Raw genomic sequence first — 144,179 nt, 5'->3', positions numbered from 1 at the left:
GAGCCAATGGTGGAAATGTCTGTCCGAAGATGGACCAATCAGATTCCCTCTCCATGGAATGTAAGATCTCGAATGGAAGGTGACTGGAGCTGAACATCTTGTACCTGCATCTTTCAGAGAAGGTGCGAACCTCCCTGGGACTGCGGAGTTCTGGTGCTTTCCAATGCCCAGTTTTCAGTTCTTCCATTGATGCTGAGGACTACTCCAGTATCCTATAAATCCCACTTTTGCTCCTTGACTTAGCCAGTCAGGTTCTGTTGCTTGCCACCAAAGGCATCTCAACTGATTCAAGTATAGTGAGTACAAATTTTACAATCACACAAAGACAGGGTTACCAAAATGTCATATTCTTTATTATTCTACTTCTGATCTTATTTTAACTTGAGCCTCTACACACACAACCATTAATACTTACACAGCATCTCTTCCCCAAATGCTATATGATGTCTAAAGTAAAAATGTATATTGTAAAAAGTGCCTCCCACACATAGACACCTACTTGAGGAGTAGCACTATTGACAGCTCAGTATGTATCCTCCCAGACATGCTTCCATACAGCTGGGTATGTGGTTATAAATACTGAGTTCCTACTATAAGCCAGAACCTGTATTGGAACTCTTCGCCTACTCTAGTTTATCTAATCCCCTGTCTCATTTAATTCTCACAATACTCCTCTGGGAGGCAAGAATAGTATCCCATTTTCCAAATGAGAAAAGCAAGGCAAGAGGACTCCCATGGAGTCCAGCTACCCTCCCTGATCCTCACCAGCCATGCAGATCTGTCATCATCCCTCCCTGGATGACCCTCTCATGGGGAAAGACCACAAGATCAAACACTTTGCTTTGGCCTGCTGGCTTAGCTTCGCCCTGTGTGAGCAAGGGTAGCATACATGGGAGCAGAGAGGCAAGAGCTTTGTTTCTGACCATTTCCTCTTTGCCATCTCAGAGTTGTTTTATGATCTCCCCATCCCCAAAAAACTTACTTAGAAATAATCCAATGATCAATGATTTCCCCCTCTTTCTCTCTCTCTGAATCCCTTTGATTAACCCCCTGTTTGGTAACCAAAAGAAATGGCAAGCAAAAAGATTTGAAAAATACTCTCTTTTCCCCTAACCCTTCTGATTTTTCTCCCTCCTCCTTCTGTCGTAGCTGTTAACAAGAGAAATAGAACGCGCCATTCAATGGGAAACAAAAGCTTTTAAATATTCCAGCTTTTCAGGAATGGCCCTTGAGTTCCTTTTTTATGCCCTTCTGCCTAGAGTTTTAGTGGACATTAAACATGCGTGTAACATGTGGAATACTGGAAGTAGTGAAGAACCGAGCAAAGAAGGGTATCATGGAAGAACCCGGATGCAGAAGTTGGGTTAAGTGCGTTCAAGCTCCAGGTCAGCCAGGACCTAATTGTATACCTTGGGCTCCTCACACAACCCTCTGACATTCAGCTTTCCTTTTTATCAAACAGAGACAGTCCCTAACACCTGCCCCACTGTCCCTCCCTAGCAGGGTGTTGTGAAAATTCAGCTAGAAGGGCATGGGAAAGTGCTGAGCAAAACTGCAAGGAGCTATATACATATATCACCATCATTATTCCTCAGCCCTTGTCCTGCCATTGGCCCATTATTATCCCTAAAATGCTGCCATTATTTCAATGCAGGCAGGCAAGGCATGGCCTCTGAGGTTTCTTTCATCCTTATTTCCTCGGGTGAAATGAAAAGGAACCAGAGATACTCAGGAGCACATCTCAGTGCATGATGGGTAACACACAGGCCCTGCCCCACAAAGGCACCTTCTCTGCTCCCCTGTGGCCATCTGTGGAACCAGAGGCGACATGACCGCAGGCGTTCCGGCACTGCCATCCTTACTCAAGCTATTCCGGTCCTGCGACAGTGCTAGTGTGGTCCCCAGGCCTATCAGATCAGCCCCCTTCTTTTCGAACCGCTATTATCCCCCCTGATCAGATATGAATCACCGGGAGCGTTCCATGCTGCAGCATCTCTCAGTAGATGGGCTCAACCCCACAGCAGAGAAGAGGACGGAGGTAAGAAGCACCTGTTTCCAACGTTCTTGGAGTAAGATCATGTGCCAGAACCAAGGCAGAGTCAGTTCCCAGCAAGAGGCCCCTCTGCTAACTCACCAGGGTGTTTGTCGGCCCAGGAGGCCACGTCGTATTGTTAACATAACCTCCGTCTCCTGGCAGACAGACCAGAGTTGGGATTCCTCTCCTGTCACTTGGCAGAAGTCTCCTGGGCCAAGTCTTACTTCTCAGGATGCTCCAGTTTTCCCATCAATGAAATGGGGGAATAACGCCAACGGGGGCAGGAGCAGGGTGGTCTTAAAGATTAAGCGTAGAGGGGAAGCTCGTAGCACACACTGCCTTGCATGTAGAAACTATCATGGAAAGGTTAAATAGTGCCCATCAGACTTCCCTTCCCCATTTGATCACAAGAGAAACCTTGATCTGCTGTTGAATCTGAGATGTGAGATCCTGAGGAGGCCTGAATGGGAGCAGCCCTGAGTCACATGACGTAAGAGAGAAAGGAGGGAAAGGGCAGCTAGATGACAAAGGAAGGCCTTGCACAGTGATACACCGCCCCCCACCCCCCGCCGCCCCCGGCAAACCCCTTCCCCCACAACCTTCAGTAAAGTCGGTAAACTCATATCTTTGGTCCAAGTGGATTTGGTGAGGTAGGGAATGGTTAAGGCATTGAACTTTGCACCCTTGTTAATGCAATCTGGAGCCAAAGCAACAAGTAACGGAAGCAGGAAGTGGATGCAAAGAGACAAGTTTGAGGAACAAAGCCCTAAGGACTCTCAGAAACAGAGGGAAAGTCTCTGAACCCTCCCGGGCCATGGGATAGGGATTTGGGTCAAGATTAACTGGGTATCAAACGAGTAGGAAAGGCCCTAACAGTAGAGTTGCACCACGGTCACCATCATCACCATCATCATCATCACCATCATCATCACCATCATCACCATCATCATCACCACCATCATCATCACCATCATCATCATCATCATCACCACCATCATCACCATCATCATCAGATTTATTGATGTTTGCCCCTAGAATGCAGAAAACTGGCTTTAAGCAATGAAACCTGGCACCCAGAAAGCTAGCACACTCTTAACCAGGACTGCATGACTGAAGAACTCCTAACTGGTTTTCACCTACCTCATCACTGAAATACGAAGCTATCTAGCCCTCCGTTCACTGGTCCCCACCAGCCTGTGTCGGTAAGTTACCCTCTACCTTTGCATATTCTTCCAGCCTCTTTTGGTCCAACAGCGATGACTTGTCCCAGGTCTGCAAGTCCCTCAGCTTCCCACTTAGCCCGCTCACTAGTCTGATGACACTTGTCTGCACGGCAGGGAGCCCCCCAGTTATAAATGACTTACCTGCTGGCCATCATTTTAATGTTAAATGGATTTTAAAAAGCAGCAAAAGGATATATTTTCATTTGGAGTTAAGGCATCCATTTTTTATTTGAGTTTGAGTCTGTTGTAGAAGAGACGGCAGAAAAAAATGGCTTCGAGGTTAATATAGCTAATGATTATGATGGAGGTCCCAGGAGCCGCCGATATTTCACTTGCAGCCACTTCTATCCTGGCTTCGCTGCCTGCAGTACTTTTTTTTTTTTTTTTCGCAGCCACCTCCATTAACACCCACCGCTTATGATGGAACCATTATGATAATATCTCTGCTGTCGGAAGCCACGATTGGTCTTGACACATTTTCACCCTAAGAGCTCAGCCACATCGCACCAAGTCCTATTTATAATAACCCTTGGCAGGAGCCACCAAAATAAAACCTGGGATGTACTCGCGGGCCACCTTTCATCTGAGGAAATCAGAAAGCTTTACACGCTTAATTAAGCGTCAGCATCTATCTGACGGATGAGCTGTGTGGGGCCTCCAGAAGCTGAGGAAGAGCAGCATTGCTAATTGCACACTGGAGAAGGCTCTGGGCGGATGAACAAAGAAATCAACAAAGCCAGCGCGAGGCACCTCCTTTAGTGCGCCAGGCTTGCTGAGTGAATTTTTTCAGGGTGGGCTGGAAGAGCCACGAGTGAATGATGAAGGGGCCGTGGAGAGTCTCTGATCTGGCGCTTAATCTAGGCAGGGGACCCGAGATGTGTTTCTTTTATGAAAAGAGATTAAGCTAATCCAACATCTAAGCATTTTTTTTTTTTAAGGAAAAGGAAATTGAGCTCCTGAAAGATCCCACTGCTCACCTGAATGTCCTTCTCCCCGAGCCCGTGACCTGCAAACCCCGTTTGCACTTCGAGACTCAACATCTGTCCCCTTGGTGAAGCCTTCCTGCACTTCCTTAGAATGTACTGCTCCCTCCTCTGTGCCCTCGTCTGGTTTATATTCCTAATGGATGATATTTATGGAGCACTTACTACGTGGTTAATGTACATTTCATCCACACAGGAACGTGATGGAGCAGGTGCACTTATCGTCTCCATTTTTCAGCTGAGTTAACAGGGCCAGAGAGGTTCAGGGGCTTTCGCAGGACAGCCCAGTAAGTGGGAGACTCAGCCTGGCTACAGACACATGTTCCAAAAGACCTCGCCACGCTGCCTCCCCAGCAGCACCGTTGCGATGGAAGAGGTCTGGTTGTGTTGGTGTCCCTCTCCGGTTGGTGAGCTCCGATGTGAGAGGTATGTCATTTAGGAATCTGATGGCTGCAAACAACAGACACCCCAATGCAGAGTGGGTTAAACCACAGCGGAAGTCCAGAGGAAGGGCAGCTCCAGAGTTAATTAACGCGGGGGCTTGGTCACATCACAAGGACCCAGGCTCCTTCCATCTTTCTGCTCTGCCACCCTCAATGTGTGCACATAGCTCCCCTTGCACGCTTGCAATAACTGCCCCAGTTCCAGGCCTCCAATCTGGACCTGAACCATGGAGAAAAGGTGCCATATCTTTACCTGTGGCTTTTGGTCATAGCACAGACATCTCCCAGAAACCTCACTGTGGACGTTCCTTCAGGACTCACTGGCCAGAAAGGCGCCACATGCTTATGGTTTGGCCTCAAACAAACACTGGCGAGGGAACTGAAAGCACTATGACTGGGTTAGCCCAGTGATCGGCAAACTCATTAGTCAACAGAGCCAAATATCAACAGTACAACGATTGAAATTTCTCTTGAGAGCCAAATTTTTTAAACTTAAACTTCTGCTAACACCACTTCTTCAAAATAGACTTATCCAGGCCGTGGTATTTTGTGGAAGAGCCACACTCAAGGGGCCAAAGAGCCGCATGTGGCTCGCGAGCCGCAGTTTGCCGACCACGGGTTTAGCCCAATCAGGATTCAGCCTCCCCTCCAGCCCCAGGCACCAGGGAGAGGTGTGGACCACCTGCCAAGGAGAAGGGAAGATGAGGAGTCAGCCGACACTCACTGATGCTGGCGTAGGACAAGAGCAAATCTGATGCCCGTTACATATTGCCCAGTTCTTTGGCCTTTAGCAATAAAGGGCAGTTGAACTAAATTATAGTACAGAAAGGAACTCAGGTCCCCAAACGCCCAGTCCAGAATTTTTACCATCATCCCCTATGATACGGTGTGATGACATGTGACTCAGATATGTGTCCGCGACTGCTCTAAAATTTACTAAATTAATTCACCAATGCTCTAACCTTTAGATTCTGGTCTCCAACATATTCTAATCTCCAGGCTGCAGGAGCCTTTTTCAAAAGCAGGTCAAAAAGAGAGCGACATGGAATAAAGAGAAGCATAAAAATGTTAGTCACATCATAAATTAAGGGTTCGTGTCAACCTTGACATTCTTTCCAGGACACAGTGTTTAAAGTGGGACTTATTCAGGCAGACAGGTTAATTGCAAAGACTATTACCTCTCCTGACCTCCTTCCAGCTATCCAGCAGGATTTACCTGGAACCAGGTGTGCCCACACCTGCCTCGGATAGCCAGGTATGTGAGGATAAGATCATTTAAGCAATTCCTGGGAGACCCAGATCTATCTCGTCCTAAATAGAGAAATACCAAGAAAAAGAAAATTATCTCCAAGCAGAAAAATAACGTGCCCTAGCAAGGAGAAAGAATGAAGAAGAGGGAGATACAAATGATGAAATTGATCCAGAGAGGTTAGAAAGCTACCCAAGGTCACACAGCTAGTGATGGCCGAAGCAAATCATACCCAGTTTCAAGGAATACTGTAGTCCTCTCTTTGACATGGTCTTTCTCTCTCTTCCTTCTTGTGGAAGCATCTAGAAGGGTAAGTTCAGAAGCCTCTATCTTTGGGGCAGGGGGTCCTATAACTCAGAAGACCCGGAAAAGGCTGGGATTGCAGGAGGCAAAGTAAGTAGTGAGAGGAAGCCAGCACCTCGAGGCTGGCTGGGAGGCTCTCTAGGCTTTCAAGAAGAGCTGCTCGGGGAACCTTGATAGGGTCCAGCTGGCCCCGCTCCATGGGGAAGGAAAACAGCAAACTTTTCAGGGAAGATGCCCATTTGGGGCATAAAGAGGGTGCACTGGGCAGGAACGCCGCTTGATTAGGTCCCTCAAGACCCAAGTGATGCTTGCTGGAGGACAGCAACAGGAAAAGGAAGAGGCCCCCATCTGGACAATGAAACAGGGACACAGGAGGAAAAGGGAGTAACAAAATGATAATAGTAAACTCTTAGTCTTTTAAGCACTTGATAGGGACTAATTTAATCATTACAATAAGCTATAGGGTTTGTTATTATTAATTAATCACTATTAGTTATCAGATGTTATAGAATTGTTATAATTGCTATTTGTAATACCAATATTATTATTATTATTATTGCACATTATAGATGAGTACACTGAGGCCCAGAGAGGGCAAGTAACTCACTCAAGGTCACACAACTGGTTAGTTTTAAGCCCAATCTGGCTTCAGAGTTCATGCTCTTAACCATGTCACTTAGTAGCAACCCCAGAGAACATCTCCAAGCAAAATTTAATCTGAGTTGAGTCCACTTTGATTTAATGCAATAATTTTTACCTTTGACATTTTCCTTTCGGTTTACAATTTGCAGCACGTTTTGCCTCCATCCTTCTGAATCTCAGCCCTGCCATTCACTTGGCTTCAGGTCCATTACTAGCTAAGCTTCAGTTTTCCCACCTGTAAAGTGGGGACAATAGTACCTGTGAGGAGGGCATAAGCCTTAGGCCAAGCCCGTCATAAGCACTCAATACAGTGTTTGCAGCTAATGCTGTTGTGGTGATGATTAATACCTCACTAGAACTTCATAACAACAGCATGAGGTAAGGAAATGAACACTCCTAGAAGGGAAATAACTAGCCAGAAAGTGGAAACACCAGACTCGGAAAATGTTCCAACTCCAAGCTGCTGCCCTGCTCCCAGCCCTCCACTCCACCTCCTCTCTCTTCCCCAGGAGGCACTGTTATAGGAAGCAGATCGTTCTTCAAACAGGACTGTGGGAGTTTGAGGCCATTGGAAGTCGAGGCTCCGAGAGAAGCTCTGAGGAATTATATTAAGAAAGTTTTCAAGGTGAAAATTGGTACCGACGTCATGACAGATGAGCAGCATCCCCCAGCAACTGCCGAGGGGGAGAAGGGACCAAGGTTACACACTGTGATGAGCTGTGCTGTTCCCCAGGAGCCACAGTGGCTTGGCCATGGGTGTGTGGTGGGGTGTCCTCGGGCCGGGAAGTGAAGGAAAACAAAAGTGTTTTCCTCCAGCTCTGTCTAAAACAGTGATTTTCAACCTTTTTCATCTCAGGGCACACATAAACTAATTACTAAAATTCTGCAGCACACCAAAAAATATATTGTATGTTTTGCCGATCTGACAGAAATATAGGTATAATTTTGATTCATTCACACAGGACAGCTATTGTTGTGTTGGCTGTGGATAATCTAAGGGGAAAAGAGGTCAGTGCCCCTGACAAAATATTCTGGTATTCCATGGTTGTTTTTGTGTGTGTGTTTTTCTCCAAATCAATGCTTTTGTTTAGTGCAGGATTTATCAGAGCCTTTATTATAAAAACTAGAGGTCTGGTGCATGAAAATTCATGCACTGGAGGGGGGGTCCCTCAGCCCAGCCTGCCTTCTCTCACAGTCTGGGAGCCCTCAGGGGTGGGAGGCGACCTGGCGATCAGGGGAAGGTGACGCCCCCATCACACCTCTGCTGCTGCCACTGCTGGCAGCGCAAGCCTCGGCTGGCCCTGGTTACCTGAGCCTCAGGCGGCCCTGGGCGGCTGGGCAAGCAAATTTCGAGGCTTACCTGTGCCTCAGGCTGGCCCCGGGCGGCTGGGGGGCTGAGAGGCTTGGGGGACTCCAGAGGCAAGCGGGCCCGGCCTTGCTGTGCACCTGCCACCCTGGCGGGTCTCAGGGGACTGGGCGCCACCATCTTGTGGCTGTGAGCACTGCCATCTTTGAGGGCGGGGCAGTAAATTAGCATATTCCCTCCTTATTGGCTGTGGGCACCACCATCTTTGAGGGCGGGGCAGTCAATTAGCATATTCCCTCCATATTGGCTTTGGGCACCGCCATCTTTGAGGATGGGGCAGTCAATTAGCATATTCCCTCCATATTGGCTGTGGGTGCACCATCTTTGCGACAGTGGCAGTCAATTAGCATATTCCCTCTTTATTAGATAGGATGTACACTCTGAATCTTCATTGGGGCAGGATAACACATGAGCATTTTTTTTAAAAATTTTAATTCTTGAGGTGCTGAGAATCACTGATCTAAAATAAACAAATTCCACCTTAAAACTGCATTCCTCATTGGGTTAGTTTTGGTTTTTGATTTATTCCTTTGGTTTTCTGTAATTCTGCATGTTAATGAACTTGACCAAGTTCCTATTAGTGTATCCTGTTCTGATACACCGTGCATTCAGGCCTGGCAAAGGTTCTTTGATCAAGTCAACCTGTCTTTCGAGCTGTGAGATCTTAGCCTACTTCTTTAAGACTCAGTTTCTTCATTGGCACCAGTCATATGATTGGAAGATTCTGGTAGTAGGGATATCCAGGCTTGAGACCAGCCTTCTCAGACTGAAAATCATATACTTCCTCCTACATTAAGCGGAGTCTTCATTGATATGTTTTTTCCTCTTAGAATAAATCAAAGTTATTTTGTATCTTTTTGTAGTAAGATATTTTTTAAAAAGATTTAATGAATACCACACTTGCAGAGCTTCATCTCATTAACATTCCAATTACTTATTTAGCAAATTGTTAATGAATAGCACTAAGTGCCAGGCATTGTGTCAGGAAGCCATAAAACAACAGAAAAGACAGACTCCTATGGAGTTTACAGGGAACTATCCCTTTGGTTATGTATAGCTTTTGTTAACAGCTAAAAAGACAGGGACATCAACTACTTTGAATTCCCCCACAGAACCCAGCACCTGGTGTGAGCCATGGTAGCCACATAATATTCTCAGAATTTAACTTAAACAATGAATTGTTCCTTTAAAATGTATGCACTTTTCTCTAATTATATGATATTCTACTTCTGCCCACAAGGTGGAGATGTTGCTTACAGTTTACCCAAGCTGAAAGCAAAGAATTAAAAAAAAAGGAAAGAAAAAAATTCTCAGCGGAAGCTAATCAAAAAGTCAAAAAAATTAAAATTGAACTTATTGAGCCTCTCTTCAGTGTAATATACCATGTCAGGTGTTGAGACAAACAGAAAGTTGATAAGACATAGTCCCTGCCCTGTAGGGAGTTAGGGGTAAGGAGCTCGCACAGAGCAGGAAGACAGTACCCTTCAATGAAGTAATTTGTTTTGATGTGTCCATATGGGAGCAGCAGCAATCTCATCATCAGATAAGATCTATGAAAAGGCAATGATATAGCCACAATGTGGTGCAGAACAGATGCAACGAAGATCAATATGGAAACACCTGAGAGTCTAGTGGGTCAGTGCTGGAAGGCCCTCGGTGTGGTCGGATGCCTCTGCTCAGCCACAAAATTAGGGTGTCTTCCCAGAGCATTATTCATTCTTTGGTGAATAAAATACACTCAGTGTCAGCTGATGACCCCCGTGTGCAGTTGATGGGGATAAAAAGAGAGAAAAGAAACGCAGGTAAGGAAACAAATTTAAAACTGCTTTCAGGAGGTGGGCTCCATCCCCACCAGCAAGCCATGTGCCTTACCTGGGAATTGGGGTTTGGATCTGGGACACACACTGGCACAGAGAGGGAAGGAATAACCCCCATTCTTATCTAAGAGTTTTCCTGGTGGATTGAGCTCAAAGGTGTCTGGAAGACAATGTGATCTGTTGTCTCGTTATTTGTTTTCTTAGTTTTTGCTCCTCCATTCCCTCCTCCAAACATCCCCCCCCCCCTTTAAATCGTTATACAATTAAGTAAAATGCAATATGGGGATTTTCTTTGTTGAATTGAAAATCACATTTGGGGAATAAAGTGATTGGCTAAATGAGAGAAAGAGAGAGAGAGAGAGAGAGAGAGAGGGAGAGAGAGAGAGAGAGAGAAAGAATATTACCAACTTGATACAAATATGAAACTTGTTTGATGGAGGGAAAATCAAGCGCATGCTGCCAGGAGACCCGAGCTAGAATTTTAGTTTCTCCACTTGCTAACTGTGAGATCTTGAGCAAACGCCATCCCTGCTTGTGCCTATTTTCTCATAGAATAATATCATTTCCTTAGAGAAATCGTCCTGGACACACACACTCCCACCCTCCCACCCCCCCCCCCCCCCCCGCACTGGGTCTAATCCTGGGCCATCATGCTCTCATAGCAACTTGAACGCCCCCCCTAGAATGTAATATAAGCTCCATGAGCCCAGGGATCCGGATCTGTGGATTTTACTGAGACCAGAACCGAGGGCAGACCCTGTGGAATGGCTGGGGGAATGAATGGAGCTGACCTAAATGCTCCACTGGCACACAAAAGGCAGAGCGACCAACCTCAAGGCACAGTGGCCGGTGGAGGTGAGCGCGCTAGGGAAAGTGGGTGTCGGTCCGAAGCTGTTTGCTATAAATGGCTCTTCTAGCCTCTGGAGTCACATCCTCTGTGGCTCAGAGAAATTCCCAGCGATTTACAGAAGGCTGAGTGAATCACACCGTCTGTAATGGAGAAGGCAAAGGGACCCGCCCTGATCCTAGCCGGGCTGCGCCTGAGCGCCGTGGGGGTGAGTCCGAAGTTTGGAGGAGGCCAGGCCCTGCCCAAGCCAAGGGACCCCGCGACCACTCCAACCCCCGCAAGGGCCAGGGCGCGTCCCTCCCAAGCGGCCGGACTCCAGCTCAGGGCCGCCCCCCTCCGACGCCCCCGCGCGGGCTCCGCTAGCCCGGCTTCCTCCCCGCCCCTCGGTCCCCAACCCAGTGCGGGGCTGCCTCTCCGAAGAAGCCATTGCCGCTTTAAGGGGAAGAGGAGGAGAAGGGGGCGGAGGAGTGGGGGGCGGGAGCGGCGGCGGAGGAGGGGGAGGGGGATCCCCCTCGCGCCCACGTGGTCCGGACGCCTGTGAATCGCGCCCGCCGGAGGGTCTCACAGCGAAATACAAAAGCAGCTGGGAAGCGGCGGCGCGGCGAGTTCCCAGCGCCGGGAAGACTCCGCACCGCCTCGCGGCCGCGATGGGGCCGAAGCGCCCGGAGCCCGGGAGCCGACCAGCCGCCGGGCCCGCCTCGCCGCCGGGACCCGGGCGCCCGGGCTCGTCTTGAAGCGGCGGGAGAAGCATGGGCAGGAGGATGCGGGGCGCCGCCGCCACCGCGGGGCTCTGGCTGCTGGCGCTGGGCTCGCTGCTGGCGCTGTGGGGCAGGCTCCTGCCGCCGCGGACGGCGCTGCCCGCCTCCCGGCCGCCCGAAGACGGGACCCCGCGGCGCCCGGCCGGGGGCGGCGGCCCGGAGTCGGCGCCCCGCTTCCCTCAGCCCCCGTTCCCGGCGCGGGACCCCCGCGGCGCCTCCCTGAAAACTTTCCGGACGCTGCTCACCTTGGCGGCCGGCGCCGACGGTCCTCCCCGGCGGCCCCCGGGGGAGCGCAGGCGGCGCGTGCCCGACGGGCGGCCCCGGCCGGAGGAGCTGGCCGTGGTGCACGGGGGCGTCTTCTGGAGCCGCGGCCTGGAGGAGCAGGTGCCCCGCGGCTTCTCGGAGGCCCAGGCGGCGGCGTGGCTGCAGGCGGCGCGCGGCGCCCGGGTGGTGGCCCTGGAGCGCGGGGGTTGCGGACGCAGCTCCAACCGGCTGGCGCGCTTCGCCGACGGCACCCGCGCCTGCGTGCGCTACGGCATCAACCCCGAGCAGATCCAGGGCGAGGCCCTGTCCTACTACCTGGCGTGTCTGCTGGGCCTCCAGCGCCACGTGCCGCCGCTGGCACTGTCCCGGGTGGAGGCTCGGGGCGCCCAGTGGGCGCAGGTGCAAGAGGAGCTTCGGGCGGCGCACTGGACGGAGGGCAGCGTGGTTAGCCTGACGAGCTGGCTGCCCAACCTCACGGACGTGGTGGTGCCCGCGCCCTGGCGCTCCGAGGACGGCCATCTGCGGCCCCTGCGCGCCGCCGGGGGCGAGCTGGCCAACCGCAGCCAGGAGGAGCTGGTGGACCTGGTGCAATGGACCGACTTGATCCTCTTTGACTACCTGACGGCCAACTTCGACCGGCTCGTCAGCAACCTCTTCAGCCTGCAGTGGGATCCGCGCGTCATGCAGCGCGCCACCAGCAACCTGCACCGCGGCCCCGGCGGGGCGCTGGTCTTCCTGGACAACGAGGCGGGCTTGGTGCACGGCTACCGGGTGGCGGGCATGTGGGACAAATACAATGAGCCGCTGCTGCAGTCAGTGTGTGTGTTCCGAGAGCGGACAGCGAGGCGCGTCCTGGAGCTGCACCGCGGCCAGGACGCGGCCGCCCGGCTGCTGCGCCTCTACCAGCACCACGAGCCTCGCTTCCCGGAGCTGGCTGAGCTCGCCCATCCCCATGCTCAGCTGCTACAGCGCCGCCTCGACTTCCTTGCCAAGCACATTTTGCACTGTAAGGCCAAGTACGGCCGCAGACCTGGGACTTAGTATCACCCTGAGGAAGAGGGAGAGAGAGAGAGAGAAAAACCCCTGGCTGGGGACATGGATGCTGGGGGAAGGGCTGTCGCCTCTGCCACCGCCTGGGACCGGTCAGCCAACGCCCTGCCAGTGGCTTGAGCAAGAAGGCTGCTAGAAACTTCAGTTTCGCCTACCTGCCCCTTTCTCTCAGTTGCAAGCTGTTTCCTTTCAAAGTTCTGGGAGAACTCACCCAGGTGAGAAGTGTAACATCCCCTCCACCCAGCCTGTAAAAGAATTCTTCCCTGTGGGCAGCAGGGAGTTGGAATCGGAAGAAACTGGCTGCCTGAGTTTGGCCCCCCGGTGGCTGTCTCTGTGGGAGATGCATCCTATTCCTCGACCTCCTCCTCCCCTTTTCCCAAAAAGGGAAACTTCTGTTTGAGCCTTTGAGCTCATTCTGCAGTTTTCGACCAAACACAGCGCTGGCGGCCAGAGGCGGCTGTGACATTGGCTGGTGGAGCCCCCTTCCTGTGTTCTCCCTTTGTTCCAGCTGGTGATGGTGAGATCACTGTTAAGAGCTGGGGAACGGATCCGGATAAGACAAAGAGATCAGGACCTCCAGAACCTGGGGAGTCCTGCAGACTCTGTGTATCTGACTTGTTCTTTACCGCTTGTCGTTTTGGCCTGAAGGCTGCAAATGTGGGACTGGCTGGCTGTGTGCACTGAATCACATAATGCATTTCTCCCCCTTCCCCCCCAATCGACCAAAATTTTGACAATGATGATGTTCACCAGAAGAAGAAAAAAAAATCAGTTTCATGCACTTTACTTTGTTTTTATTTTAATTTTGTATTGAGAAAAAAACTTTTTTATTTGACAAAATTTGCCTACTATGTATATATGTGATAAAGTGTGGTGTAAATATACTAAACAAACTTATATTTCAATAAAAGGGAGTTTAAAATTTAGAATTTAATTCCTGATGGTTTTAACTGTTGGAGGTATCTGATGGCCTGCCTGGTTTTAGAATGAGTTTTAGGGTTTCTCCTTTATGGATGTGCTTTTAAACCCCAGTTGTGACTATGGAACTTATAGAATTGAACAAAGACAAGAACAGATTCCCTGTTCTGCTCACTCAAATGAACCCTAGTGCTGGAAATTTCAGGTTTCAGCATAGCCTGTGGGGGAAGATGGAGAGAGGGGAAAGGAAAGTATTCTATTTCCTGGCAAATAAAACTGATATAAAGGGATTTCACTGTAATATATTCCTATATTAATCATGTGGCAACTATGATAGAACCAGATGTGCATACTACAATATGACAAATCCCCCCCTTTATAAACTTAACTACAGGGGTCACATGTGCACATTGTTCTCAGCATTGTAATTACCGTGTATCCCAACGTGTACAAATAATAAGCTGAACACATTGCGAACAGGTAGAGAAAGTCATAAATTAATTCTCCTCTTTAATCTCCTGGCATAAATTCCATTGCATCCAGGAGATCATAATCTCCAACATCTGGACTCCGCATCCAGCTCTGTGAAGAGATTGTGCTGTTTATTTTTCCAGGTAGTAATAGCACGGTCCCCTCAGAGCAGCTATTGCGAGACCGTGAAAAAAGTGTGCAGTGCTTTGTATTTGACGTTTGGGCTTTGCTTCTTGGGGACTTGAAATTTAGAAAATAGTTTTGGATTGTCTTAAACTTCTTTTGACCCACGGAGGAGGGGAAAGGTGGCTTTTTGTTTTACAGCCCATTGGTGTTTTATCTTGGCATTTTATTGGATATCTGGGTCCAAGTGATCATGCCTAGGATCTTCTTCATGTAATGACCTTTAACTCAAAAGTAAACCTTTGTTTACTTTAGAATGTTTTCTTTGACTAGTATTTATAAACCTGGAGTTTTATAGACTCCTGAAGATATTAAATCTCTGTGGGTTCCCTTCTCACTCTGCATGGCAACACAGCGTGTAACTTAACTTCAATTTAATGCCACCCTTATGTTTCAGTGCCTTATGCTAAGCCAAATCTTATCTCAACCGGGGGAAAAAAATAGAACCCATAAACTTTGTAGTGATAGCCAATTTGTTTCACAATATAGCCACAATGTACTAGTAATGACAAATGCATCTTTTTTCAATACAATGTTAGAGACCTCCGATAATTACCTTTCAAAAAGAAACATTTTCCTTTTCTGATAACCAATGAATAACTCTATGATATTTGCTGCCTGAGTCCAGGGAGGCTGCTCCAAGGAAAGGATAACTATCCAGCAACCTGCATTTTTACCCGACATGGTCATCGAGGAAAACAATGACCAGAAATAAGTTCAAAGTTTCACAGATTGTGCAGGAAATACACCCAGACTCCCATCTCATTTCTGCACTGGTGAGTTCTGGGCCAACAGCATTCTCCACATTCCTCCTCAACTTCAGCTCCAAGCCCAGACTTGACCGTGGGTAACCCAGAACAAGAAACTAAGCATAATTCAAATGACTTCTTAGATTCTTCAGTGAACCGTATTTGCCTGTTGGAGAGTAAGTTTAATTACAAGGTGGAGTTGTTAAGGGAACCAAGACTGAATTACAGAGAACAGGTTTTAACTTGCTTGTTCTTCGTGGATAATCGGTGGGCTGTGGGACAGAAAGATCAATGAAAGTTTTGCCATGGTCAGTGAATGCTGCTAGGGCCAAATCATTTTGCAGGTGAAGGGGGGAGGGGGGGGGAAGCTTCCAGACTGCAGCGTGATGTGGAAAGAGTAATCGGTTCTGCAGAGACTATATTCTGAATTCTGTCCCGCACCTATTTACTTTCAGCAAAGTCATTTAACTTAGTTTCCTCGTCTATGAAATGGATATTCAATCAGAGTATGGTGGGATTTAAATGCTAACATATAAAACATAAGGGCACCTCGTAAGTATTTTTTTTTAAAAAAAAAACCTCACTTCTTATTCATCTTTAACAAAACTCTTGCCCTTCTTACACTTCAGTAAACTTTGACGAATAATTCTCATCATCAAAACCACATCTAGCAGTTTTCAAAGTCAGGTTCTGTTTTGAAATGTAATAAATTAATTCAACACATTGAGGACCCTTGTCTAGCACTATGGAAAGCCCTGGATCATAAGGCCAAGTACACAGGTTCGGCCTCGACATGGGCTTGAGTGGGTCTGTTTCAGGATCTAAGCAGACTCTGCACAAGGGAGTTAGACTACAAATATATGCGGAGATTTTATTAAAAGTAGATAGCTCCTTGCAAATTCATCACCACTTCTGGAAAGCATCAAAAGGTGATGAATCTTTGCAAGAAGAACAATCCTCCCAATTCCTTCTGCCAAGAGAAAGTAGGCAGTTGACCTTTTCTCCGTGGATTTGACTGTTGATTAATTCACATTGTCAGTGACATAGTTCTAAACTCTATTAAGATACTTGCCCTCCTGAATCAGGAAGCAAAACAAATTATTCTAGCACATCTCAACACTTCTCAACCTTCTGCCCACGACGGCGGCTAGCAGAGCTCCAAGGCTGAGAGGTTGATTATGTGGATTAAACGAGTAAATATTTGTGATATCCTCAGAACAGTGCCTGGCACATAGTATATGCAATGGAAGTGTTTGTTTATTGGTGGGGTAGATACTTTCCTCCTCTAAGTCAAAACCAGAGGCCGTTGGAGCCTCAGGCAGGATCCTCTCTCATAATCCTGCCGTATCTCTGCAGTCACAGAAGACCCTACATGCTTCGATTTTGGCCCAGGAAGACCGGCCAGAGTGCCCGAGTCTGGCAGGAATTACCTAAAGCCCACAGTTGTCAGCTGGTTGCCTCCTTCCTGAGAATGGCCTCAATATGCGTCGTCACATGCACACACACACACACCTCTTTTTTCACAGGGTGGCTGTGATTCTATTATGTATCTCATCAGCTTCTCACGAATCTCATCGGTTGTGGAATTTGCATTTTCTGAGCTACCCAATAGTCCGGGAAGATCCAAGCCTGGGCACTCATTATTTGTCTCCCCACACATCTGTCCCATCCCACAGAACCTCTAATCCCATATGGTAGAAGGTCTGAAGGGGCAGTAGAGGAGAGAAGGGAGTCCGCTTGGATTGCTCCAGAAGGGAATAGACCGTAAGCTGCCAAGGTGGTCTGGAAACCACCGGGCACAGTTGACACCCAACTGCAAACATACACTGATCATTAGAGGATATTGGGAGTCAAGAGACCTGGGCCACCTCTGACTCATGTGTGACTTGGGAAAGTCATTTCCCCTCTCTGGCTCCCGGTGTCTTACCTGGAACGGGAGGTGTTTGATTTGATTGGTAACTTTCCAGTTTCTTGTTTGTTTGTTCGGTTTTACTACCAGAATACACAATAAGTCACAGACTTTACATTGTGACCTAGCACGCACGCGCGCGCGCGCACACACACACACACACACACACACACACTCATACGGCTGAAATCAAAGTTTCCCACGGCAGCATATGCAACACACTTTCAATATCCAATTCCATTTTTATTCTCTTCCTTCTCTTCCTCTACTTCCCATTGCCAGGTGTGACCCTCTAAACCAGGCGTCCTCAAACTACGGCCCGCGGGCCACATGCGGGTGTTTTTGCCGTTTTTTTTTTTACTTCAAAATAAGATATGTGCAGTGTGCATAGGAATTTGTTCATAGTTTTTTTTTAAACTATAGTCCGGCCCTCCAACGGTCTGAGGGACAGTGAACTGGCCCCCTGTTTAAAAAGTTTGAGGACCCCTGCAACTGACCTCAATTCATCAGTGCGGCTCAGTCTACACTGTGCAAAACACGAGCCATCGCTTTCAGTCTGTCCTGACCATGTGTGAGCACGTAGTGCTGTTGTGGGCCTTGGGAGGGGAAACCATTCTTTGAATCTCTGCCCCAACGTGGGCCAAGGACAACTCAAGAGGACAGTTCCTTTTCTGTGCAGTCATAAAGATCAGATGTAAGAGTCATAATTTTTTTATGTGATTGTTTTACCAATTTCTCTGTGTCCTGCTGTGGGAGAAACTACATTAATAAACTATGTCTCAATGCTGCCTCGCTGGAATTTTTTTCTCTGCAGGACTCCGCCAAATATAGTTAAAGGAATGCTCGTTTTATTTATCTTTTCAACTTTCTTTCCATTTTGGATATGTCTTCTTGACACTCTTGAGATTTTTCTCTTAAATGGTACCTTTATATTTTTTTAGGAGAATAGAGAAATAACTATTCATCAAGTAACAACACCAGAAAATAAAAAACTTTTTTCCCCCTTCCTTTGGTGCCATATGGTATCTTTTATAGCTTTAACAGTTATTTTACACCATATCCAGAAAAATTAAATAGCTTATGTATAGAACTGGCATTTTCCCAGGATCAGCTCACAGGTTTTACTTTGCTGAGAAATTGCCGGTTAATAATAGAGAAGTGTCACTTTAAATTTGATGGTCCTGCATCATGCATTTGTCTCTGCTTGTTTATACCTTCCCCTCAAAGTATATATATATTTTAATGCTCTTTAAAGTCTTTGTTCCTGCCTGGCTGGCGTGGCTCAGTGGTTGAGCATTGACCTATAAACCAGGAGGTCAGGGCTCAATTCCTGGTCAGGGCACATGCCCAGGTTGTGGGCTCGATTCCCCATGTGGGGCATGCAGGAGGCAGTTGATCAATGATTCTCTCTCATCATTGATGTTCTCTCTCTCTCTCTCCCTCTCCCTTCCTCTCTGAAATCACCAAAAATATATTTTTTAAAAAGTCTTTGTCCTCATCCTACAAATGGCCTGGAGAAGCAAGGCGAGTGGGAATGACCACATACATGATCTTTTTCTCTTTTTTTTTTTAAATTGTGATAAAATACACATCATAAAATTTGGCATTTTAATCATTTTTAAGTGTACAATTCAGTGATATTATACTATGAACATTGTGCAACCATGCCACTATTTCTAAAACGTTTCCATTACTCCAAACAAAAATTGTCATCGTTAAGCAATAACTCCCCATTCCTCCCTTCCTTCAGCCTCTGGTAACGTCTCATCTACTTTCTGTCTGTATTAATTTGCCTATTCTACATATTTCATATAACTGGAACCATGCAATATTTGTCCTTTTGTGCCTGGATTTTTTTCAATTTACCCAGCCATGACCTTGGTCCTGAAGGCAACATGGCAGGACGTGAGCAGTATCATTTGGGAACTGGCAGAAATGGATTTGAGTCTGACATCCACCATTTAATAGCCATGGGTTTTCAGACCAATTGATGAACCCTTCATTTTCCTCATCTGGAAAAGCAATGGGAAGACTAGATGGTCTCTAGAATCCCTTTCAACTCTGGGAAAAGGCCATGGTTTTATGTACAGCAATCCTGCAAATGAATCTCAGCCCTAACTTCCAGTTTCTTTTCTCTACCTGAAGATTCAGTACTCTTTAGGTGCCTCCTAAAAAGTCCCAGGAGCCATGAGCTAGGCTCTGTGGATTCAGTGGCGAGCAAGATAGATAAGGTGCCTGCCTTCATGAAGCTTAGAGTCTAATAAGGAAGTTGGAACATTTTAGGTTCATAGCAAAATAGAGCAGAAGGTACAGAAATGTGCCATATTCTCCCTGCTCCAACACATGCATAGTATCCCCATTACCAACATTCCCACCAGAGTGGTTCCTTTCTTACAACCTAGTAACCCACATACTAGAAATCATTGTCACCCAAAGTCCATATTTACATTAAGATTCATTCTTGGTGCCCTAGCTGGTTTGGCTCAATGGATAGAGCATTGGCCTGAGGACTGAGGGGTCCCAGGTTTGATTCCGGCCAAGGGCATATGCCTGGGTTTTGGGCTTGATCCCCAGTGAGGGGCATGCAGGAGGCAGCCGATCAGTGATTCTCATCACTGATGTTTCTCTCTCTCTCTCTCTCTCTCTCCTCTCTCTCTCTCTCTTTCTCTCTCTCTCTCTCTCTCTCCCTCTCTCTCCCTCCCTCTCCCTTCTTCTCTAAAATCAATAAAATATATTTTTTAAAAAGATTCATTCTTGGTGTTGTACATTCTGTGGGTTTGGAAAAAGCAAAATACCTTATAGTGTCATACAGGATAGTGTTTCCCTGTCCTGAAACCCCTCTGTGTGCCTCCTATTCATCCCTCTCTTCCCCCTTATCCCTGGCAACCACTGATCATTTACTATCTCCATAGTTTTGCCTTTCCTAGAATGTTATATAGTTGAAATCATATAATATGTAGCCTTTAAGATTGGCTTCTTTCACTTAGCATTGTGCCTTTAAGGTTCTTCCATGTTTTTTTCATGGCTTGACAGCTCATTTCTTTTTATTGCTGAATTATATTTCATTGTCGGAGTGTACTACAGCTTATTCATTCACCTACTGAAGAACAGCTCAGTGGCTTCCAAGTTTGGGCAATTATAAATAAAGCTGCTGTAAACATTTGTGTGCAGGTTTTTGTGTGGACGTAAGTTTTCATCTCCCTTGGATAAGTACCAACGAGTGCAATTACTGGGTTGGATAGGAAGAGGATGCTTAATTTTGCAAGAAAACGCCAAACTGTCTTGCAAAGTCATATTTGGTTCTTCTTCAGACTTCCCAGGCATTTTAAAATATTTTCTTCTTCTCTTGTGTTTTTAAGATCTATTCAATTATTTAAAAGTGTACATCTGCTTACTTTAGTATCAGAAGTTCTGGGTAGTCTAATCCTGCTGGTGGGTGTTTCCTGACTTTTACACATATGGGGTTGCCCAGTAAAACACAGGACACCCACTGAACTTTAAATTTTAGATAAATGATGAACAATTTTTAAAAATAAGTTATATGCAATATTTGGGATATGCTTATATTACAAATTATTTGTTGCTTATCTGAAATTCAGAGTCATCTTAGTGTCTTGTTTTGCTTTGTTTTCCTAATTCTGGTGACCTGAATATAGGAGTTTTGTATTTTCTAATTTTGGATTATAAACTCATTTACCCAGGTATCTGTGGGGCTCCTATTTTGTTTGGGTTGAAGATTTATCCTTCCTAAGATGTTTTTATTTCCTTGTGTCAAGCCCCGCAGGGTGAATGCCAAAACTGGTTCACTTTTTAAAAAAATATATTTTTATTGATTTCAGAGAGGAAGGGAGAGGGAGAGAGAGATAGAAACATCCATGATGAGAGAGAATCATGGATCGGCTGCCTCCTGCAAGTCCCCTACTGGGGATCGAGCCCACAACCCAGGCATGTGCCCTTGACTGGAATCGAACCTGGGACCTTTCAGTTCGCAGGCCGCCGCTCTATCCACTGAGCAAACCGGCTAGGGCAAAACTGGTTCACTTTTATATTAATTATTTTTCCAGGAAGTTGAAGTCCTAGCAGGTAGTGTCAATTTGAATGCTAACCATATATGACAATAGGAATCTTCCCAGAGACTTTCTTTTTCCCCAACCAGAGTTCAGGCTAAGACAAGCAATCTCCTCTCACATCTCCCTTTGCTGAAAAGATGGAGGTTTCCTTTGAAGGCCCTACTTTTATTTCCAGGGGCAGCACTTTTGGCTTGAAAAGGTCTAACTTTCCTCCCAAATCATCTGAATACAAAGATCTCTCTCTCTCTCTCTCTCTCTCTCTCTCTCTCTCTCTCTCTCTCTCTCTCTCACACACACACACACACACACACACACACACACACACACACACAGGACAGCCCTAGTTTCAGTTCACACCTATCACTCTGATTTGGATTCTCTTTTTGCTTTGGACCCATGGGGATGTTCCCTGCATTTTTCTGAGCTCAGCTCTGCATTTAAAAAGATGTTTGGTACATTGGATAAAACATTTAGAGGTGTTTTATAGAGGGAAGGCTTTTTAGGTCGTTTGCCTTATTGCTAGAAGCAAAGTCCACCTGAGCTCTTTCTACACCTGCTACGGAATCCTGCTTGCAATGAGCCGGCCCTTACTTGAGGGCTAGAAGCCCTATTCAGAGAGATTTCCCCACAGTGGAGACATTTACTTTAATAGGGTTTGACCTGAAATAATTCATGAAACAAGTGAGCCAGGAGTCAAGAACAAATTCTGTTCTGTTTGCCACTAGCAAGTTGGAGATACAAACCAGGAAAATGATGAAAAGGAAAGAAGAAAAGAAAATATTGGAAAAGAGAGAAAAGGGGAATGGGGAGGGATTGTTAAAAAGAATCCCATGTGGTAGAGTGGCTGAGGGGCAGCCTTTGCCTCTGGAACATGTAGCGCTCAGACTGACCTTCAATCATCATCAGAGCCAGCAAGAGTGATGCCACATGGCAGGCAAAAGAGCTGGTGATTCTGCAGGTTACATTTAGGGTTAAAGAAAGGTCAAGTCAATTCAGGGAAAATTACTTTCCATCTGTAGTCAGCTTCCTGCCTCCACAGCAGCTCCCAAATATACCAAGTTCAGCCAGCACCCCTTGACACGGATGACCAGACTCCGCCAACTTCGTGACGAAAACAAAGCCTTTGCCATCACACGTGACTCTCAGCCTTGCCTTTCCAGGGGCAGCACATTTGGCTTCATCGTTTAGTGAATCCCTCTCTAGTGACCTATTAGCAACATCAAAAATGCTAATGAAGGAAGAGGTTAAGCATCTTTGACTTCTCAAGACATCCAGCTAATAAAAGATGTCCCAAAACGTTGCTAATAAGAGATGTACCAAAAAAAAAAAAACCCACAAAATAAAACACGTTGCTGCGTGACTCCCTTCTTCTCCATCAGCATATAGTTGAGACCTATCCAAAGTCTCCCTATAATACAGCATTTCTGACCCAGTGCCACATAAAGTATGTATCTTGGAGGTTATGATCCTCGGTGCATGACTCATACCACACAGATTATTGTAATGCTTCTACATTTAGTAACTCAGATGTTGGGGCTCCATGTGAAGTCCCTGTTGGGTTATTTTCAAGTGATTACTCATGGCCTAGGTTATGTGCAGTCTCTATCAGTACAGTTATATTGGTTATTAGACTATTTGGAATACTTCCAGCTGGCTTGATAAATGCCTACTGCCCTGTGTCCTCACAGGGCCTCTCCAGTTTTCCCAAGGACCCCAGCCCTGCTCCTGAGCAACTCCCCTGCTCCCTCGGAAGACACTATGGCATAGTGGTAAAGGCCTGGATTCTATCCTAGGGCAAGATTCTCTGGGTTCCAGCCTTGGCTCCTCCGTTTTTTTGGCTCTGTGACCCAGGGCAACACTTAAGCTCTCTGACCTTCAGTTTTCTCATCGGAAAATAAGGATAATAATAAGACCTACCTTTTATGAGTTAACATGTAAAGCACTTAGAAAAATGCCCAGCACATATTAAGGAAACAGGACATGTTAGCACAAAATAAAGATGTGAAGTCACAGACAGAGAAGCAGCTTCTTTCCTACCCCTTTCCACCCCAAACAAAGGTGGCTGTTAAATAAAATATGCTGAATTTAATAACCCCACTTGAAGACATCCCATGTAGTCTGTGTTATTGTCACAAAATAAAATAGTTCACGAGAAGCTTCCTTGTTGACCCCTCCCTTCCCGTGACCCATTCTATCAAAAGCAGGCTCCCTATGTCTCTGGCGGTTCATTATTGATCTTTCCTGAACCAATCTCTTAGCATATTTCTCAAAAGTAAAGCCACAGTGGCCTGCTGATGAAGGCAGATCATCCAGACAGTGTCAAAGAAACGAGGCCATCATCCACAGAGCCGGTTTAAAAAACGAGCTAAAGAAGATAAAGCCACCTTTCTAAATCGATCACAATGAGGAATAGAAGGGAAAAGAAATTCCAACTAGAAAAGGCACACCAAGGCCCAGCAGTACTTTGGACAGGTTTACAAAAGACTTTCCCAAAATGCTTACTTGGCGCCCGTAGAAATGTACAGAGGCCTGGGAGGAAACAAATTGACCTAGGATGCCATCCCAGGATGATAGACGCCTGGGGATTCTGTGAAGCTGTCATCAAAGCCATCATCGCTTTAATCACCCTGGGCAGCAACAGGAGAAATTGGAGGTGAAAAGGGCGGATGAAGTTCTTAAGACTTTCCCCGGAGGATGCCACGCGGAGATCACTGTGAAGTGCACTCTCCTGAACTCCATCAACTTTGGGATTATTCGGGCTAAAGGCAAGGCTCTCTTCCTTTGAAGGTATTCTTTCCTGTAGTCTGGTGGGCCTTGGGGTTTTTTCCACTGATCTGTGCTGCCTCCACATGCTGTGAGAGCCCATGCGTGTGAAGTTCAGCAGGCATTGCCACCCCCTTTGCAGAAAGGGTACACAAAATATTTCCCACCAGGAGGACTGAGAATGTAGAGTGAACATTTATCATGGTGGTTCCATTTCCTCAAGAACACGTGGCTCACTGTGGGAAATTACGCAGTAATTTTGTTGGGTCTTAAATCTCAACGCCCCCATACAGCCAAAAAGTGGGCATGTGATCTATCCTTGGTCAATTGATTTCTCCCTCCTAAGACTTCGCATCTTAAGCAAGAAATAAATTTTAAAAATATTGAAGCCAATTTGTTCCATGTGGTGAGGCAGTCTAGTGGTTCCTGCTACCAGAACTTTCTGCAGCTGCCTGGGACCTGTCTGTTCCAAACCATCTACTTCAAACTTCCTGTCAAGTGAGTGTACCATTTTTTAGCATTAACTTCCACTTTTGCTTATGTTTGCCAGTTTGTTTCTGTTACTTACAATTAAATATTTCTGTCTAAAGAAAACATTCAAAAAGTAGGAGCTGTAGAAATGATGTCTGGAAAGATTGTCGCTGACAACAGATATTTCACCTAATGCTTTGTCGCAGGGATAGATGGGGTGAAGACTACAGAGTCAGGGGAGGAAGGCTGTCTGCCTCCTCCCATCAACTTCATTGGATAGTGGTCTTCGACCTGGCTGGCATCGCTGTTTTCACTTGGCCCTTGGACTGTGAAAAGGCAGGCCTAGTGGCACCGTGGGTTTCCTTGCACCCAGTAGTGTGTTGGTAAATGTTTGTTAATTGATTTGGGGTAGGAAAAGGGGAGAAGAGATGATTTGTAATGTTTGCCAATTTCCATGGTGTAAATACTCCCAATTTCAAGCTACCAATGTGTGGTCACTGCATACAGAGGTCTGGAAGAGATATGCACCATCAGCTATCCTAAGGCAGTGTGAGCCAGCTCCACTTCAACCCTTCTAACTATAGCAACTACCCAGGAGAGCTTCTGGGTTATAATAATGGCTAATATTATTAAACACTTTACCTTTGGTGGGGCACCATTTTATGGTCTTCACATGTATCTTCTTATTTAATTTAATCATGATGTCTGAGGCAGGTACAGTTCTTATCCATATTTTTACAGATCAGGAAACTCAGATACAAAGAGAATAAAACATTGTTCAAAATCGTAAGGCTTGGCAGTTGAGGTGCCATGATTTCATCCCTGATCAGTGACTGCAGAGGCAGTTTACTGAGCTGACAGAGAGAATCAGGTCATAAAAGACTTCTTCTGCCCCCTAGAGTGTGGGAGGTGGCACCAGACTCCAGCAGCCCAGCAGAAATGGCAGTGACAGTGCCCACAGATAAATTCAACACAGATTTTTAAGTTTCCGAGTCCAAATTTCATTTTTTGTATGTACATTCTGATTATTTATGCCCCATCTTACCATCAAAAGGACGAAAGGTAGCTTGAAATAATAAATCTAACAATTATTGAGCATCTACTTCAAACTCTTACTTGACCTACATTTTATCTCATATCCACAATCCTTTAGAGATGAGAGTTATTCTCCCCTTTTTGCAAATAAGGAAACTATGGCTTATTAAAAGTTGATCCATGAAAGCCTATATAGCTAATAAGTTGCCAAAGCAAGGTAGATTTTTTTAAAATTATCTTCATTTTATTGCTATAGAAACAGGCACATAGAGGTTAAGTACTTGCTCATGTGACATAATTAGTCCTGATACAAACAAACCCCAGTCATCTGCTGCCAAGGCTCATGATAGTCACACCAAGTCAGTGAGTCCTCTCGCTAAGCAGACTCCCTGATAATGCAGCTAGAAGTGATTTTCCTAGAAAACCCAGGCTGGGTCACTTAGGAAGGAGACTCTGCCAAGTGCCCATTGAAGGAACAAGTGTAATTCCATTGCTCAGAGGGCTCCCTCCTAACCATTTACTCATGATCCCCTAACCTCCTTCCATTTGCTCATGACCCACTAAGTCAACACTCTTCTCTCTGAAAAGCTCACCTGTCTTGCTAAGATCAGCAACAGGTTAAAATCAGCATCCAAAGGATGGGTTTGGTTTCTGAATGGTGGTGACTTCTGATCTTCTGCAACTCTCCCATGGGAACTGGGCTGGATGGTGAGGTGCATCACCAGAGAGCAGGAATCTCCTCGTGTGTGATGCTGGAGTTGGCTTTTTTTTTTTTTTTTTGCTATGACACAGCCCAATCTGACCGATTAGACTGGTGTGATATGGATGAGGTGCTCCCTTGATTGGTGATAATGAGACTTTTCAGTGTCTGTCAGTTAACGGAACAATTTGAAGTCATCAACTGACTTGACAGCTTCGTCTCTAATTCACTGCTCAGAGGCAAGCCTGCTGAAATATCAAATGCCTTGAGAAAGTCATTGATGCTGGTTCAGGAAGGGTTAACACGCCCCAAAGTGCCTGCCTTCGCTCTTCCAGCAGAGAGAGGAGGAGGCAGGGTGGGGGTGGGATATGTGTCACATTCAGATACATATCCATAGCCAAGTAGTGGAGAAACAGTGCTAAACCGTAGTGTTCCCTGCTCTGGTTTGCATACTAATATCTTTGGGATTACTTTCCCCTGCTCTGGCAATCTGTCACCTGTAGCTGGGAAGGAGAGGCAGGCAATGGAGAGCCTAAATAACGGAGTAGCATGCTTTTGATTTTACCGAGCAGCCTTGTGGGTCCTTGAAGTAATTTGGGGATTGATGGTAGGGAAGTCCTGCAGGAACACCTGAGAATCTCACAGGGTACTTCTCAACACCTCTTTTATTCCAAATTTATATATATATGTATGTGTGTATGTATGTATATATACACTGAGTGGCCAGATTATTATGATCTCTGAACCCATAATAATCTGGCCACTCAGTATATATATATAGAGGCCTGGTGCATGAATTCGTGCATGGGTGGAGTCTGGCCAGCCTGGCTAGGGGGAGGGGACATGGGCGGTTGGCCGGCCTGCCTGCTGGTCGAACTCCTGGTCGAGGGGACAATTTGCATATTAGCCTTTTATTATATAGGTTATACACTGAGTGGCCAGATTATTATGTGTTCAGAGATCATAATAATCTGGCAACTCAGTGTATATATACGTATATATGGCCGACAACTGCCCTCCCCTGCTGGCCTCATGGCCCCCAACTGCTCTCCCCTGCCAGCCTCATGGCCCCCAACTGCCCTCCCCTGCTGGCCGCATGGCCCCCAACTGTCCTCCCCGCTGGTTTCCTGGAAGGTCTCCCAGTCTAATTAGCATATTACCCTTTTATATGTATAGATGTGTATGGCGGCAGGGGAGGGCAGTTGGGGGCCATGAGGACGGCAGGTGATCATGCTGGCAAAGGGGGGCAGTTGGGGGCAAGCAGGCCAGCAGGCAGAGTGGTTAGGGGCGATCAGGCAGGCAGGCAGGCAGGTGAGCAGTTAGGAGCCAGTAGTCCCGGATTGCAAGAGGGATGTCTGACTAAACCGGCAGTCAGACATCCCCCAAGGGGTCCCAGATTGGAGAGGGTGCAGGCCGGGCTGAGGGACACCCCCCACCCCCCTGCACGAATTTTGTGCACTGGGCCACTAGTGTGTGTGTGTGTGTGTGTGTGTGTGTGTGTGTGTGTATGTGTGTGTGTGTGTATATATATATATATATTATCCAGACTCAAAAAATTAAACATAGAATTACCTTACAATCTAGCATTCTCACTTCTGGATATATACCTAAAGGAATTGAAAGCAGGATTTGTATACCCCTGTTCACAATAGCCAAAAGGTGGAAACAACCCAAATGTCTATTGACAGATGAATGGATAACCCAAATGTGGTATATACATGCAGTGGAATATTATTCAGCCTTTAAAAGAAAGGAGATTCTATCACATGCTATAACATGGATGCACCTGGAAGACATTAGGCTCAGTGAAACAAGCCCGGCATAAAAAGACAAGTATTGTATGACTTCACACTTGTCTGAGGTAACTAGAATAGTCAAATTCATAGAGAAAGAAAGTAGAACGGTAATGGCCAGGGACCAGAGGGAGGAGGAAATGGGAAGTTATTGTTTAATTGGTACAGAGTTTCAGTTGGGAAGATGAAAACGTTCTGGAAATGGCTGCTGGTGGTGGTTGCATAGCATTGTGCGTGAACTTAATGTCACTGAACTGTGCACCTAAAAGGGGTTACAATGTAAGTTTTAGGTTATATATATTTCATCACTCATTTTTTAAGAAGACAATGAGTACAGCGTATGCAATCAGAGTACTTACAAAGCAGGAGCCTAATGAAAGAGCTGGGCGTGCATTGCCATTATCGGCAAAGTGTGCTCCCGAATGTTAGCTGAGTGTGCACACTCGCCTGCCCTTCCTTAATCTTCAGGAAGGGATCAGCAGCTTCTTTTGACAGGGGAGGAAATCAAGGTTCAGAGAGGCAAACTAGTTACCCAAGCACTGCAGCGAAAGAGGGAGGCTCCAACCTTGATCTGCCTTTCATCAAATGCAGCACAATTTCCATACTCCAAAATGCCTGGGAAAAGGACCCCTCTATCAGGATGTTTATATGCCAGACAGTCAGATGAAGCTGAATTTACCTGCTCTCCGAAACATGTGAGACCCACACTTGGAGGTACTTTAGAATTCATTAAGAGGGGAAGTCAATTTATAATTCATAGAACTAAAATACATAGATGCTCTGATAATTATATGGAGAGTGACCTGGAGAATTTCCCAAATAAAGATGTGACTATCTGTTATGTATGGCTTTGGTTGGCTTATACAAATAGAATCACAGGATTCTAAGCATTCCACTGTAATCCAGAGAGCCATACCTGGACCTGGCCGGTGTGGCTCAGTGGTAGAGCATTGGCCTGCACACCAAAGGGTCTCAGGTTCGATTCTGGGTCAAGGGCATGTACCTGGGTTGCAGGTTCATTCGCAGGCCCCCGTCTGGTTGTGTACGGGAGGCAACCAATCGATGTGTTTCTCTCACATTAATGTTTCTCTCTCTCTCTCTCTCTCCTCTCCTCCCTCCCTCCCTTCCACTCTCTCTAAATATCAGTGGGAGCCCTAGCCGCTTTGGCTCAATGGATAGAGCGTCAGCCTGTGGACTGAAGGGTCCCAGGTTTGATTCTGGTCAAGAGCACATGCTGGGTTGCTGGGTTGGTCCCGGGTGGGGGGCGTGCAGGAGGCAGCCAATCAATGGTTCTCTCTCATCATTGATGTTTCTGTTTCTGTCTCCCTCTCCCTTCCTCTCTGAAATAAATAAAAGTATATTTTTTAAAAATTAATGGGAAAAATATCCTTGGGTGGGGATTAACAACAACAAAAACACACAAACAAACAAACAAACAAACAAACAAAAAAAGAGAGAGGGAGAGCGCCACAATTGAATTGCGCTGATAATAATCACAAACCAACTGGTAACTTTCCTAAACCCAGTTGGAATAACTTGTCCCTGGCCAGGTCTTTCTCTTGGCTTAAAATGGTAATGGTGTGTCATTCTCACTGTGTTTTTCTTATAGGTTTAAAGATCTTGGAGATGTATTGATCCCCATCCTCATATTTATATTAGGAGGTACATTATAGTCTGCCTAAGCTAGCAGGATATAGCACAGTGGTTAAGATCATGGGCTCTAGGTGCTTGGGCACAAATCCCGGCTCTTCCATTTACTGGTTATATGACCTTGGGCAAGTTACTTCACTTCTCTGTACCTCAGTTTCTTCATCTGTGATATGGGGATACTAATAGCATCTACTTCATTGGTTATTGTGAGATTTAATCTCTTGGAATACATTGATGCACTTTGTTTCCCAAATTCCAGTGCTATAGAAGAGGTCTAACTAAGGTCATCGCTCTTTGGAAGTACACCCATTGCTGTTTCAGGAGAGGGAGAGGCAGGGACTGGGGGGTGAAGAAAGGTGGCTTTGAACCAAGTATCAGCATCATGCATTCTCTTCTGGTACCAATTACTGTGATAAATTGAAGGTGACAAGTTACTTTATGACATAAATGCAAATCAGCGTTCCCTTCGCTGTTATTTTCCAATGCCCTGGCACTTTAATGGTCCCCATAAGTTTGCTTCACTTGCAGCAAGTATCGGTATGTTCGCAGTCAGCCAGAGAATTTATTTTTAGGTGGGGAGCGCAATGAACTGAGCCCACTGGCTGACTTAGAAAAATGATCACATTCCCATCCACAAATTATTCCCCAAGTTAGCATTTGAGCCTTCGCTGGTGAAATAACACAATAAATAGAGATTTGTCACAAGGGCTCATTTCCACCTGCCAGACTTGACTCTCTAAATATTCAGCATTCAACACCTTTGTGGGTCGGTGTTTGCTTATGTGTGTTTATTAGAAAAACAAAAACCTGCCCCAGAATGTAATATTCTCTGCAAGTGACGAGGAGTTGAGACCTGCTACTCCTAAGACACATGCGTGGTGAGAAGAGGATGGCTTCCCGTGTGTTGAGCCAGGGAAGTTTCCATACACCTGAAACTCTAACGCCAGTGGGGGCTTCAACACGAAAGGAGACAAAGGGGACAGAACCCAGTATTTGTTTGCTTCTCACCATTGAAGCTGAATTCTTGTCCTGCCAGTTCCACCAGCTGTTGTCACTATTCTAAAAAGGAAGGAAGGAAGGAAGGAAGGAAGGAAGGAAGGAAGGAAGGAAGGAAGGAAGGAAGGAAGGAGGGAAAGAAGGAAGGAAGGAGGGAAAGAAGGAAGGAAGGAAGGAAGGAAGGAAGGAAGGGAGGGAGGGAGGGAGGGAGGGAGGGAGGGAGGGAGGGAAGGAAGGAAGGAAGGAAGGAAGGAAGGAAGGAAGGAAGGAAGGAAGGAAGGAAGGAAGGAAGGAAGAGATAGGCAGCAGCATTGTCGCTATAAACAACACGGCATTTCCCTACCTGCCTCTCTCCAGCCCGCTGGCATTAACAGACACTGGAAGCTGTTAAATACATTGCCTAATTAATTTAAAATACAACTTCTGAGAGACAACGCCTAATTGTTCAAAGTGCTTTGATTAGGGCATAAAGATAACCACGGAATTAAGTCTTTAAGCGTCATAACAAGGAAACTGGTGCACAAAATGAAATGTGTGGCTCCCTTTCCCTGCTGAGGAGCTCGTGGCTGCATGTATTCATTTATTTATTAACCAAATATTTAATGAGCACCTACTACCCTGTTCCTGCTAGTAAGGTCAAACATTCTGCATATAGGTGGCTTTATTTATTTATTTTTTAGTTTTTTTTCCTTTATCCTAAGAATGACTCTTTGTGTGCACGAGTGTGTGTGTGTACACAGTTGACATTCTGAGATGCAATGAGGATGCCAGGGCAGGGAAGACTGAAGGAAACAGGCAGGGAGAGACATTTTTTATGCATGACACAGAGCACGGAGCCCTTCTATCAACACCTTGCCTTGAGTGCACTGCATTAGGCATTCCGTCTGACAAGTTGCCACTTGGAGATACAGCCTTACCCCCCTCCCCCACCTTCCAACCGGAAACCTGACATTGCTTCACATCCAGTGTTTAATTTCCCATTGTTTGAAATAAAATGGTATGTAAAGTATGCGTTGCCATGGATGCAAAACCCAACCCTGCATATAGAGGTTTCTGAAGCCCGTAACTTCGGACCTGCCCAGGTGGCAAGGCGCTGAATAAGGCAAAGCTGGAGCTGACCTCCCAAAAGACGCTTCTGGGGGCAAGTTCTCCAGCTGCAGGGGCGCCTGGCAGATTCGCCAGCACCAAACTCTGTCTTCTGCCTGGAGAGAATGTGCCTGCTCCATTTTTTGCCTATGTTTCTGGGGGTTCAGGTCCTTACCTGGAAGCTTATCTGAAAATGTTCTGGAGCAGTGATTCCTGAGGGATGAAACCATGGAAGCTTAATCTGCACACAACACTTGAGGCTGGGCCATCGGCATTCAGTCCGCTCCTAGGTGTGTACCCAGTGGACAAGCATGCCTGTCTTCACAAAAGGCACACACTAGAATGTTCTCAATAACCCCTGACTGGAGGTCGCCCAGATGCCCAGCGTTCCAATGGAAGCTAGCACAGTGGAATACTAAGCAGCATGAGGATGGACAAGCCATCACTACGCAGAGCAGTGACTCTCAGAAGAGATGTGAGGGAGGGAAGCCAGGCCCGAAAAGGGACGGAGTGCATGATTCTATTTATACACAACTTCAAAGTCTGCAAAACTCATCAGTGGGGATAGCAGTCGGCCTGGTGGCTGCCTTTAGGGAGAAAAGAAGGGAACTTGGTTGGCAGCAGATACAAGGAGGAGTTCTGCGGGGTGCTGGCAACATTCCAGTTTTTGACCAGGTGGTGATTTTGCCTTTTTGTTTGTCTGTTTGTTTATGTCATATATTTCACACAAAAAATAAGACATTAAATAAAAAAATTTAAAAAAACACACCTTAAGGGTGGCCTTGAGGCAGGCAAGGGCAATTAGTTGTCTTGTCTCTGTTAGAACCTGCAGTCTCTTTAGGGCCACCCCAGGGAAGCATGAGAGGTAAATCAAGGCAGTCAGCACAGGGCAGGAGCACCCAAAGAGGTGCCTCAGTCCAGATGATGAGTCAGGTGGTAGCACTGCCTCAGTTTCCCCAAGGTGCATGATCTTTTGGAAGAATGGCCAGTGGTTAACTTTTTTCTTAGATCATTTTAGAAATCAATGTAAGAGGCCCTTCCCCTCTGAACACACACACACACACACACACACACACACACACACACACACACACGCACACACTTTTACATCTTTCAGATGGGGATGTGCCTAGCTGTTGATGACCAGAAAGCAAGGTGTCAGTGAAATGGGCAGCACTTTTCCTTTTCTTAGTGGTCCATAAAATAATAGTGGGCCTCAGATTTGGTAAAGCACAGCCCATCTCTTGTACACTCTCTGCCTCCCAGAGGAGAAGCCAGGCACTGGATTTTGCACCATTTCAGGCTCACTTGGATGGCTGGAGAGAAGACATTTTTCTTCTGAGCGAGTTGCAAGTCTGCTGTGGCGTCTGGGTGGAACTTGCGAATCCCCTGCTCGGAGGCAGCCAGCCCAGATGATCAGAAGCTGAGTAGGGGAGGAAAAAGTTTTCCTCCACCCACTTAGGGTCCCTGGCTGAGTCAGATTCACAGGAGAAGGGCATGCAGATTTCATTGAATTTGTGCATGTACGTGGGAGTCTTCGCAAGAGAATGAAGACTCAAAGAAGTGACCAGAGCAGGAAACTTTTATACTTTCAAAGAACAGCACATTTGTGAAGACAGAGGTAGTAATAGGAGGTTAAGGGTGAGTTTAACAAGGTTTGCTTGTGCAGATTTCTTGGCCCCCAATTCCCCATCTCTGGTAGTAAGAATGTCTTCCTTCCTCCTGGTTCAGGAAAGGTACTCACATGGGAGATTTCTGACCTGTTTCAGGGAAGATGTGCATGTGGGGGGGTGAGAGGTCAGGTGATCTTTCTGCTTTGCTGTTTTCTACCATTCCTTCGGCTTCGATGTTCAATAGGCCCAGGTGACATATGTTGAGGGTAGCGTGTCCTAAACCCCATCAGCTGCTTCTCTGACTTTTGCTCCACCTCCCCCTCAGTTTTATAAAACTACGATTTCCTGTATTATAACCCTTCAATCTTGGAAAATATGGAGTGGCCTTTGTTTTCCTGACTGAACCCTGACTGGGTAGAAAAATATAAGGTCACACACACAGGATTCTATCATTCTGGGGCCTGACGTCACCTGTGGGCCTCCCCTGAGGAGTTAGCTTCAACACCAGGGCTATAAGTTCTCCATGATCTCACCTCTGGCTCTTTCTAGGACTTCACCTAATGCAGACCATCCCTCACTCTCTGAGCTCCAGCCAAGCTAGACCATGTTGGCTTTTGGCTCTTTGATGTGCCTCACTCTATGCTGACTCTGAGATGTCACTCTAGCTCTTCCCCTTACCAGGGAGCCTCTTACTCCTGGGTCCTCCCCACCCCAATCACTTAACATGCATCCCTCAGGCATTAATTAGTCCTTTCCTTGGGGAGGCTTACAGGGCGGTGGGAGTCATTGCAAATAATAAGCAAGAAGGGTGAATGAGAGTATGTAGCAGGGAGTTAGAAAATGCCTCCTGGTTTTTTGCAAAACCGAAGCCCACAAGAGCACTACTGTATCTCCAGCACCCAGCACCCTCCCTGGGACACAGAGGACTCTCAGCAAGTATTGGTTGGTATTCATAGTCAAATCCTCCTCTCCACGGGTAAATAATGTACTTCCCTCCAGACAGATGTGTAGAGAGCACCTGGGAAGGCACATGAGTTGATTGTTGGCTGAGTCCAGTGGCATTGGCAGAGCCACGCCCTGGGAACATACCGTGCCAGAGGCAGGTGTGTTGTCAGCCTGACCCTTAGCTCAGGTGTCAGGGGGTGGGTTTGATTATCTACATTCAGCCAGGCACAAGGAACGGACCCAATTATCTGGGCTCAGCCAGGAGTGACAATTACAAAGAAGCCACAAGAATGAAGAATTACAGCTTGATCTTTAACCATGATTTCACATAATTTCCTTTGTCTTAAACTCTAATAAAACATCCTGGAATCATACTGTATATAATAAATGCACTGCACCAGCTCTGGGTCACTGTCTCTCCATCAGAGGACAGCTGTCCCACCTGGTCCCAGCTTTCCCTACTGTCTCTGTGTCTGTCTCTTTCTTTTTCACAATTCCCCGTCGTCCTCCGCTCTCTAGCTGTGCTGGTGGCGGTAAAGAGAGAATACTTATACAGATGGGACTCGGTTTTACAGCAGGGGGAAATGATAGGGGAGCAGAAGGGAGAACTCACACAGTTTGGGCACTTGCTGTGCGCTGTGCATACTGACAAGCACTCTATCTACATTATCACAATTTAATCCTTCCAAGAACACTAAGAGGTAGATGCTTTTATATGCCCGTTTTACAAATAAGGGAACTGAGGCACGGAGAGGTTAAGTAACTTATCAAGGTGATGTAATTGTCCCAAATCTCAATCCCTCAGCCTCCGTTGCATCAAGAATTGTTCATGATGTCATATGTCCCTCACACCGCTGGCAAACATGTCTCAGAAATAGCAACAGCTAATTTCCATAATAATTATGTGAGGTTGTTGTGAAGGTGTCCTGGTATTCTATTTTGTCACTTGCGCAGTGACAGGCTTGCATGACTGCATCGCTTAGCTACGGTGGCTTAGCCTTGACCTCTCACCTCTCCCTACTCTTTGAAATTGCTTAATTTCTCTCCCTTCAAAGGAAGGCAGCACTGCTTCAATTGGGAGGCCCCACAACAATTTCCTTCCAAATCCCTCTTTTCTCAGACTGCATTGAGTTATCGGTTCTCTAAGAGGCTCTCCCACCCCCATTCCTAAGGATCCTCCAGGGTGCATGGTCTGCTGGCAAAAGCCTGTGGGTATTTAGCAGTGTAATGTTGTGGCCAGTGCATGTATGGCCTCTGGTGTCAAAATATGGGTTCAAATCCTGACTCCACCACTTACTGTGTGAACTTAGGTAAGTTACTCTCCCTGCCTCAGTTTCCACCCCTGTAAAATGCAATAGTGGATAGTAGTATCCACTTTATGGGGTCGTTGAAGGGATTAAACGATATAACAAATGGATGTTGCTTAGAGCAGTGCCTGGCCATAGGAAATGCTTGGTAAATGGGAGTGTTTATCTTTATTGATGCACACACATAAGAAACGAGACAGAACATAAGCAGCTTTATCTCAAGTTCTAACTGCAACCCCAGACCTCCTTTCTGTTTTGTTTATTTTCCTGCTCTCAATGGATTAGGAGCTGAGTCCCCTTAGGATGTTTAGCAGTGAATTCAAGAGAGTTGGCTCCTAGGGGAGTGAAGAATAAACCCCATGTGGCGTGAGCCACTGCAGGCCATTCTTTCTTTGTTCAGTTTTCTTCTCTCAACAGCACTACTGTCCTCCCTCGTCTCTCACCAGTGCTCCCGTGGCAGAAAAATTTCATTCCCCTTTCTAACTGAATCACATCTTTAATAAAGCTATTGTATTTGACCACAGGCTTAGGAAACGGGAATCTAACATAATAAGAGAAGACCATTAAAGTTCTATAGAGCGAGCTTTCATGTCCCTCATTTCCAGTGTCCCCGAGCCTCAGATAAGGGATAAACATCTTTTAAATCAAAATCTAAATAACAGCAAACCTCACTTTTCATTTCAAGTATTTTTTTTCCACTAAGGTATGTGGTGTTTTCTAATTTCCTGTGTAGATCAGATGGACTGTAAAAGCGTTTTGTTTGGGGTGTTTTTATTTTAAGTTTTCGGGCACTTTCCTGACTGCAATTCCAGCACATGTCTTTGGTAAGGTTGTTAGAGAAGTGAGCCAAGAATGATTAAAATTCTGGAGACTGATTTACAAGGGAACGAGAACAAATGAGTACTGCAAGGTAAACGCACTTATTGGAGGGATAACTGGGTAAGTAGCTCAGAAAGACTGAGAAAAAGCAGACATTAAATTATATGATGCGGAGAGTATGAGAGGAGACATTTCTAGAAAGGAAAATAGAGGCGTTCTCCCCCCTGCTTTTGCTTCTCTGAGAAACAGCAGTTAAGAGCACAAGCACTGAAGTCGGAGCCAGAGACTCAAATCTTATCTCTGCCAGTTGCCAGCTGGGTGGCCTTGAACAAGGAACTAAATTTCTATTAGCCTCAGTTGGCAATATTAAAAACCTAGGTATTCATAAGATGATCACAAGATATCAAGAGGGATGGTGTATTTAATGCACTTAGCACAGAATCCAGCACATTAAAAATCGCACATTTCTCTATTAATGTTTGTGGGGCTGCTTCTTAATAGTACTTTATTTTGAACAATGAAAAATGTCCAAAGGAATTGTTCAAAGGGAACTTACTAGAACATTTTAAAACAGTCTGGGTTTAGGGATAAGAAACCTAAATTGTGGGTTAGCCCGGGCGTGAATGGGCAAACTGGGAGTTGAAAGTTCATCAACATCATCATTCAAAAAAAATTTTGAACTCTAGTTTATGGACTCCAAGATGAATATTTTCCACATTTTGATATCTCTCAAATTGGGAAGTCTTACAGCCCCTAGCAGTTTTTCTTTCTTAGTGCTTTATGGAATGAGGGTGCATATTCCAATTGGCATCAAAGATTTGCTGAAATATGGTCTTAAGCATTAACCTTCCTGGTGCTCTGTTCTAAATAAATAAGCCCAGACACAGTTCTGGTCCTCAAATAATTTATCATGTGAGGTGGACTGTACAAAGAACATTGGACCAACTCAGTCAGCACTGCGCGGAAACAGGCAGGAGGGCAGCTGGGTTGTAACCAGGTCCCTGGAGGGAAGTTGAAAATTTAGTTACCAGAAGGAGGCAAAGAGGATACTGGGTGGCAAAGGGCGGGGGTGGGGGTGGGGAGGGAGGCAGTTTCTGTTGGGGCTAAACTGAGAGCAGAGAAGGTTTCAAGGCCTAGAGTATAACAAGCGTTCACTGGGGAATTCATTGAGCCCATAACCCAAAGTGAGAAGAAGTGAGACTGGCTCTGAAATTTAAGTTTAAATATGGACTGTCAGAGCCAGCATGTACCATAGGGATTGTGGTGACTGATTTGAAAACTAGTCACAACAATTTTCCCCATCCTGGGTGCTCTTTCATAATGTGGCTTGGAAAGTCTTCAGGAGGTGGAGCCTTGAATCTCCGTTGCCCTCTTTGCTTTCACAAATATTCTCCAATGGAAGTAACACTGTGCCATCTGGCCTAGGCCTTAGGAAACTTAATGCTTCCATTTCTGCTCTCTCAGAAGCTGGCTGCCATGTAAAGCAGTCTCAATTATCACACTGGAGAAGTCATGTGGAGAGAGAAAGGTCCTAGAGGATGACAGTTCACACAGAAGCTGACAAAGACAGCTGTCACACAGCTGTCACATAGAGGCTGACAAAGACAGCTGTCACACATGTGACTGACACCATTATGGATGGTCCAAGCCCCAGCTGAAAGCAGCTGCATGAGTGACCCCAGCCAACCCCATACGGAACAGAAGAACCACCCAGCTGAGCCCAGACAATTCATAAGATCTTGAAAAATAATGAATCATTTTAAGCCACTACGTTTTAGAGTAGTGCATGGCAATAACAATAAATAATTAAAATGGGAATAATCTCCAGCTCACTCGTTTCACAGAGACTGAAAAACCAAAGAAGTTAAGTGAATTGCTCTGAGCCACTAGCCCAAAAGTGGCGAAGCATGCAGGAACTCAGATTTCCGCATTCTCAGTACACTGCTCTGATCTTTAAACCTGGCAGAACTATTTTCATACAGGTAAAATGAGCACATTTCTCAACTTTTGCTGATGTGCATTAATGTAATGGCTTGCACTGAGGAAGTGTTTATTATGTGCTTGGCTCAGTGATAAATGCACTCTCATTTAATCCCCACAGTGAATCTATAAAATAGATGTGATACAACCCCCCATTGTACAAATAACATAACTGAGGTTAAAGAGATTAAGGAACTTGCTCAGAGTCACCCAGCTAAGTAGGTGGTGGAGTCAGGATTCAAATCCAGATCAGTCAGATTCTGAACGGCTTGCTGTTTTAACCATCATGATCCACAGCTCCCACTGGCTACAAGGGCCTTTCCCCCCAAATCAAGTTTTTTCCTTCTTGCATGATTCTATTCAGCCCAACTCTGCATCTTCTGTTTTAAATGTGCCTCATGGGTCATTATGGAATTCAGGATAAAGACGGAGAAGACATATTTGGATTCATCTAAGAGTTTTTCCTTATTGGGTATTTGCTTAAAATCACTACAACTCTTTCTAAGGAGGGAAATGAACAGATTTTGAGTTTCTATTCCACAGAAGAGCTATAATCAAGGCACTTCCCACTCTATCCCCATGCACTGTACACTCCATCAGGATCATGGGCTCTTCTCACCCTTAAATTACCATGTGAAATGAAGGATGAGAATTATAGCAGTTGTGGTTTAGCCAAGTTTATATAAGTCTTGCTGAGCAAGGAGAGAGAAAATAAGGAAGAGAGGCGGAATGGGTAAACAGGAAGGAAATTTAACAAATGAAGGATAGAGTGTTAATCTATTATTTTTGGACTAGGAACCTGAGGCTGCCTCCCTGGTCACTTTATCAGGATGACTACATTTCCGTTCACCCAGGACAGTTCTGGTCCACGCCTAGTGTCCTGGCATAATTGTAATAGTGCTCTGCTTCACTCTCAGAGGGTCCCAGTTTGGACGATAAATTGTATGATGATCCCCTCAATTGTGGTTCACTCTTAGCCCACAACTACAGGTTTCATGGAGAAGAAATGGGTACTAGATGCTCTTAAGGGTTCTGAAGACACCAGGGTCGGCAGACACAGCCCCTGACTTCAATGAGGCCACTGCACAGTATGGGAGACACAAAACAGCTTTCTGATGTATGAAGCACAGTAACAGAGGCATTGCTGGGAACACTTGTAGGCAGCAACTGGGGAAAGAAATGAGGCAATGCATTACACACAGAGGGAACAGCAAATGCAAAGGCTTGGAGATGTTATCATCCCAATTAGTTAGTTATTAGTACTAATAATAGGAAGTGAGCAAAGGGGAGGCCCAACATTATAAGCATGGTCATCTGGGCAGCTTCACCAGGAAGCTACAGCTTCATGCTCCCTAGGAATCCACTGATCCATTCCCTGCAGATCCCTGGGGGAAGGAATCGAACAAAGTGGGAGATGGATACATACATGTGCAGTGAAATTGAGGTGAGGTGGGGAAGGTGCTTGCACGTCAGTCTAGCCTGGGAAAAAGATCATTGGCGAGTAGGGTGAAGCCACTGCAAGTGCATGAAATCTTGAAAGGATAAAATCCCCGGAGGAAGAGTTCTCTTCTCTCTCTCCCTCTCCCTTTCTCTCTCTCTCTAAAATCAATAAAAACATATCTGCATCCACCCAGTGTTGCTCAGTGGTTGAGACTCAACTCATGAACCAGGAGGTCATGGTTCCATTTCCAGTTAGGGCACATGCCCAGGTTGTGGGCTCAATCTCCAGTAGGGGGTGGGCAGGAGGCAGTCGATCAATGATTCTCTCTCATCATTGATGTTTCTATCTCTCTATCCCTCTCCCTTGCTCTCTCTGAAATCAACTTTAAAAAAACATAAAAATATTAAAAAACAAAACACAAGACAACAAAAAACACATATCCTCTGGTGAGGATAAAAGGAAAAAAAAAAAAAAAGAAAGAAAGAAAGAAAGAAAAAAGCCACACCTCACTCTTGTCCAAAATCCCTCTGGAAGAGTGTGCCACTTCTTGTGAGGCACTGTACTCCCCTAATCCATGGATTGTTTCCCTTGAATAAAGGACATCAAACTCGTGAATTTAATTGTTTTAGCTTTGACACTTGATATCATGTAACTAGAATATGAAAAACTATTCATCTTTAAAAGTAACCCCCAAAATGCAAATAAAACCACCATAAGTTATCAAACTACATAAATTTACTATTAGATTGAAAAAAAAATAGAATTTCAGATAATACCAAATGTCAAGGAATGAATATCCAAGATTTTAACAATCACAACATTGGATAAAAAAAAAGAGAGAGAAAGAAACAGAAAGCAGTTTTGAGTGTTATATTTATGTAGATTTTAACGAAAATAAAACAATTGAATACTTTTTAAAGATACATATATATTGAAGAACAATTATCAATCACATTAGAGAGAATTTCTGTGGGAAGAAGTTGCAAGAATAGGAGTGGGGTTTGGCGATAAAGAAAAAAAAAACCACAAAGCTAAGTCAAAATGAAATAAGAAAGCTGGCTTGCATGAACTAAAGTGAGGCTATGATCTGAGTAGTATGATTAACTAGCCTATCTGCACCCCAGTTCCAAAATAAATAAATAAATGGAGGGAACAAACGTCAGGGAAATTTTCCTCCATAATCCCCCATTTACAAGGGCAGTGCCCTAAGCACCGAAACACAAAGTCTTTCACTAGTTCCTGTCCAGAGATGACTGCTTTTCCAACTGGAGTAACGGGAGGCAAATTTAAGGATTTTCCTCACTCCCCCAAATTACTGATTTTACAAATGATTAAGTGTCCTCCCCATTCCCCAGGGCCCACTCCGATGAAAGCCAAGACCACCCCTAAGAAAGCCTGTACAAGGAGAGAAGTTTGAAAAACACCATTTTGCCAAAAAGAATTAGCATCACCCAGGGATTAGGGAGCTGGCTGTAAAACCGGAGAGGAAGTCAGAGATTAACTCAAATTGACTGGATGTTCTTTTAAATTACTCTCTTGGCATTTCGTTTCCACGCTGTTAAAATGGAGGCATGCACAGGCAGAGACTCTGTAAAACGTGTCTGAAGAAAAGGGAAACAGGTATCAACGGACTTCTTGGGGTGAACGAAATGGTGGTTACGAAAATGAGGTATTTTTTATTATTTGTTGTGGTCATGGAACTATTGAACACCATTCTGCAAGTAACATACAAAATGAATGTACTGCCTGTCCAGTGTGGCTCAGTGGATGAGCATCGACCTATGAACCAGGAGGTCACGGTTCGATTCCAGCCAAGGGTACATGCCCAGGTTGCAGGCTCAATCCCGAGTGTGGGACATGCAGGAGGCAGCCAATCAATGATTCTCTCTCATCATTGATGTTTCTCTCCCTCTCTCCCTCCCTCTTCCTCTCTGAAATCAATAAAGATATATTTTTTAAAAATAAATGTACTGAAATTAATATATCTTGATCAGAGCTTATCTGGAGTTTATCTTTACATATACTTATATTTTCAGGGTTGGGGTATTTAGAGCATCGAACCATTGATGTGTAAGAACTGGATGAAACGAAAATGTTCAGAAGGGTGTTGGGCCAAGGAATCCTTTGGGTATCCATTTCCAATAAGCTTCTGAGGAACAAAAAGAGTCAGGCTCAGCCATAAAGGCTTCATTCTTTATATTTTGGCAGAGTTGCGATTGGCTCAGGGGAAACCATATTTCACTGCACTGGCTTTAATAGGATAAGATGTTAGCTAATATGATAACAGCTTTAGGTGATTTCGGGAGCTTGGGGCAGGAGGAATGAAATCAGTCACTGAAGTGACAGTCTAATTACACAAGAATAAGACCAGCACAGGGGGTACAAATACCTCCCCTAAAGCAGTGGACTTAGAAATTCCACCATGTTCTGTTCTCAACTTTTAGAGGTTTTTCTGAAATTAAATGTACTACGTTACGAATCTTACTAAATCCAGTTTGTCTCTTTGGAACAGGTTAAGGAGACAGAAATTGATTTCACAGCTGGAAGGAAAAGACAGGTAAGGTTATTAGGAAGCAGTTAGGCAAGTTAGGGGTATCACCAATCATACCACAGGCGAATATGATTAAAGATGGAGTCAGATAGACATGAGTTTTAATCCCAATTCAGCCACCTCTGGCTGGCTGACATCTAATACGTGTTTTGTTTTTTTCACCTCTCTGGAAGTAGGTTTTCTCAGGTGTAGAGAGTTTAAATATCTAATAACTCAAGAGCTATCACCCACATAATGAGAAGACACCAGGAATACACCCTTTATTTCTCAAAGTACCAAATGCACTCACAAAACAGTCTCAAATGCAAACTGCCCTGTCCTTCACATCTACTGCCCGCTGACCATCTTGGAGATGCCTAACAGCTGTTGCTCACCACAATGAGAAGAGAATGCCAATGTCAAGTGTGGGAGTCTGCCTCCAAAAGGATTCAGAGTTTTGAAGGTAATTTGTTATTCATTCATAGACAACTAATACGTATTTTACTATAAAGAGTAAGGTGCTTCCATAACAAAACCCCAAAATGGTTAGAGTGGCTTTGGAACTGGGCAGTTGGAGAAGCTGGAAGGACTTGGAAGAGAGTTTTAGTGAAAGCCTGAAGAGTCTTGAAGAAACTGTTAGAAGAATGCTGGTGGCTTTTGAGGAGACCGTAGATTAAGGCTGAAGAGGAAGTTAGAAGAATGTTATTGGAAACTGGAGGAATGGGTCCTTGTTTTGTAGTGGCAGGAAGTTTAGCAACGCTGTCACCTATATACAGTAGAAAATGTGCCTAATTAATTGGATGTTCTAGCTAAGTACATTGCCAGGTAGAGTGTTGAAATTCCTGATTATTGCAAAATGTGAGAAGAAAGAAATAACCTAAAGAAGGACTTTTTAAGAAAAGGGTCCAGAACTTGCTAGATTTGAATATTCCCATCTTCTTTAGATGGCAAATAATGCTAAAATGAAGAAATGGCTTCCAGTCAAAAATAAACTCCAGGACACTACAAGGAAAATATCATCAAGTGACGAAGCTGAGAGTGTGGCTGTAAAAACCCTTTGTTCATACCTCCAAAAGACTTATAGTAGTGATTCAGAGAATTATTCAGACGAATTATAAGGCTTCAAAGAAGTTTATTAGTGTTGTGCTTCAGCAGTTCCAGTAGAGGGATGCTCTGGAGTAGAAAAGGTCTTATCTCAAAGGGATCTGTGGGTATGAATTTTGTCCAATGAAGTGGTGTCTCAATTAGATTCATAGGAGACTCACAACATTTTAAAAGAAATTATATTGGCAGAAACATTGCCAGCATGGACTATAATGGAACAGAGACAGTATAAAACTAAAAGGGGCCATGAAAGCACCTAAATTCTACTAGCAGAAAGCAGACAGACAAGTTACATAGCTGCAAACATGGGCTACTTTTCTTAGAAAAGAAAGGATGCCTCAGAGAGTGGAATCAAGATCTTAAAGGGTGAAGTCAATATTCCTGGGCAGAAGTAGAATTGGACCCTAATTTGAGGAGCTTCTAACATGTGTTCAACTGAATTTCAGGATTATTGTGGACCAGTGAACTCCTCTGTGTCTTTTCTCCTTTTAAACAGGAGTATCTGTACCAGTTATCCTAACCCTTTGCACTCGCTTGCTTTTTTCTCGATTCCTTTATTCTAATGCTAACCGTGTCGAGTCACACTCGACATCCGAGTGCAAAAGGCTAAGCCTGTCCCATCATTGTATGTTGGGAGTGAAGAGGGAAACAAATAGTCAGATGGAGAGGAACTATACTCAAGGAGCTGCATTTAAGACTGTATCTAGGAGTCTCATCCACACCTGGACCGGATTTAGATAAGATTCTGGACTTTAAGCTTATGGTTTGAGACTTTGGGGATCTTTGGAGGAAGTAGATGTATTTTACATTTGAGAGAGATGTGAATCATTGGGGGCAAAAGGGCAAAATATGGTAGCCAACCTCAAAGATGTCCCCAAAGATGCCCTGGCCAGTGTGGCTCAGCTGGTTGGGCATTGTTCCATGCACCAAAAGGTCACTAGTTTGATTCCTGTTCAGGAAACATGCCTGGGTTACAGGCTCGATCCCTGGTGGGGTAAAGGAAGTTGTTCAGGAGGAAACCAATGAACGTTTCTCTCTCTCTCTCCCTCTCCTTTCCTTTCTCTCTAAAAGTCAATTTAAAATATCTTAAAGAAAAAAAGATGGCCCCAAAGATCCTCACCTCTTGGTAATCATTTCTATTGTGTAGTCCCCTTGTGTAGTCCCCTTCCATAATGAATAGAGTTGATCTCTGTAATTAATAGACTATGTTGGAAGTGATGACATGTAACTTCTGAGCTTAGGTAATAAAAGACACTGCTTCTTCCACCTTGCACTCTCTTGGATCAGTTCCTTTGGGAGAATTCAACTGCCATGTCTAAAGCAGCCCAATAGAAAGTGGTGAGTCTTCCTGCCAACAGCCATGCGAGTGAGCTACCTTAGAAGCAAATCCTACAGGTCATGCCTTCATTGCCTGTATCTTCACAGTAGAAGCAAATCCTACAGGTCAAGCCTTCAATGCCTATAGCTCCAGCCAACTTCTTCACTGAAATCTTTTGAGAGACCCTGAGTTAGAACACCCAGCTAAGCCACTCCTATATTCCTGGCTCATAGAAAGTGTGACATAATAAATATTTATTGTCTTAAGCTGCTATGTTTTGAGGTGATTTTCTATGCAATACAGATTAATATAACAATGTTTCTATCTCTGAATGCTCCCAAAGATTCCAGTTCCTGGGGAATCAGACTTCTGATTTCTGTGCAAAGGGTTACAGAAGGGCTGTCTCATTGAGTCTGCCATACCTCATTACCATAACTTTTTAAAAAATGTTTTTTTTTTAATTTATTTCAGAGAGGAAGGGAGAGGGAAAGACAGATAGGAGCATCAATGATGATGAGAGAGAATCATTGATTGGTTGCTTCCTGCATGTCCCCCACTGGGGATCAAGCCCGCAACATAGGCATGTGCCCTTGACCAGAATCGAACCTGAGACCCTTCAGTTCGCAGGCTGACGCTCTATCCACTGAGCCAAACCAGCTAGGACCATAACTTCTTAATAGTTCCATCAAATTTTGCCTCTAAGACCCTCTTATCAGAGGGCTCAAGAAAGGATTGTGAAGTGTCAGATACCTGAAAAGGATTGTGAAGTGTCAGGTAAAATTAAGAACAAATAATAACAACAAAAAGACACCCCTCTGTTCCCACCAAGATCTTGGACACACACAAAATATGTTCTTTTAAGACACTGAAAAATTATTTTCAGTGAAAAAATATTTTCTAAATGTGATAACATTATGCTTGTAAAAGCTATTTCCTTCTAAGCCTGGAGAGTTGGAAACTAGTAGACCTAGAGAATAGTGCTTCTTGCTTAGTTAGAAAGCAAGAAACACTATTCTCTGAGTATACTAATGTTGATGTTTGAGTTGACATTTGTTGATTTTTTTTTTTTCAGAATGGTGCATCAATCCCTGTTTTATGCAGCTACAGAAATAATTTCCAGAGAAATGAACTGGAAAAAAATAGAAATGAGTATTCAATTGGAAAAAAACACCACAAAACCTTCTGACTTCCAACATTCTATAGAATTGTTCTGAGGTTAAAAAAACAAATATTTCTAAAAAATAAATCTCTGACAAAAGCTGCATAGAGAGTAAGCATACATTATATGTGGAGACATTAAAATTATTTTAAATGCGTTTACCCCACCCTCTCCCCTTGCATTTTTGTGATGTTCATCTGGAAATTGGAGCTCGAAATTTGCAAGGGCGTCAATGGAAAACAGACATCACTCCATCCCCCTCCATTCTTTTCAACCACACCTTGGCCTCTCCTGGGACTAGATCAAAATGTCCTTTTTCTCTCCCAAATATGAAACAAAAGCTCTTCAATGACCGGAGAGGCGTAGATATGGTGGAGAGATGGGGGGTTGATTACACTACAGGCAGCCAGCCAGAAATGCTCAATGTGTTGAAAAAAATATGTTTAAAATCCTTTCAAAGGGTCATAATGTCCATTAAATATAATTTGTACCAATAATAATAGTTTAAATGTAGTGAATACTTCTACATGGCAGGCACCTTTACATTTCATCCACAAAACAGCCCTATGACATAGGTATTACCGTTATTTCCACTTCACATACATACGTTGTTAAAAGCAGAAAACAGAAAGATCAATTAAATTCTCCATGGTCACAAAACCAACAAGTTGTAGTATCAGGATCTGGGGGCCCTTGGGCAGTGGATCTTTCAAAACCAGCTCGTAAAGAGCCACAGAAAGAGCTAGCCCAATGCTTGGCATTTTAGTATGGGTTAATAAATAACAGTCCCCTTCCTCTCTTTGGAACCCAATCTGCCCACTGGAACTCTCATTTGATAAATGCTGTCTCTCCACCTACCTCGTCTGACATCTCAGCCAAACCCAAGGCAGGCTCTCAGAAAAATGCACAAAGGTTGCCGCCCTCTAGGTTCTGAGCCCCTAGGAGGCAGGAATGCAAACAGACTTTGCAAATAGACAAAGTATAGCATTGCTCTGGATGACAATGTCTGTTTGCTCAGGCTGACTCTGAGATTTCCCCAGGCCTAGGAGCACAAACAGGACCCTTCCCAGGGTCCTCTGGAAACCCCAGGCGGCCAGGTTCTGGGCAGCAATGCTCTGCCCGGACACCTTCCCTTGCACCCAGCAGCGGGGACTGGGGAGGTCAGGGACACGTGGGAAGGGGAGAGACTGAAACAGACACGCACACCTGCCTAGTGGGCTTGGCAAATCCGTTGACACCTCCAGAGAGAAACCGGGGGAGGCGGGGCCCCAGCTGGGATGTGAGGGAGGCCTCCTCCATCCTCCCCCCTCCTTCCGGGGATGCGGAGCCCCCGCGGGAGCCGCAGGAAAGGGCCATTGCCACTTTAAATGACTCAGGAAGTGAAAGGAGGCCGCCTGACGGGGACACGGAAAGTGGAACCGGGGTGGCGCGGCTCCGCGATCTCGGGATCTCGCTGGGGCAGCGAGAGAGGCCAAGCGGGCGGCGCGGGGGCCATCAGGGGCGCGGGGGCCGCCTCACCGGAAGTGCCCGGGCCCCGAGGAAGCGCAGGGGGCGCCCGGCGGCAGCGGCGGCGGCGGCGGGGCGGGCGGGCAGGCCCTCTGCTCCTCGGCCGGCGGGGGCTGCCCGGAGCTGGCGGCAGCGGCGCCCCAGCCCCAGCCCCTCTCCCGGATCCCACGCGGCCCAGGCGGGCAGCGCCTCCCTGGGACCGGATCGGCTGGCAGGAGGACGTGAGGAGCCCGCGGAGCCCAGCGGCGATCTCCGGGGTGGGGGGGCCCCCCAGGCCCGGCCCTGTCACCGCACCCGCATGGCCTCCGGAGTGGGCGCGGCCTTCGAGGAGCTGCCGCACGACGGCACGTGTGACCAGTGCGAGCCCGACGAGGCGCCGGGGGCCGAGGAAGTGTGCCGGGAATGCGGCTTCTGCTACTGCCGCCGCCACGCCGAGGGCCACCGGCTCAAGTTCCCCGGGCACCACCTGGCCCAGTACGTGCACGGCGCCGCCCAGGCCTGGGCCCCCCGAGCCCAGCGGGAAGGCGAGGGGAAGGCCAAGGTGGAGGAGGAGGAGGAGGGCCGCGTAGAGGGCGAGGCGGGGGAGCAGAGCGAGTCCCAGGAAGACAGTGACTCCGAAGAAGAAGAAGAAGAGAGCGAGACGGAGGAAGAGAGTGAGGAGAGCGAGGAAGAGAGCGAAGACGACACTGAGGAAGACATGGAGGACGAGCAAGAGAGCGAGGCGGAGGAAGACAACCACGAAGATGGAGAGTCGGAGGCGGAGGGGGAAACCGAGGCAGAGAGTGAATTTGACCCAGAGATAGAAATGGAGGCGGAGAGAGTGGCCCAGAGGAAGTGTCCGGACCATGGGCTCGATTTGAGCACCTACTGCCAGGAAGATAAGCAGCTCATCTGCGTCCTGTGTCCAGTCATTGGGGCCCACCAGGGCCACCAACTCTCCACCCTGGACGAAGCCTTCGAGGAGCTGAGAGTAAGTATGGGGTGTTCAGAGCAGAGGCCTAGAGGTCAGGGGACCTTGGTTTCAGCTCAGGGGGTGTAGTTGGGGCCACATTCCCTTTGATCATGCCCCTCCAACGTTGTCCCTTCAGCTTGCCCGGAGCAGCTGGGAGCTAATTCACCCTTTTGGTGGAACTCCTTAGGGAATCAGATGCAAGTTCTGGACTCCGACCCAAGAGAAATACATGTCCTCACAAAATCAGGTAGACGGTGTCTGGAAAAATTGGAAGGCTCTGGTCTCTGGATCCCAGATAAAAAGCATGTGTTGGGAGTTTTGACCCCACTTAAGCCTGTTCCCACAGCATCACCATTGTTGAGACTTAGGGCTCTTGAATTTTGCCAGATGAAATCCTAGCAAGTCGTGTCAACACTGCCCAAGGTTGGGGTTTTGATAATAACTTCGTGTGTGCCCTGAGTTCCTTTTGGGTTCTTCATGTTTGATACTTGTTTGGAAGAGGGGATGAAAGGGTGGAGGCAAAATTGGGATGGGGATGGGGGTCTTCAACCCTCCATCTTTTGTAAGAAGGCCTTGCTGAACCCCTAGAATAGTGTTTGGAAAGTAGTGGACATTAATAAATACTTGTTGAATGAATGAATTTGCAAATGACTTTCCTTTTATTTATATTGTGATGTATACAGTCAATGAAACTACGGGCATTAACCAGGGAGGAATGTTTGAATGGCGTAATCAGTTTATTGATTGATTGATTGATTGAGCAAGAAAGAAGGGAGGGGGGAGAGAAACATCAATTTGTTGTTCTACTCATTCACCCATTCATTGGTTGATGGATGTGCCCTGACTGCAGATGGAACTCACAACCATGGTGTATCCAGCGACACACTGACCAACTGAGCTACCCTGCCAGGGCTGGAGTGATCCAGTTTATAAAGTGATCAGTTCATTAGTGAATGTTGTCATCTTATGATGACTTTTGATCCCATAAGTCACATTGCTGGCACTGAGATAACAAATACTTTGAAAATGAAAATCCTTGCATTAAAATTTTCCTTTTTTTATTGTAAAATACACACTCAAAATGTGTAAAAATACATGCACAGTCTGTCAAGTAACTATAAGGCAAATCCACTCAGATTAAGAAATAGAATATTAGCAGTGTTAAAGCCCTGTGCCCTTTTCCAGTTATAACCACTTCCCTTCCCTTAAGTAACCATTATCCTGACTTTTCCAGTGATAATTTCCTTGCTTATTTTTTATACTTTTACCACATATGTATGCATTCCTAAACTTACCTGAACTTGGCACAGTTGGTATAATATGTCATTGTGTTTGTAAGATTCATCTAGCACAGTGGTCGGCAAACTGCGGCTCGCAAGCCACATGAGGCTCTTTGGTCCTTTGAGTGTGGCTCTTCCACAAAATACCATGGCCTGGGCGAGTCTATTTTGAAGAAGTGGCGTTAGAAGAAATTTAAGTTTAAAAAATTTGGCTCTCAAAAGAAATTTCAATCGTTGTACTGCTGATATTTGGCTCTGTTGACTAATGAGTTTGCCGACCACTGATCTAGCAGGTGGCTGTGGTTTGTTCATTTTCATTGTTGTATAGAATTTCATTTTATGAATATGCCACAAGTTACTTATTCTGTCAATAATAAACATTTGAGCCCAGCTGGCATGGCTCAGTGGTTGAGCGTGAACCTATGAACCAGGAGGTCATGGTTGGATTCCCAGTCAGGGCACATGCCCGGGTTGTGGGGCTGGATCCTCAGTATGGGGCGTTCATCTCTCATCATTGATGTTTCTCTTCTCTCTCTCTCTCTCTCTCTCTCTCTCTCTCTCTCTCTCTCTCTCTCTCTCTCTCTTCTCCCTCCCTCCCTCCCTCCCTCCCTCCCTCCCTCCCTCCCTCTTTCCTTCTCTCTCTCTCTCTCTCCCCTTCTTCCTTCCCTCCCTCCTTCCCTCTCCCTCTCCCTTCCTCTCTGAAATCATTAAAAATGTATTTTAAAAATAATAACAATGAACATTTGATTTCCAGAGCTTCTGGCTGTTATAAATATTGGTATAAACAATCTTGTTCATGTCTCCCAGCGCACATCTGCATACATTTAAGTGAAATATAAACTTAAGACTGTGATTGTTGGGTCATAGACTATGAATAACTATATATATAAAAGCCTAAGCGACTGTTCAACTGGTAGCTATGATGCACACTGACCACCAGGGGGCAGATGCTCAACGCATAGGCATGGAAACATGGAACAGACTAATGAATCTCAGAGGGAAGGGGGAAGAGGGAGGGCGGGAAGAGATTAACCAAAGATCTTATATGCATACTAGAGGGCCAGTGCATGGATTTGTGCACCAGTGGGGTCCCTTGGCCTAGCCTGCGCCCTCTCGCAATCCGGGACACCTAGGGGGATGTTGGGCTGCTGGTTTCGGCCCAATCCCTGCAGGCCAGGCTGAGGGACCCCACTGGTGCACAAATCCATGCACCGGGCCTCTAGTCTTTAACATTACTAGGTGATGCCAAATAGTTTCCAAAGTGGTTGTACCAATTTGCATTGCCATGAAGAGTGCTTGAGAGATCTTGCTCTGTATCCTCAGGAACAGTTGCTATTACAGAATTTTTAATTTTTGTCAATCTTGTGGATATGTAATATCTTCTTGTGGTTTAAATTTGCATTCCTCTGGTCACTGATGACTGAATATCTTGTATTCTTTTGAAGTGCCCATTCAGGTCCTTTCTATTGGTTTATCGATCTTTTTCTCATTAATTTATAGAAGTTTTACATATTTATTTCTGACTTCTTTGTTGTTTATATATATGGGTTGCAAGTATATTCTTATATACTCTGTTTTCTCTTTTTCTTTTTAAAAATTTGTGCCTTGAATCAAGTTCTTTATTTTAATGTAATGGAATTTTCATCAAGAATTTTCTTTATTGTTAGTGCTTTTTGTGCTTTGTTCAACTTAGTATTGATTTTTGTGTAGTGGAGGTAGGGGCTCAATTTCATTCTCCTCTCCCACATATAGATAGCCAGCTGCTCTAGCGGCATTTATTGAAAAGCTTATCCTTTCTACACTGATATGCTATCATCACTTTGTAACATGTGTCAATACATGGTAGAGCAAGTGTTCCACTTTGTTCTTCTTGGCGAGTGTCTTATCCAGTCTGGCCATTTACATTTATTAAACTCATACTATAAAGTTATATAAAATAAGCCTGCAGGATGTTTTCTGTATCATATTCAATTTATAAACCAATACATGAAGAATTAATATCATTACATGAAGTTTTCTAATCTATTTATTTAGGTATTTTTATTGCCTTACAATAAAGTTTTACACTTTTTTTCTGAAAGATCTTCTACATCATTGCGAAAAATATTTCTGGTTACTTATAATTTTATAGTATTGTAAAAAATGTTTTTAATTTTTGTTTTCTAATTGTTTGTATATAGGAGTATGACTAACTTTTATATATTGATTTTTATATTAAGGTATCTTCTTAAATTCCCTTACATATTGTAGTAATTAATCTATAGGTTCATTCTACCTAGATAATAATGTTATTTGCAATGAGGGACAGTTTTTGTTTCTTTTTAATCCTTATACCTGTTGTTGTTTTTTCTTGCCTTAATTGGCACGGATAAGACCTCAAGTATAATGTTTAATATAAGTGATAGTGGTTATTCTGACTTTGTTCCTAATTGAGGGATTATTTACAACATTTCACAAATAATGTTATAGTTGTTTGCTTTTTTGTTTACATATATATTTCATCAGATTAATAAAGCTCCCTTCTAGTTCTAATTTATTAAAGAGTTTTCTTTAATACTGAATGGACTCTAAGTTTTATCAAATACTTTTTCTGTATCTATTAGGTATACATGTGATTTTACACTTTAATTACATTAACCAATTTACTAATAAATTTAAAAATCAGTAATATATTTACATGTCTCAAAAGCCTATCTTTTACCTTTGCCCCTTTCACCTGGTTTCCCACTTTCATTAAAATTTTTGCTTTATCTTTCAAGTGCTTCTTTTAGCAAATACCAGTATATGCATATATTAGTATATGGTCTTATTTTCATATCTTTGTGTCATTATTATTGTACAATTAAAGCAACCTTGTGTTTCTAGGGCAAACCCAACTTGGTCATGATGAAGTGTCCTTAAATTTTTGAGTTTGGTTTATTAATAATTTGTGTAGGTTTTTTAATTTATATTTATGGGAGAAATTTAATCAAATTTCTTTTACTGTCCTCATGAGATTTTACTATCAAGATTATGTTGGCTTCATAATATGAGTTAAGTTGTTTACTTCTCACGTTTTCTTTTTCTTTCTCTTTTAATGCCCTGGAAGTGTTTGTATAAGATTGAAATATTTCTTCCTAGAATGATTGATAGTAGGCTACTTTGCAGTCTACGGGTTTGAGTCCTGTTACATAAAGAATGACCATGGCCGAAACCGGTTTAGCTCACTGGATAGAGCTTTGGCCTGCGGACTCAAGGGTCCCAGGTTCGATTCCGGGCAAGGGCATGTACCTTGGTTGCGGGCACATCCCCAGTAGGGGGTATACAGGAGGCAGCTGATTGGTGTTTCTCTCTCATCGATGTTTCTAACTCTCTCTCTCCCTTCCTCTCTGTAAAAAATCAATAAAATAAAATAAAAATTAAAAAAAAAAAGAATGACCATGGAAGCCTTCTGGACTTGAAAAGACAGAGGGTTTGGGAGAGGAGAGAGAGGGAGGGAAGGAGGACAGGAGAAAGAATTTTGTTTTGTTTTGTTTTGTATAGTATTTTTGGCTATGATTCCATTTAATGGTTATAGTTCTGTCCAAGTTGTCTATTTTCCTTAAGTCAATTTTAATGTTATTTTCCCAAAAGTTGTTTATTCTATCTAAATTTCCAAATGTATCAGTATAAATATGTGAATCATATCCTATTATCTTTTGTTCATACTGCAGCTATCTTTATTCCTTTAAGAATAAAGTCAGCATGTTCATTTAGAATCTGTGGTTTTCAGTAGGTGAAGACTTTTTAGATCTCTCTCTGTTATTGTTTTTGATGGTGTTTTTGTTTCTTTATTTCTTTTTGTTCATTATGTTTGACAGCATAGCTTTTCATTGCCTTTAAAAATTTTTTTGTCGGGATTTCCCAAGTCGTGGCATGAAACTGTATTTGAAGGAGGATTTCAGTTTGCTTCCGCTAAAGCTTGAAAGTATAACTTATTTAGAACCCCCTTAAACTAAATTGCTTGAGACCAAATTTTCAGGAAGTGTCTTCCAAAGTTTACAGCCTCTTGAAGAATTTTCTTTCATCCCAACCCAAGCCACCCGCCTCAACCCATTTTGTTCCGCTCCAAGGCAACCCTCCCCACAGTCCCCTTTGGAGGGTCAGGTAGTGAAAAGTTTACTTTGGTTTGCCTTTACTCTGGGGCTTTACTCTTTGGCAGGGGTGGGAAGATTCCAAATCTATATGGAAAGGGTCTTCTTTAAATGCCTCAAATGTCATAGGCTTTGCTTTCAGTTACCTTCTGCTCACCTGCCTAACTTTCGACTCCTAATCAAATAAATGCTCAGCACAGTTTCTATCAATCAGTAATGTCCCGAGTTCAAAGCTGCGTACTGTACTCTGCTTATCTTAACATTGGAACAGTATTACTAACAAAACTATAGACTTCATTAGAATTTCACCAATTTTTGCTCTGATGACTTCTGTACCAGGATCCTATGGCCACGAAGAATGGATAGCACAAAACCTTTAGTCTTGATATGTGGAGTAGAGATGAGAATGGGATGAGAGAAACACAGAACACTGGCCCTGGTGTGTGTTTTTGTCTTTGGCGTATGTGTATCAGTGTGATTGGGATCAAGTCAACATGACATTGGGAAAAAATCAACATTGATGCCCTTTTCAGATATCAAAAATGAATCAAGAATTAAAAAATAAAACCAACCAACCAAACATAACTCTCCAAATATACTAAAGGCTCAATCCATAATTTATGGCAAATAACCATATGGACAATGACTCTGATGTACATTTTAATGTGCTAGATTATTCTTGTTGAACATTTAATTATAAAACTCATTTCAGATGTGTCTAGCTAGTTTTTTGGCAGGTAGCAGAGTAATCTGCTTTTAACTTAAATAGACTGTTAGAGAAAAACATTCACTGTAATACGTTGAAACTATAGCATGTAGTTAACTTAGTGTCAAAGACTGATAAGTTAATTTTATTTATTTGAATAATTTTTGAGTACTATGGTGAGATGTATGACCTATTGAGAATAATATTAAGTGGTTCCTGACATCAGAAAGCTTATACATATAGTCCTATAGGAAAGATACAAACAGTATGTTATGTGGACTCAGAGAAATTAATTTCTGCTGGAGGCATGGAATCAGGAAAGATTTCTTGGAGGTGATGGTGCTGGAGGTGCTTCTTCAAAGATAGGATTTTACTAATAGACACAGACTATTAGGTAACCTTCTTCTGTGTTCCCATAACAACAGCTGGTATGCATTTATTGTAGCACTAAATGCAGTATACTGTCAATGTCATTTCCACGTCTCTTTCCTGTGTGGGTGATAAACTCTGCTAGGGTTAGGGCTCTATGTTATCCATCTTTGTGTTCCCAGCACCTAGCACAGGGCCTGTTGGATAGTAGATATATATGAAATATTTGGTACATTTATGCTATGAAGTATAATCTTATCTATTTCCAGGGCATCAAAGAGACAGTATTATATTATGATTTAGTATATAAATGTTTACATTAAGTTCAACTGCGTCTAAAATAATGAAATAATTTGGAAAAATCCAAAATAACAGCAACTCAAACAAGATAGATGTTTAGTTCTCTCTTGTGTAAAAGAAGCCTGGATGGAGACAGTCTAAAGCTGGTATGGAGGAACGATGAGGTTATGAAGAATCTAGGCTCTTTCCAGCTCTGCCATCCTTATGATGTAACTAGAGGCCTGGTGCACAAAATTCGTGCATGGGGGGATCCCCTTAACCCAGCCTACACCCTCTCCAATTCGGGACCCCTCAGGGGATGTCCAACTGCTGGTTTAGGCCAGATCCTGGGTATCACACCTAAACTGGCAGTCGGACATCCCTCTCATAATCCTGGACTGCTGGCTCCGAATCGCTTACCTGCCTGCCTGCCTGGTTGCCTCTAATTGCCCCCCCTGCTGACCTGATTGCCCTTCACTGCCTCTGCATGCCAGCCTGATCACCCCTAACTGCTCCCCTGCTGGCCTGGTCACCCCTAACTGCCCCCCCCTCCCGCTGCTGGCCAGGTTGCCCCCAACTGCCTCCTCCCTGCCGGCCTGGTCGCCCCCTCACGGCCCGCCCCCCTCCCCCTGCCAGCCTGGTCCCACCATGCAGCCTGCTGCTCAGTCGTTTGGTCATCCCTCACTAACCCCCCTGCTGGCCTGGTCGTAGGCAGCCATCTTGTGAGGGTGTGATGGTCAATTTGCATATTACCTCTTTATTATATAGAATGGACCAAGATGGCTGCTGGGGGACCAGCCAGCACATTGAAGTTCAGGATAGCAGGCATAAGAAAGTGAAGATGGCCTTATCTAGTTAGTTGCAAGAGGAGCTGGGAAACAATCTTTTCTCCAGGCCACAGTGTATCTAGCTAAAAGCTTTATTCTGTTACTAGGGAATGGGAGAATGAATATGAATGACCCAAAAGTCTTGTTTTAGTTAGCTACTTTGCAGTCTATGGGTTTGAGTCCTATTCTGAGACTTATTAGCTGTGTCATGTTGGATAATTCACTCTCGGAATCTTTGTTTCCTCATATGTAACATGAGTATCAAAATTGTTCCTCTTCATTGGGTTATATAGTGAGGAACAAACGAGATCATACATGTGAAGAGCACAATGCCTGTGATATAATAAGCCCTCAGCAGTTGGTGACTCTTATTCTTATTACTGTTACAGAGCCATCTGAGGTTCTATTCTGAGTTCAATGCCAGACCAGTTAGTCTGGCAGCAGTAGAAGTTTTGGATACTGAGTTTCTTTGGGTGAAAGCTATTCAGCCCCCTCTCCTTCTGCTCCTTCTGCCTTCTCTACTCTGGTGGGCAGATAGGCTGGTGAAAAACTTGTCTTCAGAGAAGAGGCTCCTGTATATTTTGGTGTCCTGCTGGTGCCTTATGCACTAGCTAACCAAAACACAGCTGGTAAGCCTAATTTTAGGTTCACAAGTCTTGCTGGTTGTCCTCTTTAAATTCTGTTTTACATTCTGAACTGCTGGAAATTTTTATAGAAGCAGAGGGGAAGCAGGGGCAATATTCCCTTTACTTTCTGGTTAGAAAATAGCCTCCATTTTCTTTCAGTAGGCAATCATGGGGAGAAATGTTATAGGCATCCCTACTGTTCTCCACTCTGTACTTTGGGTCTGTGTGAACCCTGGCGGGGTGTAACCTGTGTTGAGTGGTAAACTCTGATTTAATGTGTGTGAAGAATGAAAATGCTAACCTTCAACTGAGGTTATAAAACTAAGAGTCCGGAAACTCTTATCTGCTGCTGAATTTTGAGATTCCAGAGATGAGAATCTATATATATATAAAAGCCTAAGTAACTGTTACGACGGGTCGACTGAACGATTGGTCGACCAGTCGCTATGATACGCACTGAACACCAGCGGGTAGATTGTTCAACGCAGGAGCTGCCCCTGGTGGCCAGTGCACTCCCACAGCCAACTTCCCACAGCTGGCCAACCTCCTGCAGTCCTTTCTCCCGGCCGGCCGACCGCCCTGATCTGCCCTGATGGGGACTGGGCAAGATGAGCAGCCCCAATTGCCAGCCAGGCCGAGGGACCCCACCTGTGCACATATTTGTGCACCAGGCCTCTAGTAGTAATGATAACAGTTATTGAGTGGTTTTAGGTTAGGGGCTTTTCATTTATTTTTTTCAGTTGATCTCAATAAATTTCCCACAGTCAGCTTTGTTATTATGATTCTCATTTACAAATGAGGAAATTGATACTTAAAGAGGTTGAGATTTGCAGATGGTCACTTAGCTAATAAGTGGAAGAACTAGGGTATGAATCTAGGTCTGATCCCAAAGTACATGTTCTTTCCACCATCCCATTTTGCCTCTGTTCTTACTTAGTTATTTCGACTTACATTTAACCTCTCTAAATTGTACACACACTCTCCTGACATATGAAGGCATTTAATGTATACACACTTTTGAATATTCTAAAACTAGTCTTTCCCTTCTATCTGAAATTTTCTTCTTGGAAATTTTATAGAGTATTTTGATTAGTAATAGGTTGTTTTGTTTATTTTTTTCCATTTAGCACTTCTCTAGTGCAGTACTTGGTATTTAGTAGACAGTCACTCAATATATTTTTATTCAATTAATAATAACAATAACAATGATAATAAAATTTATTGAGAATGTATTATGTGCCAGGTTCTGTACTGTAAACTTTCTACATATTAGCTCATTAAATTTTTCCACAATTCTTTGAAGTAGAGTATTAAGATATTTTTATATATTGTTTGAAGTTAGTGCAATAATTGTTTTTACTTTGATTTATTTATTCAATTAGGTGAAGTATTTTGGGCAGTAGGGAATTTAACAATGAACAATCCTAAATCCCTGGTCTCATGGAGTTTATATTGCATGAGTAAAATAGACATAAGCAAGTTAAGTAATAAATAATATTTCAAATAAGGATAAGTATTATGAGTAACAAACTAGATTCAGGAAAGAGAGTGACTGGGATGGGGAAGTTAGAGGGAGGCTGTTTAAGATCTGAGAAGGACTTTTTTGAGGAAGTGACCTGGTTATAGTTAGAGCCAGTGATGGGAAGATCTGAGTGCACAATAGTCCCAATGGAGGAAATAATCAGTGTAGAGGATGTGAGATGAAATAAGCTTATTATTTGATTCCTTAGGGGGACTTCTGATATATTGTTTCACAATCCTTTTCAACTATTTCTCTCAAGCAAAACCTGTTTGTAAAAATGACAGAAAGTTGGGTTGATTTTTTTTTTTTTAAAGTATGGTACCAACATAAGGCCAGTGGGATAGAAAAACACAAAACAGGCAGCCAATATTCTTTCTGAACTCAACATCCTCTGAATCTTTGTAATATTGATTCAATACTTAGGAGCCATTTGAGGATATTTAAGTGACTTACAGTTACATTTCTACTGACACAAGACTTTTCTTTTGGTACCCAAATGGTTATTGGCACTCAACTGACTCCCATAATAGTAAAGAGACTGGTTGTCAAGAAATAATGCTTGTTCTTATGCCATGTTTACCTACCATATTGCACCTTTGTTTCTGCCCCTCGCCCATTTTCAAAGGATGTTTACATTAGAATGAGCTATTTTATTTCTGTATTTTGGGATGAATAGATAGATATATGTTTGTGAGATATTCTAATCCTCTATGAAGAAAGACATCTCAACTTTCTTGGTGTTCAAACAAGGACCTTTAAAGGTAAAACAAACAAAAAAACCTTCAGAGAGAGTTGCTTCCGGGGATAGCAACTTCAGATGTCTACAGGGAGCAGAAAGGTAATGTAAATGAGAGAAGCAAGCCAGGGTAACCATGACAAATTGGAGAGAGCTTGCCTGGGCTAAAGTGATAGTTGCTATTCAGCTTCAGCTAATTGCTGCTATGTGGGAATGGGAGCCCAGTACAATCATACCTTCAGATTTTCAAAAGAAGCTAGAACATTTTATTATGTAATATCTCCTGATTTTTAAATTAGCAACTAATTTAAAAATTCCCATTATACTGTGCGGGACAACACTCTAAAGGCCTAAAAAGTTCTGTAGGCTGCAGGCTGCATACACGTAGGTTCTGATTTGTCCCCTTTCCCTCATTTACAGATGGAGAAACAGAAACCCAGAGATATAAAGTGACTCATCCAAGCTCACATAGCAGTTAGTGGAGGAACCAGGAATAGAACCTGGATCTCCTTTCTCTTTGTGCAATATTCTTTTCACTATGGGAAGGTTAAACTTTTGGGGGACGCTAAGGAAAGCTAAATCCCTTTTCCTAGGAAAGTGCATGTACATTTCACATTTGGCATATAGTTTTGGGGATTTCAAACTGCCTGCAATCCATACATGAACACCAGGTAAAGAACTCTCTCTTTCTAGTACCTGCTGGTTCATATGTTTTCCGTGCAAAGGGAATGGAGTCCCAGTATTTGTACTTGGGCAAAGCTCATGAAGAAGCTCTAGGTCTGTTCTTCCTTTTCTCCTCCCTTTCCTTTGTAGACTTACATTTAGGTAAGTCTAAGACTCTTCCTACTACTATTCCTGATACTGTCCCGTCAAATCATTGCTTTTCTAGTTTTTTATATATGTATATACTTCACCCATAGAAAATAAGAGTTTTGTGGTTTTATAAAAAAATGAATATAGCATTTTGCAAATTTAATTCAACATTCTGTCTTGTCTTGTATTCAGATACATACAGATTACTTTATTTTGATTTGCTATATCATATTTTATAGTTGGTTAATTCTGTAATTTATCTAGCCACCCACTATTTTTATCTTTTATCCTCACCTGAGGATATTTTTTCATTGATTTTTAGAGAGAGGAAAAGACAGAAATATCAATGTGAGGAAAACACATGGATTAGTTGCCTCCTGCAGGAGCCCCAACCAGGGCCTGGGTCAGGGAGGAGCCTGCAACTTCCGGTCAAGGGAGGTGTATGCCCTTGACAGGAATCGAACCCGGGACCCTTTGGTCTGCAGGTCTACACTCTATTCACTGAGCCAGTCCAGCTAGGGCAAGTCACTCACTATTGATGGATACTTAGAATGTTTTCAATTTTTCAGTATTATAATCAGTGCTGCAATAAATATTTTTGTGCATGCCTTCTAGACACATGTGCTAGTATTTATCAATAGGTGAAAGGGAGAAATGGATTTGCTAGGCATGTGACTTCAAAGTAGCTTTATCACTTTATATCAGCAACATATGAAAATCCCCAGTTTCCCCAGAGCCCCGCATCACTTGATATTATCAAATCAAAACTTTTTTCAATATAATGGATGAGACATATGTTGATTAAGTAATTTGAGCTTTTTAAAACATCTTTTCATATGTTTATTAGCCATTTGACATTTCTGTAATGTTCATACCCTTTGTTGGGATTTCTTTTGGGCTCATTTGTCTTTTTCTTATTTATAGGAATCCCTTATGTATTTTCTTGTGTATTCTTGATGCCAACCTCTTCTGTTGAATTTTTAATCTTTCACATTTGGATCTTTCTGATCCTGGTTTTGTTGTTTACTAGCTCTATGATTTTGGGAACATCGTTTGACTTCCACAGAACCATTTTCCTCCATTATGAAGTGAGAATACACTAAGAAGTAGTGTTACCGTGAAATGCCAGTGAAGGAGTGTCTGCAATTTGGGGGTTCCTGCAGGCATTTTTTTATTTCCACCAGCCATTTTCTCAAATATAAAGTGAGAATATACTACTTTTTAGGTTTATTGTGAAATACCAATTGAAAAGCATATGAAAGTGCTTTGGAGAGTAAAGAATGTCTTTACACATAAGGTATTTTTGTTTTTTCTTGGTGTTATGACTCATCCCTAGGAGCTGGCTTTTGTGAAGCATCCCACATCTCTACCGATGGATCAAACTCGAGGAGTAGGCAGGGTGTCACAACATAGCACTTGTCTCTTTTTATTCTACTCTCTTGTAGCGGAGGAAAGAGGTGCATAAACAAGATATGCTCACATTGAATTCCATGTTCTTGGAATGCATTGTGTGGGATGGAGGTGAAGAAGACCAGTATTAGGAGAATTTGATTTCTTTGCCTCTCACAGTGCCTGCCTCAAGAATTGACAGAGTAGAATCTGCCCATTTATGGAACCAAATGTCTACAAGGTTAGAATTAGCTTGCCTTTTGTTACTATTCTGGTCGTCTTCTCAGTTTGAACACAGGTTTCAGAGGCAGCTGTTCTATTTCACCAGGGTAGGGAAGTATGAGGATACAATCTCCTGTTCCCATTCCCTTTTGCCTGATGACTGTCCTTTGCAAACAAATAATTAACTAAAATACGATACCACCCTGGGGCACTCATACTCAAAAGCACCTTAGACCTAGACAACCCTCTGCCCCTGCCCTGTGCCCCATGCTTTAGAGGACCCTTCTTTGGCCATATTCATCTCCTTTAGACCAGTCTCCAAATTCCAAGGATCTAAGAATTACCTGATGAACTGCATTGAACCTACTTCCAGGACCTGCAGAGCCTCTTTCTAAATTCATCCTCCCAAACATGGATCAAGCCATTAGACCCCACCCCTGATATGTGCTTTCCAAGGTCAGGGTGGTCAAGGACAACTACTTGACAGGGATGTTCCCAGAACTTAAGTGTACTAGTTTGAAAGTGTGTAAGGCTTCGTAAGGAAAGAACCTCAGGAAAGGACTGGGGTGTGGAAAGAGAAAGGGGGTGGACTGGGGGGCCAGGGTCCTCCATTTGTACTCTAGTCCGGCCCTGCAGTTGTCAGGAAGAAGCTGCCCAGAGAGCCTCTCCCTTCTGACCAACTGCTTATTTTATGGGTTAAAAAAATGCCACAGGGGAAGGTTTTTTCACCACCCAGTTAGAGACTGAGTATAGCTGGCTCAATATAGACCCCAATTGAGCTTTGAGAGGAATCCTCAAAGAGAGTGGGGTGGGGAGGTGGAATGGTGGATTTCCTGAAGGAAGAGTCTCTACCTCCCCTCTCTGTCCCCTGGGCAGGCAGTGCTGCTGATGCTTTGTTAAAAGGAGAAAGGATTCTGCTGACACACTGTATTTTTATGGAAGAAGGCTAAGGGTTCCCTTATCTCTCCACACAAGGCACATCTGCCTGCAAACAGGCTGTCTGCTTCTTAGGGATTCCTTCATCGTTCTGTTTCCTTTCTGAATCTTTTAAGGCGCAGTTTCACACATTCCTGTCTGTGCTCTAGAGCCAGGGGGAAAGTCATAATATATCGGGGCTCTTGCTGAGGAGCTTAAAATGGGCTCTGGCAGCTGGGATGTGAGAGAAGAGAGCTTTCCAGGGACAAGTGACCTGCTTGTTCAGCCAATGAGGAACAGGTTAGAGGAATGGTATCACCAGACAGGCTTTATTGTCTGATCATCTCATAAAAGCAAGATTACGTCTGGCAACTTAACCCGTTTTTAGGTTCTTTGTGTCTCACCCACTCCCTGGTATGTGACCTCCAGATTCCTTTCCCAGTTGTCTACTGTGATACCACAGAAATTAAAGATTTAAATTGGCGAAGAAATTTGGAGAGTTGTAAATCATCATTTTAAATATACATATTATTAAGTTTTAGAACCACAGCTAAAATAGGAATGTCAACTAAGCTGTGTTTGGAGCGCACGTCTAAAGCGGGTATCTGCCTTAGTCACGTTACATCAGATTGTTTCTATATAGTTTTGGGAGAGAAAGGAGGTTAAATGGGGAAAAAAGATTTAGCCTGTAGTCTATTTTAATCTGTAGGATGGGTTCTTACAAGGTACATATTTCCTGTTTTGGAGGAATTGGAGTTGGTTTTGCATATTTGGCAAATATCACCGATTCAGAGGACAATTTTAAGGAACAGATATTTATACTGTTTGTTTATCTTGTACTTCTTTATTGTTCACCCTGCTCCATAAAAATGGTAACCATTTTGCTTCTTCATGTTTCTTTTTCATCACTCCCCTATCCCTTAGAGGAGTTGAGATTAGAAAATAAAACTAATTCATGTGGTTTTAGATTGTGCTGCATACATGTATTATATTATTGGGACATTCATGTCTTAAGCTTGTATGTTCATTCTTTTATTCAGCAGACATTTTTAAATACCTTCTTGATGCTGGGCACAGATACAGAGATAAAAAATGTGGTGCTTATTTACCCTTAAGGAATTTAAAACATTGTAAGGGAGACAGACAATAATTTAAAAAGTCTCATACATCTATTGCATTTACCATGTGTCAGGCCCTGTTCTAAGCACCTTGATATATATTAGCTAATTTAATCTTACTAGAACCTTTATGAAATAGATATTGTGTTTAACTTAATGTTACAGATAAGAGAGAGGCTAAGTGACTTGCCTAAGGTCATACACTAGTGCTGGAATTGGGACTTGAATTTTTTGCTCTAGAATCTACTAGTATGCTCTAAATCTAATTCAGCAGTCACTAGCCATATATGGCTTTGGGAGCACTCAAAATATGGCTAGTCCAAGCTGAATTGGGCTGTAAGTATGAAATACATACTAGATTTCAAAGACCTAGTATGAAAAATAATATTTGAATACCTCATGTTGAAATTGCATGTTGCAATGATAATATTTTGGATATACTGAGTTAAGTTAAATATATTAAACTTAATTTCACTTTATTTTTGTGGCTACTAGAAAATTTAAAATTACATGCATGGCTTGCATTTGTGGCTCACATTACATTTTTATTGGAATAACAGTAATAGTAGTAGGTGATATTTATTGAGCACTTACTGTGTACCACATACTGTGCTAATACCTTTACAAACACTATGTCAATTAAGCCTCCAAATAGGTCTATTCATTATCCCCGTTTTATGGAAGGAGAAGGTTTTGAGAAGGTCAATAATTTGCCAGAGGTTAGTCAACTAGTTAATGGCAGACCCCAAATTTGAAACCATTTATGTCTGACTAAAAAACCTGTACTCAACCAGCACACTGTAATACCATTTCCAATGATATTTCGGGGCATTTTCTTTGCGTTTGTTTTTCTAAGAATGTTTAATATTACATACTTCAGTATTTAGTGTGTAGAAGTTCAAAATAAGAATCACTAGGTCATTAAATAGACATCTCAGAAGGAAATCGCTTTTGCAGAGCCCAGCCCTAAGTGAACACTGGCACAGTTGAGCACTGAGATGAAGCAGTGAGTCAGCCTGTACACATTGCATTTAATTTTCATTCCAGGTCACTGGGCAATTTATGTCCCGGCCCTCTTTATCCTTAGAGAAGAGGAAGAGGGGCAACACAGCTCCCCCTAGTTGTTTCATTTTCTTGGCTGAGAAAAAAAAATTGCTTTCCATTTCGTTGTCCCATGAAATGCTGATTGTGTTCGAGAGGGCAACAAATGCTGTCTAATGACCCCACTTTTCTTTTTTCTAGAGCAAAGACTCTGGCGGATTAAAGGCGGCTATGATAGAATTGGTGGAAAGGTTAAAGTTCAAGAGCTCAGACCCTAAAGTAAGTATTGTTTGGAATTTATTGACTATTGGTACCCCAAGTACGGGTATCTCCCACTTTTTGGAAGTTCACTTTACCCTACTTTGCTTTTTATGAAAGACCTGCCTTAGTACCTGTTTTCACTAACTGAAAGAAATCTGGAGAGAATTTTCGCTTTTATCGCTTTTATGAAGAAAAGTGAAAATAGCCTTCAGCCTTTGTTTTGCAAGGAGCTGTTAGAGGCAGCACAACCCCGAGGAACAAGTGGCCCTGCCAACCTCCTTCCTGAAGAGTTACACTCAGCATCCCAGTATCCACCGCTATAGCTTTGACTGTGTCTGTGAGCCTCTGTGTTTTATCTCCATTTATTTTGTGCATCTGTTAGCAAGATGTGTCCTAAGATATCAGAAAAGCCTCAGAGAGCTCCTAAGGGTGTTTCACTTAGCGTAAAACTGGTAAATAAGCATATTTAGTATGATTTGGTACGTGATTTTTTTGGGGTCTGGAAACACTAAGAATATTTTCCACATAAATGAATGGTAAATGTGTCTTTGTGTTACGCCATTTCAGCTTACAAAAGTTTCATAGGAACAGGGAAACCTGTATTTCATTCTCTTTGAGCTAAGTTCGAGGGATGTTAACAATCATCTATCAGAACACTGCATCAAGCCCAGCCGGCATGGCTCAGGAGTTGAGCATCGACTTAGGAACCCAGTCGGGCACATACCTGTGTTGTAAGTTCGATCCCCAGTGCGGAGCATGCAGGAGGCAGCTGGTCAATGATTCTCTCTCATCATTGATGTTTCTCTCTCTCTCTCCCTCTCCCTTTCTCTCTGAAATCAATAAAAATATATTTGAGAGAGAGAAAAAGAACACTGCATCAAGATCTAATTAAGCCTGCCCATCAAAAGCAGTGTGCTAATATGCTTAGAGATAAGTCATCTATTTTCCCTTTCTGTACTTTCTGGCTTACTAGTACAACACATAATCATTAATTGTTTTCTCTGAACTGCAGACAAGTGCATTTTTAATTTTCCTTTACCAGGTCTTTGAGACTATTGTCCTCTGTGTCCATTAAATTCAGCCAAAGGCATCTGAGATACTGATCAGCTTTAATGCTAGGGACTGGAACAGGCTCCAGACCCATCCAGTTGGTGTTCAGCATTAGCATTTTGTCTCTCCCCAACTTCCAGGAGCCAGCTGTCATTGCGAATGCTTTTGTCCTCATGACCTGGAGTCTGGTCTGGGAAATGGTTTAAACTTCCCAGCTTTCTTTGCAAGATGCTGGGGGCTGTAGGATTGATATTCTGGGAGATGCCATACTAGGGTAGGGGTGGCCTGGGAACTGAACATGCTGGAGGGATTATGACTAACACAGCCTCTCTTCTCCTACCCTGATACTTACTGTGGCACTACCTGGTAGGGGTGCCAGCTGGCTCAGCCTGAGAGTCAGAGCCGCTCACAGTTAAATTGGGAAAGGAGCATCATTGTTTGACTTTTCACATCTCCTTTTCTTCTTTCAGTTAAAGTTCTTTATAAGTGGAACAAGACTAGCATTTCTTGAACACATACTGAGTGAGAGCCAGGCACTGTGCTAGAAGGCTTACGTATTTTAAAAAATCATAATGGTAAAATATACATAATGAAACTTACCTTTTTAACTGTTTTATGTGTACAGTTCAGTGGCATTAAGTGCATTCACATTGTTGTGTGACTATGACTACTATCCATCTCCAGAACTTTATAATGTACCCCTTAAACACTAACTCATTATTCCACCTTCCCTCTGGCATACTTGTGATTACTTTAGCAACTTTATAAAGTAGTTTATTATTCCCATATTATTGAAAAGGACACTGAGGCTCAGACAGGTGGTGTCATTTGCCCCATAGCTAGTATAATTTAGAGCTGGATTCAAACTCTGACTCCAGGCCTGTGCTCAATCTTTTACATCATGCTGCAGACCAAGCCTCCATCTCCTTGCTACCATATGTTCACACTGTGCCCCTGTTGCCTTCTCTGAAATACTATAAGAAGCAGAGTCACAGAAAATGACAGACTCTTCAAAAGCGGGCCGCAGCCACCAATCACAGGATAATTTTCTCTTCATACAGCATTGAAAGTATTGGGACACTGGTAATTTTTTTGTCTTCTGGTGTGGTTAGGGTTCCAGGGGTAACATTTATCAATTTTCTCAGCTCATTGTAAAAAGATCCCTGGTGTAAGTAGTTTTCCTTTAGTGAAGATGAATCAATTAATTATTAAAGACCACTGGAAGCTGCTTTTTTTTTTTTTTTTTTACCAAGTTGCTCTGGTTTCTGGGACAACAGCTCTACTGTATGTTTTGTTTCTGCCACATCCACATGCTTTTAGGCAGTGAAGATGGAGAGGATATGTACAATTACACTGAGTGGCTTCTGTACATGATGATGAATACAGGTAAAGTGCTTTGGGATCCTCTATGAATATGCATAATACTTCTGATGGGAAACTTGCCAGAGGTGAAAGAATTGAGTGGTCCCATGAGAGCAACCGTGGAAGCCTCAGGATTTTCCCATGATGCACCATAAGCTGAAGGATATTTGTTAGGACCTCCCTTGATCTTGGATATGTTTATACACTCACCTCTCTTTTATCTTCTTTATCTTGCCATGGATTATTTTCCACCAACCAGTTTTATTTTTAAGCCTCTTTTTAGTCTGTCATATGCATATGCTGTATCTACCTGGAGCCAGCTTGAAGAAGGACTAGTCTGCAGCATGATATAATGATAGAATGACTGCCAGATCACAACATGGGGGGTGGTGAAAAGTTGGTACTTAAATACAGAATTTCTGCAACAAAGACAATGTCCCAGCAATAAATTGGTGTCTTCCAAGCAAGCCCTTAGGTTTTTAGTCTGTTCTGTTTTCCCTCAGAACCCCACCATCCCTTTTTAGAAGTTGGCCTGTTTAAGAAAGGCAGAATCTCTCAGGCTTTCTGACCTGTCATTTCCTGGTTACAGCAGCTTTCCCTAGAAGCACTGATTGAGTCATGGAGCACTGAGCACTATCTCTACCCCACTTCCTCTGGAATTCCCTAAAGCAGCACAAAGCTTGATTAGTCCAGACACTGAAGTCTCCTGGGACTGAGTTAATTTTTACCTGCAAATGTTGCCAGAGAGGAGTGAAGGATGCCTAGATTAAACATTTTTTTAAAATTTAAAAATAGTATATACTTATAGATTAAAAACACAGATATCCATAAAGGAAAAGGAAAATGAATTTCCCCTAAGTTAACCACTTCAACAGTTTATTGCATAACCTACTAGACATTTCCATGTGGAAAAACACTTCTAATAATTTTTTAAATTACATTTTACCTATAGTTTTATTACACAGAATATCTTAGACATTCTTCTTTGTCAATAATATAGACTTAATGAGATACCTAATTTTGTCACACCCTCTTTGCTTTTGGAGTAGTAGTTCTTCAACTTTAGTGTGCATGAAATCACCCCCCGGAGGAGTTACTAAAATACAGAGGGTTAAACTCAAACCCAGAGTTTCTGATTCAGTAGGCCTAGAGCAGTGGTCGGCAAACTCATTAGTCAACAGAGCCAAATATCAACAGTACAACAATTGAAATTTCTTTTGAGAGCCAATTTTTTTAAACTTAAACTTCTTCTAACGCCACTTCTTCAAAATAGACTCACGCAGGCCGTGGTATTTTGTGGAAGAGCCACACTCAAGGGGCCAAAGAGCCGCATGTGAATCACGAGCCGCAGTTTGCCGACCACAGGCCTAGAGTGACTAGAGACTGCTGGACCTTGGCTGTGTTCCTGCTCTCTTATTTTGATTTGTTTCATTTTTTATTTTTTATTCTTAGCAAACAGCTGAAGACCCCTCATAAATAAGTTCAAGTGATTTCAACTTTGAAAAAAATGAAATACATAAAAATCCAGGCTTAAAAAACAGATAAATTGAGCCAAGGTGGCAAAGGAGTAGGGGATAGATAGGGAAGGGAGGTGGACTGAAGAGTCAGCTCAGGATGCCTGAGTGGACAGGATCCCTTTAAATAGTCATATCCAACAGAGAAACAGCAAAGCCAAAAGAGGGAGAGGACTTCTGGTCAGGATTGAAGTGGATGATCAAGGCCCAAGCCACGGTCCTGGAGTGGGCTGACTTATAAACCAGGGGAACAGCAGGAGACATCAAGTCCCAGACAGTAGGGGTGAACCTGAGGACAGGAATCAGGGCCAATGATGGCTGGTAAATAAGGCACGGGACAAAGGAAGTTGTGCACATGCATGTGGCTAGGGCGAGCCCTGTTTCAAAGGGAGCATTCCTCCAGAAATCTAGAACTTGGTATACAGTGGAAAGAGATTGTTTTTAATAACAATCAATGTTAGTTTAATTGGAAGTTGTCTTTTCAATAATAAGACATCCTAATGTGTTTGACAGGATCCAGTTTGCAAACACCTTTTTCAGCCAAACTTTTCAGAAACATTTATTGCACAAAACAGGATTTTGTCTGTAGATTTCTTATAATTCTGATAGACTTTAGGGAAATTAAAAGATGCAGTTAGTCAGGACATGTGTTAAAATATTCTGAGTTCTTTACAGCTTTCCTTTGTAGTGACTAGGCAGTTATCTTTCATAGTTTACTCAGAGGAAACTGGAGCTTGGAAAACACATTGATTCCCTCTCTTATCCCTGCCCAGTCTCTCAGAAAGCATGAACCAAAAGCATAACATGTTAAACTCATTCAAACTAACCTCCTATTATGTAGGCACTTTCTTTATTATATACTGGTTGTTTTTCTTTCCATCTAAGATATGCTGTTCATTGTTTCCTAGAGCTAGCATGCTTAAAACGAACAGTTAAAAACACAGCTATGTATCTCAAATTTATACTAATCTTATTAGAAGTTATTCTTTTAAAAAGTGTCTTCAGCCTGGCCGGTGTTGCTCACTCAGTGGTTGAGTATTGACCTATGAACCAGGAGGTCACGGTTCGATTTCTGGTCAGGGCACATGCCTGGGTTGCGGGCTCAGTCCCCTGTATGGGGTGTTCAGGAGGCAGCCAATCAATGATTCTCTCTCGTTATTGATGTTTCTATCTCTCTCTTCCTCTCCCTTCCTCTCTGCTATCAATAAAAATATATTTGGAAGAAAACCTGAACCAAGTGGTTCACATTATTTTGTCTGACTGGAGTGGTATTAACATGGAATGTGGTTATACTAAGGCTGCCTAAAATATATCAGGTTTTTTTCCTCCTTATTTTCTCCAATTTCTAGAGGTGCTCCTACGGAAGTGTGAAACCAAAGAGTTGTTTAGCAACATAGAATTAGTTTAATAGATCTGAGACTCGTTTTCTTATTTTGCTATTTTTATTTAGCATATACATGGCATTTTATAATTGGAAGTAAACTTTACAATCTTTTTTAATAGCCGCTATCATTGAAGTGGAACACAGCTCAGTTCTTCACTCTCCTGTGCTAATCAGACTTTATTAAAATGATAGATTTTGTATGTACAAATAGTAATGAATATGTGCAAAATCTAATTTGAATTCTTATTATTAGTGTCCTGTTATTCACTAGAGTCAAGCCAGGCCTGTCCCTGCCCTGCCCCAAGACAGAAGCATTTTCCGAGGCAGTGTTTATTCAACCAACTGAAGCAGAGAATTCAAGTGCCTCAGTTGATTACCAAGTTGATTCATTCAGAAGTGTTCCTTTGGTTGGAGAGTTATTATAACTATCAACCTATTTCTGTGCTTTTCATAAAAGAGAAGTAAATAGTAATTTTGGAAGATGTGAATTGTGTTTATTTTATATCTGTGTCTTCAAGCCCTTTTAGCATGGTACCTGGCACAGAGTAATAGATATGCATTATCTTATTACAATAATTCTATGGAAAGAAATATCATTTTCCCTATTTTATGGAAGAGCAATCCAAGGCTTACATGGGTTAACTAGCTTGCCAGTAAGTGATGAGACAGGACTTAACTTCAGATTTCTCTTACTCCAGGTGCTTCCCCACTACACTATTGTTGAGCACATGGATGAGTAGCTCTCTCTACATATAGCCTGTCATCCCTGGCAAGGACTCTTCATTGCCTGTTTTCCCCTCACATCCTTCTTTTGTCTCCCTTTACTGGATCCCGCATCCACACATAATAAATCCTACAGTCCCAGGACCGGAAAATGGCCTTTCCCACCAGGCAGTGTGGGGCAATTGCAAAGGAGCCATGGCAGCCCCAGAGTATTGAGCCCTGGCTACCTGCAAAACTCAGGCAAGTGCTCCAGTAGCTGCCCTTTATTGCTGGAGGACACCAAATGGGAAAAATACCTGTGCTTTCTCCGGCTCTGTCTAGGCTCTGAGGCATGGAATCCACACAGAAGCAAATGTGGCCCCTTTGTATCCTCTACAGACTCATGGTCAGCAGCAAGAGGAGAAAGAAGTTCTTTGTTCTTCTTCACCATTTCCCTGACTTTATCAAAACAAAACAACTTCTCCCTTCCTCCACCCCCCAGTTTTGAAAGTAATACATGTTCTCTATTTAACAATGTGGAAAATACAGACAAGTATAAAGAAGAAAGAAAAAATCAGCCATTCTTCTGCTATCTGCAATGGTTTGTAAACTTTGAATACTTTTTTTTTTTAATGCAGATTCTTGAGCCTCACCCAGAGCACCTAGTTTGGTAGTTCTGAGATCTGCTTTTTGTAAAAAGTGTATTTTTATTTTTGTTTGTTTTTTTTTTGAGAGAGAGAGAGGAACTGGAGGGGTGGGGGGAGAAACATTGATGTCAGAAATATCAAACATCGATCAGTTGCCTCCCATACATAACCTGCGACCGGGATGTATGCCCTGACTGGGAATTGAACCAGTGACCTTTTGGTACATGGGACAACCCTCAACCAACTGAGTTACACCATCAGGGCCAAGATCTGCTTTTTTAATATGCAGGCTGGATTATTCTGATGCACATGGTGAATACATCACACTTTCAGACACACCTCTGAAAAAACAGGCTACTATTACGGTACTTTGTCTTTCAGATAGAAAAATGTGCTTTGCCTTTCAGATAGAAATTGTTATATATACACATATATAACTATTATGTGCACACACACATACAGTTTGTATCCTATTTTTATCACCTAATATCATTCCTTGTAAGTACATACTTTTTTATTATTTGAATCCACTTCCATTTTTGAGCCCATTTAGAAAACTAAAATTCTGATGGCCAATCTGCCAATATTGCCAAGTGGAAATTTTACCTAATAAGGCATTTTTTGGTTTTCCTTCTAATAATCAGATTCTATGAGGGTCTTTTTGTTTGTTTGTTTATTTGTTTGAGGCAGGCATGATAGTGTCGCAGTCGGAGGCACAGTAATAACGGAGTTAATACAGAGTAAAATACAGCCATGCAGTCAGCCCCAAGCTATCTGTTTCACAGCACCTATCCCCCCACTGGTCAGGGATCTCACATGGTGTGATTGAGTGAATAGCTGTGGGCTCAGTGGGAAGTCTAGGCCATCTTTTCCAATCCCCCCACTTTATAGACAAGGAACTGAGGTGCCAAGAGAGTGAGGGTTCTTGCCCAAGGTCACCCAGGCAGTTATAGCAGAGTTGGAGCTGGTTGACAGCTTTTAGGTTGTAGCTCTATAGTTTTCCCAAATAAAGAGAAGTTTTGTTCATTTGGCAAGGATGTGAAAACACTGGAACCTTCATAGATTTCTGGTGGGAATGTAAAATGGTGCTGCAGTCAGTCACTTTGCAAAGCAGTTTGGCAGTTCCTCAAAAGGTTAAACAGAGATGCCATATGACCCAGCAATTTTATTCTTGGGTGTGTGTATGTGTGTGTGTGTATATGTATGTGTGTGTGTGTGTGTGTGTATGTGTGTATGTGTACATGTATATATATATATTTATATGTGCATAGAAAAACTGCACACTTATTCATACTGTATATAATGTGAAAATAACCCAACTGATGAAAAAATAAATAAAATGCAGTATAGCTATACAACAGAATACTATTTGGCAATAAAAAGAAATTAATTACTGGTACATGCTACAGCAAGGATAGCCCTCAAAAAAACATGCTAAGTGAAAGAAGCTATTCACAAAAGACCAAATCGCATAATTTCATTTATGTGGAATGTCCAGAATAACCAAATTTATAGATAGAAACTAGACACATTGTTGTCTGGGGCTGAGGGAGATGGAGGAATGGGAGTGGAGGATGACTGCTAATGGAGAAGGAGTTTTTGGGAGGGTTGATGAACCTGTTCTAAAATTGATTGTGGTGATGATTGCACAGCTCTGTAAATACATTAAAAAAAAACAACCCACGCTGAATTGTATACTCTAAATGGGTGAGTTGTGTGATCAGTGAATTTTATCCCAATAAAGCTGCTGAGGAAGGTATTTACTATCTGAATCACTTGAAGTGTCAGCAGTGAATAGTCTGTATTTCTCCTTTCCTCTCCTGGACAGGGACCAGGTATGAGGCCTGGTGTTAGCTTCTGTCGGGGGAGGCAGTGTTGGAGGCTATTACAAGCTCGGGCTCTGGACTAATACTGCACTGGGACAGGCCCCTCCAGCACTGCCAGCTCTGAGATCTTGGGCAGATCCTTTACTTCAACTCTCCATTTCTCAGATTTTTTGAACTGCAAAATAGGGGGTAACAGTACATACTTCATATGGTTGTTGGGAAGGTTAAATGAGATCGTCCCCTTAAAGTGCTTAGTACAGTAGCCTGTGAAAGCTTTCCTCCTTCCTCCTGAGAACCACCACTGCTTCCAGAAGGGCAAGAGCTCATGGGGGCAGCTCCCCCACAATCCCATTGTTCAGGAGACCTTCTAATCCTTGCAGAGGAACATAGTTTGTTCAGTTAGCACTTCGCAGGATTAGTGACACTTACAGATTGCAGGTATGTATTATGTATTTATTTTTAAAGGGCTGTTGCTACCTCTTTGAATGACAATGACATGAAAATTGAGTTAATTCTTCACAGCTGGGACCCCTTGGTGTTGCTCCCTGGCTGACTGTTGACTCTGGGCCTTGCATGGCTGCCTTGCCTGAAGTTAGCTCAGTGTAGCTCTATTACCAGTTCATGTCAAGGCAATCTGCCTTGGGAGTGTGCAGCTGTGTGTCCATATATTCCCAATAGAAACAAGAAATCAATGCAAAGAAGCAATTATATTTATTATTTGGAGCAAACTCTCTAGATGGCAAAACTGCCTGTTGCCAAATTAAAAGAAATTAAGGGTCACAATAGAAATTGTGTCCCATTGAAGAGACATTAGGGGCTATATCCCCAGTTTAAAGTAAACACCACTGAGATTCTTGTTCCCTTTTTACTTCCCCCTGCCCTGCAGCTTTATCCTCCGGCTCTTCTCTTTCAGTTGGAGCCCCCATGTTCCTCATTGAAGCACTGAGGAAATAGAATCTGGGCATTTTAAAACTAGGGTGGACATGGCTTCAGAGCTGCCTGGTGGGTTGGAGTGTTGTTGGAAAGCAAAGCGATGGAGCTTTAAATGGTTTAATAAAATTAACACATTGTGATGCCCTTCTCCCCCTGCTCCAGCTCCTCTCTGCACCGATCGGAGACTTGATAATTTACTCTCTGCCAAAGCTTGAAGGGCTGATTTCGTGGCCACCGTGAAGAGGGGAGTGGAGCTGTCAGGACTCCCCGATAGCAGCCACGCTTCACATTCCCAGTGCGGGATTGTATTTGACATTTAATTTAGGGGCCTGGGTACCTACATGTAATACTTCACTGTGATAATAGTGATAAAAATCACCCAGACTTTTATTTAAGGATCTACTTCTCCCCATTCCCCCTCCTACCCTCTTTCTTGTTCAACCTTTCATTCAGCGAGGAAATGAAACAGGTTTGCTTAAGGAAAAAGGTGTTTTCTTTGATATCTTAAGGCTAAAATGATACAGTGCAACTAAGGTCTGTATGTAGGTGCTTGTATGTATATATACAGTCTTCCCTCTATATCCTCAGGGAATTGGTTCTAGGATCCTCATGGATACCAAAATTTGAGGATGCTCAAGTAAGTCTCTTATATAAGATGGTGTAGTATTTGCATATAGCCTACTCACATCCACTGGTATACTTTAAATCAATTCTAGAGTATTTTAATACCTAGTAAAGTGTAAATGCTATGTAAATGTTATACCATACAGGCATATTACCTCCTTTTATTGCACTTCTGCTTTATTGCACTTCACAGATGTGTTTTTTTTACTGATTGAAGACCCTCCACCAGCAAAAAGATTATGACTTGCTTTATTGTAATACTAGAGGCCCAGTGCACGAAATTCGTGCATAGGGGGATGGGGGAGAGGGTCCCCTCAGCCCAGCCTGCACCCTCTCCAATCCAGGACCCCTCAGGGGATATCCGACCACCGGTCGGCCATCCCTCTTACAATCCTGGACCACTGGCTCCTAACCATTGACCTGCCTGCCAGCCTGATCAACCCTAACTGCCTCTGCCTGCTGGCCTGATCGCCCCCAACTGCTGACCTGGTGCCCCACGCAGCCTGCTGCTTGGTCGTTTGGTCGCCCCTCACTAACCCCCTGCCGGCCTGGTTGCCTCATGCAGCCTGTTAGGTCATCCGTTTGGTTGCGATGGTTGCTTAGGCTTTTATATAGATAGATTTGTGTTGGGGAGGAACAAACTTTCCTCTACCCTCAAGGTTCTTCTGGCTGGTCTAATAATCAAATGGATATGAGACAGATTAGCAAGAGAAAATAACCAAATTTAACCCTTTGCACTCGCTTGCTTTTTTCTCGATTCCTTTATTCTAATGCTAACCGTGTCAAGTCACACTCGACATCTGAGTGCAAAAGGTTAATATATACACGAGTGAGTCAGAGACCCCACATGCAGGAAAGGTTCAGAGACAGAAAGAGGGGGGGTTGAGGTGTATAAAACATTGTGAGCTAGGGATGAGGTAATGCACCTTGGAGGCTTCACAGGGTCTTTGCAGGATGATTAGAAGAGCAGATGTTTAGTAAATAAAAGCTTGCCCTGCCATATAGGTGGGTGGAAAGGCTATCACTGATCATCTCTTATTATGGACAAGGCCCCAATTCAAGCTCTGCTGGGCAGTTAAAGGAGGGGCAGAAGCTTCTCTTGAGCCTGAAGCTAAAATTGCCTTTAGCTCAACACAATTTGCATACCACAGAGGCACATCTTGGGGTGACTTTTTCTGGACCCCCCACACTTGCTTTATTGCAGTAGTCTGGGACTGAACCTGCAATATCTCCAAGGTATGCTTCCATTCTTTAGGAAATAATGACCAAAAAGTCTGTACATATTCAATACAGACACAACCATCATAGACGTAACTACGTAGTACACACCAGCAGCAATGTAACATTATTTTCCAAATATTTTTGATCACTGGTTGGTTGAATCTGCGGATGCAGAACTCTAGATATAGAAGGCCGACTATAAACATCAAATTTGAGAACCACACCTCTTCTGTGATTGAATCTGCATTTAGCCAAATGGCAAAATCCATCAAATCTCTGTGTCTGTGTAGAGAATTTTCCTTCAACCTAGTGATCCAATTGGTGACCATCCCTTGTTGAATGGCTTTTGCTTATTTATGTAGTAGGTGACATAGATTCTGTGATACCTTCTGAATTTCTAATTCAACGTGGTTAGTTAGATATTATAATACCCATTTTACAGATGAAGAAACAAAGATTTAAGAGGTTGAATGACTTGTCCAAGGCCACAGGACTAATGAAGCCAATAAATTGCCTTTCTGAGATTGCTATATAGAATTATTAGTAGTTATAGGAAGTTATTAACTTTTTACCTGTAGAAGATGTGTTGGGAATAGAATACCAATATAGAGTTTGTTCAGACTTTCGGTCAGGGGGAAAATATTTTGAGTATGACATGATTTCCTTTACTTTTATGGTGAAAGGGCACAGACATTGGAGTCAGAGGACATGAGTCTCTATAATGGCACTTATTTTCTGTATTACTTGATTTGTCTGAGACTTCAGCTTCATCTATAAAATAGGACTAATATTATATTTTTATTAATGGGTACTCTGAAAACAAACTTTTGTAGAGGAGATGAGGAATAATGGTATCATGGCCTTTGGGGGCCTGAAAAGTATTTTAGCAACTGTAGTTAGTTAACAAGCCCTATGGCTCCTAAGTAAGCAGATTGTTAGCTTGCTTAAGGGGGTATAATAGGGTTTCAATCTTCCACAGAGAGGAAATACAGTAAGTTCTCACTTAACGTCACCAACAGGTTCTGCAACTTTAAGTGAAATGACGTATAAGGAAACCAGCTTTACCACAGGCTATTTGATATAAACAAGAGTTCAGTTCCTGTGGCATCTCAACAACATTATGATGAAATGGGATTGAACGAAATGACATCATTCAGGGACCTGCTGTATGAGAGAGGCAAGCTGTGAGGTTGAAGAGCTGACTGTATCTGCAGACTGTGTAGGTGCTGAGGAGCTGAATGTGACCCAGACTTCCTGTGAAGTAGACCATATCTGATCTTGTCAAACTAGAAAAGGTAGCCATTTCTCCCTGTGACAGCCTGTGGCCATTTACTGAAATTGAGATAAGGAGCTTTTGATTGACATCCTTACTCTTCAATGCCTGGGATGTGTGCGAAAGTCCTTCCTGTGCTCCTGTGAGGGATCAGAATCTGCACTCCCAAGGGTGTAGTAGGCTGCCTTTCTCCTAGAAGGCTAATTGGGGCTCTCTCGGTGAGAGCTCAGTGGGTACCACATGAGAAGCACCTGATAGATGTTCACAGTTACTATCTGCATCAGTCTGCTGATGTTCCTATGTGCCCAGAGAGTCCTAAGTTCTTTCCACGTATTATTTTTGTGTAAATGTCACAAAATATCTGTGAGAACAATAGTATTACCCTGTTACAAATGAAGAAACTCTTACCTTTCTAAGCTTCAGAAGCATAGTTAGCAGAGGCAGTCAGGACTCAACCCTCTTTTTTCTACCACAGCAAACTCTGAGCCTTACTGTTTTCTCTGTAGCAGAAGAGATTCAGAAACCATGAGACCTGTATGTCGGTGCCCTTTCCTGAGTATTCCTGGGGGTGGGCAGTCATGTGGGTTTTGTGGTTTTGTATGTTTACGAACAACTGTGGCTTTGCAGGGAAGGTGTGTGGGTAGAGAGTGGATTGGAAGTGGAGGGGTGAGTCTTATTTTAAAATTAATTGAATCTTCAGTAGATAAAATAGCCTTTCTTTGTATATTCAAGTCTGAGACACTTAAAGTAGTACAGTTCCTGTTTATTTGGCTCCTGAAACGTTCAGGGTCAGTGTTCACCTCCCACTTCCTACACAATGATTCCTGAAGCAGAAGCTGTCTTTCTAGTTGATGCCCAGGTTAAAGTGAAAAGAAAGCAAGAAAACACAGGGGGTTAGATGCTCTCACTTGTTTGTTACGGGTCCTGGGTTTCTCTAGAGACTCATTTTCCTACCTTTTCTACAGGGTAACTACCCAGAAGTTTTTTTTTTCTGTTCACTCAGGAAAAGTGATGCTCAGAAGTTTGTGATTGCTTTCTTTATTGCCACCCTGGGGTCAGGCAAAGAGAGAAGCATCTTAGCACAAGCAGTAGTATTGATTCGAAGGGAGCCCAGCATCCCGTTGAGCTGTTCTCTGGTGCATCCAGTCAGTGCCATGACACTGGGTTACAATAAAGTCATAGCAGCTGACAGCATGAACAAGCAGCCTTGGGAGGAGAGGATGCTTGGCAGTGATTCCATAGCCATAGCGGTCAGATCTCCATCTCTCGCACTAAGGGCTGCTTGTCAGTCTGCTGTGACTACCCCCCTCTCTTGGCTGAGGACTCCCTTTCCACTTCACAGCTGATTAACAAATTCAATTCAAGTGTTTATTAGGATCTTTCACATGCAAAGCCTCTAGGAAGCATAGTCCTGAGCCTCTGATGTGTGTGTGGCCACACATGTTTGCATGTATATTTATGTGTGTGGGGGGTGCGGAGGGGGGAAGGTGGTCCATGAAAGGGAAAGATTCAGAAGAAGCATATTACAGAGCCATATGCATGAAGCTGTTAAAGAACAATAGAGTACTTAGGCTCACGTACCAACATTTATTGTCCTGGGAAGAAGCACTCTGGCAGAAATAGAGAAGGGCTGGAGTATTCTGACTGAAATACGGGGTTCTTATCTGAGAGAATGTTATTCTGGGAGTCAAAACCAATCCAAAGACTAGATAAGACAAAGTAAGGTCTAAACACCAAGGAGGAGGGAGTAAGGGGTGCATGTAGTTACCAAGTCTGAAGGGCAAAAGTGGGATTTGAGGTCAAGATTAGAAAGTCAAGAATTCAGGGCCAAGTGGAGATGAAAGGAGACAGAAAGATGGCCTAGAACAGTGGTCGGCAAACTCATTAGTCAACAGAGCCAAATATCAACAGTACAACGACTAAAATTTCTTTTGAGAGCCAAATTTTTTAAACTTAAACTTCTTCTAACGCCACTTCTTCAAAATAGACTCTCCCAGGCTGTGGTATTTTGTGGAAGAGCCACAAGGGGCCAAAGAGCCGCATGTGGCTCACGAGCCACAGTTTGCCGACCACGGGCCTAGAACAAGTTGGAAGTAGGATTTGAACAAGTTGGAGGTAGGATAAAGATCCGAAACAGTTCTTACAAAGATGATCATGTCATTTGTGAACAAAGACAGCTTTAAGTTCTACCTTCCCAATCTGTAAACCTTTTCTTTTTTGTCTTATTTCATTAGGTAGAATTTTCAGTACAATGTTGAAAAGGAGTAGTAAGAAGATACATCCTTGCCTAAGGAAAACTCTAGTTTCTCACCGTTAAGTTTGATGTTAGCTGTAAATTTTTTGTAGATGTTTTTATGAAGTTGAGGAAATTCTTCTTTATTCCTAGTTTGCTGAGAGTGGTTAGCATTAATGGATGTTAGATTTTTGTCAAATGTTTTTTCTGAATCTGTTGATATGATCATGTGATTTTCTCTTTAGCCTGTTGATATGATAGATTATATGAACTTATCTTCAAATGTTGAAGCAGTCTTGTATACCTGAAATACATCCTACTTGGTTTAGTGTATAAATTATTTTTATACATTGTTGGATTTGATTTGCTAATATTTTATTGAGGAATTAACTTTTTCTTTGGGCCACACTATTTTTTAAATCCTCACTCGAGGACATGTTTTTATTGATGTTTTTTTCTTAGAGAGAGAGGAAGAGAGAGAGGAAAACATTGATGTGAGAGAGAAACATTAACCAGGTTACCTCCCATATGCACCCATCCAGGGGTCACACAACCTAGATATATGCCCTGACTGGGACTTGAACCCGCAACCTTTTAGTGTACGGGATGACGCTCCAGCCAACTAAGGCCAGGGATGAGCCACATTAAAAAAACAATTACTGTTGAAGAAAAAATAAGTGTTATACATTATTGTGGAAAACAGACTGAAAAAGAAAAAAAAAGAAAAATACTCTTAATCCCATCACTCAGAGATAACCATGCTCCACCATTTTGGTACATTTTTTTATAGTCTTTTATAATAGAAATAACAATAACAGCCACTTCATTGAGTGGATTCTTGAGGTAGCTAAGTGTTAACTGAGGTAGGACTCCCATGGTGCTCAGTTAACAGAATGGGGGTGATGAAAGGAGGAAAGAGAATATAAATGAGTTCTCCTGTCTAGGCTTCTGATGAAAAGAAGAACCGTGGTTTGAGGAAGAGATTAAATGTACACTTTAGTAACCTTTTCTCTACCCCTCTCCACACCCCCTTGTAAAACCCCAGCAGGTCAGTCAGGCTGTTAGCCAGGTTGTCAGGATAACGTTTGGCAGCGCTGACAATGTTGGTCATGGGCTGTGGTTCGTAGCTCACGCCTGCTGTGTTTCTAGGCTGCTGCATCGTTTTCCAGCCCTTAGCAATGGGCGGTGGTTTCACTCACAAGCAGTGGCTCTTCCACTCAGACACAAGGCACAGGGAATGGAGCTCTAGCCACCCCCTCAGAAAGGACTGTCTTCCTGCTTGTTGGTGCAGCTCTCCCCTTGCCTGCCCTCACTGGCGCCTGCCAGGGGTTTTGGAAGGAGCTCTCTTGAAGCAAAATGCCAGAATAAATACTGGGTAAACCTTGCAGGACATTTGGCTAACAGAATAAGAATTTTTGAAATGTTTAATCAATGTGGACTCTGATGCTTTTCTTTCATGTAGCTTCCTATACCTGACCTTGGTTCATCTTTCTCAGTTTATGTCATCAACACTTCTCTGGAACAAATCTTTCTTAAGCCCACGATGTTTTCTAGCTGGTATGCTTGTTTTTGTAATCTGCCTATCATGGAAAATTAAATAAAACCTCCGTTTCCTACAGGCCAGCTAGCGAGGAGTTAATGGCTTCCAGCCAGATCAAGCACATTGAACGGCGTTGTTTTTAGGTACAAGCTCTTAATTCAAGGTTTTATGTGTTTAATTATGTATGTGTAAAGTGCCAGTCTGCATGTCTCGTGGGCCCAGCCTAGCTTGGAAATAGTAACTACAAGAGCATATAGAAAGTGCCATGGGATGAGACTTAACTCTTCAGATGTACAGCCTTTCTACCAAGACCCATGTGGTGGGGAATTACATCCCCGGGGGGATAACAGAAGCAGCCTGTTAACCACGGAAACATCTCAATTAAGAAGAAATAAGATGGAAGAGCCTAAAGCAGGCAGAAAGGGATCATTAGGGGAAATATGTTGTAGCAAAGAGTACACTGGACTGGCCAGAGGAGAGAGTTGGTTTCTAAACCTGACTTTATCACTGCTTCTCTGGGGCCTTTGCCCCCACCTATACAAGGTGGAGGTTGGATGCAGCTCTAACGAAAACAATCAGATGTTCAGTAGTCTGTCCATTCACAAATAAGCCACCCCCCAAATTACGATATATACTATGCTTAAGTAATGACATAGCTTTTCACCCTAATGCAACCATAAAAAGATATATCAATATGCTTGTAACTTTAGCCCTTAAGGTTTCAACAACTTAAGGGCCAATCAGTTGACAAAAGGGAGAAAACTCCTTTTAGGTTTTAGAGAGGACCCAGGTCCCTGGGGTGAGGTTTCCTTGGGGATCACTACCAGTGCCCTAGCAGGCTACTTCAAGGAGGGAGGGGAGATTTTTCTTTTAACCAGAGCAGCTCTACTTTTGGATCTTTTATATTTTGGGATTCCACGTTAATATTTTGGGGTGAGAGGGGGAAGTTCTGTGGCTTTTCAAAGGTTTGTCAATTTCTGGTAGATGCTATATGAAAGAAACCCTTTACATGATCCATTTCATCTTTCCGTGATACATCCAGCCTTCTCTCTTCTCTACATGTGTAGAATTTTCTCTTTTTCTGTAGCACCATATGCAGTGTAGTCAAGAGTACGAGTCTATCACTCTCACCTTTGGGGAGCTATAGGATGGAGGCAAGAAGTCCTGAGAAATGTACTCAGAAATGATGTCAGTGGTTCCTAGGTAGCAGGTGCTAATGGGAAGGGCCTGCTGCTCTTGGAGAACTGTGAAGTTTTTAGCAGAATGGCTTTTGATGGCAAGGAGGTGAAATGGAACCAGAAATAGGGTTTTAAAAGCTGCGTCACCCCTGCCATCAGAGAACCAGAGTACTCAGCCTGCCATATGACCCACCCCCCAGGGGTCTCTTCTTTGCGCTCTGAATTAGAACGATGCCTTGACTGAGACGTTTGTTTTGCTATTTTGAACTAGGGTGGAGGATGCCTATTTGTGAATTAGTAAAGAACTGGAGTAAGAAGAAGGCATAAAGGTTTTGGAGAGTGGATGATTCTGCCTTAAATTTGTAGCTTGATCTGGATAAAATAAAGTATGTCATGTTGAAAAACCTATGTAAAGCAATGGGAAACAGAAATTTTGCTTTTTTAAAACCACAATTTATTCACCTACTGCAGTTTGGCCCACACCTTTCTTGACTGTGATGTCAGCTTCCTAACTTCGAACCACATGTGTAAGTGAGTCTAGTAAAATAGGTTGCTAGTTGGTTTTTATTCTGATCTTTATTTTTAGTCACTTGGAACTGTTAAGAGACTTTCTTAGGCATGCAGAGAAATTCATCCCTTTGCTCAGACTTCTTTGGTTTAGTCTTTAAGAGAAGATTCTAAATCTTATAAGACCTAATTTATTTCAAGACTAGAAATCCACTGATAAAAGGTCACCATAAAAGCTTAACAGTCTTGAAATCTACACACGAAAAATAAAAAGGAATTACAAAAATAAACTCAAATCACAGTTCTCAAACTGATCTAGAATTTGCAGGGACATTAATAACATTTGACACTCCCCTCCCTTTTTCTTTAGCACCAAGGAGAGTACCTGCAGAGAATATGTGAATTCCTGAGGGCTGTGTCACTTAGTCACTTGATGTGTGAGCAGATACATAGCATGCAGGCCTTGTTTTGCTTTGACATCCTTATGGCACAGTTACATAAGCTGCTTAAAGTATCAAGCCTCTTTTCGTTTTTAAGAGGCCAATTAAAAATGGCTGATCTTCCCTCTCATTTAGTCTTACTCTTCCTCAATCTCCTTTTCTAGGTTTTCCCAGTTTGACTTCCCTTCTGACAGACTTTTATTTTAGCTTTTTAAATATATTTTTATTGATTTCAGAGAGGAAAGGAGAGGGAGAGAGAAAGAAATATCAATAATGAGAGAGAATCATTGATTGGCTGCTTCTTGCACGACCCCCACTGGGGATCGAGCCTGCAACCCAGGCATATGCCCTTGACTGGAATCGAACCTGGGACCCTTCAGTCCACATGCCGATGCTCTATCCACTGAGCCAAACCGGCTTGGGCCTTACAATTATAGTGAACAGAGCACCAGCCTGGGAACAAGAAGATGGAGTCCCTACACCGCCTACAAGTGTGCAGCTGTCTTTTTCCTTATCTGTAAAGAAATGGGTCACTGAGATGACCACTATTTTCTCTTCCATCTCTGAAATTCTCTATTGGCCTTGCTCTTTTTGTCTGCTGTCCTACCTCTTCCCTGTTCCCTCCCTCAGCTACTCAGGATGCATGTTGTTTTAAAATACTCATAAAGCAAATGGAGTTATGAGGAAACATCAGTAAATACAGTTGCTGGCAAGATATGGAATATAGGAGTTCTTATTTCGGTAGTTTCTCACTTTGTTTGCCTTTCTTATGCCCTAGCTAAATATAGCCTACAGTTATAATTCATTTTGTCTGCACAATTGTTGTTGCAAAATAAAATAATAATATAGTTTCACCCATCAGAAAGTAAAAATGTAAAGCCTTGATAGTATCCAATATTGGTGAAGCTAAAGGGCAATGCTTACTTTCACACATGGTTGTGGGAATGTAATTGGTGCATTGGGTTTGGAGAGCAGTTTGGCAGTATCCATTAGTATTTTTATATAAGTTGACTCAGTGATTCCAAAGTTCCCTAAAGAAACTTATATGCAAATATTAAGAGGCATAGTCAAGGATCTTCACTGATATGCAGTTTGTAATAACAAAATATTGGAAATATCCTGTATTTCCATTAAGAAGGGAATATATACATAAATTTTTTCATATATGTTTAATGGAGATATTTATTCATTAAATAAATAAATATCTTAATATTTTTCTATTTTATCTATTGAAAGCATTTATAAATAATATATATATATACATATATATTATTATCATACAGATATTAAAAATTGTACGAAGAATGAAGTTGATCTGTAGGCACTAACATATTTTAAATAGAAAACCAAGACATAGAACCATATATTAGCTATGGTCAATTTATATAAAAACAATTATTTATGTATAAATGATTACTATGTATTATATATATTATATAAATCATATAATATTTATATATAAATGGCTGGAAGGACACATACTAAATTGTTAATAGTAAATTCATTCTAAGGAGGAAAATGGGGTAAGAATGTCGAGAGAAGGAACATTTCATTTTTTACCATATAAACTCATTTATTAAATTTTAAAAAAGCATTTATGCATTACTGATATAAAATGAACAAAAGGGAAATAAAAAAGTAGGATAAAGAATTACTTCCTGCCCAGCTGGTGTTACTCAGTGGTTCAGCATTGACCTATGAACCAGGAGGTCAAGTTTTAATTCCCAGTCAGGGCACATGCCTGGGTTTCAGGCTCAATCCCCAGTGTGTGTGAGGTGTGCAGGAGGCAGCCAATCAATGATTCTCATCACTGATGTTTCTCTCCTTCCCCCTCTCTCTGAAATAATATATATTTTATATATATTACATATATATAAAGAATTACTTCCTAAAAATGAAAAAGGCAAAAAACTAGCAGGAAATTCATTATAGGTATGAGGAGAACATTGTTTGGAGGGTATTCCCAAAACTTTAGGATTGGATAGGAGCCATGATTTCTACTTTGGCATGGCTGCCTAGCACTTACTGTAATAGCTCTAACCTCCCATTTCTTTGTGTGCCCAAGTCATTCTTCTTACTTGTCTGTGTGCTACAGGTAACGCGGGACCAGATGAAGGCGTTTATACAGCAGGAATTTAAGAAAGTTCAGAAAGTGATTGCTGATGAGGAACAGAAGGCCCTTCATCTAGTGGACATCCAGGAAGCGATGGCCACAGCTCATGTGACTGAGATTCTGGCAGACATCCAATCCCACATGGACAGGTTGATGACTCAGATGGCCCAAGCCAAGGAACAACTCGATACCTCTAACGAAGCAGCTGAGCCAAAGGCAGAGGTAAAGGAGACTGCCTACAATTATTAGTAGCAGGACAAATAGGAGGAAACTGACTGCCATGTTTGTTAGCTCTGGAAATGCCCTCTTGTCATCCTTAAGTGTGAATGAATGGGAAGCCTACATAGGGTCTGAATGTTTAGGCTGGTATGTATACCGTATGGAAGCACTGGCCTCAGGAAGTACTAGCCAGCACCTATTTCTGGCAAAATATTAGTCCACCATGACTTAAAGGAGTATCGTCACTGGGGGCAAATACTAATCACAGTTACTAAGGAAAGCCAGAAATCAGAGCCAGAGGAGAAGGCTGCTGACAGGCCCCAAGTCGTGAAATGAGCCTATAAATAGAGTAATCGTAGGCATGAGGACTGGGCTGAATGAGAATAAGTCAGGAAGTAGAGCGTAAAGCAGGCCAGAATGAACGGTTTTGGTCTGATTCTGTGGATAGTGGAACGATTCCTCGGGCTGGTTTTTATATGGAGCCAGCTTTATAAATGGGGACATAACTGCTGGATTAAGAGAGGCATATCAGTTAGGACATTGTGAGGATCAAGAACAGACTCTGAAAGAAAGACAAGATAAATGTTGAATCACTGTACAATGAATATAGTCATTATGTTCAGTGTTATTTTCTAACCAGAATAAAGGGTCTCAGACATTTTAGCAAGCAACATGTGCAGGCAGTTAGAATCTATTTCTAAAATTAATTTAAGGCAGCTAACATTTTAAAAATATATAAAATTTATAACATTTTTCAACCAGTGGGGAGAGGCTGTTATTTATCAGATTTCCTAGCATTCTGTTGAAAATTCTAGTCAAGCTTATGCCAGATGGGTTCGGGGTGGGCCCTTCTAGAAGAAAACCCAGGAGAGTCCTGTGGACTTTTTAGGACTCACTCAGTAAGTTCACCTTTAACTAGCAGTCTTGCCTGGGGACAGGAGAGCCTAGGCACAGAATAAGCAATCCAATAGATAGCCAACATATAATCTAGGAGGCAGGTATTATCTAAGCCATTCTGACAGGAAATGTGAGACCACTGGACAGTTATCCACTTCACTCACCCAGGGCTCTTGATTAATTTTTATGAATGTGTAAAATAATAGAATAGCTCTTGTTCTTTTCACTTCATCCTCCTCAGAATTAAGACAGTGTGTGCCTAAAAAAAGTTTCTAGATAGGAAAGAGATCACTTTATAGCCATCATTTCATTTATTCTCATTATCTCCATTGTACAGATTGGATATTGAGATGCAGAGAACTGCAGAGAAACTGACACAACAGTGCTATTTAGTTAGTAGGAACATGGAACCAGGATTGTAATTTAAGTCTATCCTATTCCAGTGCCTGTGCTTTGTCCCTGCTCTATTGAGGAGAATCAGTGTGCTAGAACCTTTCACACTGTAGAGGTGGTCACTTGTTGTCTTTTAAAAAAATGTTTTAGAGAGGATGGGAGAGAGAGAGAGAGAGAGAAACATAGATGTGAGAAACATCAATTGGCTGTCTCCTGCACGCCCCCTATTGGGGATCAAACCCAAAACACTGGCATGTGCCCTGACCTGGAATCGAATTTTCGACCTCTTGGTGCATGGGATGACACTCAACCAACTGAGCCACACTGGCCAGGGCCACTTTTATGTCTTTATAAACAAAAAATTAAACCAGAATTAATTCAAGGAATCCATGCCATAACACTCCCAAATTCTCAAATCGGACCCTCATATTTATTCTTTATGTTGGTTAAGTTGTTTTTCTTTTTCAAAAATTAAATTTAATTTTGAGAAATAGCCCCTTCTCTTTTATTTTCATTTCAATAAATGAGTGTTGCCCCTCCCCAACATTAACTGTACTACACCTGTTAACTCTGATGGAATTACTCTTAGGGATGGAACATAGTACACAGTACATGCACATTTTTTTAATACTTGACTTTGGAAGAGAATTTTATAAAAATATAACTAAATTCAGGCCAAGGAAGAAAGGAAAGGAGGAAGGAAGGAAGACATAATTATAAAGCAATTCTGAATAGGTCAGCAGACATTCAGAGGGTTGCTAATCTTGCTAGTAAAAGTAATGTACGTGCTATTCATGCTATCTGAAAATGCACATCCGTAGCCTGAAAGCCCAGCCTTTAAGATCAAACCTCACTTGGAAGTTTGTCCTCCCTGGCAAACTGAATGGGGTGATCCTCTCTGTCCTCCACATCTGTGTGGCTCACACTTCTGGGCTAGTATTTAGAGCAGAAAACCAATAGAGACAGCATCTTGCAGGGTCTTTCTCTTTGGATTTCAATTCCTTGAGAATGGAAACTGTGTTGTTCATCTCTTTATTCACTGCACCTAGCACAGCACATGGCACATTTTTTAATAATTGACATTGGCAGAGAATTTGTAAAAATATAACTAAATTCAAGCCAAAAAATGAGAGATTTTAAAAACCGGTGATGAAACGTACACAGCTGTAATCATTCTGTGGACAGTTTACAAAAGTATTCACAAGAGCCTAAAAATGTCTATACCTTTGATTCACTAATTGCCTGAAACGTTCATGCAATGTTATAAATTATAGTTCAAATTTGGAAATAACAAAATGCGGTAAAAGTGAAATTTGTATCACTGGTGTAGGATTCAAACATTATGTTTATGGATAATTTCTGGTAATGCAAGGAAAATTTTAGATATGATCTTAAAAAAAAATGGAGTGAGGAGATGAAAGTGTTAACCAGCCTTATTGGGGTAATATTTTTCAATACATACATGTATCAAATCATCACATTGTACAACTTAAACTTACTTATGTTATCCTATATAATAAAAAGCTAATATGCACATTGTCCCCTCGGGAGTTCTACTGGAAGACCGGAAGTTTGATCGCTCGCTATGATATGCGCTGACCACCAGAGGTCGGCGCAGAACATGATGGGCGACCAGTGGCAGCGAGGCGCTGAGGGAGCAAGGGAAGGAGGAGGGGGGGAGGCCAGGAGGCGGGGAACCACATGTTGGTGTCACGCTGGCAGTGAGGGCAGGAGGAAGGAGGTGGGGAGGCAGGGAACCTGATCAGTGCTGATCTCAGGCCAGGCCTAGGGACCCTAACCGTGCACAAATTTCATGCACCGGGCCTCTAGTATGTCTATAATACTGAACTAAGCTGTTAAAACACACATGCGTGCACAAAAATGGGGTAAAAATGGGGCAAATGCAATACCTAATGATAACTATCAGTTTAGTATATGTTTGCCTTATGCTGTGTCTACACGTTTTAAATATCCTATATAATAAAAGCCTAATATGCAAATCGACCAAAAGGCAGAATGACCAGTGGAACCACCAGTTGCTGTGATGCGCACTGACCACCAGGAGGCAGAGACTCAATGCAGGAGCTGCCCCCAGCCCACAGGCCCCAGGCCAGCCAAGGCAGGTGCCAGCAGGGGCCCCTCCGATTGCCCCACCGGTCACCCCACAGAGGGAGGTGACCAGCGGCAGTGGCAACGGAACTGGGGCCGGCGAGCGGGCAGCACCAGGCTGACTAAGGTGGGTGCCAGCGGGGGCTCCCCGATCGCCCCACCAGTCACCCTACAGATTGGCCCCAATCACCGGCCAGGCCTAGGGACCCTACAATGCATGAATTTCTTGCATCGGGCCTCTAGTTCTATAATGATTAATAAAGCAATAACTTTACTTATTTGAAGAGGGGAAAGACCACATCTTTTTAGACCTGTGGGACTAGTAATGAAATTCTTCCCCTACCCCGTATTCTATAATATGGCCCAGAAAGATTTTATTAAAAACACATGTTTAAAAAGAAATGTAATCTTTGGACTCCTTCATCCAGAAGCTCTGTGATTCTACTTGGTCTAATCACACTCATCTGTACTAAAGGTTTCATAAAACAAACACACTGTGTTAATGGGCTACTTTTAGAGTGATCTTCATGAATCAACAGCAAGTAACAGGTGGGATATCTAGACTTTTTTTAAGTTTATTGAAACATAATTTACTAGAGGCTCGGTACACGAGTTTATGCACAGGTGGGGCCCCTCTGGGTGGCCTGTGGGGATCGGCCGAAATCCACAATCAAACGCTGCCTGCAGCTCCTACCTGCCGCTCCCACTCATCCTGGCCCCACTGTGCCTGCTGCGGGCTCGCGCCCAATTAGTCCCAATCAGGAGAGGCTTGCACTGCCACGGCAGCACTCGCCAGCCGTGAGCCCTACATCTGGCGCCCTCCCGAGGGGAGTGGTCTACAGGATCAGGCTGAAACCAGCTCTCCGACATCCCCCAAGGGGTCCTGGATTGTGAGAGGGTACAGGCCAGGCTGAGGGAACCCACCAGTGCACGATCGGGCTGGGGAGGGACTGCAGGAGGGCTCCAGGGTATGTCCTGCCCATCTCGCTCAGTCCCAGCAGCAAGCTAACCTACCAGTTGGAACATCTGCCCCCTGGTGGTCAGTGCATGTCATAGCGACTGGTCAACCGGTCAACTGTCTGCCCTCTGGTGGTCAGTGTACGTCATAGTGAACGGTTGAGTGGTCTTAGCATATCATTAGCATATTACACTTTGATTGGTTGAACAGTCGACCGGACACTTAGCATATTAGGCTTTTATTATATAGGATAATACCATAAAATTACCTGTTTTAAGTTTATGTTCAATAACTTTAGTAAATTTACAGTTATGTAACTATTATAACAAACTTTCTAAAAAAACTATATATATATATATATATATATATATACACACACACGTAAAATTATGGATGTATACAGATATTAAATTATGACTATTTTTCCTTCTTAATCTCTTTAAAGTATATGCCTATTGAAGCAAAAATTTTAACTGTCTTGCAGTGTTTATAACATATGTAGATTCTTATAACAAAAAACATGGGAAGAGGATAAATGGGCCTGTAGAGTTTCAAGGTGTCTACATTTAATTTTAAGTGATACAATTTAATTTTAAGGAGCTTCAAAATTTAAGGATTTCTATAATAATTCTTATTAGAAATCACTAAAAATAAGACAAAATCATAGAGCTAAAAGGCCAATAGATATATTAAAATGGAATTCAATGTTTCAAAAATCCAAGAGAAGGTAGGAAAAGACAGCAAGAGGAATAAAAACAAAGCAACAAACAGAAAACAAATCATAAAATGGTAGAGCTAAATTTAACCATATCAATAATAACATTTAAATGTTAATGGACTGTACATTTCGATTAAAAGGCAGAGATTATCAGAATGGATAAAAGAGTAAGACCCAGCTACACGATGCCTAAGAGAGACAGACTTTAACAATACAGACAGACTGCAAGCACCTGAATGGAAAGAGACATACCAACATGAGGTAAAACAGACATCAAGACCAAGAGTATTATCCGAGAAAAAGAATGACTTTTCATGATGATGAAAGGGTCAGTTCTTCAGGAAGATGTAACAGGCATACACATGTATTTGCTTATGATAAGACTCAAAATATCTAAAGAAAAATGGACAGAATTAAAGGGGGGGTGGATAATTCAATAACCATACCTGGAAAGTTAATACCCCTCTCTCGGCAGTTGATAGAACAGCACACAAGTCAGTAAAAATCATAAGTTATCTGGACACCTAATTAATATTTAATAGAACACTACACCTCAAAGTATAGAAAAATCTAGTTTGGACAAGAAAGAGGCTCATTGAAATATTCTGTTATCACTGATAAAGGCAGGATCAGAGGATGCAATACCTGGAAAAATAACACTCACACATTGTTTTTGCAGAGCGAACGAGAAGAAACAGAAACGCCCTTGTTTGGCTGAGAGTGATCTGGATCATCAAATGCCAGAACTACCCTTTTACAGAGAAAACCAAGGTCCAGATTCATTCATTAGCTTGCCCCAGGTCACAGCACTAATAAGCAACAGAGCTTGGACCAGAATCCCAGATTCCTGAGTCCCAGTTCAGTGCCCTTTTCACGACAGTGTTCGGTATGTTAGAGTTGCTGTGTTTCTCTTTGGAGAAGAAAATGCAAGACCAAGGCAGAAATGAGTCTTTGAGGGAAACCGCTTGATACCTTGGGAGCTGGTCAGCTTTTGCCTAAGACCCGCTGCTATTTTGGGATCTCGGTTTGCTCAGAACTAAATACTGCCAACCGTACAAGTAAAACAGCAAAGCTCTCATTTAAGCCTCCTAGGTCTGCTTGCAAGGGCGAGTGGTCAGTTCGCCTTTGTTGGGCAGTTTGAACACAGGATTGTGTTAGCCCTTGTCTTAGCCCCTAGACATCTACTGATTTGTCTCTTGTTAACAATAAACACACAGGTCTTGCTTTCAGGTTGGGAAAGGAGAAGGAAAGGAAGTCTAAATCGGTCTCTACTGATGCCAATTTCTAACGCTGTTTCTTTCTGTTTCTTTCAGGGTGACGAGGATGGACTCAGGTAAGATCACATTATTGCTGCTTGTCTGTTCTCAGAATTGAAGTAGAGTGACACTGTGGCCTTCTAATGCCCCATGAGATACCGACAGCCAAGGAACAGCACAGAAAGGGGATCTCCATCCTAAGCCAGGGCTTTGAAGATCTTATTTTGTAAGATTCCCATCTCCCTCCCCATCCATGCCTTTTCCTCCCTGTAACCTTCAGATAAAGGTCGACTTTAAAATATGTAATGGCAATAACTTTGCTCTATTCTTTCGTACATTCTGAATATCTGTTGAGAAGAGGGGCACTGTATTTGAATGGTAATTAGGCTCCCAGGTGGACCGACTAGATAAGTTTTTGCATTGTTCCTTCTTGATTGGAATTGGGTAACTTTTTTTTTAATGGGCTCTGGATCCATTATTATTTATTTCTGACCTATGATATCTTTGTGTCCAATGCAAGACGCCTACACAATGAATCCTAGATCATAGGAACACAAAATTTTGTTTAGGGGAAAAAGTGCTCCTTTGTGCTTCTGCATCACCACATGAAATTTAAAAGTGAATTTCATTTTGGCCTCAGCCTCGCAGTGAACCTGGACTTGGTGTACTTACCATCCCTGTCATCCTGCTCAGGCAGTGAGCACAGGCTCTCGGAAATGCAGTAGCTGTGCCATCAACACAATTGAGGGGCATGTGCACAGAGTAAAGTACAATGTCCAGATGGTCCCCGCTGCTCCACAGGATCAAGGACTGCTAAGGCCACAAGGTATTAGAAAGGTCATCCGGGCCACTGCTGTTCAGAACTTTAGTTGCAGCATAAGCACCCTTCTTTTCAAACGGGCTTTAAGTGGAACTCCAATGCACAGAAACAATTCTTGTCTGGTTAAAGTTGGGGCCCACATCTGCTGGCGAGCCTCCTCTCTTCGTTACGTTAGACCACGAGGGACTTCTGCAGAAACCTAGGTTCCCTCAGAGCTGTTTGAAAATCACTAATGTAGTTTAGGTTTCTCGCTGAAAGAAGCTGAATGAATTGTCCAAGGTTACTTTACTAGGGAGCCAGGATTCAGCCCTTCTTTGTTTGGTTTTCTTTGCAAACCAACAAGTACAGTCCCTTTTTTCCCTTTCTCCTGCCCCACATCCTGAGCCTCTTTCTTTGTGCCGAGTGCTGTTCCTACATCTGCATCTCCTGGTGCTTCCCTCCCTTGGGAACTGTGGTTCTCAGCCTAGATCTAGCTCCTTGACTACTGTGGCAAAGCCACGGGTGCCCTGCTTTAAGCCTACAGAGCCTCAAGGAATCTCTTCCAACTTCATCTTCTGGCCATTCTCAGGAACACCCTTCCTTCCTTCCTTCCTTCCTTCCTTCCTTCCTTCCTTCCTTCCTTCCTTCCTTCCTTCCTTCCTTTCCTTCCTTCCTTCTCTTCCTCCCTCCCTTTCTTTTCTTATGACCCTACTCTATGGGAGGCACTGTGCTATATCCTGGATAACTGGATATATAATGGTAAGTACAACAGACATGGTCCCTAATCTTGTGGATCCTAAGTCTAGTGGGAGAGATGAGCATATAACCAGGCACCTATATGGTGGGGGAAGTGCTATGATAAGCGAAGTTTTGGCTACTTTAAGAAGGGTTCCTGCCCTCGCCTATTTGGCTCAGTGGATAGAGTGTAGGCCCACGAACTGAAGGGTCCAGGGTTTGATTCTAGTCAAGGGCATGTACCTTGGTTGCAGGCTCGATCCCTGGCTCTGATTGGAGCACATGCGGGAGGCAACCAATCGATGTATCTCTCTCTCACATCGATGTTTCTCTCTCCATCTCTCCCCCTCCCTTCAAAAAAAAAGGGGGGGGGCTCCTAAGTGAGTCTTGGAGGAAAAGGGGAGGCTTACCGGAAAAGGTTATATATAAACAGCGGTCTGAAAAATGAGGCAGACACAGGTGGAGCAGGGGTGGGGGTTGTTCTGGGGAACAACTTATGTAAAAGCTCTAGACAAGAGAACAGTGGAGGCAAGAAAGCAGAGTCTAGCTAGCTCATGTAGGGCCTGTAGGCCTCCTTAAGGTATTTGAGCCCTCCCCTGCAGGCTGTGGGAAGACATTCAGGAATTTTAAACACCAGAGCTTGGGACACTAGTTAGACTATGCTCGTGAGGATGAAAGCCTAAATCAACATCTTGTCTAATTATTGACTAAATTGTCACCATTTTGCATAGACCTTTGGTTTAGACACACTCTTTAAATTACTTCATTGGCTGGCACTCCACCTCTTCTCCTAAGACTAGCTCTCTAGCTCCTTAAAATCCAGGCCAAGCAGAGCCCTAGACCTTTGTTTTCCTCCAGAAAGAGAGTTCAAACAGGACCAGTAGAAAGAAGACACCTTAGAAGTGCAGTGTGCAGACTCCACAGGGTAGCAGTGGCACTCTGTCTTGCGAGAGTCTGATTAGTATGAACACTCTTCTTGTCTGGATGGTCACATGCCAGTCTCGTTGATTGGAAGATTCAGGGCCCTTATGAAGAGATTAACTCCCTTCAAAGGTCCTCTTCAGTGTGAGAGACGGGCTTTAGAATTTAATAGCTGAATCTTCGTGTCATTTTGAGAAGACAGTCGTGAAGCATGGCGTTTCTTTACTAGCAACCACGATGTCAAGCTGTTTCCCCCAGCCGAGCTGCCACGGTGTCAGCGGGGATTCTGTTAAACTGGGACTTGACAGAACTGCTTTTTGGTACAATGAACACTTGAAAAGTATGTTCCAATTTGGCAGGAAGAGGAGTCAGATTTCCTTTTTAACCTTTAAATTCATACTTATTGGTTCCATTCAGTTTGTTTGTGTTGAACTACCACTTGGCTCAGTTTATTCCAATTAGCACTTCAGGGCATACTGCCTTTGATCAGAAAGTTCTCTTATTTATGATAGACTCTACATCTCAATAAGCCAAACAGAGTTTTGCTCCTGAGGTTTCTTTATTGCTGACAGTATTAAATGAGGGTGTGAAGTGTAAGGGTGACGGAAAGGAAGCTGGGGTCTGCCTGCACAGGGGATGGAGGAGCAATTCATCTGGAGAGCCTGAGTCCCAGGTCTGCTTGGATTAGTGAACCTGTGTCTCTTTGCCAGCTTTGTAGACTGCCTGAGGAGCGGCCAGCCAAGCCTTCCTTTGGCCCCGCAGAATAGCTGCCTGTTGCCCTTCCGTGTGGTAGTTTACTCTTCAGATCCTGCATTCCTGCATACGTAACCACAGTCACGTCCCCGCAGTCTGCACAGAAGTTCAGGGAGAATTGGATTCCAACCACTATTCCCAGTGGCAGGAACAAAGCAAGAGTCTTGCCCTGTTGAAACGTATTGGTCTGTAATAGATCAATGTTTTCTCTTTCCTTCTTACCAGCTGGAGTCTCCCTGCCTTCTTTCCTCTTTTCAGTTTTGATTTCGCAAGCTGTTTGGCATGAAGTGGCCAAATATCTGTACTTCTGGTCGTATCTTTTTCTTGCCCTGAATTTTATTGTGTAGTTGTCCTGCTAATTAACAACAGTAATGATCAGAGCTACCATTTACTGAAGGTTTACTTTCTACAGTGCTTTATATGTATTCTCATTTCATCCTCACGTAAAGCTTTTAAACAGTTATTATCCTACTTGTAAAACAAGGCAATTAATGCTCAGAAACATTAGCTAGCCCTGGGTCACACAGCTCGGAAGTGGCAGAGCTAGGACTTTAACGCGGTCTGGCTTCAGGGCTTGTGTCCTCACCCGCCATTCGGACTAGCTCCAAGAGGCCAGCACACTTCTCTGTGACCCCGAATGAAAACCAAGAGGATTCACCCACAATCCTCAGAGGGTCCGTTTGGTCTTGCTTCTCTAACTTGGGAGGTCTTACTTGCCTTGACATTGAACCACTGTGGCCTCTGTTTTCTGCAAGCGCTTCTCCTCTCTTTAGCCTCTGGCATTATAAAGGGACATTTCTTCATTTGATCTTCGCAGTGTCCTCTGAGGGTCAGCAGCAAAAGAGGTGCGTGTAGACTGCCTGAGGAGCGGCCAGCCAAGCCTCCTTTGGCCCCGCAGAATAGCTGCCGGTTGCCCTTCTGTGTGGTAGTTTACTCTTCAAATCCTGCATTCTGTGATGTCGATGGCTAGGGTTCTTGGAGAGTGTGGAGGAGCAAAAGTCCTGATATGCAGAACAGGGATATTAACCACCGTGGAGTCATCTTCTAAAAGGGCGTCTTTGAAACCCAGAGTGATTCTTTTTTTTTTCCCAAGCAAAAAAAGTAATTTACACTTTGGGTGGCAATTTTCTGTCTTCTCTGTGCTATAATTGGAGATCTTGTGTTTGCTCCCGCACAGATTGGCTCCTTCTCTACTCCTGCAGGGAGCCTGCTGAGAAGTAATATATATTCCAAGAGAGGGGGTGGCAACAGGGTCTGCTGCCTAGAATGCTGTTGTGTAGTGGGAGGAAGTCAGAGGGAAGGACCCTTCAACTCTTGTGCTCAGAGGAGAAAGGAGCAAGATCAATATTAAAGTGTGATTTGCTGTTGAGATTTTCTGTGTTGTTTTTTAAAAAAAAATAAGAGGCAAATGGCTTTTTAATAACGACAGCCATACTTGGGACTTCTGTAGAATTTTTCATCTTCAGAGCTGGCTCTTAATTCAGGCAAAAAGCTCCTGCTGAGATCAGTGTGAATCTGACCGATGCTGATTCTGTGATCAAACAGGCAGCAAGTTCCAAAGGAGGAGGGTCTCAAAACGGACGGGCTGACCTGCCTTTATTCTTGGTCTGCCTGTGACTGACGGTGACCTTGAGCTGATCATCCAGCCTCTTTGTTTCCTTGTAGTCTGTTTTTATTTCCCTGCAAATATTAGTCTTTCCCCCAGTTTTTTTGGGATATAGTTATATGGAGGAATATAGTCTTTTATCAAATGTGGCATAGAAAAAAATCTACTTATAGGTGCTATAACTTTGTAGGTTTTTTAAAATCTTCATTTTTTAAAAATTTGGGGGGCTGTATAGTAGGTACCCTTTCCTACCCCCTCTAAAATAATAACCATATGTTCTTAGATATGGCATTTCTCTTCCAGATGACTTAGTTTGTAGAGATAAAAGAAAACTGAGTCAATGGTACACTTAAGTTTCCTTTGTCCTCTGATTGCAGATTCATGGTTTGGTTTTGCATTATCTTCATTTCAGAAGGCCTAGCTGGAAGCCAAAGAAAATGGCTGATACTTGTGACATGGAATGGAAGTGTCAGGGCTGCTTAACATACAGAAGTGGAGTTCCAACATCTTAGTGGCCTTCAGCACTGTCTCTTAACTGTCACATCTCCATGCTAGGGAGCCTGAGCTGGCTTTGTTTTCCACTGCTGATGTAGGTTGTCTTTCTTTTTACTCACCCAAATGAAGGATGAAACCATGCCATGCATTGTGCTGCCTACCTATAATAAAAGCAAGCCTCCTTGCTAAAATAATTGATTTTCAGATATTTGCCTGTGAGAATCACAACTTTATTTTATTTTGTGTGGATGTATATAACCAGAGAATCCATTCACAGTTGGAAAATTTGGCCAAAGGTGGCCTTATTCCATTTGCCTCACACAGGAAATGCTGGCTAGGAGCAGCCTGCAGTATAACATACACCCGCCTGCCTGGATGTCACTGTGCGTGCTGTGGTGTTACTCTAGCCCACTTCTGGTTGCCATCCAGTGCAGTAATTGTGATGTTTGGCAGGCTAACCTTGTTTATACCTTTGGCCTCAGAGCTTACCAGGATAACATTCACTTTTAGGAGAGCTGTTCTCTAATTTCTTAAGCGGAAAAGATTGCAGAGGAATTCTTTCTTTCATTTGCTCAACATTTTTGACTGTCTACTGTGGTGGCAGGCCCCATGCTGGGCCTCAGGGATGTGAAGATGATAAAAGACTTTGTTCTTGCATTTAAAGATCTCAAAGTCTAGTTTGAAAGAGAGAACTAATTAAACAGCTTTAATTGCACATTTAAGTGCAATATAATTATTATTATTACAGGGTATAATTATAAATTATTATAAAGAAGCATTTATTAAATGCCAGCTATGTGCCGGAAGTATTTTAAACATTTACATACATCATCTCATTTATTTTTTACAACAGTCTTAACAAGTGGTTAATACATTATCTTCATTTCTCATCTGCGATGAGAAAACAGTCACAGAGAAGCTATACATACACGAGGTCGTACACCAAAAGATGGTAGAGCCGGCCTTCAGATTCGTGTGACTTGAGAATGCGGGCTCTTAACCACTGCACTATAATGATTCTCTATAGAAATATGTTGGATATAGAGTAGGATAACTAACTCAGCATAGAAGACCAGAAGAGAGAGCATTTGTGCTGCACTCTGAAGGATGGGTAGGGGTAGGCCTTTCTAGGTGGAAAGGTGGGAAGGCCAGTCAAGCAGCGAGACCAGCATGTGAGAGGCTCAGAGGAGGGAGAGTACACATGCTGTGTGGGGAAGGTGAGGAAGTGCACGAGGGGACGTGGCAGGAGATGAGGTGGAACGGTGGGTGAGTCCACTCTCCAAAGGGCTTTGTACGTCATACTGAAATGCCAAGACGCTGGTACCGTTTCCTATTAGACTTCACCTCTTGACTTCAGCATTGTCCTGTCTGTAGAAGAAATGGACAGACTTCCGAATCTGATGGGCTTCTTCCCGTAGGACATCTCATGAATTGTTATGGATATATCGTTTGCTTTCCTTTATGACTAAGTTTCCCCATCAAAATAGCACATCCCATTATACTTAAAGGACAAAGATGCTATGAAGCCTTGAAAGTATTCTCCTTTTGGTTTCCTCTTTTAAATGGAAAAACTAGTAACTGAGATAAAGTAGTTGTAAAGGGGACTGTTTGTTGGATTTGTATCTTATTCATACCCCTATTTTGACAGCTCCTGCCTTTCTCTAAGTTAAAATCAAGTTTGGAAGGTTGTTACCTAGTTTCTCCTAGATTAATGGAGAGAAGGAATGCTAAAACACCAACATTTCCCAAATAGATTCAAGGCTATAGACGTTTTAAAAACCAGTCAAAGGATCAAATTGATGTCACATTTGTCCCTGAGTTAGACGCAGGGCTGAGGAGTCTGGCCAGAGCCTGCTCTCTTCCTCCGTGCCTGTCTCCTGAACCGTTTTGAACTGGCACTAAGCATAATAGATTTTAGGAGGTCACAAAACTCCAGTCTGTGTTTTCAGAATAAGTAAATTTGATGTCATTGGTTATGCCCCTCTGACCTGCAGCAGCCACAGCGAAATTGTTGTTAGGGGTGACTTTTTTATTTTAGGAGGAACCTGCCGATCTCCAGCATCTTCTTACTTCCTCCCAGTGAGAGGCATGCAAGGGGTCAATCATTTCATTTTCCCGACGGCCTCCAGGGACTGCATTCATCTCTTTACCCAGAAGCCCACGTCGGGCATCTGTGCCACATGCTGGGAGCAGAAGCTGGTGTGTGTTGTTTTGGTTGTTAGGTACTTTTCCTTTCTTTTTTTTTCAAGCTGCTATGAAGTTTCTAGCCAATGACTGCAAAGAGGTAGCTTCAGACCTTTTAGGAAGGTGGCCAAAGGCTGAGACAAAACTGTGGTTCCCTAAAATGGGAAGGTGTTCCCCAAACACTGCATTCACGTGCTTGTGCTGGTTTGGACACAGGGCCTAGGTACGAGTGGATGTAGGTTCAGAAAAGAAATACTTCTTATCCACAAGCAGGGGTTTCAGGGAAGAAAACCAGTTTCTCACATAAACGCCTCATTCCCCTGCTCCTCGGCACCACTGCCAGTCGTTCCCGTAGGTTGCAGTGCGGTTGTAAAACAGAAAAGCATCTGTTTCCTTGGTGAGTGCATGTCTCTCTGGTTCCATCAATTCTATTTAAAGGAAAGTGAGATTGAGCGTGAGAAAAACAGTGTGGAGAAGGAGGAGCTGACAGAGTCGCAGGGAAGGTAGGGAGAGAAGCATTTCTCAGCTGCCCTGCCTGCTAGTTGCATCCTGGTCTAGACGCTCTGGGGGCAGTGCGCTGTTTTATCCCTCAGACAAGGACCAGGAAAACCGACCGAACTGCTCAGCCGGCGTGGCTCAGGGGTTGAGCATCGACCTACCAGTATGAACCAGGAGGTCAGGGTTTGATTCCTGGTCAGGGGCACATGCCTGGATTGCGGGCTCCACCCCTAGTGTGGGACATGCAGGAGGTAGCAAATCAGTGATTCTCTCTCATCATTGATGTTTCTATCTCTCTTACTTTCCCTTCCTCTCTAAAACCAATTTTTAAAAAAAAAAAAAAGAATGTAAGTGATTAAGCCATGGTCACGCTGTTACAAAGTTACTCAACCAGAATTAGAACCCAGATCTGTCAGGCTTAAAATTCTGTGTTTTCAACTCCTATACTGTACTACACTGCCTTTCTTAGGAGACGGAAGATTCAGATCTTCTAACCTCTTGGCTGGAATAAGTAAAGTTAGTGGGTAGAATTGTGACAAGCCAATAGGGATTTGGCATTTTTATCAGAAAAATATTTTCATTTTCTTTGTTGAATGCTAGCAGGCAGTTTATCTGAGAAGGAAGGGGAGGTGAAGCTTGCCAGGAAAATGCCTAAGGTGGAATGAACAGGAACTGCTCTCCCCAAACAGGTAAACATTAGTTTACTCCCTGGCTTTTGTGGAGCAAGCAACTGCTATCGCCTCTTCTCAAAGAGACACTGTTCACCCAGTGGCAGGTGCAGGCCAACTGTTGTCATGGCAACGGCAGGAGAGGCAAGCCATTTAATTCCAGAACTGATAATTAACAGGGGGTGAGGTTAGGATGGGAGTGGGGAGAGAAATGGGGGGATGATTGTTTCAGAAGGGAAAACTTAGCAATTACCAGCAAGCTGCTTAGATGAAAAGACCAGGCATAGATGCTCCAGCCCAGCGTGCCCCTAGAATTGAGGTTTCATCCCCTCTGCTTAGGGATTTTTGACAAACTAAAATGAAGGGTCAAGTCCCCAGCCAGCCAAGATGCTTTACGGAACCAAATGAGGAAAGGAGTGTTACATAGACTGTACAAAGAAATGCAGGGGGTCAGATGAATGACTACCCTCAATGACATCACCCAGCCAGAAGCAATCCAGAAATGCTATCTACAGTCTGCAGGACAATTCATGCTTCGGGATAAAACAGGACCCACAAAGCATACCTGTTGTGAATCTCTACTTCTGTGAATGGAGTCAGGGAGAGTGGCTCCTTAGAAAGAAAATAAAAAGATGACTTGTAGCCCCCCTGGCCGGTGTGGCTAGTGGTTGGAGCATTGGCCTGCGCATCAAAGGGTCACCGGTTTGATTACAGTCAAAGGCACCTACCTGGGTTACAGTTTTGCTCCCCACCCCCAGACTGCAGCATGTGTGGGAGGCAACCAGCTGATGTGTCTCTATACATCAATGTTTCTCTCTCCCCCGCCCCCTCCACACCCCAAAAAGAAGAAGAGATGACTTGTAGAGGTGATGAATTTGTTTAGATACTTGGTCATCATGGCTGTTAGTCTATCATTATAACCCTCAGAGGTTATAATAATGAAAAGAAGCTAAGCATTCCACATGAATTATCTCTCATTTAATCCTTGTGACAACCCAGGAGGAAGGTGCTATTATTAATCTCATATCGGACTTTATCTGATACGTTCAGTACCTTGCCCAAGGTTACAGAGCTAGTAAGTCAGTGTACTAAATCATATTATCCCATTGATTTGTGTTTATAAAATAGAACCTATCCTACTTGATAGGGAAGCCATGGTTCTAATCTAGAACAAAATCAGACTTAAGTAGATATAAAGAGCTTACAATAAAAAGAAAAATATTTTTTTCTAGTAGAATAAGGTCAGCCACAAAATAAAAATTATTGAATGAGCAATGTTGGAGAATATTCTATCATGCCTTTGTGAGCCATCAAACCTACAGCTCAGAGATTAGCCCTGTGTCTCAAGCCCTGATCAGGTGAACCTGTGGCACGGGGAAGGAAAGCTTGGTGACAATTACACAACACAAAGACTGTCCGAAATTCCTCTAAGGACACATTTTAACCAAACTTCCATGGTTCATGTATTTTTTCATGGGAAAAATGCCATAGTGTATAGCAAGACTTGTGTGTGTGTGTGTGTGTGTGTGTGTGTGTGTGTGTGTGTGTGTCTGTGCGTGCGCGCACGCGTCTGTGATTGTGTTTGTGCATATGTGAGAGAGAGAGAGCGAGAAAGAGAGAGAAATAGATGGTGGGGGGAAAGTGAAAGAGATTTTACTTTAAGACAGTGAATCTCAATAGGAGGAGAAACAGCAGTTATTCAGTGCTACTTTGTTCCAAGCATTGTGTTTGGTGCTGGGAATACAGTTTTCAACAAAACATTCAAGGTCCAGGCCTTCATAGAGCTTACATTCCAGAGCCTGAAATAAGGATTGAGGAGTGTAAGTGGTATGTAGTTTAAAAACTGAACTAGCAAGCAAAATAGAGACAGACTCATAGATAGAGATCAGGCAGATAGCTTTGGAGGTAAAGTGGGGGTTGGAGGGTTTGGGAGTAGGTGGAGAGATTGAGGAAAAACCAAGAGAACTTATAGACATTGACAACAGTGTGGTGATTAGAGGGGAGTGGGTGAAGGTGAAAGAGAGGGGATTGAGGGAATAAATGGTGATGGAAAAAAAAGTAAAAAAAACAAATAACACATTTTAAAGAAACCCATTAGTTACTCTCTTAAAACCTATTATAAGAAATAAAACTTGCCCAGTCCTGGCTGGTAGGAAATAAGCAGAAGATGGAATAAAAGAGATGTAGAGGTTGATATTCATTGCTTAAAGCTATGAGTTTCCCCTCAGTTTTCCAGAGGTTTGACAAACTAATATGTTGATGTTGTCTTTGCAAGTGAACCAATTAATATCAAAATTTGGGAGCTCAACTGACACAATAATTATGCTGGGAAATGTAATTTTGCCTGCATAATAGAGGTGGGACTGTTTCAAGGAGATCTCATTAATGTGCTATTCATCAACAAACAGCAGGGCAACCTTCCTCTGCACTGTCACGATGCAAAAGGCCGTTGGAACAATTCTCTGTCTCTTGTTCCGAGAAAATAAATTAAGCACCGTCTAGAAGTCTAGATAGAGAAATTGAAATCACTGACAAAAAAACTGTGTGGCCTCTCATTCTGAAAGCAATGGAACCTGTCATTTCTGTAACTTTCATTCCCTTATTCACTTATTTAACAAACTAGAGGCCTGGTGCATGAATATGTGCATGAGTGGGGTCCCTCGGCCTGGCCTGCAGGATCAGGCCCAAACCGGCTCTCCGACATCCCCCAATGGGTCCCGGATTGCGAGAAGGCGCAGGCCAGGCCAAGGGACCCCACCGATGCACAATTGGGCTGGGGAGGGACACGGGAAGTTAGCCAGCCAGGGAGGGACCATGGGAGGGCTCCAGTGCATGTCCGGCCCATCTCGCTCAGTCCCGAGCAGCAAGCTAACCTACCGATCAGAGCGTCTCCCCCTGATGGTCAATGCATGTCATCGCAACTGGTTGACTGGTCCACTGTCTACCCCTGGTGGTCAGTGCACGTCATAGTGAGCAGTTGAGCGTCCTTAGCATATCATTAGCATATTACACTTTAATTGGTTGAACCAATGACCGGACACTTAGCATATTAGGCTTTTATTATATAGGATTCTATCACATGTCTACTGTGTGCCAAGCAGTGCTAGATGTTGGAGCTATAGTAGAAATCAAAACGAGACACAGTCTTTGTTTGCATGGTGCTTACTATGCAGCGATTGGTCTCTCCTCCACATTTCAGGGCATACACCTGTTCTGTGTCGGCTGGACGCTCTGCATGCTTAAAGATTCAGCAGCCTACTGAAAGGATGCGTGTCATGTGCAGTTATAAATGGAAATCCCCCAATGCAGGGCTACCCAGGTATATTAGACTGAACACTAATTATGTGAGTTGTTGATCTACTCTTCCAGGATTCCATGTCTAATAAGCTTGGCAAATGCTGCTTATTTTCCCACCTCCCACAGTTCATAAGTTTGATGGTTAATAAAGACTTTGAGTAGATCTGTGATGTCAGGCCTTCAATAGAATCTCTCTGTCCCTCAGTTTTCTCATCAGTCTCCTAGGAGCAATAGCACCCACTCTGCCTGTATCAGGGACAAGTGAGAGAACAAATGTGAATGACAGTATGTAAGAAATGCAAATAAATGTAAGTGATGCCCTACACTCTTCAGAAGTGTAAAGCACTAAACAAGTGACGTAGTATGGGTCACAAGTCTTTTAATAATGGTACTTGTAAGGGTATAATTGTATGTACAACCTGAGGTTCACATCTAAGTCATTTAAACAAACATTTACCAGAAATAACCAAGGAAACAAGAAAATTGACCTTGATTCAGTACCTTTACAATTTACAGGTTGCCCACAGACATCTCATTTCTTTATTCTAACAAACCTAAGAGGTGGTTTGCTCTCCCTATCCTACACTGATGAGGAAACTGAGTGAGAGTAAGTGACTTATCCAAGGTTGCCCAGCTAGAACTAGTAGTGGTAAGAGTCAGGAGTTAGAGTACATCCTTCTTATTCTACATCCCGTGCCTTTGCTCTCATACCTGCTTTTGTTCAAAACATAACTCTTATCTTCTCCTCCAACATATCCAGCACCCTGGTAAGTACCAAGTGCATGTTCAAGACCTACTTACTAGAGTACAGTAATGAACAGAATGGGGCTTGGTGTCGCAGAAACCCTGGGTTAGAGTGCGGACCCTCCTTTTACTACGCACCTAGGCAATTTGTGTAAACTCTTCAACTTCAGTTTTCTTGTCTGAAAATGGGATGATCATAGTGCCTGTGGGGTATGAATGGCCTGAGGCTCGTAAGTCAAGCATGATGTTTAACATGTAATAACTGCTAGTATATGGTGACTCTTATTACCAGGACTGGACATGTATGCAGTTGGCACTCACTTGATGCTTATTGAATGAGCAAATGAATAGCTAGAATGAACTGAGTGTTAGGAATTAATTGTGTTCAAACAGGCAAATAGCAGTCAGGGGTGATGGCACCAAAAGGGTCTCTAGCAGGCTGGAGGACGCAGGTTTTTGATGGCTTTGAATGGTCTAGTTTCGATGAGACCAGAAGAAGCACACGATGGGGCAGAATCTGCACCCAAAGAGCTTGAAAGCAGATGTACAAGTTTACACTGTGGAAAAACAGCCCGAGTTTAATAAGTTCATATAAGGCTGGGGAGCGAGGAATAAATCTCTACTAGTCTTGCGAGCTCGACTCTTGCTGAGGGCCTTTCGAATGACTCAGGACTTCAAAACTGGCCTGTGGGCTAGACTCCCTGGTACAGCAGGTTGAGATTTCTCTGCGAAGAATCGCTGCAGTTGCTAAGGTGACTGCCTGAATGGGAAAAGGCATTTTCCCAGGGCTTCTGGACTGCTTCCTCTTTTTACAGCCTTACGGGACAGGCAGAGGGGAACTAATTTATTTACTTTCTGCCATCACTGTCTCATTTAATTGTGGCACCAATCCTCTGAAACAGTTCACTACGCAGATGACAAAACTGAAGCGCAGAGAGGCTAAGGGATATGTGCCAATTCATATATATCTTGTAAGTGACAGGGCCAGGACTCTGGCTCTTTTTATCACTCCGGGTAGCCTCCCAACCAACCTCACACCCCTGAGCTTTCGTGGTGGCCATCAACCCCATCCTTAGTCCCGCTCCCCAAAGGACATTCTGTAAAGGCCAGCCAAATGCTGAGTGAACACACACAGCCCACTTTCTTCTTACTCATTTTCAACAAGTGTTTATTGAGCACCTACATTATGCCAGGCACAGCTCTTGTTGCTGAGGAACAAGAGAGATGAGATCCTTTCTCTGGTGGAAGTTAATTCTTGTGGGAAGAGATTGAAGGGGGGGAAAACACTAAATAAATAAAATAATCTCAGATAGCAGTGTTAGGACGGAAATGAAACGGGGTGATTTGACAGGAAGGGACTGGGGAGATGAAGGTACTATAGATAAGGTGTTCATAGAAGGGTTATGAAGGTCACTTTTGAACTAAAACCTGGCAGAACAAAGGAGCCAGCCAGGCAAAAATGGGCGTGGGGAACATTGCAGGCAGGGGGAACAGGGAGTTCAGACTTGAGGCTTGACATTGGCGACTGTCAAGGAAACCACTTCACCTTGTGGACTTTTTTAAAACATGCATATAACAGTGGAGCATGTTTCTGATTTGTAGTGTGAATGATAATGCTGCATTATTTGACCTTATTTTTCTGGCGGTGGGACCTGAAATCATACTTTAAGAAGGCTGTGATCTATACAAGTCACAGAGACAAGCTGGCTTTAGAAAGAGGGGACACAGAGAGCCACATATTATAGGCCCACCCCTGGCAGCTACACACTGCATTCAGGGATGTAAGGACTCAGACATGGCAGAGTGAGCAGGAAATTCCCAGAAGCCCCTGTCACACGGACATTGCTCAGACACCTGGGAAGGGAGCCGCTGGGGAACGTGAATATTTGTTTTGGTGCCAAATGGGATTGTTCCCAGGGTGTCTTGGTTATTATAAGGGATAAATTCTAAAACAACAAAGAAGAAAATAATTTTTGTGTAGATAAGTATGGACTAAATACACTGCATAAAAATAATGTAGGGAGTAAGTACCAGTAGAGGAATGTCATGAACTCAAACAAGGGTCAAGTGGAATAACTTTAAAAACAATAAAAAATCACTGCCTAGTCCTATGCTTCCCAATCTAGAGTTCCTGAAAGCAGTAACAGGAATTAGAAAGCTATTTGCAGTATTTCAAAAATATGAATGGACAGATAATAAGGCACCCCAGGCTGTTTATCATTTATTTCTCATCCTTTCAGATCATTCTTTTGTTGGTTTATTCAGTATTTCAACAAATAGTTAATGAGTTATCTACTGTGTGCCAGGTATATGCCAAGTGCTAGAAAAAATTTAAATGGATATAGGGATCATTGTTGCTGAGACATTTTAACTAACTGGTAGGGCAAAGAGACAAGTAAATGAATAATTAGAAAACAGAATAACATGTACTGATAGAGGGTTCATGGAGTACCTTGAGATGGCCGAAGGGTGGGGGAAATGCCAGTCCAGCTGGGGACAGGGTCTTGGAAAGCTTCCTAGAGGAGATATTACTAAATCTGTTTACAGGGCATACATAAATTAGCCAGAGAGGTCCAAGGGAATGATATCTTGGCAGAAAAATGATGATGTACTTAGATATAGGGCTTTTAATTCTCCAGAGTACTTATGCACTGTATCAGAACTGTGTTCCGCTTTGAGGAGGAGAAAACTCTGGTATAGGTAGCCTTAGCAAAGGAAGGTTTATTTGTTTCATGCAGTAAATTTGGAGGGAGGTGACTGACTGCTGGCTGAGGTTCAGTGGCTAATGTCAGTACTGCCTTGTGTCTCTGAGACTCCGTGAGCTTTTCCTTCATGCTTGCTGCCTTATGATGTAAAAAGGGCTGCAGGCTTGGATAGCATATGCATTTTCAGGAATAAAAAAGATGCCAGAAGAAGGGACACGTGTCTGTTAATCAGAAAAGTAGACACTTTGCCAATGAACAACCCTCCTAAACCAGAAGACTTATCCTTCTGCCTCATGGTCTTGAACTGGGCTACACACACCCCCAACTGCAGTATTAGCATTGTATGCAATTACTCAACTCTTCTACCCTCCAGGGTAGAGCAAGGAGAGTGAGTTGGGAATGACTAAGTCAGACAGCCAATAATATCTGCCAAACACATTTTGTCTCACTTGGTCCTCATAACAAGCTCCTGAGTAGGTAGAGCAGGTATTATTAGCTCTACTTAATAAAAGAAGAAACTGAGATTTGGAGATCTAAGTGATGCCTAAAAATCCCAGAGCTGTACCTTTATTTAGTGATAACAAAAAGAAAAACAAAAGCTAATGTTTAATTTCCGGTTTGACTACCACATTTTCTCCTAATAATAGATTTTAATGGTTATGCTTATGGGGTAGATTAAAAGTGCCATGATCGAAGAAGGACTTATTTGTATCCTCCTCCTATATGAAATGGCTGAATAGAAAATAAAAAATAAAATAAAGCCAGTGTTCACTGTAGGCTTATTATACATCACACTCTCTGCCAAGCACTTTCCATGTGTTCTCTCATTTCCTCCTTGCACAGTCCTGCAAGGTAGACTGCCCTGGTATTACAGACGACCAATGTGAGGTGGCAGGAGAGACTCACATAACTTGCCCCAGATCACAAAGTTAGCCCATAGCAGAGCCAGGATTCAAACCTCAGTTCTCCAGAACACCAGCCTAATGCTCTTCTTGCCTCTTCTATCTCCAAACCATCCGAACTTTCTCCCTGTTGCTCCTTGAGCGAATGTGCCTTCTCACTGACATTGCCTGGAGCCCTTGAAGCTACCCTGTGTCCCTGTTACTCCTTTTAATTTATTTGCCACGCTCCTGTTTCTTCATTATGGCTTTTATGGACGCAGAATCCCGCAACACATTATTTCAAATGTCCTGCCATTAGAATGCATTTCCTTTCATTGTGATAGCACTGACCATAATGAATACATTTTGGATTCATGCAGATGTCACTGGTATTTGCGATACTCCATTCTAATTTATGTTGGAAAATGAGTACTTAAAGTATTGCCCAGGCTCCCATTTCTCCAGAGGAAATGAGGGACACCCTGTGTGTGTGCATATGTTTTTGCATTCATGCAGCCAAGAGAATGCTTGGTCAGACTGAAGTGTGTGCCTGAGAGATGGCCCTTTCCTGGAAGGGCACAGTGGAGGTAATCTGCTGTGCATAGCGGCAAACTTGTGCAAGCTGGTTTCTTTGTGAATGGGTGTGTAGGCCGAGGTAATAGGCCCGAATTAAAGTCAGATTTCATTAGAGAGGGGAGAGGGAAAGCCTTGCTGACTGAGAGACCGGCTTTTAGGGTACCCCAAGATGATCTTGTGTTCATGTGCACAGCCAGCAAGGCTGCCGATGTGTTTGGTGCCAGTAATCTCCCTGTCAGTCAGCCACACACTGATGTAGCCTTTTTGGGGTCGAAGGTGAATAGTTAGACAGAGGCCCACTGGGGAGCAGAATGTGCTCAGTTTGGGATTAATGATGTGAACTCATATTTATGGCAAGGGGCTATCTGTGAAGTAGAGGGATGATTGTCGAAGTCTGAAATGCCAGATTGTGGGGGAATTAGATCCTTTGTACTTAGCTCTCCAAGAAACGGCCTCCCTCATGTTTGAAACAATATGTGGGCCATAATGCTCTAGACCCGTGGTCGGCAAACTGCGGCTCACGAGCCACATGCGGCTCTTTGGCCCCTTGAGTGTGGCTCTTACACAAAATACCACGGCCTGGGCGAGTCTATTTTGAAGAAGTGGCGTTAGAAGAAGTTTAAGTTTAAAAAATTTGGCTCTCAAAAGAAATTTCAATAGTTGTACTGTTGATATTTGGCTCTGTTGACTAATGAGTTTGCCGACCACTGCTCTAGACATCTAGCCTGTCTATCTGTAGGGGATTCTCCAGGAGATATCTTCTTAGGTATATCTATGCCAAACATATCCTCTTCAAGGCTTGGGATCTCAGAGGTGAAAGGGAACCTGGAAAATAACCCATAAGACCCAATATTATGATTCCTCATTCAAGGGTTCTGGAAATTAAAAAGGAAGCGATGTGGTGGTTTATAGAATATGAGTATCCTACTAAATTTCTATAAAAATTCTACATTTTAATGCCACACCTATTTCAGCTAAATCTTTTAAATATGTCGGAGTTGCCCCTTACTAAAAGTGGGCCACACAGTTAGGATTACTGACTCAGGAGTTACAAGGCAAATCAAAGGAGGAATAGAGGCTGCAAACTGAAGTTAGATGGGTGTGTCTTTGTGTGTGTGAGTGTGTATATGTATGTGTGCATACACACATATGCCACGTGCACATATACCAGTCAGTCTGGAAATGTGTTGTTTGTTTAACAAAAAAAAGGGAAAGACCCTTTCTAAAATTTGGCTTGGAAGAGAACAGAATTTCTCTCTCTAGCTCTAAGTGATCTTAACTCTCAACAGCTTTTTTATGGTTGAAAAGCCTCCAGTGAAACACTAGCTGTGGGATTTCACTGTCTGCCCTTTTCTGTGGGGAGCGTGCTTTCCCCTCTGGGTCTGCAGAGCCTTCATTGTTACACACGCGTCGCCTGACTCTGCTGTCAATACCTGAAAAACAGACTGGAAAGAACTAGTTTTCCAACTCTACCTAGAAATATAAGCCCCGATAAGACCAATGCAATAACCTTAAAGAAGTTTCTGTTCTTGGCTGCCTTCATGCCACAACTCTACTAACACTTGTCCTGTACTGCAACGTTTACTATCTTACAGGAAATTATGTCGAACCAAATACACTGTTTGGGGGATTAGTTAAAACACAAATGAATCTAGCTCCGAGTGGAATCTCTGAGCCTCCTATTCTCTGTTATTGCAGATTCAAATGGCAATAATGCTTGCAGTGTTTGCTAAAAGAAAACAGCCCTCTGCATGCCCGGGCAGTCTGCCCCACTGCTCACCCCTTCCCCCAGGGCCCGTGATTGGAAGCACATTTTACTCTCTCCCTGGGCAGGGTTAGTCTTGCTTCAGCACAAAACGCCTTTCTGAAAAGGATGCAGAAATGAGGGTGGAGATAGACGCTGCCCCACTGCAGCGTGGCCTGTGGGTTCTGTGGACAGAGAGCAGGGGGTGCAGCTACCACCAGAGCAGCTTTGAGTCAGAACCCCTAGGTCGCTGTGCCCCTGTGGGGGTCAGAATGAGTAGCCTGGGCGAGGCCCCAGGATCAGCCTGACTCTCCTGTTCAATGCTATCTGCTCAATTAAGCTGGCGGGCATGCCCTGGAACCAGCCCAAACTGCCCTCCCGAGGAGCTGCCCATCGTGAGAGAGTTCCTCTAACAAATGCGCCTTCAGGGGACTATATAACAAGCAGCAAAGCCATTTGCATTAATTCCTCCTACACTTGTCTTTTGACTTTTAAAATGCTCAAGGTTCCTGCCATATGTAGCTGTAGTAGGAGTTCCTAGTCTCTAAACAGCCGGGCTTCAGTCTGAGATGATGGAACAGCAAGAGAAGGGACCAGCCGAGAGAAAGTGGCTCTCTTTCCTGAACCCAGGCTGCCTGCGCTTCCTCTGCCCTTCTTTGGTTGTAGTCATTCTTAGCCTCGAAACAAACTCGTGACTTAAACAATTATTTTCAACTCTGCATTTTCCAAAACTGTTTCGGTGAGGTAAACCAGAAATTGCAACGACAGCTATCATTCATAACATATTTACGTTGTGCCAAACACAGCATTAAGGACCTTAATAAGACATCTGTTTAGTGTCACAACTACTCTGTTACACAGGGTTATTGGACCCATTTGACAGATGAGGTCACTAAAACTCAGAGAGGAAAGTGACTTCCCCAAGGTTACATTGTCTACTTAGCTCCGTTCCCAGTACTTCCTTTCAGATGGTTATAACCGGCTAGAAGACTGAAGAAAGATTCCATCAGCCCACTTTAGACAGACAGGTTACTCTTCCTTTAATCAGGTGGACAGGAAAGGCCACTGTGCCCTACAGACACCCCACTTGTACCCACTTAACCCAGGAGAACAAGCCACCGACCCGTAAGTCAGAAAGGTGCCGATGGCAAGGATTCACGGCCCAGCTCCACGTCCTTTTTGGTAGGAAGAATATTGGCTTTGCAGGTAGACAGACCTGGGCCCCAAATGCGGGCAACAACTGACCTCCCTGAACCTTAGTTTCCGCATCTCAACGAGGACTCATAATGTCTTCTTCATAGACATGGCAGTGCAAATTGGATGAGAGAGTAGATATAAGTACTGACGGTAACACATGCTCATGGAATACATTTTTAAATACACAATGGCTTGGTGGGAATGCAGATTGGTGCAGCCACTGTGAAAAGCAGTATGGAGTTACCTCAAAAAAATTGAAAATGGTATGACACAGCAATTCCACCTCAGGGAATTTATCTGAAGAAACCCAAAACATAATTTGCAATAATATATGCACCCCTACGTTCATGGCAGCATTATTTAAAGTAGCCCAAGTGCCCCTCAGTAGATGAGTGGATAAAAAAGCTGTGGTACATTTACATAATGGAACACTACTCAGCCGTAAAAAAGGAAGGAAATCTTACCTTTTGTAACAGCATGGACGGACCTGGAAAGTAATGCTAAGTGAAAGAAGCCAGTCAGAGAAAGACAAGTACCATATGATTTCACTTATATGTGGAATCTAATGAACAAAATAAATGAACAAACAGAATAGCAACAGATTCATAGATACAGCTGTCAGAGGGTGGCTGGGTGAAAAGGTGAAGGGATTAAGCCAAAAAAAAAACAAAAAAAAAACAGAGAAGAAACCTCATAGACACAGACAGCTGTATGGTGATTACCAGAGGGAGGGAGCAAGGGGGGAGGGGGACATAGGGGAAGTAGAAGAGGGTAAAGGGGGGATAAATGGTGATGGAAGGAGACTTGACTTGGAATGGTGAATACACAATACAGTATACAGAATTGTATACCTGACACCTATATATAATTTTATTAACCAATGTCACCCCAATAAATTCAATAAACATTAAAAAATAATAAAATGCATAATTCCTTAAAATGTTCTTTTACTCTGTTTGTGTTAGCAAGTTTCCCAGGCTCCCTGACCTGTTTGGGCCCCAGCAGGGGAGTGGCTGAAAGATACGGTGTTCAGCAATTCCCCAGCGCAGGTCCATTCTTTAGCATCAACTTGGCTTTTTATAGCCTGTTTTCCCCTCTAAGGTAGAAGGTGGGCTGAGGCTTTCTTCTGCCCTCCCTGTCCTGTGACCCTTCCCCAAAGTATTCTCGCACCTCCCTTTTGTGATTTCCTTAAGTGCTTTTAATGGCTGCTTGACACTAGAAAGATATTCCCAGCAGGCACTCCATTTGTATCGCTGCTTGTTGCTGGATGTGAACTTGTGACTGACCTCTGGGAAGGCAGGGGGGCCTGGAGGAGGAGGCAGGTCTGCTTCAGCAAAGCAAGGTGATGGGTCCCTGAGCAGCTGGCCGGCAGCTGGAGGAGTAGCTCCGAACATCGCCTTCACATCCTCTGTCTTGTGTGCCTGGAAGTGTGATAGGCAGGGATTATGATATCGGCAAACTCCGACCTTCTTAAGCAACACCAACCCAAAGTAAAGCAAAACAAAACACAAACAAAGTAATGAAACGAGGACAGCTGTATTCCAGCAGTGCCTCTGCTACACCCAAGAGACATGGAACGCCCTGGGGAGCATCCTGCCCGCACTAGGGCCAGCATCCATTACTCCAGGGTCTGCCACCTGGGGGCCTAGACTGCCCCCCACTCTTTCTAAACCTGTAACTGCCTTCATCAGGGGAAGGTGACAGGTACAAGTGGGGATGGGGATGCTGATCCCTTATGCCTTCATCTCCCAAATCTTAGACACACGGCTGCTAATCAGGGTTGTGATGGGTCACAGTCCACGCCCAGGAGCAGCACCTGGGTTAAAGCACCACAGGAGACACCGTGGTGGCTGGTGATCCGTGCCAGGGAAACGGATTTCACAGAGTGCTTCCTGCTCAACCTTGTGTGTCTCTCTTGAACACGATGGGCCTTTGCCACAAGCCACACAGCCAGGCCTTCCTAAAGAGGCCTCCAAAGCTAACCACAGTTCAGTCTCCAGCCCAAACTCTTATTCCTGCTCACCTTGCACCTCACCTTCTGGCCTTCCCGGACCTTCTGAAGTCGGGCCTTCGTAATGAGCTGTCCTGTTTGTGGAGATGGCTCACCGCTCAAGGCCGCCACTCTGCGCCTCTCCACCAGCTCGGACTCCAGCCTCGCCTCCCTGGCAACTGTTCACACCTGTGTCTTCATTAGGCTGCTTCCAGCTCTCACCTGGTCCCCAGCCCGCAGGGCCTTCCATTCCCACCACTCCCACAAACAGTGGCCTTTCGGTGCCCCTCAGCCCTACCAGGAGGACCAGACTCTGACCCGACAGGTGAGAGACAAGTGGTCAGCCTGCATGGAAGTCGTAGACTTGAAGGCTGGTTACGATTTGGGTCGAGAAAGAGAAAGGATATATTGATACTCGAGGCTGGAGCAAGAAAGGTTCTTGTTGTGACTTGTTAGCAGCTGTTAAAACCGTCAGTTGTGAAGGGGGCGTTTAGAACTGGAGCTGCCACAGAGCTTTAAGGATTATCTGTGGATTTCAATGCCATTACTGTTCTTTACCAGAGGGGAGTTGGAATGAGGGAGAGAAGAAAGCCTCTGGTGTGGAGTTATGTCAGATTCGTGGGCTCAGGCCACTCCCTCTCCCCCTACTGCCCCCCCCCCTCCCCCCTGCAGCCGAGACAGCCTTCACAGTTCTGGGCCTAACTTGAGAGTCTGGTGTTGACCCCTAGGGAGAGTGCCTTACAGCCATGCTGTGACCATTCCGGCCAATTACAGCGAATCAGAGCTGAGTGGGTGATCATCTTGCGTCGCACATGGACCAGAGTTCCCTTGGCTGCTAGGCCGCACCGTGCGTCGCACCCCCTTTTCAAAGCCTGGTCCTTCCGTCCTCTTCAGTGGGCAAGACAAGTATAGGTCCCTTCCCCAACCGTCCCCCACCCCCCCCCCCCACCCCCCACGGGCTCAGAGCACTGCCCGAAATCAGACAGCATAACAACAGCCTGGTGATTATGGGAGGTGAAGATGTGACATAAGAAACTTTGTTGTGGAAAACGTTTCACAATAAGTGTCTCAAATCATTGTCCTGTACACCTTAGACTTACACAATGTTTATGTCAATGACATCTCAACGATGTCGGGGGAGGGGGCTTAGGAGAGACTGGAGAAGCGGTTTGGGAAGGAAATGAGTTTTCTCTTCCCAGCTGAACGTAAAATGAGTAGTTCCATAGGCTTTTCTTAAACTTCTAAAATGGACTTATCATCTTTAGTAGGGGCTTCCTTGTCTCACAGCAAATGTATTAAAAAACAAACAACTCCCCAGCCGGCTTGGGTCAGTGGTTGAGCATCAACCGGACCTATGAGCCAGGAGGTCACGGTTTGATTCTCAGTCAGGGTGCATGCCTGGGTTGCAAGCTCGATCCCCAGCAGGGGGTGTGCAAGAGGCAGCCGATCCATGATTCTTTCTCATCATTGATATTTCTATCTTTCTCCCTTCTTTCCTCTCTCTGAAATCAATAAAAACATATTTAAAAATAAATTAAAAAGGTAAAAGAATTTTCTCATCTTTTTCCCAATAAAATATTTTGTTGTCGTTTCCTACCCCTCTGTGCTGAGCTGAGTGAAGACTGCAGTGGGATGTTGTAAGTAGTGAGTGGGTGGGGAAAGCAAAAGGTCTGTATACTTTTTATTAACTTCTCGTGCTGGTGTAGAAGCCTTTTGATACACTTGTTATCCTGTATAAAGTTTAATTCTGATTTGTATAAAGTTTAATTCTGATTTGAGACTCAGAAGGTGAGTGCCTGGGAAGTCACCTAGTCCAGGAAGGAAGCAGAGAACAATACCACGTGCAGTGAAGTCTGGAATAGGCAGGCTCTGTCTACATCTTCCTCTTGTGAAAATTGGTCGCTTAATGAGCATTTGCCATGTGCCATATACTTTTATATTCATAAAGAACCTGTGGATCATGGACTCTGATTTACAAGTGAGGAAACTGAGGCCCAGTGGAGTAAGTTTTGTTCCCCCGAGGGGAAATTAGTAAGTGGAAGGACTGGATTCAAACCTTGGTGTCTCTGTTCTTCCTGCTCCTCTCAGTCGGAAAGCCAGGCTGAGAGTCTGTTGTAAGTGATGAGTGGGTGGGGAAAGCAGGGAGCCTAGAGTGCTGACAGATGCGCCTCAACACATAGCCCGAGAGAGTGACTGGGCCTCCCTCAGTAATAAAGGAAACATCCTCGCGGTGCCCTCTGGGGCGTTTGGATTGCCTGCTCTGGCTGGGCCCCGCAATCGGGCCAAAGGAGAACATTCGCTTTCCAGGTGTCATAAATAAACTTACGACATCTGATTTATGTTGAGACTGAGCCGTAAACAGGTTCTTCTGCAGATGGATGAAACAGGTGTGAAGTGGTAGGATTATGTCATCGGAGGGTGAACAGCAGAGGCGGCTTCAGGAAAAACTAGGAGGAAGGCAGAATGTGTCTTTACTAATGTTCACTGCTTCCTTCAGCACCCTGTATTTATATCCCAGTCCTGACCCTTGAAAGATTATCATTTCTTTTTCCCCCCGGTAAAACTTAACCATCCACCTCATCCCATCAGCTTCTAAGATTACAGCTGGCTTACCCAAAACCCATTTCTGTTCAGGTGGTTTATGGGGATCCTATAGGCTACTCTTGTCGTGTAACATCTACTGATTTTTAACCCTAGGAGCTCAGCCAGAGAAGTCAGTACCTTCGACTAAAGGAACAACTTTGATAAGGTCTTTAGTCTTAATGGCTTGTGAGCGAGCTTTTGAATGTGACAAAGGCCGGGCTGCTGCTTACATGATGTCATGTTGGGTCTCTGTTACTTCTTCCAGTGCCCGGGCAGCCCGTTGATTCAGACCCCTGGGCTTTGTTCAGTTGAGATTGGGCAGTGACATGCCCAGGATGGAGACCTGCAGTGTTAGTTCCACCTTTCTCTTTGGGGCTGTCCTGTTAGGGGTGCTCAGGGTCCTATGTGTTCTGGGTCACCTTCCTCTCTCTGGCTAGACTAGTGCTCTCTCACCCGACAGCACTGACCTGGAATCCAGGGATGGGGTTTCGTGGAAAGGTTTATTCATGATGCAAAATTAAGGGGTTACCCTCCAAGGTCCCATCTCTGTCCACCTCGCCATGGAAGAAGCCCAATCTTGTCGTTAGCAGGGCCAGGATTAAGGCCACTGCCCAGTTTCTGTTCCATATTGAATTCCAGTCCAGTCCAGCATCTGGCCAGCTTAGCTTGTGTTCCCAGCCGCAGTCCATTGTGTGCGGGGTCTGCATGGCCACGGGCCACGGGCCACGGGCCATGCAGCTGCTTAAGGCCACATGACTATGGAGAAGGAGCAGCCAAGTGCACGGGTGAGTGGGGGTCACGGAGCAAGTGGAGCAAGAGCAAGCAAGTGGGAACTCTTCTTTTGGGGATTTTAACCTTCCAAGATTTCATGCGTTTCTGATGGGGTTGACCCCTAGCCAATCCATTGTTCTCCAGGCTAGACTGACAGGCAGACACCTTCCCCACATCACCCGGACTTCACTACACATGTGCCCACCTCCCCCTGTCCTGCCAGTAACCCAGTACCGGATGTGGGGAGGGAGGGGTATTGATTATCTTGGAGGAAGGATGCTGTGAGAAGCTGTAGCTTCCTGGTGAAGTCCCAGGTGAACATGCTTATAATTCTGGCCTCCCCTGTGCTCTCTTCCTGTTATTAATATTAATAAACTAGCTAATTACGACAATACCAGTAGGGTTGGCTGATTGTATATTGGATGTGATGATCATCTCCTCAGCTGTCTGCATCAAGCAGCCTTCCCATAGGGGCAGAGTCCTACACTTCGGACCTGGTGGCTGTTTCATGAACTTTCAGAATTTGGAGGGGAGGGTTAACTTTCTTACCTTTTTCTTTGTTTCCTAGGGAGACCCAGAATGTTTACTGCAAGAATGTTTGCTGCAAGGGCAGAGATAGGGCAGAGTAATAAACAGGCAGGGAACCAGGCCCCCCGTCCGAATGGTTCCCTTTCACAAATGTCCACTCTGGTTACGCTCGGCTGGCAGAGTTGCCTGAGGCATGAACTGGGCACAGGAAACCGCATTGTAGCTTTCTGTTCCCAGATCAGAGCCTCTCACTGTCCCTGGCCTTAGGCTCTTAGACAAGTGAGTCTGGCTTGCGAGTACCGTATTTTCCGGCTTTTAAGACGACTTTTTAACCCAGGAAAATCTTCTGTACGCCCAGTCGTCTTATACGCCAGAAAATACGGTGTCGGTCTATTCCAGACCACCAGTGTCACGCATTGGCACCTGCTCACTGTTCCAAGCTGAGTCCCGGACTCGTGCTGAAAACAGAATCACATTGGAGCAGCCGATGCCTGCCTACCCCCACGCAGGCTTTATGCTGAGTTACCCCTGGGTGTTTGTTTTTCTTCTTTCCCTGAAACATCTGTTTGTGCTGCCTTGGGCGTGTTCTTCAGAAGCGTGTGAATATTTTAAGCACAGCCCTTGTTCCCATCTTGGAGTGCTGGCAGTTGCGGCAGACACCATATGGAGCCTGGGCGCTCTTCTCATCCTGGTTCTTTCCATCCGCAACCCCATCTTCTTAGGAGACACTTTCAGCACATCCCCTGGAGATGAGCATTCAGGCCTGCTGACGAGACTCTGTTCCCATCGGTGTGCCTTCGCACACCATCTCCGGCCATTCTGAGCTTTCACAGCTCCCGGGACAGTGTCAAGAGTTGGTCCAAGTTGTCCCCTCCACCTAGCTCGCCCTCCTCTGGCCCCGTAGTCTTCCGGAAAAATACCAGCCCACCTGCCAACATTGAAGAGTGTCTTTCCTGACTCTGCTGGTGGGATGTACCACTTCTTCCTTCTCTCACACCTCAGACATGATATTCTATGCCAGACCATAAGCCCCTTACGGGGAGGGAGCTCATCCTACTCCTCTCCATGTTCCTGCCTGGCATGTGATAGGGGCTCAGCCACTGTGAGGTGAAAGAAGCCACTGACTGGGGATGAGCGTGACATGCCGTTGAAGTTGGTTGAGTGCTCATTACTTGTTAGTAAGTATGTCAGACACTTTACACTTCATTATCTCATTTGGTACTCAACCCTAAGAGATAGATCCCTTCCTGAGTTGTCTCCCAACACACACACCCATCTTTCTCTTTCCCGGCACCCTGCTTTATTTTCTCCAAAGAGCGTGCCACTCTCTGGAGTTATTTACCCGTTTACTTGTTAGTTGCCGCCTTCACTAGAAATTAAGCCCCACGAGAACAGGGACCTTGCCAGTGTTGCTCACTGCTGCCCAGCCAGCACCTGCTCCAGTGCTGACATACTCTTGGTGCTCCGTGAACATTTGTAAGATAGTCACTGAAAGCGTGAATGAACGATGCCTGTGTTTCACAGCTTCAGAGACTAACCACGGCTTTGAGAGGTTAAAAAGCTTTGCCCAAGTCACCCAGCTCGGAAGGGCTTGGAGGGGAATCCTGGTCTTAACTCCAAAGTGGACAACCCTAATGGATCCCAGTGTCTCCAGAGATAGGGCAGAGTAATAAACAGGCAGGGAACCAGGCCCCCGTCCGAATGGTTCCCTTTCACAAATGTCCACTTTGGTTACGCTCGGCTGGCAGAGCGTATGGGGAGCTCTCAGTGCTCCTGGGAGAACAGTCTGCTTTCCGAGAGGGGTCAGCTTCCCGCCCCACCTTTCACTTCTCCAGCTCAGCCCCTTCCCCAGGCCCAGAGGCTATGAGATGATGAGAAGTTCAAATGAGATGTTTTGGTGGCTGGCAAGTTGGGTCACCTTCCTCTCTCTGGCTAGACTAGTGCTCTCTCACCCGACGGCACTGACCTGGAATCCAGGTTGGAGATGTTAAAATCCCCAACTTGCCAGCCACCAAACGCGTCCTAAGTGCCAGGCAAGTTGCCGAACGCTGGGGACAAAATGGTGTGTGAGGGACAGATTCAGCCTCCAAAGGCCGACATTTATAGTGCAGTCACGCTATGGCTGCTGAATCCCTGAGCCCCGGGGGCTGCGGGGCCAGGCAGGGATGGATCCACAGGCCGCCTTCATCTCGGTTCCCTGAAGGCAGACAGGGAGCATCATCTCCACTTAAGTCAGATTCTCTCCTCTAGTGGGCGGAGTGGAAATCAAGCCCTGAAGCCTTGAAAAATATTTTCTGTGTAGCCTGATTAAAAGAGTGAGGCCTGGGCGCCTCTCACTCAGGACAGAGGAGATACACACTGAACCCTGGCTGACCCAGAGAGACCCCGTCCTAAGTCCGGGGGAGGCTTTGGTGGCAGGCCCGTTGGTCTGACTGTTTGCAGGAACCCACAGAACCAAGGTGAGAACCTGGTGGAAACGGTACCGTCCCCCAGCCAGGCTACCACAGGAAAGGCACAGGCTTTGGGACCCTCCATTGCAGGGAGAAAGATTTCTAGTACTTGGTGTCCACACGGAGTTTGAGTCAGCCAAGGCGTTACCAGCAAGCTGGCTGGACCAGTGCGGCCAGGCTCTCCTCACAGGCCTCCCATGTGCTGCCTGCACTCGTCCTTGAGCCCCTGCCCAGGTGAAGCACAAGGGCCAGCCTTGGCTGCACTTCAGCTCTGCCTCGCTGTGGCGCTGGGATGTCACCTCGTTTCTCTGCTCCTCGTTTTCTTCTTCTGTAAAAGGGAGTGTTCATGCTACTACACAGGATGATTATTATGAAAACTGAATGTGAGCCTGGCTGGTGTAGCTCAGTGGTTGAGCGTAGACCTATGAACCAGGAGGTCACGGTTCAATTCCTAGTCAGGGCACATGCCTGGGTTGTAGGGCTCGATCCCCAGTGTGGGGTGTGCAGGAGGCAGCCGATCAATGATTCTCTCTCATCATTGGTGTTTCTATCTCACTCTCCCTCTCCTTCCCTCTCTGAAATCAATAAAAATGTTTTAAAAGAAAATGAAATGTGAAAACATTGGTGATGTGACTCGCTCAGTGCCCACCAGATCATAACAGCGTGCATTTAATGAGTACTTCAGTGTGCCATTATCCTCATCTTACAGACATGGACACCCAGGTCTGACTGCTACTGTGTGCTGCAATGAGTCATGAAGCCATGTCTCTGATACTTTTCCCTCTGTCCCTTCCGTCACTGCCACCACAGTAACTAACCCAGCTCTCCCACCTCTGCCTTCAAGCCACAGCTGACATTTCATCTGAGCGGAGGGGAGCAAGGAATAGGTACCCCTTTACCTCCATCTTGGTCTGGATGAGTTGATACCATCCTCACCTCTCTCTCTCCGTCAGGGTGAGGGGTGGATGGTGAAAGTGTTGGAATCCAGGCCTTGAGCACAGTTCACAGCTGGGATGAGCAGGGCTGGAAGCTGCCAAAAGTGCAGCTGTTGTGTAAGGAAGCCAGATGAGAACATTCCTCGTGGAGGTGAATTGGTTCTTCAGGTTTCCTTGCTTGGGGAGGGCAGGACATGAACTTGCTTCTGCCTTGCCCTCCATGACACAGAACTCCTGGTTCGTCAGACACGCCATTCTTTACCAGTGAGGCTCAGTCATTTGTAAGAGCCATCACTGTTCAGACACAGCATTTTCATCCACACCTGGCGCCCCCAGTGGTTCTACGTGCCTGGTGATTGCAGTGACTATTAGAGACTAAATGGAGCCTGGACTCACCCCTGGAAGTAAGCTGTCCATGAGGTTACTCAGCACTATGTCTAAGACCAGCAAGCTGCCCACTGTTCGCCTGGGACGCCTTGCAAGGTTTCTAGAATAGTAATATATTGTGCAGGTTGTTTTGATCATTCACTTGTTCATTCAAAAATATTTGTTGAGGTTTCACTGGTGCCAGGCACATTATCAGGTACTGGTGGTATGGCGTGGACAGCATTGTTAAGGACCCTAACCATCTCAAAGTCATTGTAGATAGTGATCAGTGCTGTGAAGATGATACCACAGTCTAAGGGAGTGCAGGGGTGGGTGAGGGAAAGCCAACCTCTGAGAAGGTGACATTGGAGCTGAGACCTGAATGTTAAGGCACCCGTCATTCTAAACTGTGAGAAGAGCTTTGGAGACAGAACAGCAAATGCAAATGACTTAATGCAAGAACAAGCTCTGCTTATTTGAGGGGCAGAACTAAAACCAGTGTGGCCAGCAGGTGGCACGAAACAGGACAGAAAGGGAGGTAGGGGACAAGTCATGTGGCGATGTGTGGGCCCCGGGCTTTATTCTAAGGTCCTTGGAAGCCATTGCAGGATATTTAAGTGGGGCAGTAACATAATCAGTTGTCCACTTGAAAAACATTACTCTGAGTGCACTTTGAAAACTAGACAGTAGTGAAGTGAAGAGTAGGAGTAGGAAGTCGCCAGTCAAAAGGCAAGTGCCGTAGCTCTAGCAGGAGGTGGTGGTGGCGGCAACGGGGGAGAGGGATGGATGGATGGGATGGTTGTGCAGCGAGTCAGCGGAACCTGCCAGTGGCACAGTGGGAGAGAGAGATGTGTTCCCAAGGATTTGAGCACAATGGTTGGCACATATAAACCACTTAATAATTTACTGTCGTTATTAACAAATAGCCTATCAAATACCACCGGACTGGGCTTGAGAAGGGATCTTGAACCCATTCAAATGACAGCATGCCTACAGTGCCAGTGTAACAGCAGGGTTAGCCCTTCGCTCTTGTGAATGACTGTGGCGTTCTTGGAGAAATGGGGCTTGCAGGTATGACGGTGGATTCAGGAGCCAGAAATTCTGACTTTCAGTTTATCATGCTGTGCCACCCACTCACTGTATGACTTTCAGCCTCTTAGCTTTGATTTCTTCATGCGATGCTACTAAATAACTATAAAATGTACTGAGCTTTTTCTGTGTGCCAGGTACCTAGCCAAGCGCTCTGTATACATGAATTTTGTTTAATCCTCCCGGCAACTCTACCAGGGAGGTCCTAAATTGTCCTCCATTTCCAGGGCAGAAACACCGAACTCAAAATCCCACCGCTAGTAAATGGCAAAGCTGTGACATAAACTTAGGTGTTTCTAGCTCTTAAATCCACATTCAGAACCCTGTGCGATATGAGAAGTAGCACTAGGTCTTGAGAGTTGGTATGCTTCCAATTTCCAGCTTTCTACAACGTCCAGACCTCAATTCAAGGTCATCATGGGACTCAGAGCTACTGAGAACTAATCTGGGACATGGTAAAAAAGATAAATAAAAGCTTACCATTCATAAAGAGATTAGAGATTAGTGAAGAGAGTGTGTTTATTGATCCTGTTCCCCTCTTCCTGTGCTATCGGGTAAGATACAGTAGCTGAGGCAACAGGCTTATGTTTAAGATTTCTGTGGGAGAAAACTGCTTGAGAAAGATTTGGTTTCTATTATTCACTTGCCAAGAAAAGATGAGGAAACTGGGTCGGGTGTATTTCTTGAAGGTGCAGAAAGTAAGCAGGGAAGGTAAACCCTAAGCTATTTTCTGCTTCCCAAGCCCCAGTCCCTGGAGTGGCCTGGGCCCAGGGGGTGAGGTTTTGGGAAGGTTCTTTTCATCCCCCACCACAGGAGGTCCTCCGTTGTGAGAAATCTATCAGTGCTGGAGAGGAAAGGGAGGATGGGGAAGCCAACAACAGAAAGGCTGAGGAACTGGGAGCTTATGCCTCCTCTTGAAATTCAACAGGAAACTGAAAATAACATGGAAATTATTTCAGAAAAGAGAAAGACACATATAAACCACATATCATCCCCATTCTCATACTTTCATGAGTAATGATTGTAAATGAGGATAAGATGATTTCTGGGGGCAGTTTAACAATACTATATGAGACACCTTTAAAAACACATGCCCTTAGATCAGTGATGGGCAACCTTTTGAGCTTGGTGTGTCAAACATCGCCAAAAAACTGAACATAACTCGGGTAGTGTGTCACTTTGAGGAAAAAACGAACTCCAAGACTCTAGTTGCAAATGTTTCATCCTCGGCATGCGGCCACATGTTATCAGAAATGGCTACGCGTGTCAGTGTTGACACGCGTGTCTTAGGTTCGCCATCACTGCCTTGGATGGTTGGAGAACCATCTCATTCTAGGACTGGGGTAGGGAATATACAGGATGAGCCTAGAGCATTTTGTAGTGCCAGAAAGTAAGAAAGTACTCAAGTAATAAAACCCCCAAAATAAAACCAACTGCACATTGATGGGGGAACAGTCAGGGCCTCCAGAGCTGACGAAAGAGCTCCCAAAGGCCCAACTGAACAGTTTCAGCAACAAAATAAATAAAGAAGTATTGGATTATAACCCAAAGTATAAAATAAATGTCCATCCTGATATCAATAGCTGATTGAATCTATCTATCTATATATAAAAGCCTAAGCGACCTTTATAACCCGTCAACTGAATGACTGGTCAACCGGTTGCTATGATGCACACTAACCATCAGGGAGCAGACGCTCAATGCAGAAGCTGCCCACTGGTGGTCAGTGCGATCCCTCCCCCCAGCCAGCCAGCCCCAATGGGCCCCGATTGGGACTGGGTGAGATGGCCCCAATCAGCCCTGATCACCAGCCAGGCCAAGAGACCCTACCTGTGCACGAATTGGTGCACCGAGCCTCTAGTAAGTAAGTAAATAAATGAAGAAGAAGAGACAAATCTCACGTTCAAATAACTAGGTAGATACCCTACCCTCAAAAATGAGAGGGAATGTAACTTCTTAATCCTTATTCCTTAGATGCAGGTAGTTCCTGGTGACTTGCAACAATATGGGAGAGGGAAATAAAGTAACTTTACATAGGAAAAACCTTAGCAAACACTGCCTCAGCCTGTGTTCAAGGTCAACAGTGCTAAGTCACATTGATAATATGTACCCTCCCTATGACAGGAGAATGACCCTTTACCTCTGCAGTTTTCTAAAGGCCCAAAGCTATGGCTTAATCATGGGAAAACATCAGACAAATCCCAAGTGAGGGACATTCTACAAAATACCTGACAGGTATCCTCAAAACTGTCACCATAATCAAAACCAAGAAAGTCTGAAAACTCATCACAACCAAGAGGAACCTTAGAACCCCTGATGACTATAAGTAGTGTGGCATCTGGGTGACATCTGGAACAGAAAAAGAACACTAGAGAAAAACTAAGGAAATTTGAATAAAACATAAAATTCAGTTAATACTAATATACCACAAATGTTCTATACTAACATAACAGAGGAAAGTGGGTATTAGAACCTTCTGTATTATCTTTGTAATTTTTCTATAAACTTTAACCTATCCTATAAAATAGAATTTATTAAAACAAAAACAACCATGCCCTTTGGCCCAGGAGTTTCCCTTCTGGGAATTTTTTTGGAGAAATAATTAAGTGTAAACCTAAAAAGTCATCCACATGGATGTGTGTCACAGGTGTGGGTAAGAATGAAAAGGTGGAAATAATTTGTGTCTAGTATAGGTAGAGTAAATCCAGACAATTCAATCATGAATCATAATCTTATAGAGATATTATTCTTGATAAGGAAGGTATTCATCATTGCTAGTTGAGTGGAAAAGCAGATTATGAAAGAACCTATGAAATATCTATTTTTACATGTGCACTAGAGGCCCGGTGCATGAAATTCGTGCACTGGGGCAGGGGGGATGTCCCTCAACCCAGCCTGCAACCTCTCCAATCTGGGACCCCTCGGTGGATGTCTGACTGGCAGTCGGACATCCCTTTCACAATCTGGGACTGCTGGCTCCCAACCACTTGCCTGCCTGCCAGTCTGATCACCCCCTAACCCAGTGGTCGGCAAACTGAGGCTCGCAATCCACATGCGTCTCTTTGGCCCCTTGAGTGTGGCTCTTCCACAAAATACCACTTGCGGGCGCGCACATACAGTGCAATTAAAACTTCATGGCCCATGCACAGAAGTTGGTTTTTGGCTCTCAAAAGAAATTTCATTCGTTGTACTGTTGATATTTGGCTCTGTTGACTAATGAGTTTGCCGACCACTGCCCTAACCACTCCCGTGCCATCCTTATCGATGCCTAACTGCTCCCCTGCTGGTCCGACTGCCCCCAACTGCCCTCCCCTGCTGGCTCGGTCACCCCCAACTGCCCTCCCCTGCCAGCCTGGTTGCCCCCAACTGTTCTCCCTTGCAGGCCCGGTTGCTTCCAACTGCCCTCCCCTGCAGGCCTGGTCATCCCCAACTGCCCTCCCCTGCTCGCCTGATCTCCCACAACTACCCTCCCCTGCCAGCCATCTTGTGATGGCCATCTTTGACCACATGGGGGCGGCCATCTTGTATGAGGGTGTGAGGGTCAATTTGCATATTACCTCTTTATTATATAGGATGGGGAGTATAGATAAATCTATTGCAGGGTGTTAATGTTGATTATCACTGGTGGATAACACCATAGGGTGTTTTGTTTTTTTTCTTTTTATAGAAGCAATACTTGTTTGTTATAGAAAGTACAGCTCAGCAAAATGGAAAAACTTACTTTTTTAATTAAAAAAAAAGAAGGCTGGAAATGATTCCATATAAATCCAACAACTGTAGCAACAGAAGACTCCGTCCTAAAGAAAGGCATTCTAAGAACAGATGGGACAGACTAGTAGGCAGGCAAACAAGCCGCTGCCTGCTACTTCTGTGCAAGTATCTCCCTGGGCAAGGGTGCTGCCTGAACAGGCCTGCTGGTGCCTCTCCATCTTCCCAGAAACAGGCCGCCACACAGTCCCTGTGGTGTGCAAGACGGGGAGCGTCTTTAAACATGGCAGACAAGTGGCAAGGTGCATGGAGACCCAATCTGGCCCTGTGGTCAGAGCGTGGACCTGAGGCAGCGCTAGAGACGCGAGCTTCTCTCAGAGGCATCTTTGCAGGCCTGCGGAGGCACAGGCGCTGTGAGGCCTGAGAGACAAGCCCAGTGTCTGCATTTCCTTCTCTTTCTATAGTAATCCTGACTAGTTGAGTGCAAAAGCAGATTATGAAAGAACCTGTGAAATATATATATATATATTTCACCTGGCATTTTTTATCCTAAAAAAGTACCTTCCATCTCATTACAACAACTCTTGTGTTAGAGAGGTTGAGTCACTCACCCACGGTCCCACAGCTCAGCAGTTCAGCTCAGTTTTAAACCCAGCTCAGCCTGGTGACTTCAAAGCAACTAGATAATGCTGCCACCCTCGGTGGTCAATACCGACTATAGAATGGGCTGTCTAACACCCTTAGTTCATTTCAAACAACAACAAAACAGACATTAAAAAGCATTTCAATAACCTCTGAGTGGCACTCCCATTATAAATCGGAGTGTGATTGGTAGAAGTTTCAGAGGAGGATGATGAATGGCTGAGGTGGAAGTCTGGCCACTTCCCTTGGAGAAAGTAGACTTTATAGCCTATTTAAGATAAAATCTTATGAGCACAGACCAGTTTCTATACAAAGTGAAGGAGCAGTAGGAGATTATTATGTTGTTAACCTCCAGGAGAGACCACACGCAAAGGAAGACAGGTTATTAATTGTGAAAACAAATATGCTCTATTTGAAGATGCTATTCTGGAAAATGTATTCTATCTCTATCTCTGCCCATCTCTGTCTCTCTTCCTCACTTAGCAGGCTATAAAGTCCAGGAGGGCAATTGCTGTGTCTCTCTTACTTATTGGTGTGCTTGGCATCATGCCTAACACACAGTGAACTGTCAATAAATATTTAGCAAATAAAAGAATCAATCAGCAATATGCCAGGATCTCAAGGTCTCATGCCTTTAAACTATGAGATGAACTATATCCTTCAGACCCAAGAACAGATCTCTTTTAGGATAATGAGAAAAGATTTCATCAGTCGTGGCTTCTGACCTTTACCCCAAGCCAACGCTACGCGTCATATAGTAAAGAACCTGGCAACACAAAAAGAACTCACTTATAATTTCATTATACTCATTTGGGGTAGGGACAGGGGTGGGGGAGGTTGTTGACCTCTTTGTGAATATGATGAAAATTGTGACCTCTCTCAGACAGAGGAACACATAAACACAATGTTGTATACCATTTCAGTAGGTTCATGAACCCTTTATGCATTCCAAGTGAAGAATGCTGACCGTGAACTACAGCTTAAGGAAAGGGCAGTCACCATGCTAGGCTCTCATAGTTGAAGGGCATTGACAAGAGAACAATAGGAGCTTGCTTGGATATAATACCAAGGAGGGGGGGGAGGGGGAGACTATGACGCCAGTTCCAACTGTGCCTTGATTCTGGTGAGAAGCTTTCATAAAAGACCTTCTGTTCCCCTTGGGAGAGATGTCACCAAACACGTGGCTCCTTAGCGCTAGTTCACGGTCCCGCCCTTCCCAGCATGCTCCCTTCATCCTGTGACTGGACAACAGTCAGGAAAAGGGAGCGGAAACAGGGGAGGGATTTGGACAGTGAAGGCTGCCCAGTAGGTTCTCTGGGCTCCCGGAGTAGGAGTACACTTAGCTTATTGTCAGGCTATGTCTTGAAATATTTTCGCCCTGAGCCAAAGTACTCCAAGTTAGTTGCCTAGGATATTTTCCCTTAAAGTCTTTCCCGAATGGATGTAAAAGCACAGATTTGATATAGATATAGACAATCCCTTGTGAGGTAACGTTCTCTAGGTTATGGCTGGGAGCTGGTGCACCCCAACCCTGTCCTCTTCCTTGCGTAACCTGTCTCTCCCAGAGGAAGGAGATTTTACCTCCCTTCCAACCTCCCTGTCTTGACTATTTCAGACTTTTTCCAGGGGACACAGACCTTGCTCTGTGACCGAGGATTTTACATCTCTCAGAGCTCCCCTGTGTCCAGCTGGGAAAAGGGCTAATAAAAATAACAGCCCCTCCATCCTAGGATCATAAGGGGAGTGACAGAGGGTGAGGAGGGCTTGGCTCAGTGCCCCCGTCACGCAGGCACCCGATCCGATTGGCTCTGTGACAGTTTTGGCTGTGGCCTCGAGAAGGGCAGGAGGGGGGACTGGGCGAGTTTGCTGCTTTTGCCCTTTTCAGTGTGCTTGCTCCTGTCCCCCTTCTTTTTCTGGCCCTGCCCTCCTGCCCCAGCCCCTGTCTCAGCCATGTTCTCGCCCAGCACCAAGCCAGGGAGGTCCACCCCTGAGCAGCTGAGCCCCCAGCCATGCTCTGGGACACAGCTCATGGTTTGGCCACTGAAGCATCAGTGACATCTAGGATGACTGACTATTCCCTTCAACTCCCTCTCTCTCCTCCCTTTCTTCCTGTTGTGTTGACTTCTCACTCACTTTTTAAAAACAACTGTTTATTGAATGCTTCTATGCGCCTCGTGCATTATTAGTGTTAGAGAAATGGTAGTTAATAGAATAGATTGTATTGCTACTCTTTCATGCTCCAGTGGGCGGTAGAGGGGAGAGTACATAGCAAATACTTTATAGGATGTGATAAGGGCTAGGAAAGAAATAAGGTGGCGATGGAGAATCATCAGGGGTCCTACTTAGATGCAGTACCCTCTCTGAAGAGGTGACGTCTGCGTCCTGGGCCTACCCGTGGCATGAACTGCAACCTTGGTGGGATTCCGTGAGAGGAGAGCAGAATGCAGGCTTCCTTTTGTCTTTCTCTCCTAACAGTAGATGGCTTAAGGCTTAGGGGAAGCCAGACTCCTTATTTTCACTAGCAATTCATTTTGTCAAGTAAGTTTAAGTAAGTTTACAAAACTATTCTGAGCCACGCCTGCTCGTTTAAATAGCTGTTCACTTGCTGTGGCCCTGTGTATGTTACGTGTGTTATCGTACTTAATCATCCAAGAACCCAAGTAGGTTTTATCATCACCGTGATCCCTGTAGTCAGATAAACCGGAACTTAGAGAGGTAAGTAGCTTGCCCGTGGCCACGAGCAGCGCCCAGCAGTGGCAGGGTGAAGGCCGGAAGCCGGGGTCTGACCACAGAGCCGGTGCCTTCAGCCAGCAGCCCCGGTCACCTCCCTTCTGCGATGTCGTGCCTCACCTGGCTCTCCTTTCCTTTGCAGTGGGGCCAGTGACGAAGAGGATACATGAAGACTCGCCATCCCCAGCGGAGAACCATTCCTCCCCCCCTGTGTGTGTGACAGCGTGTATGTAACGGCTTCTGACTCTGTGAAAGCTGCCCGGCAACCAATGTCCTTCCACCCATACGTCCCCAGACCCTCAGCGGCCATAGCTCTCCGGGGATGCCAGGTGCATGCTCGCTGACTGTGTGCTTCTCATTCTTGTGTCGTGGTGGGTTAGGGAAGAGTGCCCCTCGGATCAGTCAGGAGCAACTGGGAAGGGTCCTTCAGGGAGCCCCTCCATGGCTGCTTTGAACTGGCTCAGGAAGCCAGCCCCTGGAATATTAGGGACCCAGACGTACCTCCTCGCTAGGAAGACTCTGGAATAACCTCGAAGGGCAGTCAGAATATTTTCCCTACCTGCCACCTTATTCCTATTGAAGCATGAAATCAGTGAGGCAGAGTAGGGCTGGACCCACATAAATAGTCTCTAAAAGTCCAGTGCATTTGTGAAAAGGTGGTTTCGTGAAATAAGATGGATGGTTTAAAAACAGGGTTGGAGAAAGAGTTAAAATTCAGACATATATAGAGATATTTTTAGTACATGAGGTTATCCAGGACTTCAGATTCATAATCCAGTGCTGTGGAAATGAAAAAAAAAAAAAAAAAAGATTGAAGACTTAGAAAGGAAATAACATTATAAAAAAAAAAAAAAAAAGAGGACCAAAGAGTCTGATTAAACATTGAAATCAGTTTTCTGAACTCAAATTGCCTGCGTTTCCAAAACAGTCAGTGAAGGATCTCATGGACCTGAGTGATTGGGTGAGTTCTGAGGTTTGATGAATTTTGTCACATGAAAGACTGGGATGTGTATTACCAAGTGGGAATTTTCAATGTAGGTTTTTGTCCGTCGCTCCCCTCTCCCCCGCCACACACACACACACACACACTTAGCCTAATGTGGCTTAAATGCAGTGTGGGGAGAGTCCTTGTCACTCACGATGTTCTGAATGGAGCGCTGAGCTTCGTCTCTCAGTAGATACCCTCCCTGCACGGCAGCCGGAGCCCCTCTGCCCGTGCACTCCCCGCCAGCTCCACCCAGCATCTCCCCGCCGACCCTCCTCTCTAGTCACGTGAGCAGACACATCATGCTCCCAGATCCCAGCTCCTCACAGCCAGGTTTTCATGCTCAAATGAGCAGTGATGTCCTACGGAATGCCACGCTGCTGAACACCTGCATCTTCTGCAGCATCCGTCTTACTTAGATAGTTTGGAATCCAGGGGTGACCTTATTTTTGGGTAAAACAAACAGTTGTATCATGAAGTCAAATGTCTGGAGACATCGACGTGGTTAAGGTAAAATGGGAGCCTCCACAGGAAATTCTCGTTTGCAGGTGGGATGTGTGCTCCCTCTCCTTGGCCTTTGGTGTTCATTTCTGAGAAGGACGACTGGAACTGTCTCCTGGCGTCCCTGGGGCTCCTGCTGACTGGGGCCTACACTTCTGGTGCCTCTGAGGCACCCAAGGAGCCTGCCCTGGGAGACCCCCCTCTTCCTGCCTGCTGCCTGCCTGCCTGACCCCTGGACCCATTACATAGCTTTGGGGCCCGCTGACTTTTGTGTGCACAGCATGGTTTTGAGGCAGAAACAATACTTACGTGCTGTAGGAATCCTATGTATATCATTGTTCAGTTCTGTGCATGCTACTCAGTGACCATTCCTTTGGTGCCAGGAGGCTACCAGGCATGTAAACTCTGGGTTAGGGTTATCCTAGCTCACTAGATATGTCAGGGCTTATTTATCAATTTGAAAGGAGTTTGGGCTGTTAAGGGGGGGAAAGGGTATTTTTCTCTCAAACTAGTAGCCAATAAATGGCCAAGACAATGGCGCTGTACCTGTCTGCCTGCAAAGGCCGGAGAATCCCGCATAACACTGACTACCGCCCCAACCCATCTGACGAAACGCCCCTTAAAGAAGAACCAATGGCCTCTTAAAATAAGAGCTTAAAAACCAGACGATTAAGATTTGGAAACTTGTGTTATCTTCTCCAAATAATTCTTTTTCCATCTCTACAGAGTAGCCTTGTCTTAGCAATGGACAGGTCACTGGCCTCCTCATACCTGAGCCCATGTTACTTTAAATCGGTATTTGGGAAACCCAAGCATTTATGCAGAGGATATGAGGAAATACGAAGATGCATGCCAGCCTGTCTCCATAAGTGATCGTATCCCTGTAGTCCTCAAGAAAAGCACTTCTGCTTTTCCTCAGAGAGGGTTTCAGACTCACTTTATGAGTTCCTGCTGTCCTCAGCACCTGATAAAACTTTAAGCAGGGAAGCATGAAACAGTGCAGCAGCGTCTGCCAGGCTCCCGAGTTCCTGCCGGCAGCGTTGCCAACATCAGAACGAGGATGATTCCTGCAGCGGCCCTGGCTTCCCAGAGCTGCAGCTGCCGGCACCGTGAGGCCCAGCGTGGTGAGGCCTCCCTCCCGCAGGTCCTACACACTGTGCTCCAAGTCCTGTCCTGGCTGCCGCAGGCTCTGCAGAAATCCCAGGAGAGGGCATGCAGGCAGGCAGCCAGTGAGCATCTTCAGGATGAACTGGGTCCCAACACCAATGCCTGGCTGCCTTCCAAATATCGGGTGTCCGGAGGCCGGGGGGTGGGGGCTTGTTTTTATTTGATGTCATTAAATTCAGTGCAATTCCAAGAAATGCTTGGAGCCTCAGCTCTGACAACCAGGAAGGGAAATAACCTATACTGGGGACCAACTACGGACCAGGCCCTGTACTAGGCCCCCGTTCTCAGATGACGAAGCCGATTGGGAGTGCAAGACTCACTTGCCTTGACCTACTAGGAAATATTGGAGCCGGGTTGTGAGCCCCGCTCTCCCTAACTCTGTGGCCCACGGTCCATCTCAGTACAGAGGGCGAAAGGCGGCAGCGCCCCCCCTGCAGTGCGACCTCCCACTTGATGACTTCTTTTTCAGAATTACATTGCGTGGCTGTGGTTTGGGCCCAGAAAAGGCATCAAAGTTGCCTATTCTTCCACTTCAGCGGGGGCATTAAGTACAAGTTGCTAATTGAAGCCCGCCCCCAGGAGCCGTCTCCCGTAAGAAAAGAATTTCTGGGCCTTCAAGAGTATGTAGCTTCTCAGCAGCAGTAAAGGGGAAGGGTGTCTGCTGTTAGGAGAGGAAGCCTTCATGTTTCAGTCACCTCGCCGGGTCTGTGCGTGGCTGACACCTGGTATGCGTGTGGGCATCAAGATAAGTGTATGTGTATGTACACACACGCACACAATGTAAGGACAAAGGGAATTCAAAGCAGCCCCTCGTGATTCTGCATGCCACCGCGAAGGCGTCCACCAGCCCTGATTACACATGTCTGCAGACATGCCGGAGCTTAGGGGCTGACGGGATGCTAACAGGAGGAGCGGCTCCCTGGCAGAGGTGGCCAGGCCCTAAAGCACTGAGCCCGGGTGGCAGCCCTACTCCGGGTGGTCTAGCGAAAAGGGAAGCCAGCCCATTCTGGGGGTCTGAGAGTCTGACCCCTCCGGTGAGCCTGTGGGCACAGCTGCCGAATTCACAACCGGTAGGAGAGGCAGGGCCCCGAGGCCTCTTCCCACCAGAAAACATTCTCCTGCCTGGAACCCCACACTCACGTGATGGCTGCTCAGTGCGTGCTTTTTGATAAAATCCGTAGCAATGTTTTTGTGTTTAAAGAATAAATCTCATTGGGGAAGGTCTCGGCCCACCCCAGAGAGCAAAAGATGGCCCATGGGGAGACATCTCATCGTGTTGTCTGTACCCAGCATTACCTGCGGCCCCCGCCCCAGCCGATTCCAAGCGCCATAAGGCCAGGCAGTTCTGCCCTCCGGGGCCTGCCAGGTAAAACAGTGCCATTCGGAACTGAGAACACACCAGAAACCGCAGAACATGCGTCAGAGCAAGAAAATGGAAATAAATTCAGACAGTCGTCCGTCTGCTGGTGTAAAAAAGTGCCACAGAGCCCGGGCTGGGCGTGATGTGACCTTGAGGGGACAATAGATTCATACTTAATGGGAGTTAAACCTGACAGGTCTCTCTACAGTGACAGGCGCTACTGCCTGGGTGGGAGAACACGAGCTGCTGGCCTCTGCCTGTTGTCCCGTGCAGTCCCCTCCCTCCTTACTCATCGTGTCCCCCCCCCACCCCCCCCCCCGGTGGTCTAGTGAAAAGGGAAGTCTGCCAACCGATTCTGGGGATCTGTTACGCTAAACAAGGGAGCACTCAATCTTTCAAGGGAACCACGCGTTTGAGTTAATGTTTCAGTACATCATCTTCATACTGTAAATTATTTTGTAAGAGCGATTTACCGCCATCCCAGGATGTTTGGACTCAGCGCCCCTGTGCATTTGGAAATCAATAAACTATTACTGGAAATACCATCTGTCTCTCCGAGTCGGGCACCGAGGACCCACTAGGTGCGATATTCACGATAGTCCGCGTTCTCAGCTGCGGACCTGCCGGAGCTGTGGTGTCCTGGTCCCCAGGTGTGGGAGTCCCGTTTGCTCCTGATTTCTCTGGCGTGGCTTTAGGAGCTCTCCGCCCAGTGGCAAAGGGCAGACTGAAAGTCATTCCATGTAGCGAGATGTCGACATGGCTTCTTCTCAAAGTAAAATGATCCCTGCCTTGGTTACATTTTCTGAGCAGAGGAGATTATAACCTAAAGAATACGTGGTCCTGAGTGGGGGTTTCAAATAATAAAGCTTTACAAATTGGATTAACCAGGCGGCAGGTCAAACGTTAATTTTTATTATATTTTCTAGAAAAAAAACACACACAACTTCACACAGGAAATCACAGTTAGGCCAGCAACATCGTTTGTGTGGAATACACATTTGATATAATTGCTGCAGAGACAGGACTACGTTGTAAATGAAGCAATTCCAGTCCAATTTGCAATATCAGAACCAGAGGTGGCACTGAAACCAAGTCAGATTCTCAGAGGCAAACTGTGAAACCCAAGACAGTCGATACTGTGAGAATTAGAAATTGCACGTCCTGCCTAAAGGCATTAAAGTTCAATTTTTAAAAATCCAACCTAAAACCCATCAGCAGGTGTGTCTGGAGGAGCTGCAGCTTATGAACCTGCTCTAAATTCCCTTCTAACAAACCTGTCCTGTCAGACCTCAGTAGTCAGCTGGGGACTGCATGGACCTGGGAGGAATTGTCCAAGATGGGGAGGGTCAGTCACGCAAGGTCACCCAGGAGCCACGCTACTGAAACCAGGACAGCAGCCTCTCTGTCTCCTACGGCCACCACTAGGCCCTGCTTCCCCTGTCCCAGCCGCTGAGGACACTTCCGCCTGGCGGGGTGGGATTGCCAAGCACCAGAGCACTTGGGAGTCTCAGGGTTTTAATCAACCGCAAAGTGTTGGGAGGTTTGCTTCCCCACTTCCTGGTGCCAGGATCTCACCACCGCACCCCAGTGCCCCAGCCCTTCCTCTCACTTTGTCGTCTTTCCCTCTGAAGGCTACAACTCTTTGTTTCATTGATCTTTGCTTGGCCCAGCGTAGAGGTGGGCCCATTTCCGTTCCGCTCTTAAAAGGGTGAGATAGCAGCTTGTCTGGAGTATCTTCACAGACACCAGAAATACCCGGCTGAAAGTCAGCATGCCAGTCTTAATAAGAGAAGAAGATGTCACGGAAAAGAAAAAAAAAAAAAAAAAGGCTGCCTCAAGTTAATAACTGGCTTGCTGAGTAGCTGTACTTGTTAAATATTAAAGGCTCCAGGTTAAAATCATTTATTTTTGTTAATAATAGCTACCATTTAGTGAGCTCTTTCTCTGGGCCAGGCACTATTCTAGTTGCTTGTCACCCTACCTTATTTAATTCTCACAGCACTAATATTATCATCCCTGACTTTATTGCTCAGGAATCAGATTTAGAGAATTAAATACTGTGCCCAAGGTCACACCCTACTAAATGGGAAGGCAGGATTTGAACCCAGGCCCAGCAGACTTCCCAACCCCTGCTGTTGATGGCTCCTAGCTGCGCCTTGTACTGGTGAATAACATCACTGCCCCACCCCCATACACAGGCATAGCATGGCCTTGTGGGGAAGGAATCAGTCCCCTTTTTAGCTTTTGTTTGGACAGTTCCTCAAAGGGAAGGAGGACCAAGGGTGGTAGTAAAATCCTCTTCTGACCTGAAACTGCACTGTTAGAAGGAGGGAGCTGTTAGACTTACTTTATCTTCTTTAGTCCAAGGTCATAAATAATGAAATTGCCAGGAAAGGCAAAGTCATGGTATCAGTTGCCATAGACTTGGAATCCCAAAATGCCAGCCAACTCTGACACTCAGTCTGTAATTTAACATCTCCAAGGCGTCCTTAACAGCTTGACACAGGGCCAGCTTTGCATGATGGGAAGGGGACTGCAGAAGAAGCTTGTCTGTTTTAGTTCATTTACTGAGTTCAGCCATCAGGGCCACCGTGTACCATTTACCTTACAAAAATGTCCCACACCCTTCACCTAACTCTACTTTCTGAACACGGAATCCAGACAGGTGGTTTGACGATCATTGAGACAGAACCAGAAAAATCTAGAACCTCTGCTGGATCCATTCAAAAGTGACAGAACGAGGAACTACCCTAACAAGCTTTTGACAGCTGAAATGAATGTTAGGAAGCAAACATATAAGAGAAAGGTCGTACGTCAACCCGTACAGCACCCACTTAGAACCTAGTCATTCCTACTTCTCACATAATTCTAGATGTTTGATGTCTGGTTTCCAACCTACAGCAGATTAAGGGTGAGAAACAGACTTCTAGAGGGAACTTAGGTCAAGAGGGGAAAAGCGCCGCCATAGAGAAGATAAAAAAGCTGCAGTAGACCGCCGAGCTCAGGAAGCAGTGTTTGGGGCAGGGATTCAGTGCCAAACAAGCTCTATGCACACCTCCATCCCCGACAGCCTCGGATCACAGGACAGAATTGTATTCAGAGTGACGGCCCTGAGCCTTTCACCTAAAGAAACTAAGTTAGACTCAGATGACAAGTTTTGCATATCAAACATTTTAGAAGTATTTCTATCACAAGTGGAAAAACAAACACGTTAGGGCTGAAAAGGAATAAACTTTGACCACCCAGAACCTTTAGCTAAACAAAACCAAACAAAACCCGCCTACCTGAAGTTTTATTCATGAGCCTCTTGTGTTTAGAGGTTTTTTTCATAGCTATCTAAGTGACTTTCACGCTACAGCGCTCCGCCTATAATGGCATGAACAATGGGAGTGCCGAGTTTCCAACGCGAAGAATAAAAATAATAACCAGAATGCAGGTCAACTTCTGTTACAACAAGTACTGCCACTATAAAAGTCACTTAAGCATCACTGTTATCTCTAAGCCCCTGTCAATTGCCCATTTATTTCAAGCAGTAGTGATTGCAACGAAATTGGAGTCTAATAAAAAGAAGCTGGACCCTCACTACAAGTTGGGTGTGACACAATTTAACCCATAGTAACAGCTTCTCGCTTGTATTTCTCCGGCTCTTTGCTACAAGAGCAGCCCTTGTGTAGACACAAGGCCAGCCTGGGGAGCGTGGTGGTTAGCAGTTGTTGCTAGGAGAAGAAAGAATTCAGGAGCAAAGGACACATGGAGCTGCGTGGCAGACCCTCTCTAGGGAATTCGGTCTCCAGGGCCACTTTTGACCTTAATCCATGTGGAAGCCAACAACCACAGAGTGGCTCGCTTCTGATAGTGATGTAATGCATATATTAAGCCCTGGAAGGAAGACATGATTCATTTCCCATGGATCACTGAGCACTTTGTGGCAACCGGGCTCTGATCTGATGACCCTGAGATAAAGAAATCGAGAAGCATGTGACTGGAACTACCCTTTCTCCCCCGATGCCTGGCTTCCAACACTGCATGCTTGTGAAAGCACGTGCCACATTCATTACATACAGAAATGGTCCACGTTAATCAACTGCATCTCATTGTGTACACGGGCGAGGACTATCCCTGCCTATTCATCTTCTGCTGGTGGTAATGAGTTGTGTCATTGGCTATAACATTTTCCTTCCTTCCTTCCTTCCTTCCTTCCTTCCTTCCTTCCTTCCTTTTTTCTCTTTCTTTCTCTTTTACTTAAATATTTCTTAACATTGCAACCAACATTTTTAAAAAATATATTTTATTGATTTTTTTTTTTTTTTTTTTTTTTTTTTTTACAGAGAGGAAGGGAGAGGGTCAGAGAGTTAGAAACATCTATGAGAGAGAAACATCGATCAGCTGCCTCCTGCACACTCCCTACTGGATATGTGCCCGCAACCAAGGTACATGCCCTTGACCGGAATCGAACCTGGGACCCTTGAGTCCGCAGGCCGACGATCTATCCACTGAGCCAAACCAGTTAGGGCGCAACCCACATTTTGTAACACGCTTAGCAGCAGAAGGGATTAAACCATAACTCACTTCTGAACAGTATAATCAGGGATAGGAAAAGGAGGGTGGAGAGAGAGGGAAATGGTCCACCTTTTCCTGGTGATAATGCCTGGCTCATACCCCAGGTTCACCTCCTCGTCTGAAGTTCATAAATTCTGGGCTTGAGGAGGCGGGCAGCATCCCTTCCTACCTCCGGGCGAGAGGCGTGGCCTATGGAAGTCATGCCCTTGCAGAATGTGTTCACCTGTTTCTCCCCCACGCCAGGGTGTAGTCAACCTTCACATGGCCCAGACCTGGAGATCAGGTTAAGAGCTTGAACGCTTTGCTTGGCTCTTCAAAATCCTAAGTCCCACTGTGTTTCTCTGGCCATTTGCTGCCTCCCCATTTCTATTAGGACACGAGGAGATTGCAGGTGTTAACTGGAAGTAACCTTTCTGTATCGGGTTTCTCTCCACACAGTGGGGCTTCGGGGACCTTTTGGACCCAGCTGGATGGCTGTATCCTAGCATCAAATTCAGCCTCTTCCAAGTAGCAGTAACTATGATAGAGGAGCAAGGATACTCTTTGGCTTGGTTGGGGGGTGGGGGTGGAGGGGGTGGTAGTGAGTGTCAGTGGGGTGTTTGTGGGTGGAGATGATGAGAGAGACACCACTGATAACAATAAAAATTGGTCTTTTCTCAACACTTAAACCAGCTTCCCATTTGCTAACAGCTGGGTTCTCATCTATTCTCTTCAGACTTCCTATTTTTCCTAGAAGATACTGTCTGTCTGATCAAACAAGGACATTCTTTCTGAGCTCAAACCTAGCCCACATGTGGCCTCTTAATTTACCCAAAACTCGGTTGCCCATGAAGTGTGTGCATGTACACTCTGGCGTAAGAACAAGACATGTGGAGGAGGAATTAGTTCACCTCGGGGTCCACTGTTGCATCTGGTTAAGTGGGTGTGAAGAATCCAAGATTTCTAGAAGTGTGTGTCTTGGAGAGAAAACCCATCTGGAGTGTTCATGCCCCTCTTGATAGCCAAGCTGTGGGCTTTGCTTTATATTGTGCTACTGAGGTGAGTCACTGCGCTCAGAAAAGACAATTTCACGAGGACTTACTTCCTAACCATCCCTGGAACAGCCTCAGGAGGACGCGCATAAATGCTGCCTCTCCTTGGGGCCTGGCACACTGTCAGATGGCAAACTTGCAGAGCGAGTAAGAGGCCTGGCCTAGTTCACAAGGCAGTCAGAAGTGATCCAGAGTTCAGGCCTCCCCTGCCTTTTATCCTCCCACCTCCTTCCTCTGCTCCTCCGCCCCCTCCTCTTCCGGTCTCTCCATCTGGAAACCATGAGCCTCATGGATTCCAGGCACAAATTCTCAGATTTCAGATGTTTGGGAAATTCCTCTACTTGGGTCATTCTTCAGGAGTCAGAGAATTCAATCTGGGCAGAAAAACAGCTGAGATCCTTCCACAAAAGAGAAAATAAATAAGGTGTGGTGTGGATCCATTCCCTCGCCAGCTCAGCTGCAAACGCACACACCATGTCTAACTTCAGAAAAAGCATTGCGATCCCGCCGGGAGGGAACAGATTGGAAAAACAAAATTTCCACTCATAAAAAACATCCTCTTCTCCCTTCTGAGGTGCAAACACAACTGGCATCGGAGGATACACATGTACTTGATTTTGTATGTATTACTGGGGAAGGGAGAGGCCTCTGGGGGACAGACCTAAGAGTGAGGGAATGAGGTGAAAAGTAAAATTTAGCCTAAATTGTTGGGGCGAAGCTGTTAACATTGTGAACCACGTAACCCCAGGGTTGCATCTTGCAGGAAAAAGCAATGTGTGGTCTCTGTCTAGAACAGGGAGTGGCCTGGCTCCTAGATTCTGGGCTTTAGAAGTAGCCGGATTTGGTTCCAGTACTAGCTCTGTCCTCAACCAACTCTGAGGAATTAAATGAGCAGCTGGATCCACAGGGCTTCGTATAGTGCCCGCCACATAGGATGCACTTAAGTGGTAGCTTATGATTACTGTTTATGGTGATGATCATCACTCATCAAAACGGAGCCCTCAGAGCGGAGATGGAGCCTACCTTTATGTTGCTCCGCATGGACTGGCTTCCCTGCTCGGCCTCTAGATCCTCCCCAAGACCACTCCACAGGCCTCTCTACCACACCCACCCAATGACCCTTTTATCTCCAATTATGTGCATGTATTTGTTCAGATGGTCACTGCCCATAACTCTTTGAAGGTTGCATGGTGTGTTCATGACTGTATTACCAATGCTGGCACAATTGCCTGACACGAAATACACGTGCAGAAAAATATTTGTGGACTTGCTCACTGACATCTTGATAGCATTTGTGTCCGCAGTTACTCCAGACATTCCATCTTGATGCAGGAAACTAAGGAGGCACCTTTAGCTACATCCACCCCCGATGAGTGTCCAAAGCAAGTGGCGCCCCCAGAAGGAGAAGAGGGAGGAGAGTTGGAAACCTGACTGCCATCCCTGTAGGCCGCCAACAAGCTGCGCAGCATTGGACAGAGCAACGCCCTGCTCTCCGTCCTCCTAAAATGAGGGGAAGAGGCGACTAGATTGGAGGATCTCTCTCCCTCTTCCCGCTCCAAGATGGTCACTACTTAGCAGAGAAAGCAGTGACAGCGGGAAAGAAATCTCCCGGAAGAACCCCAACTCTCTTCTCCACGTGTGTATGTGTATGTGTAGGTGTGCATGCATGTGTGAGCATGTGTATTGTGTGTCCATGGGTGAGTATGTATGTGCACAGATGTGTGTGTGTGTGTTGGGGCTATGCCAGGATGACTGAACTAATATGAAGTCTTGATGGAGAGCATTTGTCCAAATGCTTTGGACTGAATATTTGTGTTTTTCTAAAATGTGGATGTTGAAATCTTTACTCCTAGTGTGATGGTATGAGGAGGTGGGGTCTTTGCGGAGTAATCAGGTCGTGAGTGGAGCTCTCGTGATTGGATTACTGCCCTGATAAGAGGGGCCCCAGCGAGCTCTCAAACCTTCTTCCCACCGCGTGAGGCCACAATGAGAAGTCAGCAGTCTGCAACCCAGAAGGTTCTCACCAGAACCTGACCATGATCTCCTTCACCAGAACCTGACCATGATCTCAGACTTCCAGACTCCAGAACTGTGAGACATAACTTTGTGTTGATAAGCCATCCCGTTGATGGTATTTTATTATAGCAGCCCAGGCAGACAGACAGCAAGTGTGCACAAGCCACGAAACACTGTACTGTGGTCAAGGAAATGGGGAAGTGAAACACAGCTCAATAGGTTTCTTCCCTGTGGGACTTCTTGGGACCTTTGACTATGCTCATGTGCATCGTGGAACTTCAAGAAGAGCATAGGGTATGGTTTCCTGGTGCGCCATGGGACAATTTTAGGAAACATGGATTTAGCGATGAATCCAACTGAGCTCATTTCACTGGTGGAAAAACTGAGGCCCAAAGAGATGAAGTGATTTCCCAAAGGTCATATGGCTGTTGGGAAACCCGAGTCCTTAACCAGGTGTGGCCACGGTCTCGCAGAAGAGAAAGGCTGTTTAGTCTCCCAAGAGTCCACCTTAGAACATTCTGGCAGGCTCCCCAAGGTTCCTTCTTTGATACTGAAGGGAAACATTCCAACGGCTGGAATTCTTAGTCTGAGAGCTACAGAGACATTAGCGCTCTCTCTCTTCCTCTCTCTCCCCCCTTCCCCCCCTCCCTCTCCCCCCTCCCCCCCCCCCCCCCCCCCCGGTTATCTTGTCCAGGCTGCAGTGTGGGATTACTCTGAGTGAGGGCAGCACTGGCCTGCTGGGTTGAGTCCTCTACCACAGCAATACACCAAGCGCTGGTGAAGGTGCTTAGGAAGCACTGTGCATTGGCAGGCCTCTTTTTTCCAGCTTACTTATTACATCTTTTTCGGGACTAGTAAACTGGCGTGTCAGGTCGTTAAAAATGGCCGCTTGTGTCTGCCATTTTTTAATGACCTGAGTTGAACGTGGATATTCTCAAATGCCTGCCCTGCCACTTCAGACTTGAACCTTTAGGTGCGCTCATGTGTGCCAGGAAATAGCACAGGGATAGGAGGTTCCATTGAGAGAGAGAGAGAGAGAGAGAGAGAGAGAGAGAGAGAGAGAGAGAATGCAACACCAGAGGAAAATGTGGGCACATCAAGAAGAAGAATGAGTTGGCACCCCTCCAAACTGCTGTTCTTTAAATATTAGGTCAACATTTATTTAGAGGATAGGATGGTATGCACCTTACTATGTGCTCCAACCTGCATACCACCCTCACAGAAACAAAAACCCTGACCCCTTTTTAGAAAAGACCGTTTAGCAACCATCTGTTGTTATTCCAGCTTACCCTTTTGGGGTGTATCACCTCACCCACTTCCAAATGTCTTTCAAACAATTTCTTCCAACTCCACACAATTAGTTCCCTGAAAGGAGTTCTGGGAATTAGAGTTTTCCAACTCATTACAGCTTTAGTGAAGTTTTTACACTGTTAGCCCTCCCCCAGCAGGCTGGCCATGTGCCATGTGTTTTGTGCATGTGTGTATTTTGTTAAGCTGGTAATTTAGTGATGACCCTGTTCCTTGTATAGAAAGTGTGCATGATACCCTCCAAGTGGTCACGGCTGTCTCTTACAGAGTTCATGCCCTTCCAAGTAAAGAAGAGACACGGGGTGGTATTTTCTTAGGAGATTATGAGATCTGCTGGAATGTAGCAAGAGCATGTAGGGATGGTGAGGAATAAATACCTCCGCTTGCTAGAACAACTGTCTCTCCTCTACCTCCTCCTTCTTGCCCCTTTCCTAGCTGCCTCTGACCCTTTCTCTCTGAGGGACAAAGTGTATCATCAGGAAGAGCTCATGGACACACACAACATGAAAAAAGCTGTCACCTATTGAGGGATTCCGTTTCTAGGAATGCACATCTGGCCTTGAATTGCATTTACCCTCCATCCCATTCCATGTACACTTAGCCTGACACAGCAGGACACTCTGACAGACAGTTAGTTTAATTGGGGGTGTGGTGGGGGGAGGAATCACTTCAACCAGTTGATTGGCAGAAGTTAAATTTAACAAGTACTAGGTTGATTGAATTATGCATTTAAAAAAGAGGTTTTATAGGCCCAGCTGGATTGAAATACTCTTGTGACCTTGAGCTTAAGGTTCTTGTATCAACACCAAACTCAAAGATGTGTTCATGAAGACTCAAGATGGTGACACTTCCAACAATGAGCTTCTAATTGACTTTCCTTCCCTGGGAATTGTGGTCAAGTTCACCACAACTTTACCCATGCTCTTTCTTCCTAAAATAGAGGTGCTTCTCTCTTTAGAGTCAACTAATGGGTCAGGATGCCTGTCTGGCATTTAAGTCACTTTAAACAAGTAACTTACATGCATAATGTCTCCATTTCCTCATCTCTAAAATGGGGATAATACTAGAACTGCCATCAGGGGTTGATGAGATGGTCAAATGAGATCATGCATGAAAAGTGCTTAAGGAAGTACCTGACACATATTAAGCCCTCAAGAAATAAAAGTTATGATCAATATTACCATTATTATTATAGACTAGAGGCCTGGTGCACGAAATTCATGCACCTCAGCCTGGCCTGCACCCTCCACCAGTCCGGGACTCCTTGCTTCTTACCGCCCGCCTGCTCACTGCTCCTTAACTCTCGGCTCTCTGCTCCTTAGCGCTGTCTCGGAGGTGGAAGAGGCTCCTGCCACCACTGCTGCACTGGCCAGCTGTGAGCCCAGCTTCTGGCTGAGCGGTGCTTCTCCTATGGGAGCACACTGACCACCAGGGGGCAGCTCCTGCATTGAGCGTCTGCCCTGTGGTGGTCAGTGAGCATCATAACGACCGGTCATTCTGGTTGTTCCCCCATAACAGTTGCTTAGGCTTTTATTATATAGATTAAAGTACCAAAAAGAGGTTTTTGAAAGGAAATTTGGTGGTGTTCAAACCTATTTCTAGAAATCTCTCTTAACTGAAAACAAAAACAAAAACACTATGACACGGGTACAAAGCATTTTGCATAAGAATGTTCATGTGACATTGTTTATAATGGCAAAAAAAAAAAAACTGGTAATGACTTAAGTGCCCATCAACAGGACACTGATGAAGTATCTTAGAGTCTATCCATGTAGAACACTCTCCACAGAAAGTCAAAGGTGGATTTCTCACTGCCTGCCAGTGCAGCCAGCAACACTTCTGAAAAGCACCAAGGACTCCAATCACAGCTTTCCTTCCTGCAATCACAGAACATT

The 144,179-nt window shown here is 44.4% G+C and overlaps 2 protein-coding genes and 1 non-coding gene across 4 annotated transcripts; all 3 read left to right on the top strand.

Moving 5' to 3' along the window:
* The first annotated feature begins 11,401 nt into the window (after window positions 1-11,401).
* On the top strand, window positions 11,402-13,903 carry FJX1 (four-jointed box kinase 1). Its single transcript, XM_008147001.3, has one exon. It carries the CDS (start codon window positions 11,658-11,660, stop codon window positions 12,969-12,971), a length of 1,314 nt encoding a protein of 437 aa, XP_008145223.2. The 5' UTR covers window positions 11,402-11,657; the 3' UTR covers window positions 12,972-13,903.
* Window positions 13,904-47,592: 33,689 nt separating this feature from the next.
* TRIM44 (tripartite motif containing 44) lies at window positions 47,593-133,903 on the top strand. 2 transcript variants are annotated; one of them, XM_028153625.2, is made up of 5 exons: window positions 47,593-48,466; window positions 64,605-64,682; window positions 85,194-85,433; window positions 91,819-91,838; window positions 129,499-133,903. In XM_028153625.2, the coding sequence occupies exons 1-5, from the start codon at window positions 47,795-47,797 to the stop codon at window positions 129,524-129,526; spliced, it is 1,038 nt and encodes a 345-aa protein (XP_028009426.2). In that variant the 5' UTR covers window positions 47,593-47,794; the 3' UTR covers window positions 129,527-133,903. The 2 variants fall into 2 exon arrangements, with proteins under 2 accessions (XP_028009426.2, XP_054581317.1); XM_054725342.1 differs by lacking the exons at window positions 91,819-91,838; window positions 129,499-133,903 and adding an exon at window positions 91,874-91,961.
* LOC114233556 (small nucleolar RNA SNORA29) lies at window positions 107,777-107,912 on the top strand. Its single transcript, XR_003619704.2, has one exon. It is a non-coding gene; the product is annotated as a small nucleolar RNA SNORA29 (small nucleolar RNA).
* Window positions 133,904-144,179: the final 10,276 nt, after the last annotated feature.

This window comes from Eptesicus fuscus, chromosome 13 (genome assembly GCF_027574615.1).
Source record: "Eptesicus fuscus isolate TK198812 chromosome 13, DD_ASM_mEF_20220401, whole genome shotgun sequence".
Classification (NCBI taxonomy): Eukaryota; Metazoa; Chordata; class Mammalia; order Chiroptera; family Vespertilionidae; genus Eptesicus; species Eptesicus fuscus.
This window is presented reverse-complemented; position numbering and strand designations above follow the sequence as displayed.

Bases quoted from the DNA above. Each gene is read 5' to 3' on its own strand.
- TRIM44 (XM_028153625.2), top strand. From the start codon at position 47,795: ATGGCCTCCGGAGTGGGCGCGGCCTTCGAGGAGCTGCCGCACGACGGC. The intron at 64,683-85,193 runs GTAAGTATTGTT...TGTGTGCTACAG, and splicing joins TCAAGAGCTCAGACCCTAAA to GTAACGCGGGACCAGATGAA. The intron at 85,434-91,818 runs GTAAAGGAGACT...TGTTTCTTTCAG, and splicing joins CAGCTGAGCCAAAGGCAGAG to GGTGACGAGGATGGACTCAG.
- FJX1 (XM_008147001.3), top strand. From the start codon at position 11,658: ATGGGCAGGAGGATGCGGGGCGCCGCCGCCACCGCGGGGCTCTGGCTG.